The sequence below is a fragment of the Alnus glutinosa genome, chromosome 3 (assembly GCF_958979055.1).
Source record: "Alnus glutinosa chromosome 3, dhAlnGlut1.1, whole genome shotgun sequence".
Lineage (NCBI taxonomy): Eukaryota > Viridiplantae > Streptophyta > Magnoliopsida > Fagales > Betulaceae > Alnus > Alnus glutinosa.
Window position 1 is genome coordinate 35,168,749 of NC_084888.1, and position 142,623 is coordinate 35,311,371.

Here is a 142,623-nt window from a genome sequence, read left to right on the forward strand (position 1 = left end):
TAGATATATGAGCTTATCTTTATTTTTAAGTCATTTATCATACTTTATGCAATCTTTCTTTATATGCTCTCAGTTTTCCTTATTGCATAAGAAATAAGTGTCTTGATTGCCATATTATTTCTTGGCACCTTATTCTTATGTTTTAACTGATGAACATGATTGCATTTATTGGTCTTTTCTTGAATGATAATGTGAACACTTTATGAATTCTCTTATCTTCTTCAACACACATGGTTAGAAGTTCATTTACTAACCATTTATCATTATGTGAGTTAAAAGATAAAATTCTACACTTAGAAGAGAGAGTTCAAAAAATGAAATAGACCAATAATGACTCAAAAAATCTCAACCTTTAGGAACTTGAGCTAAGCTATAATATCATTCATTCCCATAATGATATTAGAAACACTTTAGAAACTGTAAAAGGTTTGTCTTTAAAGCTTTTTCTATTAAGGTGTTGACCAAATTTTGTTTGAACTTACTAAATGTTAATAAACAATCTTTATAAACTTTGGCCCTAAAATATTCAGGAATAAATCCCTAATGACTTTAGTGACATGAAATTTCATGAACATCTAACTTAGGTGATTAAATCACTCCCACCGTTCATGCTTAATAATCTCACGTGGCATACTTAATTCAGCGGGAGTAGGTGGTTTGTCCACACAGAGCACCAAATTATTATTTTTTTAACACCCCAAGTGAAAAAGCATATTAATATTTTTTCAGTCAAAAAAATATTACCTTAAAGTATTGGAACATAAAACTACCAAAAGTAGAGTAATATGAATAGCTGCAATGACCAAGAAAATAAAATAAATACTTTAATGCTATGAAGTAACTTTATTTTAAATTTGCCAATGCCAGTTTAAACAGTAAATTTCAACATACCTTTGGGCAAATGTTGCATCACGCATGAAATTTATTCTTTATTAATAAGACTAATAAATTTAAATATTAATAAATAAAATTCTCCGTACCTTTGGGCAACCGAGAGAAATTTTACTTTTAATACTAAATTTGTTATATCATTCTAATTAAGTCATAAAAATAAAAACTTCCATTTGAGGATAAGTAATTAAATTTATGAATTAATTACAACACGATGTTAATTTTTCTATATGAAGTTCATGTGTACGATCTTTATGCAATTATTATAAAATTAGGATGTTTTGGCTCTCCTAAAATCATAATAATCACGCTATAATTCATGAACATCTAATAAAATTATTTACGAGGTTCATGCGTGTAATCCTGATGTAATTATCATTAAAAAATGGGATGCTTTGGCTCTCATATAATTATTATGATAATTATGTGTGTACAATCCTGATGTAATTATTATTCAAAAATTGAGATGCTTTAACTCTCCCAAAATTATCATAATAATTGCGACTTCATTAACATCTAACAATTTTATAGATGCCCACAAATGGCCCGAAGAATATAATAAACCAATACCTAAATGGGGTAAACAGCATTTTCTAAGGTGCAACTAGGTGAGTTCCCAGAAAAATGAGGGGGGTCACAAGGACACACTTAAATCTCAAGACTTTCATAGCCAGAACTTTTTTAAACATTGCATTATTGAATATTATTGTAAATACACCAGCATATATGGTATTGTTAATTATTCTTAGGTCTAGGTATCAAGCAATTTATATTTAAACAATATAAATTTAACAATTAAAATATATTCCTCAATTTATGTATTAAAGAAACAATAATTTTAATACAGATCAATGCAAATCATAAGAGAAACAAAATTGCAATATGAGAACATAATAAAATACATGGCCTAATGGTTTAGTAAGAGGCCTTAGGCCCTTTACACTTGGCTAGACCAAGTTCTAAGCCCCACATGAGTCTACTATTTTTTTAATTATTGATGGGCTACTGAAATGGGTTGCTGTATTGGGCTGACCCAATTGGGTCAACCCACCTAATTAGGTCAGGTCTCTGTATGGGGCTGGCCCAAAACCGGGTCAACCCACTTAAATGGTTTTTTTTTTTTTTTAAAAAAAAAAATACTAGATAGAGCCAACGGGTTTAAAAGTTTAAAACCCTACTCAATGCCCAACCCGACCCGTATTTGTCTTGATAGGTTAAAAAACCCTAAAAGCTGAAAAGAAAACCCTAGCCACCACCCCTTTATGCGTTGCGGCCACCCATCCCCATGCGTTGCCGCCCCTTATGCGGTGGCCTTGAGGCCGCCGCTTGACGACCAACGGTGACCCGTGTAGGTCGCTGTTTACCGGAGAAGCAGCGGCCCGAAAAGGCCGCTGCTTGAGAACTGACGGCGACCCTTCTGGTTGCCGTTTCCCCAGGAACTAGGCGCCCCATAAGGGCCACCAGTTCCGGTCACGGTCCACGTGGAACGAAGTCGTCCACGTGTGGCGACGCCTACTATATACGGTGGAAACCCGCTTAGCTTTATGCGGATTTTTGCCAGCGAATGGCCGGAGTTGAAGATGGGTTTCATGGCTGATTTTCCCACATGCCGATCATGCTAGCGACTATATGGGTTTCACGGGTTTTTCTATGCTTTACAATTATTTCAAATCCATTAGGCAATTCACAGTGGGTTTCACAAGGGTAAAACAGTAAATATGAATAGAAAATACCCATATCTAGGTTTTCATGCTTTTCAAGTATGTGAACAATAAAAAAAAATTAACTTAACTATGTTCACAAAAATCTACTCGATTCAATGTAAATTAAGAATCAACAAAATAGCATAAAAGGTTGCTTTGATACCACATGTTAGAACATATAAACATGTTATGCTCAAACTAACATGCACAGTGGAAATAAATAAAACAGGTTCTAGGCTTAACTCTAGCCATCTTTGCTCAAGCGCTTCCACGAAGATCTGAAGAAAACAAAAAAATACTATTTGAGAGATCTTCTAACATATGCTTATGACTGTATTGTCATACTGATGGTGTACACATGTTATTAATTTATAGGCTAGGTCAAAGACTTTTAAATATGGTAAATACCGTATTGTTCCTCCCATCAAGGAAACAATATTATTAATTGATTTTAAATCAATTAAATAATTTCATTACGGTAATATAAATTAATAGAAATTACCATAACCATAATACCGTATATTATATTAAAATAAATATAATAAACACCGTATATGTGGCATATAGGCCATATATGAAGATAATATCTTATATTATCCTCAACCCACACAGTATTGGTATTCCTATTTTAGAATCTCATTTGTTTCAAATTTTTGCTGCAATTGCATGTTATCAAATTTGTTTTACTAGAAATAAAGCTCATCATTAGAATCTGGTTCCAAATGCTCTTGTTATCCCAGTAACTATTAATAGGTACACCACTCTACTTGGGCTTTCAAGCTGGTTAAATATCTTGCTGTTTGGAAGAAGCCTTCTACCCCTTATTTCAAGATCAACTATGACATAGTTATTCGGGACTCCTTTTCTGCTCAATCTGCAGTCTACAGGGACTCCAATGGCTCAATTATCCAGTACTCTTCTCTTATCAGCTCTTCTTGTTCTGCAGTTTGTGGGGAAGCTGCTTTATTACCTATTCGTCTGGCTCTATCTTTGAAGTCATCTTCTTTTATCTTAGAATGAGATTCTCTCACTATTACCTTAGCTCTCCAACAACCAACTACCACTTAGGATTGGCGTATTGTATCCACCATCTCTCAGATCCATTCCATTATTCCACCCATAACTAGTTGGACTGCTAATCATGTTAACCGAAGTGCAAACTTCAATGTTCACCATGTGGCAAATTAAGGCGCAACTAAACTTTACTCTAACTGCATTCTCATTCTATCCCCTTTTATTGCTTTATCAAAATCCTCTCCTACCTGTTTTGGAAAGACTTCATCTTCTTCATTTTTAGTCCCTTAATTTTTTTTTCTTTTTTATGTACTTAAAAATTAAAAAATTAAAAAAAAAATGCTGAAATATAAATATAAAGAAAAAAAAAAAGTAATGACAACATTTCGCACGTGCTAGTCATGCGTGTGGGATTTTCATCCTCAATTCCACGTACAAAGCTGCTGGCTTTGCACTGTAGCGAGAAATTCATCGAGACGCATATGGCCTCCGAATCTCTCCGCAATTCGTCGATTCATCGTTACCAATTCGTTCCGACAGCCCGATCTCTCCGTTTCGTTTCGGCAGCTTCTCCCTCGCTTCGAAACAGGTGTGTACCCCCCAACCATCGCGCTCTCTTTCTCAAACCCTAGATTCTTATAACTTTTTTATTTTATTTTATTTTATTTTTCATGTAATTTTTTGATTTCACATATTCAATTTTGCGTAAATGTAAGTTTTTTTCAGTAATTTAATTTTTTGATTTAGTTGATAATTTGGTCAAAAGCTATATATTGACGGAGGTAGTGAAATGATATTAGTATTCAATAGTTAGTGATCCCTAATTCAGTTTTTTTATTTCCAATTACTTGTTATTTTTACTGTACATTCAGAAGTTTGATAAAGCTGTATTTTTTTTAATAGTCTTGTGGAATTTTTGATTTTTGTAAGAAAAACCCTTGGGATTTTGATGGGCTGGAAATCACATATTTGGTGCGAGCAGGATGTGAATTTGTTGATTTCCAGTCAATTTGAGTGATTTTTGGGAATTTTATCTCGATTTTTTTGAGTTTGTTTTTTGGGGGGACTTTTTTTTTTTCCCTAGTGGGGGGGGGGGGGGGGTTTTGCTTCATAAAATGTTTGATGAATCTGTGTCCTTTCTTGAGCTTCTTAATTGTTTTCCCTTCCACCCCTTTGTTCCATCCATTGAGAAGGAGGGTCAATAGCCTCATTCACTTGGTAGCTTAATCTCTGTGTCTAATTTGTTCTCACTGGGATAATGTTGAAACACTTCCCTTGGGCTTGGAATCAAGTTAGTGAAAATGGTCCAGATCAACCTGTATTTTGTAGTGGTAGTTAGGTGGTTTCCTTTCTAATCAATATCTGTATTCGAACTCGAAGTTCTAAATTGAGAACCTTTCTCCTTTCTCACTAGTTTGCTTAAGCAGTGCTCTATCTTTAAAGACTTAAAGTCAGCAGTACTCAGTTTTTCCTATGTCTTGATCTTGCTCATGCTGTTGACCAGGCCATTGACAGTTTGGAGCCATGGGTGACGCGATTGATTTAAGTGGGGATGGAGGTGTCATCAAGACAATTGTAAGGCAAGCCAAAGCTGATGCCATTGCTCCAACAGATGACCTTCCTCTTGTTGATGGTATGCACTTGTTGCTAACATTTACTCTTTGGCATAGTGATGAAACTCTCCAAATTACTAAAGGATAAAAGAGTTCATCAGCTCATTAAATCTATAATCATCAAAATATACTTGTTTGTGTTGAGCAGTTCATTATGAAGGTGTTCTTGCTGAAAATGGTGAAGTTTTCGATACTACACGTGAAGATAATACTGTGTTCTCTTTTGAGCTTGGAAAGGGTGCTGTAATTAAGGCTTGGGACATTGCGTTGAAAACAATGAAGGTTGAAATATGCGTCTCTCAATGGAATTCTTTCAAGCATTTCGGTCAAAGTTTTTATTTCATGCTCTGTATTTGATTTTACCAGGTTGGGGAAGTTGCAAAAATCACTTGCATGCCAGAATACGCCTATGGCAGTGCAGGTTCTCCACCAGATATCCCGCCAAAGTAATGTCGTTGCACTTTTTATCTTATAAAGTTGTTTAGAAACACAATTAAAGAGCCGTTACTATATGAAAATAGATGTATAGAATTTTTCATGAACACCACAGCGGTGTATCTAGCAAGCATGAGGGTAGTCCTACTAGTGGATGGGAATGGGACATGGGTCTTCAGCAGGACCTATTTCACTCAAACTAGGAACAGTATATATTTGGCTACTCCCACAGGGGGCGTGAGTTGAAAGAGAAAATTGAAGATATTTAAGTATACAAAAAAAACTGACCTGCTTGGGGACCTTGAACAAATTATTACCATCACCAAACAGATTTGTTGATTTACTGGTAGAATTTACAGAAGACCAAAGATTGAAAAATGAATCTGGATGGTTAGGGTTATACAATGGTCAATCCTCATATAGCATAATAGCAGTTTCTGGTATCCAATTCTTCATAAAAGTGTTGCATTTGCCTGGTTAATTGCCTTTGACAATTGTTAGTTCATTGCAAATAGATCACTTGTCTCTTATTTCTTCAAAATTAATGCAAGGGCCATTATTTGTATCTTCATGCAGCGCGACCCTTGTCTTTGAGGTAGAATTAGTGGCTTGTAGGCCACGGAAGGGCTCAAGTTTGGGCAGCGTTTCAGAGGAGAGGGCTAGGCTAGAGTAAGTTAGATCTTTACTATTTCCATGTATTATTCTCTTGCAATATTAGCCCAAGTCATTTTGTTATCATATTTTCCCCTTGAGATCTATCTATTTTGAGAAATATTTGATGATTTATGTTGCATGTGAAACCTCAAATCAGAGAGCTGAAAAGGCAGAGGGAGCTAGCTGCCGCAGTCAAAGAAGAAGAGAAGAAGAAGAGAGAAGATGCTAAAGCTGCTGCTGCTGCCCGTATTCAAGCCAAGTTAGAATCCAAGAAAGGTCAAGGAAAGGGAAAGGGGAAAGGAAAATAGCGGCATTTCACATATTTCATTTACAAACAAATATATATATATGTGATAACTGAATACAGATGTTAAACTCGTTTCATTCCGTTTGAGTTAAAAGGTGTTCAGACCGTAATATTGGATTTCGGAAATCCTGTTGGGTGTGTATGAATGAACCATTCACAGGCATTATTTGAACTGGAGGGATCCAGTTAGTTATGTTCTAGGAGTAAAGTTAGTTATCCATAAAAAAAGGTGAAAAGACAACTTTGTCCCTAAAATAAAAACTCGAACAGAGACATGGAGAGAAAGCTAGTTGTCTGATTATTGGCTACAGTTTTAGTTGGCTGCATGCAGTGGCAGGTAGCATCCATGATGCCTCTACATGAAAGCATCTCCAAGTCCGAACAACTTTTATCCGTCGATAATGATTTGCTCTACTTTTTTGCATATTGTTAGAATTTATTATTAATAATATCAAATTTAATCCCCCACGAGAAAAAACATATTGAATAATTGTTGATTGTGCATATCCCCACCATTCATCACTATATATTTATTTATGATCGAAAACAAAGCTGGCCATGATCAAAACAAAAAGGTAATCGAGGAAGTTTCAGGCTTCTCAAAAATCAAGTGGTTGGATGGAATAAGTTGTGCGCACTGTCCAGGGGAAAAAAAAAATAGCTGCCTGAATTCACAATGGTCAGGTAATACAATGGGATCTTCCAGGAATACAATTACAACATGTTATGTGACTACCTATGTCAGATAATTACATCAATGCTGGCCATAACTTACAACATGGATCTTCCACTTTGATCGATCCATTTGCAAATTCATACAGGTGAATATAAACAATAGCATCATGCATCCATGTCCAGGACCGTGCTAATAATCAAACCATGTACGAAGCATCCACACCAACTTGTCCATTTTCCTGCCACCCAGTTCCTGCTCTGTATTTACAAACAGGGCACGTTCCCTGTTGTCGCAGCCAGGGGTCGATGCAGTTAGCATGGAACTGCAAGATGATAAAATACTTTAGTTAGAACTGAAATTAGGGCATTAAAAATAACCAACTAAGGTAATACTTAATCGAATATCAGGCCAATAAAAACTAGGAAAATGTATAAAGACCACTAGACTTCCATAAATCAGATCCATATCCAGACGAATCTAAGAAATTAATGTAAATAAACAGTAATATGCAGAAAAAAAACTGTTCTCAGTTATGAAACTCAGTTCTTCGCTAGGTATCTGATGAAACAAACTCAAAGAATGGAGCTTTTAGACCACATTTATGGAAAGATCATTTCACAGACCTTATGCCATAGATGAGGGGTATATAAATTATCAGTGTGAAAGGACAATGTGGTATGACAGTCAAAGTAACAGAAAATATGAGATGCAAAAGAGGTGTACACCCACTCTTAACTCGAGAGAGATGAGGATTTTGTTAAGAGAGAGATGTCTTAACAAATTCCCACTTTTCACTAAAAAAGAAAAATTTAAAAATTTAAAGATCTGCTAAGAAACTACAGTTAGAGCAAGAAAACGAGGAACCTGATGCAAGCATGGCAAGCTACGGATGAGTTCTCCCACATTAACTTGCTCCAAGCAAACACTGCAAGTCAGTTCATCTTCTGGGCCCTTTGTGCTCCCAACGGAATTGGCATTGTCTTGCTTCTGCTAGATAAAAAAGTAAAACTGATGTCACCCTCTAGAATGTAAAAAAAAAGGGGGGGGGGGGGGGGGGGGGGGGGGGGGGGGGTGGTCTGCAAGATTCATCGACAGGAAAAAGATGTAGTATGTTTAAATAATATTTAAAATATAAACAAGCAAAGAGCCTGAATGTTACATTTTACAGTTTATATTGATATATTGATTTCCAACATCAATCAGACTCCAACATGAACAACTTAACAATGCTTGCAATTTTCCTTATATTATGTTAAAATTATATGGACCATCCCCATTTGATCTCCACAGTTACATATGTAAAATACAATTCAAAAGTGTAAACATCTTCTCTATGGACTTGGGGGACCTTTAGGGGAAAAATGCTAAACCAGACACAATTTTCTCCAAAACTTTCTGAATATTTCAGGCTACAAACAGTCCCATTGACCTGTCACAGTACACCATATGTATGCCCAAAAAGATGCTTTGAACTCATTACATATACCACACCACACAAAAGAGAAGGGATAAAAAGGGGAAAAAAAAAAGTGCACGTGCATATATGTAGCACAAAATTTTTGGCTCACTCAGAGCATTTTTTTTAATAGACGCCACAAGTCTGCAAGCAAGCAAGAGAAAGAGAAGATGAGGGGGGGGGGGGGGGGGGCGGTGGAGAGGAAACAAAGGACCAAAATACAGCTTCTACCTCAGCAGATGCAGAAGATGAGGCCTGTTGCATCAATGGGCCACCACTGTAAGCAAAACAAATTTCTCATCAAATTATTAACATATCTTAAACATAAAGGTTTTGTTGAAAATAAATGGATCACAAGCCCAGATATTAAACAACTACAATCAATATATTCATCCAATGCCCAACTCCAAATATCAGATTCAGGAAGGAGAAATACTTTTGAGGGCCAGCAATCTTGTACTTGTGCACAGGAAGGGCATTTATCTCTTCCTCACTCATAGAAGGAACTGAGGGAACATTATCAGCATCCAGTGCTCTCAAAGTTTCATAATCTGAAATTAAAATACCAAAATTAGTCAAAATAATATTAATAGCTAAGAATGTAAGGAAAAGGAATAAAGAACTAAATGGGTTGTTATAGCTTTGGTTGTAAAGTTATAATAATATATATATATATATATATATATTGAATTTAAAGCTTTAGAACAGACAGACCATAATATCAAGTTTAGAATTGAATCATAACTACTGCACCTAGATCATCAAACTCCCTATCAAGGAGTGCAAGCTGAAGTCTGAGGCCCTGTAAACGTCCTCTTGTTGCAAGTGCTATGGATGGGGGCATATGCACCCGCAATTCAGTATGACCAAGAAGACCACTGGCTGCCGCAGCATGAGCTTGGGCCTGAGCTTGAAGTTGCTGACAAGTTGCATACATCCTTAGCGTTGTAGCCATCAAGAAGACACCAAGAACTAGCCAGAGCTGCTCACAAAAGGACCAATTAAATCACTTATTTTCATCCTTGTTTACTGTAAAGACAAAGTTCCCCTTGTACAAAATCAGCAAAAGAATTACTTATCAAAAATCAGTAAAAGAACATACCAGAAAATTAGGCGACATCTGGTGTGAGTTTAGTATCATGAATAGCAAGAGAACTGACACATTAACAAGTAATACGTTGATGAGAAAATTCATTTTTAGGAATACTGTATCAATTAACAAAATGAATACTAGATACAAAAATAAACATAATTAATTGTAAGTACCTGTGACAAGAAAAGCAAGCGAGTTTGAATTAACAGGACGTGCTGCATGAACACGCTGACAGAGAGCAGAATCAATATCAAAACCTATTGATTGAAAATTGAGAATGGAAACTAAACAAATATGAGACAAACATCCAGGGTTCACCAGATAAACTCAGTCCAATGGGCAAATTACAAGAGACATACCATTGCACGCCGCTCAGGTATAAACCCTGGAAATCCACCTTCTATATCTGCTCTCGTTCCTCGAAAAACAAAACTCATGGCTGTAGAAGTTTATAAGAGCTTCCCCAGAGTACAAAAGTTTGTGTTTTGCAGCCCCCCTCCCCCCTGGAATATATAAAGCACCTAATAAAATAGTCTTCTTATATGCAAAATCCAAAACCACAAATCAATGCCATATAAGATAGATGATGCATGCCAGTATAGATAATTTAAACAATTGTTTAAACAAGAAGCCTTCAAACATCTACGGAAGAAAATTCCACAGCATATATAAAATCCCAACAAGGTGCTGTCCATCTTAGTCGTCTAATCGCAACTGTCATAACCAATAAAATGCTTTCATGTTATCCTTCAAAAGCTCAAAAACTCCAAATACAAAAGAAAAAGGATGATGTTTCACAATGACTCTTGATGATTTCTTAAAGATAATTTTACAAAATAAATCTCAGAAGCTTTTATCTGTCTAATTCAGTTTTACAAAACAAAAATAACTTAATTCCTGCCGTTCCTTTACATCATAAGCCATCAGGCCTTCTGCACCACCACAATTAATGTCTTACTTTAGAACCATATCACATTTCTTTCATTTAAGGAAAATTCCAATTCTCATAGGCCTTTGCCATGTCAAGTTGAACGACGTCGGTATCGGAAACCCTACCCAATTCCGATGATTTCCTTCCATACTCCAAGCTGCAGCTGGTTTGGGACTCTGCGGACCTCAGCCTCAACCAAGCTACAGCTAGAGCACTCCACGCGTGCAGTCATAGAAACTTTATGTCATAAAGCATAAAGTGCTCAAGTTTTTAACATGTAAGAACAATTCACATCATCAAGCTTTTAACATGAAATGCCTAATTGACCCCATTGCCATACAGCAACAACAAATCATCACACAAATGGGCCATTCTGAAATACGGGAGTCATTTACACAACGGACAGTACCGAATCTAACATTATTCCTATGATGGGTGCATTTGAAACACAAAATTTGGGGGACGCATGTTCATGTTTAGCAAAATAAGCAATGCCTGAGTCACATGGGATACATACAGATAAAAAATTCTACAGCATTAAAAATTTAAGGAAAAAAAAAAAGAACCTATTAGTCCTACAAATTCATTTACACTCTCTAATACAACAAGCAGAGCAAACCAAAAACAAAACCCAACAACAGTAACAAAATTCGAGATCAACCAAAAACCCTAACTCCGAAAACCAAAATCACATTCCACGCATTACCCACTAAACAAAATTCAGCAATCAACCCCATAACACACAACATATACAAAAATCATATAAAGCTTAGTGATCTTTCATCAGGAGAAACGAAAGCGATTGGAAAGGCGAAGAGGGATTGAGAAAAGAGAAATTGTGACTCACGGGATCAGATCGAATCAGCAGAAACTATCTTAATTCAGAAACAGCGTTTCGATCTCCGTCGAAGAACTCGGGACTGAGACGGAGAGGAGAGAGGCCACCGAGTCCTGACTCGGACGCGTTCGTGTGCCTAAAGCCCAACGCCTTTCCTTTCCTCGTAAAGCTTTTGATTACTAACTTACTACTTGAATAAATAGCGTCGGACGACGTCGTATTAATATCCACATGTGCTGCACCGAATCAAAATTTATAAGGAGTGAAAAAGAAAAAAATTGCCATAATTTTTTTTTCAATAAGCAAAGATGTATTTATAAATTCGGAAAAAAAAAGTAAAATTATTTAAAAAGCAAATTAAAAAAATTAAAGAAAAAATGAAAAAGAGAATTTTTTTTTTTTTTTTTTTTTAAAAAAAAGGATCAAACGAACAAAAAAAAAAAAACCAGTTTTTTTAATTTTTTTTAAATAATTTTATGAAGTGTATTTTTATCATTATGGGGATATTGACATTTTTTTAGGTAGTTTAGAGTGTGACATTGACACAATTAGTAGTTTGAGAGAGACATTGACAATAAGATAATAGTTTGAATTGGTTATGTGTACTTTTTCAATTAATTTTTGTGCAAAAATTGATAAAAAATTTTAAAAAATATTAATAACAAAATATTCTATAAATTATAGGACATAATCTTTAGTCTCCAATAATCATATCCTAATTAGGCAGTATCTAATTGTATAAAAGCCTATGGATAACGATGAAAGAAAAGACGATATTTACCATTTTTGTATTTAGGTGGTATTCTTTTGGATAAACTATGATGGTATGATGACCCATTAAGCTGGATGAAAATATGAAATTACATCCTTTTTCACATGTAATAATAAATTTTTATAGGTTAAACATCCCTTATATAACAAATAATCGAATGAAAATGAAAATTTCAGATACTTTTTTTTTTAATCAAAAAATTAATATTTATTATTTTCCTTTACAAATTTAAGTAAAATTTATCGATTCATATCGGTAATTATAATTGCACTGCGGTGAGAAAGTTGTGGCATGGAGAGCTAACAATTCAGCTAGATCTAGCGGCCACCGTCCAGGACGGTGGCTGCCACCACCGTGGAGAAACATTGTTTTATTTTTTCTACTTTTTTTTTCCTTTTATTTTGATAAAATATTTAATAATTTTTAGTTTTTCAAAAACACTTATAAAAAGTCTTACCAAACCAATTTCATATGAATATAGTCTGATAGAGTCAAGTTCAAACAAGCTCTAATATTCTATGTTTTCCTCATATTAATTTTAAGCTTTTTAAAAAGCTTAAAATTCTTTCACCTAATATAACATAAATTTATTATATACAAATTAAATAGTGAGGAATTTTGCAGGTTTAAACCCTACAATTTTTGCAGTGGTGGATAGGGTTGTGGTCCTTTGCAATTGATTATCCGAATTACAACTAATTAAGTAAAGATTTCGATGAGATTCACATACTGGTTTAGGGTTGCTCAACTACCTACACGTACAGACGGGTATTTTAGCAATTAAATGTAAAATATTATTTTCATAAATAGCCTATATGCCACATATACAATATTTATTATATTTAATAAATAAATGTCATATACAGTGTTAAGGTTAGATAATTTAAATTTATTAAATTACCGTAATTTTATTCTTCAGAAATTTTTAAAAAATGCTTGAACAACATGATTAGAGATAAGCCTAAATTTTCTGTATTATTTTCTTTGGGTTTTATTGTTTTAGCATAATAATATTGTGCATATCCTACGTGCGATATTATTTATGCTTACATTAAAAACACATTGGACAGAGCAAATTCCATTAAAACCCTCCCTCAATTGGCTGCCGAAATTGAAATTGATTAATTCAGGTCCCATTTTGGTGGGACACATAGTCGATTACATTGGCCGACATTGTGCAGGTAAAAACTGAGATGGAATAGACGTGGACAGGACTGCACGGTCGTTGGGAAGGAAGAAGAAGAAATATAGAGAGTTTGGCAGGACGAGGAGTGGAATCTGTCAGTGCAAGCTAAGCCATATAGAAGCTCCCAAAAGCCATTGAATACGGGAGGGCCCCTACGATCTATGAGAGGCAATGAGGTATATATCCCCTGTCTTTGTTCTTTGTTCATCACTTGCCAGAAAAAACAGTGACCCCTGTGGCTCTGGTGAATAACAGTACACCAATACGCAACTGCATGTACTGTACGTGATTCTGTGAACATGCGAATGGCCATAAATTGAGATTTTGTTCCAAGTGTATATATTCCTTTAGCTTAGAATTTTGTAAAGATGGAAATGCCAAGACAATTCCAACTCCATTTGTGTAAAGTGTAAACGGATTGACATCTCATGCTTAATGGGGTGCAATTCCTCCTCCTCCTCCTATTTTTTGGGAGGGGGCGGAATTTAACCGGTCTAGATCTCGACAAGCAGCCAAATACAAAAAAAAATATATGTTTGTATTTTTTTGGTGCGTGTTTGGCGGCCACCATCAAAAGTGAGTGATTCGGCCACCCCTCTAGTTGAATTTAGAGTGGTCAAACCACCAATTTTGACCAATTATGGAAGTTGTCGAATCAATCTTTTCATGGTCTCTCTCAACTAAGGTATGTATTCCTTTTCTATTGTTTGCTTCGGAATTTTTCAAAAAAACTGAGATCTTTATTAGTATTCCACTAATAAGGTATGCTTCCCATTAAGTTTTGAGATTTTGTGCAAAGAATTAATACTGTTAGAATATATTCTGATATTTATTTATGTTTTATAGCTCATTGTTAATTTAACTTAGAAATAAATATGCCACCTGGCGACCGGCATAGTTTAGGAAATTTTATCTAGGCTCCGTTGGGCAAATCCCTCCCCTCCCTTTTTCTTTATTTTCATTTCTCCCAAAAAAAAAAATATAATCTTTAACTTTTTATATCACATCTACACTTTTTTTTATTACTATTCAAATAAAAAAATCACTATAATACAATTTTTTTTTTTTTTTCACTTTTCCATACAATTATTATTATTATTATTATTATTATTATTATTTTGACATGTTCACACAAGAAGGAGGAGGGAAGATTCGAACTAGTAACCTTCGCTTCATGAAACGTGGTTTCCAGCCGATTGAGTTATCCCTCGATGACACTTTTCTATATAAATTAGTTCAACTTTATATTACATCAATCACATTTTATTATTACTAAAAAAAAAAAAAAAATACTCTTCCAATATAAGAGATAAAGATCCTCTCCCCTTCTTCTGAATCGGAGAGGAACCAATCAGTTATAATTAAGAGTCTTTTCATAATTTTTATATGATTGTAAGATTATAAAAATATTATTAATTATAACTGACCGGTTCTCTCGAATTGAAAATCAACCTCCTGTTGCCGATATGAGGAGAGGGGGTTGTCAATCGGGCCCTCGGGCCCTAAACTAGGTAGGAATGACAAATGCATCAATGAAAGGCTCAGCCGCCAGAAGACTTCAAACCCCAGAAAGTCAGAGAGCCATAATGAAGCTAAGCTTCTGATTAGCTGTAGCGCAAGTAGTTCACCAAACAACTATTTCCAGATCCATCCCATTACATGTCCCAATTACTATAGTTATTTGAGCAGAAAAATGTATAAGAATTTATAAAAAATTTACCTGATTGAGTAAGTAATTAAATAGTCTATTTGTACAGTTAATTAATCCTATTGGGCCTTTTTCATATAATTTACTCAAATTATTAACAATTGCTTTGAATCCCCATCTCACTGGCATCCCCAAAATACCAGGGTACCGGATGGCAGATAGCACCCACAAGCCAACTGCTCCCAAAATATATCCAGAAATTCCCTGGCCTCAACTGCACCGCCAGCCACCAAATCCACAGAGATTCACAGAATCCTCCAATTAAATAATAAAAATATACATTTTTATAATGACAAATTGAGAGCAGGAAAAAGATTACATCTGATGTTCAACCATTTTCCCTCCTAGACCACACACTGCCACAGTGCCACATTAATAATAGGCCACAGGAGGTGGGTCATGGAAAACCCAATTCTTCAAGGGATCAGCTGAAATATGCTTTTCGAATGTCACAAAAATGACATCTTAACTTATAATAGGGATGGCCAAATTATTTGATTATAGACTATTGAAAACTTACTGACCGTCACCGAATTGCTTTCGACCGCTTACCACTTACCGAATAATTTTAAATTCAAAAATTGGAGTAAAAAAAATTTTCAAAATTTAATTTGGTCGATAATCAGTGGAAGTCGGTTTTTCGTCGGTTACCGACCCGACATGACTGGACAAAGTCAAAACGACGTTGTTTTGATTAAGAGCCAAACGACGATGTTTAAGAAAACATATATATATATATATATATATATACTTTTCTCAAAACCCTTAGCCCTAATTCACTTCATACACTTCTTCACACTTCACTCCCTTATGCACATAGTTGTCTCCCAAACCCCAACATAGGATCACTTCATTCCCTCCATGACGCCCAGCAGCGGAGCCACCCAAGGCCCATGCCCATCCGCCCATCCTTCTCTCTCTCACTCTTGTGTTTTGGAGTCCGGTGTTTAGTGAATAAGCGAATAACATAACAATTCAGACAGCTTAACCGAAAAGAAGGTTATGGGATCTATTTGTTCAGAATAAACGAATTTCGCATCTTAAATTGCTTAGGACAAACCGATTGTAAAACCTTTTCTTTTAAGTTGTCGGAATTATTGTGTTACTCAAATTAACAAGATCTCTATATCTGCTCTTCAATCTTGTTCATGTGCGAATTGAAGAAGCGAGTGAGCTATCATATCTCTAAACAATGAGTAATGTTATTCTTTACGCCTATTTTATATTAATTGATATGACGTGACTTAAATAATTATTTTTTGTTTTTTTTGTTTTGTCAAGCTTGTGAAATGAATATTATAAATAAGGGAGAAAGAGTACCATTACTCAGCAAAATCCACTTTATAGATTGCATATGTGCCCCAATGGAAAGTAGGTGAATATATGTGTGTGTATTGAGCCTACAAGTTTTGCCTGAATCTTTCAACTAGGGTCCCAAGCCAAGCCTTTGACTTGCAAGATCACACCTAACCTCAGCTAGTCCAACCCTAGACTTAACCAAATCGAACTCCATCCACAAGTTCTGCTGATGATGATGACCAATCACGAAAGCCTCTATCCCCAAGAAGTCAGAGTTCCCAAATGTGAAACAATACACCGAATCACCACCCCTCACCATGCCCGGTACCCGATACATTAACCTCTCTCCCGATACGACCATTTCGGCCCCCCAAAACATCAAGCTCACTGTAGGCAACTGGGGCAAACTTGGCCGAGTCAAAGGGACTCGGTAGCACAAATCCATAGCTCCTTGAAAAACAAAGTTAGGATCACCCAAGGGACTCAATATTCCCTTCGTTTGTTGCAAGAACTCGTTCTTCAAAGCGGTGTAAACCGGGCCGAGTAGGAACGTGAACTGAGTACCCGAGTCGACCATGGTTTGTCCCGCCCCTGTATGATCCGGTACAAAAACAGATTTCGGGAGCGCCAAAATTTTACCCGAAACTTTAATCCCTTCTAGTTGAACTGTATAGGCCACCCGATCGAAATAGGGTAACGGTTGCGATATTTGAACCAAAGGGGTGTAATTCAAGGGTTGGAGCCAAGAGAAACTCGCTTCGCCGAAAAGCAAAACACCGGACGAGTCACGACCCGATATACAGTAGGAGAATTGCGGGAAACCCATTTGGTTGATGAACGACAACGACCCCCGGTTCAGACCCATCAACCCGGTGGTCTTGGAGTCCTCCTCAGAATTGGAACTGAACCCGGAATCCATGCACCCAAATATCGTACCGTTTCGGGCCGAGTTTCCGAGATGGAAAGTTTCGAACGCGAGGTTGCCTTCAATGGAGGAGGCGTCAGCGTAGGAGATAATCGCGTGGCAGAGCTTATTCGAGTCACAGGAAGCGGGTACGGGTAGGGTCTGGGTCCGGGTTTTGCATACGGGTGAGGAGCATGGGATTGTAGAGTAGGAAGAAGAGAGAAGTGGGTTGAATATGGAGTTGAAGTTTGGATTTTTCTTGCAGTGGAGCCAAGAGAGCTCACTCCCTGTGTCGAGGACCATGGTAACGCTCTGTGGAGGCGAGCCTACGGTGAGTGAGACTGTTAAGGTGACATTATGGCGGAAAGAGAGCTTGTTTGAAGGTTTTGGTAGTGACCCACCATGTGGGAGTGTCTGTGTTTTGAGGGGTAATATCAGTGCCTTCTGTGTTGCAGAGAGAGAGTATTGGGGTGGGTTTATTATGAAGAAAAGGGCGAGCTCAAGAAGAAGGAAAGGTTGAAGAAAGGCCATGGATGAGGAAGAGAAGAGATATTTGAAATGTGAATCCGTTCGTGCGTCTTTTTTGGTTCTGAAAGCTTTGGTGGGAGTGAAATTGCAGAGAGAAGTCTTTGTTGGTGTTTGTTACTTTTGAGGGGCCTGCGTGGGTGAAGGGTACCTCTCTCTTTCTTCTTTAAATACTCCGGTGACATGCATTGGAGTTGTGTACGTCTTGTTTGCTTTTTTTTTTTATTATTATTATTATTTTGGAAAAGGCATTTTATACTTGTTATAATTAATATATTTTGTATTACGGTTAGTGTATTCTTTAGAATACTTTCATTTATGTCTGCAATTTTATTTTCTTTTTTAATTAGTTTAGATCTACTTTAAATGTACTTGTTCATCGCTCAGAGTCTCTCCATATTTTGAGAGTATTGTAATTCAATTCAAATACTTAATACAATTCAGTCAATACGTAGTTTACTCTTTCCGCTTTCACTATTCCTTATTCTTTCTTTTCATATTTTATTATTTTATATATATTTCTGCAATATTTTTTTTTTTTATGTTTTTAAAATATTTTGCGGAAAAAAAAAAGAAACTACTTTTCTATGATTCACCTAATTAAGGTTTTGCAATTACCGACGAGTTGGGTTTCAAAAGGTGTCCTCTGGAAGAAGGTAATAACATACAGGGGACAAAAAGCGGATATTTTCATGGAATCCCGGAAGAAGCAAGCAAGGAAGCCGCCACCAAATTGCACAGCTTGAAGATAAGAAACACGCTTATATTTATATATCTCGAGTCTCGACTCTAGAATACTAATAAATGTTAATTAGATAATTGAGAGTTGTTAAATCAGATTAGTTGGGCATCCGACCCATAATTAATTTAAGATTTGAACTTTCCGCAAACATACACTTCTCGACTCTGTTATGTGGGAGCCGCCGACTCCTCACTCCAGTGTTTCCATCAGTCAATTCCTCACAATTTGTCGTTTCGATCCAGAAATATGATGATCGGGTGTCAAGCATTTACAGTTGGAGACCAGCTCTTCTTTTTTGACTTCAACCTCGGCTTTCCACACTAAAAACATTTGTCCCAACCTCTATCATAGATGTAAGCGATTACGCTCGAGGTTCAATTTGATTGAGTTGGGGATACAAATATTTTACAAACTAGTTTATATGTAATTTTTTACGATTTACTTTCGCATTTAAAAAAGATACGTGTATTTTAAACATGTAAGAAACATATATATTTTTATTAATGTTATTAAAAAAGTATGTAATAAGTCCATGTTATTTAAATAACATGTAATTCTCACATACTAAGCGACACATGTTAATCTTATATGCGAGTTGTAAAAAATTTATGTCCGTGAGTTGGCTAGGCAAATCTTTTTGGGCTGACGTTCTTAACAAAACTAGGACTTTAATTTGAGGGAAGCGGACTACAATAAAATTTTTCTAGGTGCCAAATTTAAAGGTGAACATTGTTGCTTAACAATTAAAGGTGAATATTTTTTGGGTTTTTTTTAACTAGTCCATATCTAGTCTTTACACTTTGGCCGTGCCACCTTGTGAGAGTTGTAAAATCATTGTAAGTCTAACATTTTTTTTTTTTTTTTTTTTTTTTTTTTAACATGTCCACATAAAAAAGAGAATGGAGAATTCGAACTAGTGACCTCTGCTTCATGAGGCGTGGTCCCCAGCCGATTGAACTACCTCTTGGGGACCTAACATTTCTCTTTTTAAATTGCTTATTTCATAACAAAATATTATATATATTGATGACCTAAAAAGAGTTAACTAGGAGCTGAAATGAGCTTAAATTTTAAACAATACACAAAAGTCCGGCCTGAGTTTTTAAACAATACCACAAAGGCCAAAAAGATGGGTTTCAATCAACAATTGGTCCAACCAGACCAAACAATGAGCCAACAAATAGCCTAAATGTGGACAACTTGGCCTCTTTTAATTTTTCTTTTCTTATATATTCTTTTTTTTTTAAAAAAAAAGAAAAGAGAAGAGTTTACAATACAAAATACTCTATTTATAGAGTTTATAAATGAAATATAATCCTAATCAAATCCATTAATTTAGAATAATTAAATATTATAAACTCCTTAAATTTAAAGTAATCTCATCTTTATTAAAAACAATACAATTCTCTTCAAATATCTAATTTCAAAATAATCTAAATATACTCTAACAAATAATGAATAGTGGCAGTTAATATTGGTAAGGCATATAATTTCCTAATATGGTCATTGCGTCTAAATCCTTCAAACTGCATAGCAACATCAAAATATTAGTAAAATTTCATACTGTAATTGCCAAGAAAAAAACAAAGTAATAATAAAGCCTTTTAAAGGTTTAATGAAATTGCCCAATCGTGTAAATCTTCATTATCTATCTCAATCCCAATATTGATGACGCCATTGGCTTTTTTCCCCCAATTATTAAGCACGTTTCCGCTTTGACGGCAGTGGAAGCAACATTTGGATGCCTTTCGTCGCACCAACGTAGCGGATGTCAAGCTTTCATGTCCAGCCACGTGTCTCTTCGTCATCCATCAAACAGTCCTTGCCTATTGTCCACTTGATAAGGACCGTCCAAATGGTACATGCCTAATTGCCTATAGAATAATGATTCAATGCCACCTAAATATACAACTTTTCACCACCTTGCTTATGTGACAAAGTGGTCCCCTACTACTTCTTGAATTTTTTTATTTTTTAAAAATAAATTAAAGTGGGGGACCACCTTGCCACATAGACAAGGTGGTAGAAAGTTGTATATTTAGGTGGTAGTGAATCATTACTCTTGCCTATATATATAACACTTCCTCTTCTCTAAAATGTTTTTTTGAACAGAACTGAAACTTTCATTAATACCAAGCTCGAAGGCAAATACAATAGGCCGAATGCAAACATTCAATCCAAAAGCTACAAACACGCCTGTAGGCCCAAGGTAGTGAATAGAGATATAAAATCTCTAACCACTAAATTAGGAACAATTCCTAACTTAAAACAGCTACCTAAACAACAAATTAAAATTACAAGAACATACAATTGGGTCATCTCTATACACTGAAGCACAAACTAATTAAAATGAGAGAGTCTGATCTAGCTTACAAGCCACCTAAAATACCCAAGTAATTTACAGCCCATTACAAAAGTAAACTGTGAATAGACAAGAATATATATAATGATAAAAAGCACAGATCACAGAAGCCCAAAAACTACCGGAGGAAGAAAACCGTTTGGTCACCGGCGCGTGTAGCACACGCGCCACCGCCAAACCTCCCCTGTTGCCGTCGGACACCCCACCAACATGAAACCCCCAAAACTTAGCCAGAAAAGTGGAGCGTGGCTCTCACACGCGCAAGTCACCCTCGGCACGTGAAGACCACGCTCCGGGCGTGGAGGCTCGACACCGCCGGTAGTTAAGGTGATAGCTTCTTTAAAATGTTTGAACATTTGTATATGCTGACAAAAAAGTAGGAATACCAACCAAAATACATGTTTTTGAGTTGTCTTGCAATCATAAATGTTTTTTTATTTATTTATTTATTTTTTTTTTAAAAAAAAAAGTTATGATGTGACATAAGAATTAAAGTTTTTTTTTTTTTTTTAATGTTTTGTGTTTAAAATTATTTTTTAATGTTTTTAAAAAGCTTTTCCAATGTCAACCATTACCAATTTTGATATGATATAAATATAAAAGTTGTTTTCATGTTTTTAAGATTGTTATGAATTTTGAGTTATTTATTAATACTTTATCTTGAAAAGAAAAAAACAAAAGGAAAAAACACATACTAACAAATACAACTTATTAGTATTTGTTATTGTAAAAACTTAAGCTTATAAAAAGTTATAAAATTAATAATTTAATTAATAAATTTGTAGTGCTGAACTCAAAATCTCCCTCAATAAGGAGATGAATTACTGGAGAGAGCATTCAAAGTTTTGATACCATATTAAATAATTATTTATTCTAATATACAATAAAAATATGTTAGATTGGGGGAGAATTTGTTAGAAAGGCAATGATTTGTTGTGTTAAATAAGAAATGGAAAAAGGGGAAGTCAAATAGAAGAAGAAAACAAAGGAAAAAGGGTGTGCTTTCACCATCAAAATTTGATTGGAGGCAATCCATTTGGGTGTTTAAATTAATACAATTTTGTGTATTTGTGAAGTTTGTTAGGGTGGGGGAGGCATCTCGATGTTGGCGTTTTGCCAACTTCCTCATAACATCTCCAAAGGGGTTCTGCAACTCAATCATTCCTGCCATAATAGATAGCCCCAACACCTCAACTTTATCCATAGCTCAGCCTTTCGAATTTCATGAAAAATATAGTCCATTATTTTATTTTATTTTCCTTTTCCTTTTCCTTTTTAGCACTGTTTTTTTGTTTGTTTCCGCGGTTGTTTGAGTTGTCCACCAATTTTTTGTTTTTTAATTATTGTAATTTCCTTTTCCTATTCTCTATATTTGAATAGAAAAAAAAAAACTACAATTAAGTTAAAAATTCCCTTCTGGCAATGAAAAAGGGCCCCATATAGTGACTTTTCGCTTGTTAATGCTTCTAAGACCCTTTTTTTTTTTTTTTTCTTTTTTGAAATGACTATTAAAGTAATTTTGAACATATTATTGTGTTTTGAAAAGCGTTAACAAACAAAGCCTTTGAATTTAAGTACGATGAATGAGGGGCTAACGGCTAACCCCACTAAAAAGGATGAGCTTCTTTCTTTCTTTTTATCTTTCTTTTCTCTCTTATTTTATTTTTATTTTTATTTTTTTTATCAATTCATGCAAGATGAGAATATTCAATATAATCAAATTCAAGCTTGGATTCTTATTTCTGAGTTTGAGCCATGTTAGATCGTGGCTAGGGTTCCGGCGAGCCGAGTTTGAACAAAGTATGAAAACTAGGCTTGAATTCAATCACACCCACAAGGCTACAATGCAAACGAGCTAAGTCCGAATAGCTAATACATAGCTCAGCTCAGCTCGAAACATAACTACATTGAGGCTTTAAGAGTTGCTTGCCTCATCGTGTTTCTCATTTTTTTGTTTAAAAGAAAAAAAAAAAAAAAAAAAAAAAGCTCTATACCCATTCAAAATCAAATTTGTAACCCCTAAAAAAGATTATTATTATTATTATTTTCAATTTTGCTCCCCACCTAAAATTATATTTCCACCCCAGGCTTAATGCATTACACATCTAACCAATCCTGGCAAGAAGCATTTCCCATCAAGGATTTATCCAAACCTGCTATCCTCCAATGACCAATGATATCAGCATTAGCTCTGTTTTAAGGCATAGGTTGGAAACCAATGATGAATTTTTTTTTAAAAAAAATTATATACTTTTGTGACATGTTTATGACCCGTCAACTCGTTTATGACCCATTTAGGACATGTTTACGACAAGTTTATGACACTTTTTTTACTAGATTAACTAAATGGGTTGGCGTTTTGCCAAGCCTACAGTGTAGTGCACTAAACCCCCCTTCTTTCTTTTTTTTTTTCCTTCTCGAAGATGAGATAGTATCATATTAAATACAAACAAGAAAATAGAAACAAATACAAAAACAAACGCCCTGGAAAAAAAAAAAAAAAAGAGAAAGGAAGCCTCAAAATACAATTAAGGTGGATCTTTGCCGCTATCAAAGGGAATATCTAACAAGGGATACAAATCAATAAAGAAGTTGCCAATCGAGCTGGTGGTAACAGCCTAGTGTATAATGTTGTGAGCACGTTGATTCGTGCTCCTGTCAATCTTTGTAACAGTTCTGTTAAAAGAGTTGAGGAGACCAAGTACATAAAAAATAATGATGATAATTTGGTGGTCATATGTAGTTTTTGTATGCGAAGGAATGACGGAAAGTGAATCTCCCTCAACAAAGAGGTGCTGATAATGTAATATTTAGGCTGCTTTTACAGCAAAGAAGGCAGGGCCTCTCCTTCATTAGGGTCACAAGAGGAACTTGTTAGGCTGTTCACATCAGGTATAACTTATGGACAAGTGCTACTATCGAAAAAAAGTTTTCATTTTTCAAGGGACATAAATTTCTTTGGGTGGGAGGAATTTTCTTCAAACCCATCTATAAACAAGTCTCCTATATTTGAATGGATTAATTTTGGAAGCGCCTTGGGCTTTTTTCTTCTGAAGCATCCACCTTTGGAAGTTACTAGTACCCTTTGTAAAGGCCAGCCCACCTTAAATAATTCAGAAGCAGCGGCTTCAGTCATCATCCGGTAAAAGTGATTCCTAAACAGGATGCCGAGGCATGGCAGTTTGTTGGACAGCCCATTGCCTCAATAGGCTCGAAAAGCTTGGATTGTAAGCCTGAGTAATTTTATGGTTCAAATTTTATTTTATCTAATTGGGTACATAATGCTATTTTATTTTTTTTAAAAAAAATTAAATAACGTGACAACATATTTATCATTTGGCATCATATAAGCAAGATCTATGAAATATATATAAATATTAAGCATGAAACGGAAATGATCCTATTCGATGCAAAATCGATCACTTCCAAGTTCCATCCAATAATCGGCTAGAGAGGTGGCCTCAACTACCCCTAAGGCCTTGAAAGTGGTCTGGCCACTCCTACCACTGCAGGATGGTCAAATCACTGCATAGTCATAAGGTAGATTTGCCATTCTCATATTTGGCCATAAGAGGTGGTCGACCTACTCAAAAGGTTTTCAAAGTAGTTAGGCAAATTAGTCGTAAGATAGTAAGAAGATCGATAGTCACTAAAAAATAGAAAGTTTTAAGTTTCATTTTAAATAAACAACCTATATTAAAGTTATTGCACAACATGCAATACCCTAATATTTCAGAATCAAGCTTCCAATCATAGTAAAGGTTTTAAAGAGGATTTGAGAATGCATTGGCACCATTTTTGGACATTGATCGGAGAATCAACTCGGAGTGTCGGACTATATTAGGTGCTCAAAAATTAAAAGGAACAAGAATATTCATGCCCCCCATTTATTTTCACAAATAGACCACCAACCTCAAAAAGTCAAGGCAACATCAAGACAGGATCAGACCGTCAATCACCATTGTAGGAGTGTGCAAATACATGATCGACAAGGTCACCAAAAAGAGTAATGCCAATCAATGGCTGATCCTCCACGACCGCATCTAGAATTATAGAGGACTAACTTCAAGTGGGCCTTTTTTTCATTGTATTTTTATCAAATGAGCTCAATTCTCGCACTCTGCACATATGCCAGTGCCAATCAACTTTTAGATTAATACTTATTAAAAAAGAATCAAAAAATTAAAAAAATTAAAAAGTTAATTGGCATTATCACGTTAACATGGTGAAATAGTGATTAGATAAAAGAGTGATTTCTAGTGTTATTTGTATAAATAGTGAGTAATGTTATGTACCACACCTCCATCCCACTAGATATCAATTGATTAATAATATTACATTTGCTCAGTGGGATGATGAGAGTATAATATTTCACATTACTCACGAACATTAGATGAGTAATGCTATACATGCACATTTATCCCAATTTACTGAAAGGCGGCAAGATTTAATAAGAGCAAGGGTTATTACATTTTACCATGTTAGCATTGTACGTGAGATAAATGCTACAATTCTCAAATTTTTGGGAAAATTGCACATTTGGTCCCTGTGGTATGTCATAATTATTTTTCACTCCCTATGATTTAAAAAGTTTTTGGGAGGTCCTCGTGGTATGTAATAATTACAAATCGATCCTTGGCGTCAAATTCTGTTAAAATTTTTAACAAATTCCGTCAAATGCCACGTCAGCGATACGTGTCGCCAATAAGATGACGACACGTGTCCATCTTAATAAAAAAAATATAAAGTTATTAAAAAATAAATAAAAATATTTATTTTTAAAATAAAATTCAAAAAAAAAAAAACAAACAAAAAAAGATGAAAGGGTGGCTGGGCCACCCCCAGTGGCCGCAGGGGGTGGCGCGCGGCCACCCCCAAAGGGGTGGCCCAGCCACCCTTTCAGCTTTTTTTTTTTTTTTTTTTTTTTTTTTTTTTTTTTTGAATTTTATATTTTTTTTTAAAAAAAAATAAGTATTTTTATTTATTTTTTTAATAAATTTATATTTTTTTATTAAGATGGACACGTGTCGCTGACGTAGCATTTGAAAGAATCTGTTAAAAATTTTAACAGAATTTGACGCCAGGTATCGATTTGTAATTATTACATACCACGAGGACCTCCCATGAACTTTTTAAACCATAGGGAGTGAAAAATAATTATGACATACCACAGGGACCAACGGTACAATTTTTTTTTCCAAATTTTTATCCAAAAGTTAAGGCATGTTTGGGTGAGAAATTTTTTTCAAATATTTTTTTTCAAATATCAAATTTTACTCAGATTTTATCCAATTTTTTTTTTAAAAAATTTTTCCTTAGGTTTTTTAAACTATCAAAACATAATTTCGAAAATCAAATTCTCTCGGTATTCGCAATTAGCTTCCAAATGATGTGTTACTATTCCATGTGATTTATCTGTTTGAGTTGTCCACCCATTTTCTGTTTTTTAATTGTTGTAATTTCTCTTTCCCCATATTTGAATAGGAAACAAAAAAAAAAAAAAAAAAAAAACTGCAATTAAGTTCAAAATTCCCTTCTCGCAATGAAAAAGGGCCCATATAATGACTTTTCGCTTATTAATGTTTCTAAGACTAGTTTTTTTTTTTTAAAATGAATATAAAAGCAATTTTAAATATATCGTGTTTGGAGTTAATTATATATATTTTAAATATAAAAGAAAAAAATAGAAAATGAAAAGCGTTAACAAACAAGGGAAATGATAGGCAAAGGACACTCATCCGTCCCCTGTCCTACATATAATAATAAAATAATATATTATATATATTTTTTCATTTATTCTTTTTGATTTTCACTTTTTGTTTATATAATATATTATTTTATTAGTATATGTAGGACAAGGGGACGGATGAGTGTCCCCTGCCTATCATTTTCCAACAAACAAAGCCTATGATTTTGAGTACGATGAATGAAGGGCAACGGCTATCCCCACTGAAAAGGATAAGGACCGTCCAAATGGAAATGGTCTATGGCTAATTGCCCATCTATATAACACTTCCCCTTCTATAAAATGTTTGAAAATATTTATTTGATGACAAAAAAAAGTAGGAATACCAACCAAACCAGTTAATCAATTGTCACTTTTTCGTGGATAATGGTTCGAACCGTCAAATACTTGTTTTTGAGTTGTATTGAAATCATTTAAAAGATAATGATCTGTTTGGTAAAGATTATTGGTGTGTTTTTTTTTTTTTTTTTTAGTAGAAATAAGGAGAGATTAATGTGATATAAAGTAGAAATAATTTGTGTGAAAAAGAGAAAATATTTTGTTTTGTAGTCACTTATTTTATTTGAATAGTAATAAAATAAGAATAATTATGTAATATAAAAAATGAAAAAAGTAATAATATTTTGAAGTTGATTTTTTTTTTTTTTTAGAAGTGAAAATAAGAGTGGTTACTAAACAAACCCCGTATTAGAATTTATTAAACCACCGGTAATTAAGAAAGATTAAACTTATAAGAAACTGAATTTAATCATTTAACTAAAAATTTTACAATCTCTTTTACGTGTAAACTCAAAATCTTCTTCAATAAAGAGATGAATTACTTGAGACAGAGTCCAAATTAAAGCTATGATATGATGTTAAATAATTACTTATTTTAATATAATAAAATTCTCTTAGATCGGAGAGAATTTGTTAGAAAGGTTACAATTGATATTTGGCTATGATTTGTTGTGTTACATTAGAAATGGAAAACGGAGAAGTCAAATATAAGAAGAAAACAAAGGAAATGGGTGTGCTTTCACCCATTTCTTTTTCTTTTTCTTATTTTATTTTATTTTTTAGCTTTTTTCCTTCCGTTAATGTGATGTGCCTCTTTTTTCTAAAAAAACACAAAAAAAAAAAGAGTGCAAATATGTGATGTTGCTCTTGCCACGTGGGGTGTAAAAAATGGGTGTGGGAGTTTGGGTGTAGGTGTATCATTTTTTAATATATATATATCATTCTCTCCTCTCAATAAACAAATAAAAAAAAAATCATTGACAAATAGTATTTAAATAAAATAGCAATATGTGGATAGCTAAAATAGAGTGTGTGATGTAAGTACTTTGAAAAAATGGGTAGTTAAAATATAAGAAGAAAAAAAAGATTTTTCGAGCTACAATGAAAATAAAATTTCTTAAACCGAATGTGAATGAAATAGTAGAGTAGGGTGGTATGTACCTGGAATGGATGGATTTTTTTTTTCTTACGTTGAGTGTTTTCTCTCGAATGGCTCGACCATGTGTCATCTTCTAATAGAGCATGATTTTGGTTAGGTGTAACGTCCAATTTGTGTCCTCTAATGAGGAACGCTTTTTTGTCAGGTGTTGCTCGCTGGTGAGGTATGATTATAGAAGAGTTGTGGCGTCACGATCGTTATCAGATGTCATGCAATATGACGTGTCCATTGGCAGGATAAGGGCATTGCTTGATTCTTTGCCGAGAATAATGGGGTAGTTGGGATGAGGTGGCATTGGCACAACATTTATCCTCAACGTCAAGCTTCCCATTGTTATCTAAGCCATTGGCTTGTTGGTTCGGTCGGCCCTTCGAGCTTCGCGGTTTTTAAGCCAACTAGCAGCTCATACTTGTATTCTCTGTTTGGGGCTGGTTGAGCGGATACTCAGTAAGATATTTTTCATGCAAATAAGTGGGATCATCTATAAGTAAAATTTATTTTTCTGAATAAATTTGTGAGGACCAGTTCCACTTATGTGATTTCATTAGGAACTCAGACACATCTTAGGAGAGACTACACTCAAATTACACAATTGCAGCTAAGTAAACATTTTTTTTTTGGTCATCAGAGGTCAATGTCACACATACCCGTTTATGTTTGCATTTAGTTGGTGGAAGAAAGAGCAATTGTGAAAACTGAATTCAAGATTTCAGCCCATCGCATTACAAATTTATCTACTTCCTTTCTTCATTATATTCATTAGATCGACGATAATGATCTTCTCAATTCGTAATCTCATAAAGGAGATCATCAATCAGTACGTGCGGTTGGTTTTCGTCCAATTCTGATGACTGAACAAGTGTGAGCTGTCAATCTTCGAAAGCGTACATCAAATTGTATAGAGTGATGGATGGAAACCAATCCACACTGGCACACCTCATTGATTGCTATTAGTATATAGTTAGGTCAGTGTAATAGTAGGGGTATAAATGTAGGCGAATATTAATTGCCCGCAATTGCTAGCTGCAATCATACATTATCTACTATTCGTTATCCGTACATGCGGATTTGGATGCGGTTAGTAAAAACTACAATCCGCATATGTGGATGTAAATAGCAGTATAAGAGTATGTAGGATGCGGTTAATAACCGCATCTGCGTACCCTTTATATATATATATATATATTATATAAAATAAGGAAAAATTACACTTTACCCCTCCCCCCAAGTTTCACCCAAATTGCAATTTTGCTTCCAAAGTGAAAAAGTTGCAATTGACCCCAATAAAGTTTCAAAAATTTGCAATGTAGCCATTTTGTTAGCTTATTTTGTCTTGCATGATGGAAAGTACCGCACGTGCGATTTTTGTACCACACTTGACGAAAATGCCCTCATTTGTATTTCAAATGCCGCGTTTCGTCCCTTTTCGTAAAACACCTGAACTCGTCCAGTACCACGTCATCGTTGTCTTCTTCCTTATATTTACCACTCTCTTCTACTCCTATCCACTCGAGCTTATAGCTATATGACTCGCCACACTGTGCTTACCGTTCAACCATTCCAAACGACCAAAGCTATCCGTATTTGACAACGAACCACGCTTCTGATTTGCATATCGGAGTAAATTGATGTGCAGAGGAAGTTTAGGTAGTCATCCGCCATCAGATTGTAGACAAGCACCTGATTTAGCCCCGCTACCGGGTCCGGAGCCATAATTGAACGATGTGGCTAGTTTTCTGTTGGAAGCGTCTTGTAATTTCTCGCCGTTCTTGTACGTTGTGGTCATGAGGGCCGACCGAATGGCCGCAGGACTCCAGTTCGGGTGAGCCACATTGATAAGTGCGGCGAGCCCACTCACTTGTGGGCAAGACATCAACGTTCCCGAAATAATTTTGAACGCCATGTGCCAGGAATCCGTGATGATGTCCGGCTTCAGTATCACCGGGGTGACGGAGTTCGACCCCCTTGAGCTAAATGCACTTACAACGGGAGAAGGCTGGATGCCGACCTTGGTCCTTTCGAACAGAATCGTGGCCGTCAGCGTTAGCCAAAACAATACATTATAGCAGTTCCGAGTCGCCCACTGGTCACCTCTAACTTCACCAACTCCATTCTCGGTGGGGAACTTCATTTTGAGGTGTGGGGTGGAGATCATGGTTCCAAGCTGGTTGAGGGTCCTTTCTATAATGGCATTTTACGCCGAAAGGCAGTCTATCAGCAAGAATTTGACCATCACGGTCACCTGCTTCGAGATTGATTCGGCTGTTAACGGAAGTTCGATCGATCCTACTGAATGTACTTGCTCACCTACAAATCCCATTAACGAAAAGTTGACCTGGGCTATTCCATCCCGACTCAACTTCAACTTTTTGAATATCGACCAGTATAGTATGTCTGCTGAACTCCTAGTATCTACCAGGACCCGATGGACGTTATAGTTTGCTATTATCAGCCCAACCACCAGGGCGTCATTGTGGGGCTGAGAGATTCCTTCATAATCACTATTCGAGAACCTTATTACCATGGATTCTTTCCTTTGAAGCTTCAGGGGTCTCTCTATCGCATATACTTCCAGGCTCTACACCTGTCGAGCGTAAGCTTTTCTCGCCTCCTCACGCGAATTCGCCAGAACTAGCTCCTGGTTGGCATACTCCTGTGGATGTTGGCTCCCTTCTTGACCGCCGGCGATCATCTCTCCATTATTTGAGATCCGGATGGGCATCATCCCGTCCTGTGTGATTGTGCCTAGGAAGCTCTCGGGGACGGTCATCCTTAGATCGCCAATCCCTAGACAGGTATTCCCAAGCCTCATAGTTATGAGGGTGATGGTCTTGGGGTTGGTCTCTGGGCCGGTCATTCGCCTGCTAGGCCTTTTGCTCTACTACGAACCGGATCCACTTCCCATTCGTAATGAACTTCTCTATCAACATCCTTAGGGCTATACACCCCTAGGTAGTATGGCCCATCGTTGCATGGTATTCGCAAAACTTATCTATTTTGCAGGGAGAGGGAGTCCATGTTATCTTTGGAGGCTGACAAAACTCCGGGCCTCCCTTCTTCACAGCGAGAACCTCGGCCGCTCTCGCGTTGATGGGAGTGAAGTTGAAGTCTGTAAATCTCTTGACCGACTTCGGCTCCTCCTTACCGACTTTCTTCGCTTCCTTTTTCTTCTTTGGGGCTAATTCTTAAGGCCTCCTTGCACTGATCATCGCCTTGAGGGTCTCCTATTGGTTGATGAACTCTTCCACTTTGTCCATCAGTCCTTCCAATGTAGCCGGTTACTTCCTAGCCAGCTTTTTCATCAGCGGTTCCTCCAGCGACAACCCTTGATTAAGGGTTATATAGACCATATCATCGGTAGGATCCTCCACAGCTATCTTCTCCGTGTTGAAGCGGGCCACAAAATTTTTAAGAGTCTCTCCACTCTTTTGTTGCAGTGTGAGGAAGTAAACTGAGGGTTTCTTGCGCGTCTGGGCCTCCATGAATTGCCCCAAGAACTCTCTACCCAATCCTTCAAATGAGTCGATGGACCTCGGGGGTATCCTTCTGAACCAGTCCCAGGCATTCCTGGTTAGGGTTAATGGGAACGCCTGGCAAGCGACTTCATCTGGGGTACCGTGAAGGTTGAGATGGACCCGAAAGTTCTCTAGATGCTTGAAAGGATCCCCGGTCCTGGCATAACTTTGGATCTGCAGGACTTTGAATTTCTTGGGCAAGCGATATCCAAGATCCCGTCAAGAGCTGTCTACTGCAGCGTCTTTGCGCTTGTCCTTTTGCTCCATCTCCTTGGCCATGCTAGCGCATTGCCTCTCTAAGTTGGCAACTTTTTCTGTCCAAGTTGATGGTATCTCCTTATGGATCCCTCCTTACATTAGCCCCGTGGTCATGCAATTCCAAGGGCTCTCCTTTCTGGCGATCCTCTCTATCAAGTTAGTCTTCTTGATGGGTTCGGCTGTTCACCCGGCTGTTATGATCCTTCTGATCTTCTCGGTTCATCCCGGATTGAGATTGTTCGAGGATTCGGAGCAGCAGTTCCGCGTTCTGCCGCATTAAGAGAGCTATTTAGGCCTCCAAAGTCACCGCCTGGTTTCTTTTGGCGTCGTCTTGGGGAGGGACTTGCATAGGTGGTGGGGGACCGTTCTAGCCTTCCGGCGGTGGGTTCGGTTGAGCCACTGAATCCTGTGCTTGTCTTATTGGTCCAACAACTTGGACGTTGAGCGGGTGGTCACTGCCATTCTGAATATTTTTAATGAGAACGAAGAACACGTTCCCATAGACGACGCCGAATTGTTGGTACAGTTTTCGGTATGGTCGGGACAGCTCACTCCTCTTCGGTGGACTTGTCGTCCAGTTTCTACAAAACAAACAAGGTAAAGAAGATACCCCGGGGGTTAATCGGAGTTTCTCCCTCCAATGCTTAAGTCAGTTGATGGAATTGAGGGTAATTTTCTAGTGATCAAAAAGCGTATATCTCATACCTGGAATGAGCCGTATTTATAAACCTTTTTTTGAGTTTGGAGTAAGGAACAAGAAGTCCTTCGTGACCCTCACCTGGGTGGGCCTTGTGTTTCCGGTCTTTCTTCCTCATTAAGAAAGGTAAGGTATCTTTACTTGGATTTATATCCTTGCGCCGTCCTCTGTCACTTCCCTGCATTGGTAGGGACATCCCAGTGTGCCAGGGATATCCCTGCGCCGTCCATTGCCACTTCTCTAGATTGGTAGGGACATCCTAGTGTCCCATCACCGTAGGAGGTATCTCGGCGCCCCTATACCATAGGGGGTATCTAGGTGCCCATACTCCTTTTGCACAGCTGTGGTCACTTTATGCTTTCGAAGAATTAAATTCACACTCGGGCCCAAGATGGGCCGCCTACTATGTGCTTCCGGGCTTGGGCCTAGTTGGGAGTCACCGTCTTGTGGCTCATGGTTCTTTTATGGGCCGGTTCGGGTCTTGGGGCCCAAACCCTTACGGAAAGGCCTTTGAGGGACTGTAATTGAGGTGGGCTTGTAGCCCCCGACTTGGGCCAGGCCGGCCTAATTGGGAATAAGGGATTATTCCCAACAATACACAATATAACAAACGAATAAAAATAAATTCAACATATTTTACTTTATTAAATCCTTTTATACAGTGTACTCATCTATAAAAAAAATAATAGAACCCCATAAAATTAATTATACCTAGTTGATAATAGCTTAAAAATGCATATTTTCTCTATTAAAATAAGTATTATCATACTATGTTTTATTCTAATTCTTGCATTTAATATTTAATTGTGGACTATTGTTTAATTATTAAAGTTGAGCTTAAATTGATATTAATGCAATGAGTTGTTTTTTTGTAGAAGATCAAAAGAAAAGAGGACATAAAAAGAGAAGAAAAGAAGCTAGGGACATGCATGTCTTTTCTTGAGAAGTAAGAGAGCCCAGATTCTTTTTAAGAAGAGGATCATGTATGATTCTTTCCTTGATAAACGAAGCAGCAGTTGTGATTTATTTCCATAATGAACTGGCAGTACCAAATATTGATCGGATATTATTTACTTCCAAAACTGGTAGAGGACGTGATTATTTCTATAAAGAACCTGCAATACAAAGTTATATTTTCTCGTCTCTTGTACACATACATTGGCGGCATCAAACAGAAAAGTCAAGTTTCCTTAATAAGGAAAGTGCGGCACTGCATACCTAGCCAAATTGTCTATATATATGCTTTCTTTTCTCTTAGGGGAGGAAACAGAGAGAAGAGCTAAGGAGCATAGAAGAGTATAAAGGCGTAGAGTTTGAATTTTTTTTTTCTTTGTTTTCAATTTATGTTTAGTACTTTGATAATGAAATTTATTTTCATAAACATGAGTGGCTAAATCTCTAGCTAGGGTTAGAGATGAAGCCTAGTATTTTTATTATGTGTTCTTGAGACTATGTTTTTTATAGATGAATGATTAAATTTCGGGAATGATTTTTATTTGAGATTAATTTAATGAGACAAGTTTATTTTGATTCCTTATGATTTTTGTTTATATCAAATGCGTACTTTGTTTGATTTGATATGATTCGAAAATATATTAAATGCTTAATTTATTCAAAAAAAAATTTTCAATCGACCCATGTTTGATCTATTTTATATTTTTTATGTCTCATGAATACGTAACAAAATATTAGGTGGATTCTTGAAACTCTAGTCTTTTCCAATATTTTCTTCCAAAGCAAATCTATTTATTTTAGTTTTATAATTTATTTTTTAATTTAAATTATATTTCTTTGCTCCACTTTTAAGTGGAAACCAAAAGTATAATTTTTTTTTTTTTCCCAATTATTCTCTTGTGTCTAATCATTACCTGTGGATCGACCTTGGACTTACCGTGATTTATTACTTGCGAAAACCTACACTTGGGTTTGCACATTTTTTGGTCCGGATCCGACTTGCATGCGGTGGTTTAAAAATACCGCATGCATGTTGTAGTGGAAACAACACCGTTTTTCACAAAATGGTACCGTTTTCCACTTAAAAAAATTTGCAAAACTTAACTTAATAATAATTTTTTTTTTTAAAACTTAAAAATTATAAAAATAATAGTAATTAAAAACCAAAAATATAAAAACCTAAAAAAACAAAAGGGGTGGCCGGCGTTGCCCAAGGGGGTGGCCTGCCACCCCATTGTTGGCCAAGGGGGTGGCTCCAGCCACCCCCTTGGCCGATCTGGGGTGGACGAACCACCCTAGTCGGCTTTAGGGGTGGTCCGGCCACCCCCAAAAGGCCAAAAAACAAAAAAAAGTTAGGGTTTTGGGGGGTGGCTGGCCATATGCGCTCGAGTCCACATGCGCTCGAGTCCACATATTTTGACTAAATGAGTCAGCTTCATAAGTTTAAGCACAGGCCATATGCGCTCGAGTCCTCCATCAGGTTAGGGTACATGATCTCCTTCCAGGTTTATCTTCTCCATTGTTGTTTCATTCTTAATATATATTTTACAACAATGTGTTGCACTTGACTGGTATTTGGTTGGAGTATCGCTCTTTTTTTCAAGATATGTGTTTTTGCAATCAAGTTTGTGGGTATGATATGCCCCACATCTACTCATTCAGGTATTCCTATCCTCTTATTGTTTTGTTCAATTCTATACACACATTGGGGACAATGCGTGATTTAAGTTTGGGAGTGTGGAAGAACGAAACACTGTCCAATATTTTACATTGTTACTTGGAAATGGTTACATCAACACCTTATTATGATTTTAGCTGCTCATCATGGTGCCGGGATGGCTTCCTGCCATGTTTTTCTCCTCTTCAACTTGTTAAGCTTTCAAAAAGAATTTTCTGTGTAAAGCTAATTAAACAAAGAAATGTATACTCTTGTTAGGAATTATATTATATACCTTGCAAATCCAGGGACCCGTGGCAGGCCATTCAAAACGAAATTCGGGTCAAATAATTGCCACAAAATTGAATCCGGAATCATGAAAATCACAAACATATTATTCACCTGGTCTGTGTTTTTCTCCTGCTTTAACAAAAAATACAATATCCACAACAATCCCCTTTGTTTTTTAATGCTTGTGTGGTAATTAATTGACCCAAATTTAAGTGGAGGAGAAAAGCTCAAATTCTAGCCTCAAGGACCAATGAGAACTCAACGTCTAAGCACCCTCTGCTTGCCACGTGTAACCCAGGCTATCTTGATCGTGTGGCCGTTGAGAATTCAAAAACCAATCCTCAGGATATCAATTTCTGTACACTCAAAACTCAAACACCACTTATAAGATTTTGTTATCAGATAGAGCAAAACAGAAACAACTTGAAATAAACAAGCTAGAGGCATGATATATATTCGGTAGATCGAGAAGAAATCATAAAAATTTAAGTTTGTCACTGTCGGAGAACAAAAAGTCCTCATTTGCTCATCTTAATTATATATTCGGTATAATTACTTGTAACATACGGCAGTATTTGATTGGTCTTTTAACCAATAATTTCACAATATAATAAGTCAGGAAAATCTTGAGACCCATGAACTAGCTAGGTCTCTATATAATTAAGTTGTCCTTAAGCAGGAAAATATTGTAACACGCCTTGGTCGCCTTGCTTCGATCTGCTTAATTACGATCGAAATGGCTGCAACCGAGCCAATCCTACCTGAAATTTCTCGAAGCGATGTGTTTTCGTCGTCACAGCGTAGGCCTGATCTGCCTACGATCGAAATGGCTGCAACAGAGCCAATCCCTCCTGAAATTTCTCGAAGGGATTCGTTTTCGTCGTCACAGCGTAGGCCTGAACGAAACTCCACAAGTGATGTACGAAATGCTCATTTAGTGGTGGCAGCTCTGGTTGCTGCTACAGCCTTCCAAGTAGCAGTCAACCCTCCCGGAGGTGTTTGGCAAGATGATAAATTGGTGGCCACTAATGAGACAAAAGTTCGTCACGCGGGTAAGGCAATTATGGCGTCTTCTAACCCGAACGAGTACATAGCCTTCGTTTTCTTTAATTCGATGGCGTTTTCTTCCTCTGTCATAGCTATTATCTTTCAAACAGCCAACTTACCATATTTTCGGTTGAGTTATATGGCCTTAGTTTCAATGTTGGTTACATATGGTTATTCAGTTCGTGCGGTGACGCCACCTTGTCACACTTGGCACTGTGCTCATCGCTATGTGATCATCTCATATTTTCTTTCACTTGTGATAAATGCTATGGTGGGAAAAATTAAAAATTGCATGGGGAATAAAAACGAGGGAGAGCACTCAGAGCAGGGTGGTGAAGAATAATGGATGATCAGTTACATCACTCTCTCTGTATGTACGTTTGTATGTGTGCCGTGTGCCGTGTGCCGTGTGTGTATGTATATAAGCAGTCTTCCAGTATTATGTAAAATAGGTTGACCTCTTTGCTTTTCTCATGTTCAATCCTCTTCCTGATCAGTGATCGTGACCTTCCTTTTTGGGCTTTTATTTAAAGGAAATATATATGAATAAATTAAGCAACTTCGATCTATTTTTAATAAGTCCTTTGCATCACGTAGTTTAATTAATATTCTTTCACTAACTTTTCTGTAAATTTTCACTTGTTTTTAGATCGAGGTCATTGTTAAACCAAAATGATGCACACGGGGTTGTACGTAATTCTTCCACCAATGCCCCAAAACTCTAGAAAAAGGCTATTAGGCAAACAGTGCCGCTCGCAAATAAGCTCGAGCTTTGTTCGGATAAATTCAACTTGCTATTGGTTCGTTTGATAAATGAGCAGATTGTTAACACAAAAATATGTTCAAATATTAAATAATACATGCATACTCGTATAGTGGTGGAGCCAGGATTTTTATCCGGGGGGTCAAGAATTTTTTTTATGAATAAAAAAAAAAATTAAAGTTGAGCAAAAATTAATTAAAATATTAAAAAAAAAATAAAGTTGATTATTAAAAAAAATAAAGTTAATTCGTTGGAAGAGCGTTTTCATGTTTTGCCAAAAGTGAATTTTACATAACCTACTGGGAATGCTCTTAATAATGCTGACAAGAAGCATTTCCCTTCAAGGATTTATCCACATCTGCTATCCTCCAATGACCAATGATACCAGCATTAGCTCTGTTAAGTCATAAAGGTTGGAAACTGAGGATGAAAATTATAATTAAAAAAAGAAAAGAAAAAGAAGTTATATACTTTTGTGACGTGTAGTGCTCTAAAGCCCTGCTAGTTTTATTTATTTATTTATTCTTTAAGATGAGATAGTACCATATTAAATACAAACAAGAAAATAGAAACAAATACAAAAACAAACGCCCTATAAAAAAAAAAAAAAAAAAGAGAGAAAGGAAGCCTCAAAATACAATAAAGGTGGATATTTGCCACTATCAAAGGGAATATCTAACAAGGGATACAAATCAACAAAAAAGTTGTCAGTCGAGCTGGTGGTAGCTGGTAGCCCAGTGAATAATGTTGTGAGCACGTCGATTCGTGTTCATATCATTCTTTGTGACAGTTCAGCTGTCAAAAGGGCTGAAGAGACTAAATATATTAGAAATAATGATGATAGTTCTCCTATTGGTATTGAGATGTAGTTTTTGTATGCGAAGAATGACGGACAGTGAAGCTCCCTCAACAAAGAGGTGCTGATAGTGATATTTGGGCTGATTTCATAGCAAAGAATGCAGTTAAGGCCTCTCATTCATTAGGGTCACAAGAGGAACTTGCTAGGCTGTTCACATTGGGAACGGATCTTTTCCATTTAATTTGAAATGGAGAGGAGCCGGTTAGTGAAATAATAAGATGCTGAATTATAAATTCAATTTTTTAGACAATTTTGTCCTTTTTTTTTACTAACCAAATGAAATGGAAATGAGCTGTTTGCGTTCACATCATGTAAAACTTATGGACAAGTGCTATTTCGAAAAAAAGTTTGCATTTTTCAAGGGATATAAATTTCTTTGGGTGGGAGGGATTTTCTTCAAACCCATCTATAAACAGGGCTCCTACATTTGAATGGATTAATTTGGGAAGCACCTTGGGCTTTTTTCTTCTGAAGCATGCATATACCTTTGGAAGTTACAAGTACCCTTTGTAAAGGCTAGCCCATCTTAAACAATTCAGAAGCAACGGGCTTCGGTCTTCATCCAGTAAAAGTGATTCCTAAACGGAAAATGATTTTCTGGGGACGGGACTCTCTTCCTAAACAGGATGAAGGGATTTATGCACCTTTTTTTTGGGGCCGTGGCATGGCAGTTTGTTGGACATCCCATTGCCTCAATAGGCTCGAAAAGCTTGGGTTGTAAGCCCGAGTAATTTTATGGTTCAAATTTTATTTTATTTTATTATATCTAATCTTGTACGTAAATATTATTTTATTTAAAAATTTAAATAATATGGCAACATATTTATCATGTGGCCTCAACTACCCTATAAGGCCTTGAAAGTGGTTTGGCTACCCGTACCATTGTTGGTGGTCAAATAACCATGTAGCCATAGGGTGGATCGGCTACTCTTATATTTGACCAGAAGAGATGGTCAAACCACTCAAAAAGTCTTAAAAATAGTTAGGCAAATTGGTTGAAAAACGATAAGAGGATCAATAGCCACCGAAAAAAAAAAATTAAAAAAAAAATAAAGAAAGAAAGTTTTAAGTTTCATTTTAAATAAACAACCTATATTAAAGTTATTGCACAACATGCAATACCCTAATATTTCAGAATCAAGCTTCCATTCATAGTCAAGTTTTTAAAGAGGATTTGAGAATGCATTGGCACCATTTTTGGACATCCATTGGAAAATCAACTCGGAGGGTCAGACTATATTAGGTGCTCAAAAATTAAAAGGAACAAGAATATTCATGCCCCCATTTATTTTCACAAATAGATCACCAACCTCAAGTAGTCATATTTATTATTTACACGTAAGTATCAAAAGTCAAGGCAACAGCAAGACAGGATCGAACCGTCAATCGCCCATGTATGAACGTGCAACTACTTTATCGACAAAATCGCCAAAAAAGTCATGCAAGTCAATGGCTGCCGCATCTAGAATTATAGAGGGCTAATTTCAAGTGGGGCTTTTTTTTTTTTTTTTTTTTCTTTCTTTCTTTTTTAATAATTTTTTTTTCTTCTATCAAATGAGCTCAATCCTCACACTTTGCCCTTATGCCAATGCCAATCAACTTTTAAATTAATACTTGCTAAAAAAAAAATTAAAATAAAAAAATCGAAAGGTTAATTGACATTACCACGTCAACATGATAACATAGTGATTAAATAAAAGAATTGTTTCTAGTATTACTTTTATGAATAGTAAATAATGCTATGCACTACATCTTCATCCTACTTGGGTATCAATTGATTAGCAACAGGGGATGAGAATGTAATATTTCACATTACTCACGAACATTAGGTGAGTAATGCCATACATTGTACCTTTATCCCAGTTTACTGAAAAGTGGCAAGATTTAGTAGTCATTGAATATATTTTTTAACAAGAGCAACGGTTACAACACTTTACCGTGTCAGCATTGTGAAAGTGAAATAAATGCAAGACTTCTCAAATTTTTGTCCCAAAGTTTTCAAATGATGTCACCGTTCCATGTGATTTATTATTTTTCAAAAATACATGGCAAGGTGACACTGAAACGTAAAACCAAAACCAAATCTAAATACTAAGTCTGTCTTAAACGTGTCGTGATCGCACGTTTTAACCAAGACAAAGTCAAATTCTACTGAGTCAGAATTGGCGCCTTAACACAGAGAAAGAGGGACTCTCATTGTTGCCTTTCTCTTCTTATATAGTTCTTACGATCAAACGGAATATCCCTTCAAATTATTATTGGCCTTTTTGCTATTAGTTTTGAAATATAAAATTGAATGCTATACCTTCTCAGAAAGAAATAAATCTCAGGGAAAACCATGCAACATGATTGATGAGCTGAATAGCACCTTTAAGGTAGTTATATTTTGTGGATAAACAATGACAGAAAGATGGAAGATACAAACTGAAAGCTAACTACAAATTAAAATTGATGAAAATAAATCTAAAACAAATATTGAAAAGAAAAAAAAGAAAAAGAAAAAGAAAAAAAAGTTGCAGGTAATTCTAATTCAATTTCTTGAAATTTGCACAGGCACTATGGTACACAAAAGGCATGTACCTTCTTGCAGTTGCTGCCCCCAACAGCCACCTCCAAACGCACAGGCACAGTCCCCCTCTTTCTCTCCCAGGCTTCTTCTGCTGCTGCTCCTGCTCCTGCTCCTTGTTCTTTTATGCATATAACAGTTCAATACTTATTTACTGCATATCTCCAGCAATTTCCCACTTCACAGGAAACTGAACCCACAAATTCTATGGAGCTGTGAATAGGGAGACTCCCATTCTCACTATTTACAGTGACACTCCCATTCCTCTTGATGGGAACTTTCGCCCATTTCCCATCAAATGATACCATTCCTTTGTCCCACTATTCAAAACTCCAGAGCCCAAGTCCTCCGCCTACTCGCAGTCAAAGAGACCGATCTGGCTCTCCTCACCGCTGGCCTATCAGAATTAGAGCTCGAACTCGATCCCGAAGACCCAATTCCACGAAAGCACGAGAAAAAATTCCGAAACGCCTGGCCAAACCCACCGCCCTCCCTCCCTCCCCTCCCCCTAGCCGCCCACGACACCCTCCTCGGCGCGCCGCCATTGTTGAACCCACCATCGACTTCCGTGTACACCACCGGAAGCTCGCGGTCTCCACCTCTTCCTCTTCCCCCGGAAAACCTCCCCACCGCAAACCCACCTCCCGGAAGCCTCCATATCGTCAGCCCAACGTTCTCATCCAGAGGCCGCGCCTGCCCGCTCTCGCTGCGGTCAGGCTCCGCCGCGACACTCTCTACATCCGCGGGCAGCTCGTGGCGGCACACCGGGCAGGAATTGTGAAGCGAGAGCCATGGGAGAATGCAGTCCGAGTGGTATATGTGCTTGCAGGGCATCTCTCGGGCCTCCGATCCCAATTCGAATTCGTCTTTGCACACGGCGCAGTGTGAATGCGTGGTTATGTGGCCGTCGCCTATTGCGATCGTGGGCATCGCTTCGATGGCCGACTTCGAAGCCGGAGGATGCTCGAATCGAGCGACGCCGTTTAGCTCGATCTGCGAGAGCTGCTCGAGGAGGCGGTCGAACCCGGACCCCAACAGAAACTCCGACACGCTCGGAGGCAACGGTCTGAGCCCGGAACCACCGCCGTCGTCGTAGTAAAGCTCGAAGCGACGTGTCTCTCTGCCATCGGACGGTCCGCGGAGCACGACGACCGGGTTGAAGGGGGATCCGCGGTCCACGCCGATCCTCCTGATCCGACGGCCCGTGGTCGCCTGGTCCGGATTGGCGGCGGAGCGTTGACCGATCATGTACATCGCACTCGCAGGGTTCCTCCTGCGCCGCCCGTCCACGTGGACGGCCCGTAGCGGGTTGTCAATGGCCTCCACGAACCCCGTCTCGCAGTCGGGGCACACCACCGACGAGTCCCGGCTCAAAACCCTAACGAATCGGCTGCATCTGTAGCACCAATACGACGCCATTTCCAGCGTAGACATCTAGATCCCAATAATTCAATCAAACAAACCCCTGATTCCCCCAAGAATTAACGCTCTCAGGGTTATGATCAGAGCTTCACTTCGAAAATCCAAGAAATTCGAATACTTGAAAAAGCTCGGATACCCATTAGAGCGGAAGAGAGAGATGGCGTTTGGGGGGCCAAGAAAATGAAGGTGGGGTTATAAAAGGGAAGAAAATAAAAACGGCTAAACCGCGTGGTCATTTGTTAGCGTGTAACCAACGCTTTGAACTTCTTTCAACACGTGGTGGCTTTCCATTGGCAACTTGCGTTTAGGATTAAAGCGAGATTTACAACGTAGCCGGTTGAGCCGATTAGAGCCGTTGGATTTTCTAAGATTCCAGCGTGGTCGGTTGGTCGGTTCGAACTTCCTTTACTTCCATCAGTCTGAACTTCCAAGCCGGCGAGAGGGTCAAGCGGATACTTCAAACAGGAATTGGGGATCAAATTGATTTGTGATTGTGAGTCATAATTAACGGTGTGATTGGTTTTGCAATTTTTTTGAAAAATATTTAAAATTGTGAATATTAAAAAAAATTATTTTTAAAAATTAAGTTAAAATGATTTAAAAAAATTTGAGACAAAATTATAAAAAATTAACTTTTTAATTCTGTCTTTTAATTATATAAAAGTTTACTAAATAACATTAATTTAACTTCAAAGCTAAACTCTTCAACTTTGACAAAGCTAATTAAAATCATTTTGTTGAAATTCAGTGCATATTTTAACTCCAAAAATATGTACTAAGAGGCAAGAGATACCAGCTACAAAACGTCCGTTAAATACGTTAATCATTGAATTGATCACAAATTAATTAATTATGGCCCAATTGCAGGCTGAGCAACTATTTAGGTTTTAAATGCGTTCGATATGGACCCAGGACCCACACAAAGGATCCAAGTTGATCGAAGCTACTATTTAGCGCATCATAATACTACCCCACCGGATTGCTACTCGAGCTGCTTTGACATTGACCAAAATGATTGGCTCAGAATGAAACGTGCCACGCTCGCCGAGGAGTCATGATTTAGTCCACGTGGACCACGTCGATTACGGACACGGCATCATTCTCTCCTGTCGTGTGCATCATCCCCGCCTTTCATGTAAGGTTGCGTTTGGTTGTTTTTTAAATCTTAAAAAATTTTAATTTTCAAATTCTAGTGAACCCAACTTGTATTTGTTTAGGATAAAATTTTCTCTCAAATTGTTATTTTATTTTATTTTATTTAGTATATTAAATTGATTTTTTATTTTATTTTTTTTATTTTATATATAAGCATGTGATAGTGATACAGTGATACTCATATATTTTAAAATAAGTTTTCTAAAAAAAAAAAAACTATCATTTGTTTAATTATCTAGCTAGTCAATGATTATGATTATCTATTAGCTATATTTAAGTGAACATATAATTTGAAAACGTAAATTGGGATTAAATAGATTTCGTACAATCGGATCGTTGAATAGAATCAATATTGATCACATGATCAACTATATATATTGTGTAACGTTCTCTTATTATATTAATATGCAATTAATTCTTATTATATGATGCAATTGCGTGGTCGCAAACCGAGAGAATCACACAAATCAGTTGCGTGCATATAAAAATATTCACTCAATTCAGCTCCAACGTTGAATCTAAAGCAATAATTCAAATAAATAATTATTCATCCAAATTAAAAAACAATAATAATAACTCAAATCATTAGTCTCTTTTCAATTGATATAGCCGAAGTTACTGGAATTTTGTCGTGCTTCCCTACTGTCGGAAAGGGTAACCACTAACCAACCCAATATTGTAGGATAAATATAGATATTATAGGGGGGCCTCCATGTGACCTCAATATGGATAAGGGTATGCTCCCTTCAAAAAAATATATATATATGGATAAGGGTATGTCGACGGATTCAAATTTCGTACGTATATGAGCTTCATGCAAAATTGTTGAGCTTTGTATATAAATCTAAAATATAATAAAAACAGAATAATCGTGAAAACAAAACAGAGAAAAGAGATAAATAATTTATGTAGTTCGATTTATGACTTTTGTTTACATAATAAAGCCTAAAAGGCTGCATTGTGCTCAATATATAGCATGATTGTTTACAATATATAGATCTTTATTTATAGTTGAATAAGTCGACTTATACAAGCAAATTGACTTATTCAAATAAACACAAATTGACCTAGACTAGAAAATATAAGTCAATATGATGTAATCCTAATATGTTAGGTTATATCTCTTTCTCTTTTATCTTTATCTTATTATTTTGTCTTATATTTATCTTAGAAGAATATTATCTAAGTAGAATAATATTTAAATAAAAAGTCTTATCTCTTACCTTAAGAGTAGACGGTTAGTAAGTAGCTTTAAGACTCTAGCTACAGCTATGTGCAGAATTACAATTCTACGTACGTAAGCTGTATTATCTTTTTATTTATTTAAGGAATAAGCAAATAATGTAAAATGAAGTTGAATTATTGTTTGATAAATATAGTTTACTGTGTTTTTTTTAGAGTTCCTGACTCATTCAAAACAGCCAACTTATCTATTTTTTGTGTTTTTGTCAATTGGTTCATATCACGATAATTTTATATTCAGAATATATTCTAACAGAGATAACACTCATTAACTTACGACGTGCTCGAATTGGTGCCCGAACAGCTTTATTGCACCCAATTAACATCCGGGTATGAGCCCCAACAAACATTTTAAAGTAAAATCATCTTGGGTCGAATCGTGCATTAAAAAGAAAAGGAAAGTTGGGAAGAGGCCTTTTGTCACCTTTTACTGGTCTTCTTTCCCTTTGCAATTGCTTCTGCCTTTCTTTTTATGTTCCTCCCAACAACTTTCTGAGTCAAAAAGCTCTTCTCAAATCTTCCACCATCAAAACTTTATAGGTTCTTGATTTCATTATCTTGTGAAAAGAAGAAAAAATGCTTTTCTTTGTGGACTTGACTAGAATATTTGAATGCAACATTATTCACCAAGTTTTACTTTCGCTTAAAGCTGGTTTGATCTAAACTATTCGAGCTAGCTATCTATCTATATCTATCTATATATATATAGTTTATGAAATGTGTTGAAAAATATTCTCAATAGTTAGTAAATAGGCTTATTTAATTTATGCAAGTCCATTTACATATATTAATCTTAAAAAATGGTCAGCTACCTTAACAGTTTTAGTTAGGCCTATTAAGAAACAAAAGTTAAAGCCCAGACAGGAATGATCCGCGAGAAGTTGAGAGTATCTCGGAGGTATCAAATCTCGAGATACTTGGACTGCACAGATTCCGGATATCCTAGTATCATCTCTCGGAATCAGGGAGTCAGTTTCAATCTTATTAGGAGCAAACTGTTGAAGTCCAACCTATAAATAGGTGCACAACACCATATATTCTTCAAATGATTTATTAATTATAAAGACTTGATATAAATTCTCCCAAAAATTGACTTAAGCATCGGAGTGAGACCTGCTAACACCCTTGGCGAGCTTCTTTGCTTATATTTATTGTTTTACATGATAAACAGAAGAACTTTCCTAAAGCTTGTGCCACCTTACCGGAAACTGTCTTAACAAAATGCATCATCATTTTTAAATTTTGAGATATAAGAGATTTGGATTTGATGCATTTACTTGAATTCTTTTGTCTCAATCACCAAATAACATAATATATAGAGGGTATTTTTGTTTTAGCTTGTACCTTAAGCGATTGTCATATATATATAAAAAAGAGGGTATCTTTCTTCTTTGAGAATGGTGATTTTATATATATATATATATAAAGAAAAGAAAAGAGGGTATCTTCCTTCTTTGAGAATGGTGATTATAAAATGTTGGAGAAGGCTGAACCACCCAAGGAACATGGTGAGTTCCTTCAAAAGGGGGAACTAATGAAAGTGGTCAAAGCTACCTCACCAATGATGAATGAAGGAACGATTGGATAGAAGATAAGAGAAATTCATGAACAGTTCAAATCCTAATCTGCCTAACAACATGAAGGAACCAATAAATCTTTGGAAAAGTCAAAGGATATGAGTGGCCTAACCTTGCCTCATAGTCAACTAACCAGGGAGGTGTAATTAGCTACAATAATCTATACTTAATATATAGGTATCACTCTGCTTCGTTTGTTTCGACATAAAATATATATTTTTTATTTTGCAATGTTTGGTATGATAAAAAATTATAATCAAATCGAAAACATTTTCGATTGACGAGAAAAAAATTATTTAATTTCTGTAAAATAGTTTATATATTTTAAAATTAAAAACCATTTTTCAAGTTTGAGCTTCTCCTTCTCGCATACATTCTCTCACACAGTCCATTCTTCTTCACCGCTGACGGAGGTTGCCGGCCGTTGCCTATTATTGTTGATTTTTTGTACGAGCTAAACACCAAAAAATATTTTTCAGCTCTGAAAAATGATTTTGCTGGAAATAGTTTCCAACAAAAAAACGTTTTACGTTGAAACCAACGGAGCCTAAACATGAAAAACAAATATAATTTGGAGTGAAATGTACCTATACTCGTATAATTTGGAAGGAAAAAATAATATAGCTTATTTTGTTAATGTATTTTGAGGAGTGTTTTTGGTTTTTAGTTTAAAAAAAGTATTTTAACGTGATATAAAGATAAAAATTATTTTTATATTTTTACGAGTGTTTTGTGTTTTAATTTCTTGTTAATATTTTTATTTTGAAAAGAAAAAACAAAAGAAATAAAATAAAAATTTTAACAGAGTATTTTGTAAGATTTCAATGCACAAGAACTACGAGCCTTTGTAAACTACAAACTATTAGGAGAGTATCCACAAGTACTAGTCTCCCATTTTGCCAATTGCCACAAAGCAAAAGTACTAAAAATATTTTTTTTTTTTTTTTTTTTGGGATAATTAAAAACGTATATTTATTAGTGTAAAAAATTTTGGTCTAACACAAGGGCATCATTATCCTTGGACTATTTACATTTCACTACGTATGTTACGAGTCCTATATATGCTATAGACATTTTATTTAGGACAATTTTTCTTCAAATTGGATGGAAAGAAATTCTTTCAATCATGTCTATTAAACAGATATATGTTCTTAGAGTATGTATTTTTAATATAAACTAACATATGTTGTTAGAACATATAATTCTCACATGCATTTTGAAGAGCATCGTGTGTTCTAAGAATATATGTCACTTTAATATACTGGATTAGAGAAATTTTCTCCAAATCAATTTGAAAGAAAGCTTTATTGCAGTAGATCCTTATCTATCAATGTTTTCCTCTATAAAAATATGAAGATATCATCATTCACAAAGAATTGTTGTTTACAGATGTATGGGGCCTTCCCTGTTGCTAAGGTTGAGGGGGCCTATTGAGACACTGACTGATTAGCCAAAACATGATCACAAGAGAGCAGCAATTCAAATATCAAATGTAACACAAAAGATGGGAAGCTTAAGGATAAGGATAATGTGGTTAGTTACATTACTCTATCAATGTAATTCAAACTTTCAAATACATTGTAATGATGTAATCTGTACTGCTTATGTTCTAAATACAGAACACATCTCTCTTCACATTATTGAAATGAGGGAGTAAACAACACCCAAGTGTTTTCATTCTATCAAGGGCAAATAAATTATAATCTATTATGAAAAGTATGCTGTGCGGGTATTCTTATCTGATTATAGAAAGCTCAAGGTAATCTATTATGAAAATTATGCTCTGTTTCGATGTAAAATATTTTTCAGTGTTTGACTCTTACAAAAAAATTACCGATGACAAGATTTCGTCACTGACCGACGGGATTCCGTCCACTTTCACCAAATTCCAGCGATGAAAGCCAAAATCTGGTGACGGTGGCCGGACGTCGCCGAATTCAGAATCCGGCACCGTTTGAATTTCAGCTTGTTTTGCCAAAATTTGGCTTGCCGAATTCCGACAATCGGATATCAAAATTCGGGAACCTTCGAAGGTAGATTCGGGCTACCAGCAAACTCCAATGCCGGCGGTGACAGATTCTCACAAACGTGTGTGCAAAAATGAAGAGTTTAAATCCAGAAAACGATTTACGGTTTTCACGTTTTCCAAAAATTAAAGAGTTTTTACGGTCAAACTAAAAATGATTTTTGTTGACCATCATTTTCGGTTATACCAAATTCTAAAAAATACAGAAAATATTTTACGCCCAAACAAACGGAGCATTATAGACAGGCTCGACAAAGGGAAAATGACTAATATTCATTCATTCATCTTGAGGGAAAACAAAGAAAGAGACTAGAATCTGTTAAGAAAATTATTGCTCTTAAATTCATTCAAACCAAACAACCAAGCAAGTAACAAAAATGAAAATGAGACACTAAAACCAAAAACAGAGAACCTTCAATGATATACATCAAACGCAAGAAAGATCAGTTCTTTATAAAGTCAAAAGCTTCGGAGATTAGCTCTTTATGATAAATACACATCAAACGCAAGAAGTCCTGGTTCTTTATAAGTTTATAACTTTAAAAGCTTCAGATATCAGTTCTTTTTTATAAATACACATCAAACACACACATAATAATAAAATAAAAAAAATAAAAAATAAAAAAGAAAGTCAGTTTTTCTACAAATACTCTCCTACTCTTCTACAAAGAAAAATTTCTCTCCCTGTACCGTCGCTCCTCTCTCAACTCTCCCTCACACGGTAAGATTTCTCTCTTTTTATGGGTATTTATCATAAGTAACTCATCTTTGAAGCTTTTGAATGACCGACCTTTCTTGCATTTGATGTATATTTATCAAAAAGAACTAATCTCTGAAGCTTTTGAAGTTATAAAGAACTGACCTTTCTTGTGTTTGATGTATATCATTAAAGGTCCTCTGTTTTTGTTTTTAGTATCTCGTTTCCATTTTTCTTATTGGTTTGGTTTGAATGAGTTTTAAGAGCTATAATTTTCATACCATATTCTAGTCTCTCTCTGTTTGCCCTCAAAATGAATGAATTCTCAAAACAGATTACCTCAAGCTTTGTATAAAGTATAATCAGATAAGAATATTCCCAGTTTCATGTAGAATAATTTATTTGCACTTACTCTTCTTCCCCACTATCTTCACCGGGGCCTGCTGCTTCTTTGACATCGACAGTGAAGGTATACTCCTGGTCACAACCCAGATATGAATCGCACATGAAATAGAGCGTGTACGTCTTCTTTCCAGCTTCTGCAGGGGCAAATTCAAGCTTAACCTTTGATTTCCTTTGCAGGGAAACCCTCTTGATGGCAAGCAACTGGTTAGTTTTGGCATCGCCAACAACAAGCCACCACCCTTCTTCTTTGGCCTTGGGGTACCTGGGAGCATCAACAGGTCCCACCTCTGTCCTTCCCTCAAGATCCCGCTCAAGAGTGACTTGCAGCACCATATCCCTCCCAGCCCTCACCTTGTCATTATCCAGCACTTCATAAGTCATATCGATGTTGGGAAAACGGTTGCAAAACCTTGCAATATCCACCAACTGTTCATCCGACATCTGCAGTAGCTCACGCCTCTCATCATCTTCCATCTCCACCAAATCAAATACGGTCTCTATATTCTTGCCAGGGTTTTCTTGGCATCTCTTGGCCAACTCCTTTGTAAAGTGTGGAAGCTGTAGAAGCATAGAATCACGCTCCCACATGCCCTGTGTCAACATTTGGCAGACTTCCATGGCAAGAAGAGCAAGGCTCAGCCAGCTATTGCTCGAAATAACATCAACCATTGCCTGAAGCAATCTAGTCGCAGAAACAAGCACCTCTCGCTGGTCCGATGATAGGTTCCCACCCACACTCTGCCTCGCAAAGTGGGCCTGAAGAAGCGCATTTGCTTTCACATGCGGGTCCATGCATTTGAGATTTTCAAATGAAAACCTATGGTGATTAATCAACCTCCGGACCACCTCTTCCTCCCCAGGTCGTATTGGAAGTTGTTCATACTCTGAAGCTGAAACCAGGATCTCTAGAAGACCCTTCATCTTCGTTTCAGAAGTCAAAGAAGAACTGAAACGCTCTATAGTAGTGTAACTGATGTAATAATACGATGCTATCAAGCCAAGATTCGAAGGAGAAAGGTCCATACCATCCTCGATAACGACACATTTACTTGCTTCCAAATCGCTCAATGTGTTCTCTACAAGCTCTGACAAGTGATCAGAAAGGTGTCTGTGACTAACTCCCTGAAGATTGTAATAGTTGGGATTTTGTGTGAGCCTCCTGTACATAAATGTCCATGTAAGATAATCCACAGCATTTTGCTTGTTCTCTATAATTCCAGCAACAACTTCCGCATTCAAATTATCTTGTAGAAAGTGGTGCAAATGGCTTTCAACTGGGAATGCTTCATATAAGAACCTCTTGTAGTATTCTTTACGAGGAGCATGGCAAAGAATGACACATTTCCCAGAATCATCTAATAAAGGTCGACTTGCATGACCCATCATTTGCAACAGATCAGTAACAGGGTAATCAGTATGAGAATTTTCCCGATCATCATAATATTGTGTTCCCATCACGACCACCAAGTGGGCTGATAATGACAAACCCCAACACATAGAACTGCTCATGACACAAACCTGAATCCACCCAGCCGCAATCAGCTGTGACACAACTTCTTGATCCAAATTAGTTAAGCCCTCATGCAAGTAGCCCACTCCATGACGTAAAGTGGCTTTCAACATTTCATCATTAATTTTGTCAATGAAAGGCTCGATTTCTTCAGGGGTCTGCAATAAAAATGGCTTCTTCCCTCCTCTGTCCACTACAGAGTACGTCATCAGATCCACAGCAGTGAATCGGACATGCTTCCTTGTTGGAACAAAAACAAGAGCAGGCTTCCCATTCTTGGTATGTTGAACAATTGCAGTGTATGTTGATTTCGTCATTGCTTTCATCCTCACTTCAAAATTAGCTATGTCCACTCCCTGAATGTGTATTTCCAATGGCACAGGACGTACACCAGGAGGAAAATTGAAAAGGCCACGGGAGGTAGCACCTATCCATTCCCCAAGATCCTTTGCATTTGCAAGTGAAGTAGACAGAGCCACAATACGAATCTTGTCCTCAACTTGACTCGCAATGTATCTCATCCTGGAAACGATCACTTCCAAGTTGGGACCACCTCGACCCCCAATCAAATGGAGTTCATCAATGATGAAGAGGCTAACCTGTTGAACATGTTTCCTTTGTTTCCAGCGGCGGGACAAAGTATCCCATTTCTCCGGAGTACTGATTATTATTTGACCTTTCTCAAGGAGTTTCAAATCGGTAGCTGTTTCCCCAGTTAATTCAACAACCCGCATTTTAAGACCACCCTTTCCAAACTTCCACTCCCAATCACGATACCGTTCCTTCGCTAGAGCTTCAACGGGTGCAATATAGACAACGCGCATGACACTCTCAGGCCCTTTTTGATGATTCCTTAAGATAGCAAACTCTGCACAAATGGTCTTCCCACTCCCTGTCGGTGCAGCAACTAAAACATTGTCATCCGTGCTATACAAAACAGTGAATACCTGCGTCTGAACAGGATTAAAATGCTTAAAATCCTTATAAAGAGCTTCGTATGATGGATTCCTTAAGGCAGTCACAGGCAGTGGTTGCAAGTCCAATAGCTCCGTCGGTGGAGGATATTTTTCTGGTAAGATGAGATGCCTGAAAGAAACAGGTAAAACAGTTTGTGACCCAAGCCATCTATCTGACACAACACGGATGAAGTACTGTGGTGGCAATGGTTCATAAATTGGCACCGTGAAATTCAACGTGTGATCCTCATCAATATACTGCTTCTTCAGCATGAAATATTCATGATGAAGAATATATTCACCATCATTATCTTCCACAATCACCCAAAATGGCTCCACACATCCATGAACTTTGTCCTCCCACTGAAAGTCTGGCGTTATTGTCAGCTCAACCCTCAAAACAGTGCGAGTAATTGGCTGAACATGTGCTGCAAGGTTAAGTTTGGGGAATTGATGGATGAATTTATGAAGCGTCCTTCCCATGTGACTAAGCTGCCCTATTTCCTGAGATGAAAGGTCATAATACCTTTCCCAGGCGAAATTCTTCTTCTCTAACTTCATCAAAATATCATTTGGGATTCCACTGAATTGGCGAAGCGGTGTTTGGACACTCCACATCCTCCTGTTAACCATTTTCAATAAGTTCAAAGCCTTCTCAGCCAATTGTGCCCATCCACGTTTCAAAACTATCTCAAAAAGAGCTCGCAGAAGACGTCCCGCACTCTGAACACAAAGACAGAAACAAGTGAGCGAACAAAGACAAAGAACCTGACCAAAGAACAAACAAAAGCAGACAACAAAATGAATTCAAATGGGACAAAGGAGAAAGTAACCACTACAGTGAGCTGAAACGTTCTGATGCGGGACAACAAGAAGTTGAGAAGAAAAGTTGAAGGAGAAACGAGAGAAGAAAGAAGACAAAACAGTCCATCGTTTTTTCTTTTAAATTCATCAAAAGCTAATTACCACAGTACAAAACTATGCTTAAATAGCCTAGGGATTAAACCCTAACCGTAGCCCTAGTGACACTTAGGCAAACAGCCCACTAAAATAACATAAAGCCAATCTAAATTAACATAACCCAAAGTCTAAAAAATAAAATAACATAACACTGAAAATAAAATAGCATAACAATAAAATGTAACATAATCAAAAGTGCCAAAAGTAAAATCTCCAGCTCTCCTCTGATATCAGAGTCCAAACAAGTGTAATCACTGGCATGTATCTGGTGTCCGCATCACATTCTCAATTCTAATTGAACTATAAATGAAAGGGCAAAAAAGAGAAAACAAGTAAACAAGATATAAACGAACCTGAGTTATGAAAACCATGTCAGATGTTAATGAAAGGCCTTCAAGCTTCAACTGTGAAATATATGCTTGCAGCAAAACATTAATCTTGGCACTAGGCTCTTCCAAGCTTTCCTTGATGGGAATAGGAACACGATCCAAAAGCTTTGCTAGCTCCATCTTCTCATCCTGCCGCACTGTAACATATTTGAATTCTTCACTGAGTGAAAACAACCGACAAAGCTCAATATCTCCCATAGTGGGCTTCAAATGCTCATTATACGTCGATATTGTCCCATGAGTTATATAATAGTAACTAGCAATGCGACCCAAGTCCGTGACCTGGAAATACCCACTTTTTCTATCATACTTAACCAAATTATTTTTCTCCAATATGGTTGCTGCAGAATGAATCTATACACAAAAAAAAAATAAAAAAATAGAGACCATGAGACAACAAACCACGGATACGAATAAACAATAATTTCCATAAGGGCTAAAAAAGAGACAGGAATGCCATCATAATAAAACAGTAGGATCTAAAAGATATCTGGACATACAAGAATGCCTCAGATCCCCACAGGCCACTGGTAAGATGTAGAACAGAACAAATCAACTTAGAGAACATATACTTGACCTTGCCCCAGTATAAGCATTAAAGACATATATTTCAATAAAGTAATTTAGTCACACTTGTTATACTAAGCATAAAAGAAATAAAAGCATCAGAAGATAGCCGCAGAAACTAGAGAAAATGAGAACGACAAAAAAAGATGCAACGTACAAAACAGAAATGAAACATAAAAACAAGAGAATTTGATTCTTACCAAATCAGCCCTCCTCTCCTCCAATGTTATATCTCTCGTGAGAACATCAGGTGCCAAACCATAGAGTGTAGGATTGCGCAACATGCGGACATACAAGTAAGTGTACCCAATCCAATTGGAGGCTTCTCTAGCATTCTGAACAGTTCCTAGAACAATTTCTGCATTCAATTGGTCAGCCAATTTGGACACAAACTGACTTTCAATAGGAAGCTGCTGATTCATTAGAGAAAGATAATATTGTAGTTCACTATGACCAGTAATGATTATGCCCTCCCCATACGAATCATACTGGGGCCTTCCCGCACGACCCAGCATCTGCATAACATCCAGAGGACTTAGTTCGGTCCATGCACCATTTTCTGGATTGTAAATTTGGGTCCCTTTGATGATAACGGTGTGAGCAGGCAAATTGACACCCCAAGCAAGAGTTGCAGTAGAAACCAAAACTTGCACATGCCCAAGTTTAAATAGCTCCTCAACAAGCTGGCGATCAGACCTTGTCAACCCAGCATGATGAACAGCGAAACCATATGGCAGAAGGTCTTTAAGTTCATTGCTCTTGACCAGATCTCTATGAGTATGGAGAATCTCACGGCTTGCACTGTCCTCTTTCAAAAATCTACCAAGAGTATCGTTAGCAAGAGCAGTATCTCGTATGGCACGAGCTGTTTTGGCTGTTTCTTTCCTCGAGTGGACAAAAATAAGGACTTGATGCTTTCCCGCTACAGCCATTACCTTTTCGTAACAGACATGACTCATCAACAGGAACCTCTGCAATGGCTTCTTTACCGTGACTCCAATATACTGTTGGGAAAGAGGTACAGGTCTGTAACTATTGTCAAAGTGGAATAATCCTTTTTCCAGATCAACCCGTAAGAACAAAGCCACATCTTCATAGTTAGGGAGTGTAGCAGACAACCCAACCAACCGAATATGGTCTTTTGTAATTTCAATCTGCCTTACAGTTCTAGCGACAATACTTTCAAGCACAGGTCCTCTGTTATCATGAAGAAGATGAATCTCGTCAATGATAAGAAGCTTCACAAGCTGTGTATAAGTACGATCACCTGACTTCCTGGTAATGATATCCCACTTCTCAGGAGTTGTGACAATAATTTGAGTTTCTTCAATTTGTTGGCGAGTAAGCGACTGGTCTCCACTAAGCTCCCTGACCTTGACATCATAATACCGCAATCGATCAGACAAATTGCCGACGACTTCAGCGACAAGAGCTTTCATAGGTGCAACATATACAATCTTATAATTACTGTGGTTGAATGAACCATCCGAATTCCTGTTCAATGCTATTTGCTGAAGTATGGTGAGCACTGCAACATTAGTTTTCCCTGCACCAGTGGGAGCACATAATAGGATGTTGTCAGCTTTAAAAAGGGCAGTCTCATAGACTCTACTCTGTACCCTGTTCAACTCCTTCACTCCTTTGAAAGCTGGTTGTGCCCAGTCTGGCATGTCATATATTTTTATAAGTTTCTCATTTGGAACAAGTGATTTTGGCTGCAATGCGGGCACGTGAATTTCTTCGTATCCCTTGCTAGAATGCCTATAAGACCCATCAGGAAGCTCAATCTTTTTTGCCGCCACCAAACGACTACCTTGTTCAAAAGCAATACTGTCCAGATCAAGTAACTGGCGCTGGCCCCAGCCACTGTCTGCATCCCTATCAACAAGCCCTCTCCTACCTCTGTCCCCATCTCCACTGCTCTCATCCTTCAATCGGCAAGCCTCTTCTCGAATACTCTTCTCCAAGTTCTTTTGCCTTTCTTTTGCACTAGCCCTTGTGGTATGCAACTGATCAACAATTGCCGCCAATTCCAGACCCAAACCCAGCATCTCCTCCTCGATCTTCTTCTGTTCATCGTCTTCAGCCCTTGCCAACTGGGTACACCACACAATCTTCAGTCGATTCCTCAACAGAAACTTAATAAGGTTAAACTTATCAAATTGGAGAAGCACCAACAGCTTCGACTCCACTTCCCTGCCATCACCTTCAGCAAGTATCTTAAGGACCTCTTCTGCAAGCTTCTGGCACTTTTGTGGATCAATCTGCTTTTCAAATGCTTCAGAGATCTTCCCCTGAAGCCAATAAGCACCAATGCTCAGTGCATTCGGGCTCATACTCTCATTTGCTTCCCCCATATCATCGTCATCGTCGATCCCACCCCCAATTTGCATAGCCCCAGCACCATTGGCTTCCACCACATCATCGTCCTCCTCTTCATCCTCCTGGACCATATCAAGATCAGTCTCCTCATCGTCCTCCTCATTCTCCTCAAACTCGACTGCCACGCCCACATCATCGTCAAGAGCATCATCACCATTGGCAGCAGCAGGTCCAGCTGCATCACCCCCGTCTTGATAGTCAGTGATAAGCCTCCCAAACGAAACCAACTGATCAAAAACAGGGTTGCGAATCGGATTCAGTAGCTTCTCAATTTCCTTCTTCTTGTCGGGGTTCTTAATTGTCTCATTCTTAAGGACAGCCAAGATCTCATCGGCGGCACCACTGACAATGCCGAGAGGCTGGCCACCCAACTGTTGTTGAATGACACTCAGCATAGCCTCATACGCAGCCCTCGTCTCCTTTGTCTTCGGCTGGTATATACCTTCCTCGGATGAAGTCAAGACACTCTCTTCTTGAAGGCGGCGCCGCTTGCTCTGGCGGCCAGGTTGGGGTTCGGCAAGCGGGTCACTTCCCTTCTTCTTCCTCTTGGCTCTCTGAAGCTTCTCGTCCAGTTCAGGAGGTTTCCCACGATAGGCCCTATCGCCGAAGCTCTTGGTGCCGATCTTGCCCCAAAGGGACTCGGGCTCGCCGGTGTCCCGTGGGCGAGAGTCGGTGGTCAGGACCAGACTGGAGTCGGCTCGATAATCGTACTGCTTGTGTATGGCGTGCGCTTCCGCACCACGGCCCAGATGCGCCATTTCGATCGAGATCACTCCCTTTCTCAATTCCAAATCTCAGAAAAACCCTGCTTCAAATTCAAACTTGGTAGTAAACAGTAAATGACAGAATCTAAATACTAGAACAGCCAATAAACCCTAGGCTTCTTGAGAAACAATAACATGATACATCCTAAACCCTAATCGTATGTAATCAGCAGATAGAGAAGGAAACACTTAACCTTACTATTGTTGGGGTTATCCACGACCACGAGAGGCCTTCTTCCTCTTGGGAAAGAGTATTGCCCAAGCTATTGATGCGACTCAAATTACAATTTTCAACATAAGACTGACGTGTAGTAAACAAAAGACAGCTTCAATTGCACTGTCTCCTGTAATAAAATTCGACGGTCTAATTTCATTCTTCATAAAACGGTGTCGTGGAGGACGTACGTGACGCAAAATTTCGAAGCCAAACTCAGGTATTAGGTATTAGGAACGGTTGAGCACCTAGTTTCTTATAGTGCTGGATGTTTTTGTCTTAAAAAAATATGATTGTTAATATATATATATATATATATATATATATATATTCGGTGACAGTGACTACCATATTTTGTTAAATTTGCTTTATAAAATATTTATAAAATGTTTGTGTAGTATATAATATTACACGTTGAGCTAATTAACAGTTAAAGATTTTAATTAATTCATGATATACGACATATTAATTATCATATTCATGAATCATAAAGATTAACAATAATATTTGCTCTTCATACTTACTGATCGCATTCATGTTGCACCGTTAGTGGAACATGTTTTAAATGATTTTATCATGTATTTTTAGCTCCTTTTCCCCTTTGAATTATAAAAAATAAAAAATAAATTGTTCACGTGGAATGCTAGCTCGTAGTTGTAAACATCATCCAAATATTATTGATTTGTTGTACAAAGCGCGTGCATCTTATAAATTACCGCATTTACATTTTATCAAATTACGTGTGTATTTCCCTTATACATGAGTGGCAACTCAACCAATCCTCGATGTTGTATATTGAATAAAGGGTAATTTCTTCATAACTCTATAGGTTCAATCTTATTTTTCGAGTTTTAAAATCACATTTTTTTAACTCTTGGATTTTTGGCATTTTCATTTCAGTCATTTATTATTATTATTATTTTACGTGTCCACATAAGAGGAAGAAGATGATTCGAACTAGTGACTTATACTTTATGAGACGTAGTTCCTATCCAATTGGGATAGGACATTTCAATTATTTCTTTTTAGGAGGTGATACAAAAACACATAATAAACACTCCTTACACACTCACCCAAGCCCATGTGGTGTGGGTTCCACCCAATATAAGAGGGAAAGTGTATATTAGGTGTTTTTTTTTTTATCTTTTTCCTTTATTTTTTTCTTGAAAATTAACTATTAGATTTGTATGACCCACAAGAATGAAGGTGTGGGTCCTACAAATCTAATAGTTAATTTTTGAAATTTGAAGACAAGAGAAAGATGAAAGAATACTAAATAACAACTCTAAAATAAAAATTAATTAAAGATTAGTTGAAATGGTTACATCAGCATTTTGGGATAAAAATATGGTGTGTATATATATAACATTACTTTAAGTAAAAAATAAAATTAAAATATAGCATTACTCATAAGTACTTATATGGCAAACTTATTGTTTGTTTCTTTGCCTATTTATATGGCATAAAGGTACAATTAAAATATTACTCAATATTTCTTCTTTTTTCTAGCACATAGAAGTCATGTATTATGTATATAAAAATTTCCTATATATTTGTTTTCTGAGTGTTTTTCCTATATGCTTATTTGTTGATTAACATGTGCATAAATCGTACAGGTATATTGCTAGTTACATTTTAAAATATATACTATTTTTAATTTCCTTGTAGGATCGAAATTCGGAAGATCTCTTATTATATTTGCTTGTATCCAATGGCGGACCTACACGAGGGCTAGGGGGGGCCCTGGCCCCCCCCCCCCAACCCCCACAATTTTTCTCAAAAAAAAAAAAAAAATTCTAAAATAAATAAAATAAAATAAAATTTTGTCCTTAATTTTTTTTACTTTTTTAGGTTTGCCCCTCCAAATTCTTTTTTCTTTCAATTTGGCCCACCCATATTTGCAAGGCTGGGTCCGCTACTACCTCATACATTAACTATTTAAACAATTACGACAGATCGAAACAATAATCCACCCAAAAACAAAAACAAAAGAATACAAATTACCCCATGCATCCATTTACATGCAAAATCAACGCAAATACCTTGGCTTAATTAAAGGAAAAAAGATCAGCAAATAGATCGAGATCGAAATCAATCTTATTGATCTGATGATATTGTCTTAATTAGCTAGTGAATAAATGGCTTGAAGTTTCTCACCACCTTCTTAACTTGATCAAGGAACGAAATATAAGACACATTCCCATCATTTCCAGCCAGCACCCTGTACTTGTCCTTCCTTGTAAAGTTTGTGCACTCAAACCCTAGCGTAGCAGCCAAGATCCTTTGCACGTAATTTGCAACATCATGTGGACTTTTCCCGGCCGTACATGTCGCTTCGACCGGCAACTGGTTCAAGAAAGTTACCTCGTACACTGGCCTAGGGTTCATCATGTAGAAAATCGGGTCTAGTGCTTTCCAACCCCTAGCCGTTGTTGCATGGAAGAACCCAACCCGATAATTCATGGCCACCGGAACAATCCGATCCGTCAGTTCAGCAAACAGCCCACTAAACCTCAAGAGGAAGGGTTCCCGGCATGTTGTTCCTTCAGGACAAACCACCAGATCTCCATTGCTTAATTCACTCTTTATTTTTTCCGCGTCCACTTCACGGATTCTTGTCAGCCGAACGGTAGGAATTGGTGATAAGATCTCTGAGAATCGAGAGATGGAGTATGTCACAGCTGGGATTTTTCGTCCCAGTACGGTGGAGAGGACGACGGGGTCCATTAAGGTCCGGTGAGTGCACACAAATAGTACTCCCGTGTTGGCGCCAAAGGCAAGCGGGGGTGGTTTGCCTTTGACGATAACCTTGCCGCCAAGCAGTCGTGACAAGTAGGGAATAGCCCTCATTGGTAGCACCATGCCTGTAACAATTCGGATTATCGCAAGTAAGATCCCTAAGGGCATCCATAGGAGGATTAAGAGGGCCGTAGATGGTGTTGGGCGCTTCACTAGGCGGCCATCGTGGAAGATCACTGGAAGCGGGCGGAGGACTTGGTGGTTATCATACTTTTGGTTGGTCATGAATGGTGGCTGCATTTGTTCCTGTAACAAATTAACCAGAGTCACATAATAGTTCTTTATTAACCTAGTGCATATATAAAATCAGACTAATATATACTAAAGCTTATATTTTTACCTGCAACTCTTCCACGAGGTTGATGTGATATGATTATTTCAACCAAGGCTTAAATCCGTATTTATTCTTAAGATTGTCGCGTTAGCATATATTGTATATTATAGTTGTAGGATAAAGGGCTCCATGGGCAACATTTTGTAAGAGAATTTTTTACTTTTTAGCAAAATAGCAAAAGCATTAACAAATAATTATAAACATAAAATACTCGCAAAACAATCAAAATTTCTTTTACTTTTATATCAAATCACAACTAATAAGCATAAAACAACCTTTAAAAAGCTTTACAAAACGAATTCGTAGTTTCTAACATAACTCATAAAATTGTCTTTTTCACTAAATAAACGATGTATATATTAAGACAGTGAGAATTAATTGTTGGGGAACTTCCTATTTCAAGTAAGCTTTTGTTAATTAATAATTCAATTCAAAGTTACTTAAATATTTGAAATAACTCGATATTAAAGTAAAGGTTTTGAACTGAAATATGGGATATACTTAATTACCTTGCACAGGGATAAGAACGAAGGACCAGAAGCGGCGCCTGTAGGCCTTCCTAAGCCTAAACTTGGCGGTTCATCGACAAACAGCTTTGCCACCCGATCGGAGAGAGGACGAATATCATCATTAACGAACCCCGTTGCGAACCCAAAACGGTTCACGACAAGTTCGCTTCCGACAACCTCGTCAGCTCGCAAATGCTCCTTGACAAACCTCTCCACCATAATCCTCGGCGTCTTAGTCACCACAACTCTTTTGTCATAGAAGCTAAAGACCTTCCATGCCTCCATATCAATATCATCCATATAAAACTTTGGCAAAACAGCCCTCGCCACAGATTGGATCTCGGATTCACGAACACCGGCGACTGCAACAAAGATCATGAGCTTCAGCCCGGCGTCCTCCATCGCCATCATTTCCAGCAAGCGAATCACGGGCCATAACATCAACAACAGCGCAAACCTGAACAAACCAGAGGCCTCGAATGCCACCAACAAGAAGTAGGAGTAGGCGTCTGGGTCCTTCAGAAGCGACCCTTCGAGCTCCGCAACAACCGACTCCATTGGGCTTTTTGTCATTTTCCGATCGATTCAAGGTCCTTGGATGAGGGTGGCAATGGATTTTATGCTTATAAGAAGTGGGAATTGGTTAGTCGTTTATCAGTTTACAACTACTACCCCCTTTATATACTTTTTTTTTTAGAACTTCTCCTCTCTCTCTGTGGGTGGATATATCGGTAAAGACTAAAGGATTATACGCCACGTTTTTGTTTATATATACAACGATCTGATTACTAAACTCCAACAACCTTTGCATGATTAGGTCTACGAGTACGTACACCTAAGAAAGCGTCTAATTTGGGCCTTTAGCTAGGTTACTGACTTTGGCTGTACGTCAGAAATTTCGGCGCGATTTCTGTACGTGTCTCGTTTTTTTGCTTTACGCACAGCCCAGGGTTCTATCTATTGGCCGGGATCGCTTGATTCAACCGATCGACGACCAGTATACTCTCGATCTACACTGTAGATCGAGATTCAAATTCTTCTTACTAACTTGTACGTGAGTAATTAATGATACTCATCGTAAAACACATTTTATATTAATCGGCGTGGCATGTTTTGTATTATGAATGTATAATTCTATGGTACTACATAAGTCATTTACTAGTAAATTTTTTTTTTTATTGTTCTTAGCTTGTAGCAGTTTATCTCCGAATTAAAGCTAGTATCAACTAAGCATCAATACGTCCCCAAGAGATAGCTCAATCGGCTGGAGACCACGCCTCATGAAGCGGAGGTCACTAGTTCGAATCCCCTCTCTCCCTCCCCCTCTTGTGTGGACATGTAAAAAAAATAATATATATATATATATATATATATATATATATATATATATATATATATATATATATATATATATATATATTAAAAATTGTCTTAAATAGGTAAATTTATTTTCCTAAGCAATACGTCTTAGATAGGTAATTGTATGCGAAGTTATGGCCTTTAAAAGGTATGACTTTTGAAAATTTATTGAGACCTACGTACGATTGTTGCCGTAGCGCGCGTGGGCTAGCTTTAATATCAAATTTGCCTCCTTAACATATGTATCTTTTTATACCATGTCAAGTCCCAACGAGGCGTTAAGAAATGCATACAGCTAAGTCTAGGTGTACAAGCGGACGGTTCTTTATAACTACTCGCTGCATGTTTGTTTTTATAAATGGTTTGAAAAAGTTGCTAACCTATATATATATATATATACAAAACAACGTTATTTTTGTGTGATTGGTATAGGATTTTCGTTTTAAGTTTAATGAAATTGATCTATATTCATAAAAATATTAATAATATTAATATTCTTAAACTTTATTATATTTTGAAGCCTTTTTCTTCTTTAAAAATGCCCAAAGTCATCTAAAAATATGCCCTAAAAAAAGGTTTAAGGAATGTTCAAAACACCAAAATATGGACATTTCTAAAAATCGGTTATGCTTTATCTCAAAGTCTTTTAATTTGATTCGTGTAGTCGTGTAATCCTCTATTTAAAGGGTGATTAATTAATAAATAGTAAGCATAATTAATCTTAAATCTTGTGTTTGAAAATGTTTAGGTTCCCTCAAAACATTAAACCTATTCCGTTGCGTGTTTGTGAAATTATTCACGTAAAAATTTGGTATAAGAGCCTACTAGCTCAATGACCGACCAAAGGTTCGATTGGCTTGAGCAGCAGAATTTGAGTATCATAAAAATGCTCGAATATTTCATCAAAAATTCAACATATATAGCATCAAAAGAGAATGGAAGACAAACTAGACAATCGGGTGCCTATGGAGAATAGTGGAATAAGGGGGAAATCAGATAAACGGACGGGAAAAAAAAAAAAAAAGTGGACAACTTTCTCTCAAAGAAAGTGTTAGATGCACAAAAAAATGAAGTCTCGTGCCCTTAGCATTCACAAACAGTCACTTCAATCCATCCCGTTGCCGTTGGAAAACAAAGCAATTAAAACCCAAAGGCTTCAACCAGAACTGCTTGACACCAATGGAGCACCACTTACCATGACCAAAACGACGCAAATCCGGCTACCCTAATATGATGTGCCGCCGCCTTGGGCTATTTATGCAAGGAAATGGACGACTCTATCATCATGGAGCCACATCGATTGTGTAGCAACTCGGGTTACAGATCCGTTCACCCAGCAACAATTGTGTACCACTGTCTACACAGAGCTCGTGGAGGAGAGGTATGATCCACCGGGTGAACACTCGCCTAGGAAGCGAATGAAAGACAATTTTCAGATTTTGTCCTTGAGGACAAGGACACTTTTCAATGGGGAATGAATGTTATAAAAGTATAATTCTACAACATATAAAAGGCGTTGCACGTATCCTATGAAGCTCTTGAAGTTATTTTTAATGTAGCTTATCTCAAAGTAGTCGTAGTTTAATTAAATAAGGATAGTTATAATTATCATTTTAAGTCAAAAACTTTTAATTATCTTTTAATTATTTGTAGCACTATGGTGCATAAGTTATTTAGTAATAGGTTTCTATTGTTATTTGTATGAGGGAAAATTATACTTTACCCCCTGAAGTATCAGCCACTTGGCATTTTGGCACCAAATGTACAAAAAATGGTAGATGACCCAGACAATCTAACCAACTATTGGCACTAAATACCATCCGTCCACTTATGTCATTTTGGACAAAAATGAGGTCATGTGGATTGCACGAGACCTTTTAAGGCATAGCTCGTTCCAAAATTACCCCCCCCCCCCCCCCCACCCCGACCCCGAAATTTAACCTTGTGTGCCTTAGAAAATAACAGGGCTACAGTACTACTCATGTCCCTCATCTTCGCCTTCCTACTCTCCAACCCTCCACCATCCTCAGCCCAACTACAACCGCCATTCCAACACTGTCGTTGTCTGCCATCCCAACCCTCTCCATTGTCGGCCAAATCAAACTGTAACACCCACCAACTTCTAGATGCCCAAGCCTGCTATCTTTTTTTTTTTTTAAAAAAAAAAAAAGAAAAGAAAAAAGGAGCAAAATAAAAGCAAAACAAGATCAAAAACAAAAGAGCTTCCACTTCTTCGTGGTTGACTTGTGTTGTGAGGCGTTGCTCTCTTCAGAATTATCGTGGGTGCTCTTTTGTGTCATTGATTCATGAGAGTGATGTGAGATACTTTTCACCATACGATTGTGGCGATGGAAGAACTCATGCGGGAAAAAAATGGGTGGGTTGGAAGGATGGCCTTTGAGAGACACAGAAAGCTGCTAAAGCTGCTTCTTCACGAGTGTGTTACGCTGTGATTCGTTGCTATCTTTAGAATTATCTTGGCCATTCTTTCGCTCCATGCGAGGGTTGAAGTCGTAGAGTTGATAGGAGGATAGCTGCCGTGGGATTTCTCTCCCCACGAGCGTAAAGGCCATAAAGTTCATGTGGGAGAATGATAGGTAAGGGTTTTTTCAACTTGCGAGCATTGGGACTGAAAAGTTGATGTGGGAGGAGATCAGATTTCATTGGAGAATCTGCCAAATCAGACATCCTTTGCAAGATTGATTTTTTTTTTTTTTTTTTCTTTTTCTTGTTGTCTTTCTTTGACTGAACTCCTTGTATTCTTCCTAGAAGTAAAAGAAGATGATGATGCAGACTGCAATTTAGGAAGAGCAGTATGCAAAGCTTGGAGTTGCTCTCTAAACTTAGTCAAAGGTGAATATATATAATGGGTATAACAAATCCCTGCAAGAGTCAGAGTCGGAGTTGGAGTTAGAGTCGGAGTCGAAATCAGTTTTACGTTGCCCCATACAATGCCCAATGAATTCATTTCCTTTTATGGGTTCCAGCATTTGGGTATTATCAGAATGATTGAAATCACGTTGTATCACTTTTTGGTTGGTTTTATCTGTGATTCTTGTGTTATTTGCATTGGTGCATGTTCACGAGCCTATAGGTGGCTTCATTTGTGTGCCGTATGTGGAACCAGCACTAGTGGAACAAGCGGCAGTTGAAGTTATCGAACATAGTACAATTATTTGTTTTCGGATGCTAAACTCGTCTGGTACGATGACAAAAGCGAGGTCGTTGTGTTAGATAATCACCATTTTCACACTACTAAAACTTACACAGACTTTTTGCTTAGATAATCATCATATATATATATATATATTCTTTTAAATAGTGCTCCCTCGACCTTGTACGTTGCCAAATGGCACATAAGACGACTCTGAGGCGCCTACACATGGCATTTTGGGGCAGTTGACGTGGCAAAGAAATTCTAACGATTATGATATTGCTGTTCTAAAAAAAGGCGACAAGGCTAGGAACCAATTATGGATGGTGGTTGAGTCAGTTGACGTAGCAAGAGATGAAGAGTGATGATCCTCGTGTTTCTCTGGCATCGTGCCAATTGACAGACAATTTTACGAATGGCTGTCAATGCAAGTGTTGAAAGAATTATTTTAGCCTCTTCTTTGCCTTATTTTACGAGTGATTGTCTAATATAAATTGTGATTTCACTATGGGGGCCTAACTTTCAACCTCAAACATCCAACTCTTCTCCTAGACCCGAGTTGTGTTCACGGCCAGAATCTACCAATGTGCTACCGGTGGAAGGATTGCTTCCAATTGAGATGATTGGATCGTTTACGGCAAAGCTAGAGGTTGTGGAGGCTCGCCTCCTCCCCCCAGCGTCCCTTTCCTGGTGAGCTCTTATCCCCAATCGGAGCTGGCTTCTGGGTCAGAGCCTTTCGCTCTTCAATCTATACCGGAGATAGACCCAAAAGAGTCGTTTGTTTCTGCCAAATTAGAATCGGCGGATTCAAGAGAAGCTGTGGTTGTTTGGGATTCTTTGGGTTCTTCGGGTTGCTCTCACCTTCGCTGCTTGAATTGCCGGCGCGTCACTCTAATCCACTGCCTTGTTTCTTGCTGACTGTGCACTGGCTTCCAATGCTTCCCCTATTGTCTGTACAGAGAATCTCTGAAGGTTCCTAGAAATATGATGATGAGACTCATGGCCCAGTGGCAGTTCTGTAAATTAGGAATGGTGCAGGCGTGGTTTATCTTGGCCGTTGGATGGGTGTGGAGAGGGAATCAGACTGTGAGTGATTAGGAAGGGGTACGTGAAAGCTGTTTGATTGGCGCCCCGTTATTTTCTAAGGCACACAGGGTTGAATTTTAGGGGGGGTAATTTTGGAAAGAGCTGTGCCTTAAAAGGTCACATGCAACCCACGTGACCTCCTTTCTGTCCAAAGTGACAGATAAGTGGATGGATAGTATTATCTGCCAATAGTTGGCTAGATTAGGTGGGTTGTCTATCATTTTTTGTACATTGGGCGCCAAAACGCCAAGTGGTAGATACTTTAGAGAGAGGTAAAGTGTAATTTTCCTTTTATAGGAGTTAATCATTAAGTTAGTATGAGTTTATCTTCAAGTCTTTTAGTTTGATTTAGTTTGATATATTCATCTAGTTCCTATTTAAATGGTGATCAATTAATAAAGAGTGAGTAAAATTAATCTCAAACCTTGTGTTTAAAAAGGTCTACGTTCCCTCATAATCTAAAGAACATAGGTTCCCTCAGAATCTAAGGTCTAGGTTCCCTTAGAATCTAAGGTCTAAGTTCTCTCAGAACCTAAAATCTATCATGTTGTGTGTTTGTGAAATCATTCACGTAACGATTTTTAACCCACGTGGGACACAATGATCGTAACATATCACCAAGCTTCCACAGTTGATGTCCATAATAACCTACTTTATCGACACTGACCCGATGTAGCCATTTCTCTTTTGGCAAATCCACTCACCTATCAGTATTTTAATCTAGTCCATAGGTCGACCCCTCTGTGACTCGAACTCACGACGTAGTGTTTGGCTTTAATACTAAATTCTATAACTTTTTTGGTAGAACTCACCCTTAAAAACCGGCATGCTACAATCATTGTGTCTCACATGGGTTAAATCTAATATTAACCATGTGTATATTGCAAGTTGGTTTCAAGGGTGAGTTATACCAAAAGTTTGTATCATTTGGTATCAGAGTCAAACCCCATGTCATGGTTCAAGTCCCTGAGGGGACGATCTATGGGTTGGATTAAAATATTGATAGGTGAGTGAAGTCGCCAAAAGAAAAATGATTACCATTGGGTCAGTGTCAATAGAGTGAATCATCGTAGACGTCAGCTGCGGAAGCGTGGTGTTACGATCATTGTATCCCACAGAGGTTAAATATAATATTAATCATATGTATATAAGCTCAAATGATAATTTTGGGTAGAACTTACCCTTAAAAACCAGCTTACAAGGGGAGGGTACCCAATAGTTTATATACACATGATTAAGATTACACTTCATCCATGTGGGACACTGGGACATAAGAATCATAGCATACCATCACGCTTCCGCAGCTGACATACATAGCGGCTCATACTAATGACATTGACCCAATGGTAGCCCTTTCTCTTTTGGCGGCTCCACTCACCTATTAGTATTTAAATCCACCCATAGGTCACCCCCTGCATGACTCGAACCTGTAACGTGATTTTTTTTTTTTTTTTTAACCAAATGATACCAACTTTCGAGTAGAACCTACCCTTAAAAACTAATTTACAATGGAAGGTGTCCAAGAGTTTATTATATATATATATATATATATGATTAAGATTAAACTTAACCCATATGGGACACAAAGATCATAACATTTAGGTACTCTACACATCACGTTAGTATGAAATTTATGGGTGAATTATGATTGATGACTTAAATGCTCGAGTTATATATATATATATATATATATATATATATATATATATATATATATATATATATATATATATATATATATATCCTTGTGGTTAGCTAAGTGTATGAAATTTCTCTTTGTTATTCAAATAATAGAATAAATCTCTCTTTGTTATTCACACTTTATTATATCCGGATCATACTTCACAGATTCCATTTGGGAGCTTTTATTATTAGTGTCGTTTATCGCCTTCTTAACTGAGATTTTTGTGACAAAGTTTGACTTGTAAGGAGTTTCGATTTTTGAGTCGAGAGTTCGGGCAATTAGATTGTAGGTGGGTCATCATGCTTGAAATGTCATTTTTATGGTGACACCCTATCAATCTATTACAATAATTATACATAGCTTTAGGATTCTCCTTGTCAACTGATTAACAGGTGGTTTTTTGGTTTGTAAATTTTGTGGCGTGGAGCTTTGAGCATTTACGTAGGTAGGTGTTCCAGGATGGTCCTCCATAGGAAAAGGGATAGGACTATCTACATTCTACAGGTGTCGTACTCGCACCAATTGTATCACTAAGAATATCTTTCATCTGTTATTAAATAGATAATAAATTGTATTTAATTACGAGCTTACAAAAAAACAATGTGCTTATGTAAGAGAAATTCTTATATAAGAACTAATATAATAGTAAATTTTGTACTGTTACCAACTACTAACCTGGTAAGAAAAATCCTTATATAAAATGAAGTACTGAACTATATGCTTGTGTAAACAAGAGAAAAGTAGCTTTAATTTTAAGCAAAGATTATAGCAAATGATAACCCAAAACAATGGATTTTCAAGAATCTCAATACAATAAGTTGAGAAATTAGATATAGAAATTATCATAACATATTTGCAGCAAATATGGTAGACGAACTAGGCTAGTTGTCCACTGGTCCGTAGCTGTGCTGCTAAAGAAAAACACAAAGAGACAATGTTAAAAAAAATCCCATAAAACCCACTTACAAAATTTTCAAAATACTCATTGAAATCTGCAAATCTTTCCCAGCAAACAAATCTAAAAAAATTTGCAAACCTTTTGGAGAATCTCCTTCGCCTTTCGTTGTGCATTGAAAGAGAGAGACCGAGAGAGACCTTTCACAGTCAGAGTAGTGCTCGATGTCGACGACCGAGTTGTCCTCGTGGAATCCGGAGATGAGAGTCAAGCTTGAAGGAGAGACTGAGAGAGAATGAGAGGGAGAGTGAGATTGAGAAAGTGGGACTCGATCTGGGAGTGGAACTGTGGCCTGTGGGAGCACTGCAGCGAGTCGACGACGGCGTGACAAAAGAAGAAGAGAAGAAGAAAAAAAGAGAAAGTAGGGAGTCCTCCAGTGACAGTGAGCATGCGACGTGAGAGAGAATGTGAAAGAGAATAAGGTCAGAAACTTAGAATTAGGTTATATATTATTAATTATTTACATTTTTTTAATATATAATATGGTTATCTGGTTATTAACTGGTTTCTTAAAACCCTATAATCGATAACCGCAACTGAGGACCCGATTATCCAGTTGCGAATATTTATAGTTTTCCGGTTACCACGATTAGCGGTTGATGGTTATTAGCGGTTAATAACCGCCCCGCTTGTACACCCCTAGTGACCAACTGCTGAGGGGAGCTTGCCGCTTACCAGATGAAGGATGGTAATTGGCCACCACTTACTAATTTTTTGTTGTCTTTTTATTGTTTATTTGTGGGTTAAAATTATAACTTGACAAGGATTATGTTAGAAAAATAGAAGGAATTTATACGGAATTAAATGGAATGATCAATTTGAAACAAAAATTAAAGGTTTCCACAAAGAAGTTTGTGAATGGTATGTACAAACTTAAACCCTACGGATCAGTTTGGCAATTCTTCCTTGATGGTATTGGTATGGTATTTTTGATGGTTAGCCCTCGTTTCTCAAACATGAATAAAATGAAATTTTAAATTAAAAAGTTTTTTATAGATTCTAGGTTTTGTCAACAATCAAATGCACTTAACCCAATTTAATTGAACAAACTCAATAATAATTAGTTGCTTAGCTACCCAATTCAAATTGCCTTGTAGCTTTTGCTCACATGCATTCCCATTAAGTCAACAGAAAGAAATTAGTTTTATTTACTCATCATGACTTCTTCAATTGATCCAACTAGCTTAAGGCCAAAAATAAAATGAAGAAAGATTAAAATTGCTTACAATTAGTCACCTATCTAAAATGGCTCATGTCATATGTTTGAGTCTAAACATGAATTAATCTATGCTATATTGATCAAAGTAGGTTGGAATTAATTGGATTTTGCTACATAAAATCAATCGTTTTGGCAATCAAGATGGGTGTCATGGGAAGAAGCTAGCAATTGGGAGATTGAAAGTAGGTTAGAAAAATAGAAACGTATTTGCCTCGATCACCCCACCCCACTTGGTTGCTCAACCTCTCTGTGACTCTTAAAACACCACTTTAATTTGTTCAACTCTATTAATATTCTGGCTTGCTTTGTCACCCAAAGAGACCAACCTTTTTTCTCTAGGTTAGGTAAGGTTGGTAGATTAAAAGGTGTTTAATGCATGCACTGCCTTCACACTTCTTCTCCCATTAACTATATACGGCTCCGAGTTTTATATATATAGTAATGTTAGAAGCCGTGTGGACCATGTGGCGTAACAATGCTAATGTGATAATCCCTATTAACTTTTGGGTTAATTATTGAAAAAAAAAAGTAAAAAAATTTGATAATATACTGGTTGAGACTGTCACTTTAACGTCGTATGATAAAAATGTAATTTTTTTTTTTTTAAAAAAAGAATGGTTGACACTGTTATGTTAGAAATGTGAGATATATATATGTGGGATAAAAATGTAGTTAAAAAAAAAATAAAAAAGGTAAAAAAATCTGATAATATATTGGTTGAGACTGTCACTATAACGTTATAGGATAAAAATGTATTTTTTTTTTTTAAACAAAGAATGATTGACACTGCTATGTTAGAAATGTGAGATATATATATATATATATATATATATATATATATATATATATATATATGGGATAAAAATGTAATTTATAATAATAATAATGTTAGAAATTACATTTTTATTCCGAAACTATTCCACAGTGCTGACATGATGGTCCAAACTAATCTTTGGATCAGTCTCTATTAAAAAAAAATTAATAATTGGTTGAGACCGCTACATCACCATTATTGTAAAAAGAAAAATGTAGTTTATAACAATTTTTTTTTCTTTTTTTTCTTTAAAAAAGAAAAAGAAAAAGAAGGCTGGTTGACACTACTATATTTGAAACTGGGTCAACCCAAGACCAAAAACCAAAGAAATGAAAAGCAAACCCTAGTGATGCCAGGCCGATTAACCTAGCCCAATCCCAACTTATTTTACTTGGGCTTTATTTTTTAAACCATTTTCTCTTTTCAAAACAAAAATATTAAAAAAAACACACACAAATTTGTTTCATCAAAACATTTCTCGAGCAAAAAAAAAGCATTATCCAAAAAACACATAAACAAACGAAACCTAAAACCTTGGGATCCTAAGACCAAGAGAGGACATAGGAAGAACAACAAGGTGTGATGAGATGAAGCACGTACATGACCTTTTAGTCAACGCATGAAGCTAATTGTCCGCTCAATACAATAGATCGAGCGACGAGTGGCAGAGATAACCAAAGGTGAAAGGCCCAATGGGTCAAACACTAAATCATTTCTTTTAACGATTGAGATGCACCCTAACTGGACAGAAATCCAAGATGCGAATGCAAGTGGAAAACACGAGGAGATGCTTCGGTTTTGGCTTTCAATCTCAACGGTGTCCCTGTCCCACAACAAAGATGCATTGCCCAATCCCCAATTCATCGTCCTTACCCTTCTATACTGCACACAATTTGGCACGGCACCTTATAATCACTGCAAGAAAGAAATTCGGTGTCACGATTGGTCCGTCTTGTACCTCATCAACACGCGGCACCCGGCAAAAAACGTATCTCGCTAAAAGATACTAATTGATGTCGAAGTCATACCCTATCAGCAAATGACATCTGGTCGAAGTTGTTTGCAGGCACTTCGCATAAAAAGGAGCATGCAACCTATTCACGTATGCATACATTATCATTCATGCTAAGAAATTTATCAAATTATCTTTACTAATTTAAGCATAGAATGTATTTCTATATAAGTCTCCGACCTTTACTATTCTCTTTTTATATATATATATATTATTCGATATATTGGCCATTGGATCATCAAGAGTATCATTAATTGCGAATAAAAGTAGATGTGGGTTTTGGTAGAGGGTTTTCATTCACCGAACCCCCCAAGTCAGTTATTTCGCCAACAATCAATTTAGACGTTTTCGATTAAAACAATTAATTTGGTTAAAAGACGGTTAATTAAGTCGTTTAGGTCGCTTTAATCGGTTAAGAGCTAAACCTAGCAAGCTATTGCATTTATCATATCTATTATGTGTATTTATAAGATTTTAAACTGTTTTATGATGCAAAGTTTGGTAGAAAGAGGGAAAATGGCCAAGCAGCGTATAAACAAGAGAGAAGGCTAGAGGCAGGGCAATGGACGATGGACTGAGTCACTGGGCAACTGTAGAGAGAGAGAGAGAGAGAGGGAGGGGGGACAGCTGCTGCTAGAAGATTCCAAATAGGGTTAGGGCAAAAAAGAGAGAAAGAGATGTATATAAAATATGATCAAAACAACTTCATTTCATTTCAAATGAAACGATGTCGTTTCTATTCAAGTTAAAACGACGTCGTCTATCATACTTCGGTCTGATATCGATTCGGTTAGCCGACCAAAAAACGCCTATATCGACTACCTAACCAAGTTCGGTATAATTTTTTTATACCAACTAACTAACTATCGGAAGTCAGTAGAGATGGTAGGTGGTCGATATCGGTTCGACGATGATCCGTAGGCGATAGTTGAATATTTTGCCGACTCATAAATAAAGTGGCTTTTATTTTGGTTGGTTTAAACAAATCGCAGGGTATGAATATTGGAGACAAGAATAATAAATAGTGGCTACTCGGGACCTATTTTTTTTCACTGCTTTTACTTGCTTAGTGGGTACCCACGTGGCGAATAATTAATATGCTGACCATATGGTGAAGATAAAAAAGTAAGGATTAATGTTTTAACAGAAATGGATGAATGCAGTGTCAGCATCAAAGACAAAATTTATGAAAGAACACATCACCTAGCTCCTAGCCCAAAACACAAGATAAGGATCACATCACCCATCTATGACACTGCCAATTTTAAAGGTTCACCTTTCATTTATTTTTATTTTTATTTTATTTGTCATTCGTCTATTACTGTTATTGTTATTATTATTATTATTATTATTTTTTTTTTTTTTCTAATGTAAATTGAGAACGTGAGCACTGAAAACCATGGAATGGAGAGATAATATAGTTATTTCAAGAGGGGGAAACAAATAACGGGATCCACCTACTAAAGTTCCCTTGATTGGGGGGGAGAGGAAGAATGGTTAGGTTTTTTTGCTTTGAATTCCATTTATTAAATTTACATTTATTTTTAGAGAATGCTAATGAATAACTAAGCCTATTAAACTTATTTACGTTAGTTTTGTTACATGTAAAAATCATTTATTGTAAGGAAATATGTCCGTTTATGATATAGAACGATTTTGAGCTAATAATAAAAGACATATTTACTCAGCTGCAATCTCATCTAAACGAGATTTACAGTTGAAAAAATCTAGTTAGACATGTTTGAGAAGGTAGAACCACTCGTTTGGACGAGATTTGCAAACGAACCAAACTATAGATGTGAAAGAGGAGGTAAGTTCACTTGTTTGAAAACCCCGTCTAAACAAGGTTGCAAACAATGAATTTTGCCTATGTTAATTTTGGAAGCAAATTCACTCGTTTGCAAACCTCGTCCTTCGTCTAGACGAGCTTTGCAAACGAGATTTCCAAGTCACAAATGCAATCTTCACCAAGAAGGAAAGAAAAATCTGCAGGATTGCAACCTATGAACACTATGGTATGTTTAGATGTAAGAGTGAAATTTTGATTCTATTCAATTTTTTATTTTAGTGGTGTTTGCTTTTTTAAAAAACAAATTATATTTTATTCAATTTTTTTTAAACAAATTATATTTTATTTAATTTTTTTTCTAATTTTATCTCACAAAGTCAAACATTGAAATTCGCTCTCCAAATAAGAATTAAATTTTGATTTCAAAAATCAACATCCATCTGCCTTTTATTTCTATTCTCTATACTCAGTTCATCCTTACCCTATGAATTATTTTTCTCATTTTAAGTAATTCTATTTTCCTTTTAGGATTGTTAATAATGTACTATTTATTTAGCAAACTCCGTAATAATTAGTACATTTTGAATCAATTGAAAGAATTTTATTTTTTTACAGTATGTGTTTGTGTTTCGTTTCATTCAAAAGATGTAGACGCTCTTGTCATCTTGTTCACGTTTTTTTCTCGCTATCCTCTACGTCGGTTTAATAAACTAATTTAATCCTTTTTTTTTTTTTTTAAGAAAAAAAAATTATCCAAAAAAAATATATAATATTGATAATAATAAGAGAGCATAGACAAGTCACGTGACCCAAAGACCCTCACATGTCTGCAATGCCATGGTTATCCGATCCATTGCCTCTAGTAGATGTAATTAAGGCTGACATAAAAACGAATATATATAGTATACATAAACATGCTTTTTGTATATAAAAACTACTGCAAAGGCATCTTATTGTAGCTTTATTTACATAGCTTTCCGACTCTATATATTTTGCATGTGGCAAGAATTGGAACAGCCACGAACAAGGCAAAATAACCAGACATGGGTACTGATGGGACATTACTAAATATTGAACTTGTTTGGTATGCATGTCTGTCTTTCACTTCTTCAACTTTTCAATGCCATTTTTTTGCCTCCAGTTCCTTGGGTAAAAATGGTGCTCACAAAGAACAAACAAACAAATAAAAGTTACTGTTTTTATAGGCTTTTCCTAGCCTTCAATACAATGAATAGATGACTTGATTTGTACCCATGTCTCTTACCCAAATTGCTAGGATATTGCTAGATAACTATGTCACACTCATGCTCCAATTATGCTCACCTAGTTTATTTGATTTATAGTTAATTCGTTAACCCATTAAAAATGAATTCAGAAGTTCTTAAAGTATGTCAAAAAAAATAAATCACTCATTCAAGCTAAATTTCGTTAAAACACTTACAAATTCCATTAATTTGCCATATCAACGCCACCCTCAACTAGGTTTGTTCTCCCTCTATTACTTAGCTCCATTTGTATGTATCGTTTCAATAGCGTGCTCCACCCTCAGAAGAAAAAGAAGTTATTAACGATATTTTTGAGAAAAGAAAAAAGTTAAAGAAATAAAGTAAAAATATCTAGAAAGAGGTGGGGGTGTTGTGGAAGGTGGGAAGAAAGATATAGGCAGGCATGATGTAGATATGGGCCTTCTTCTTTATTACCACGAGGCCAGTTGTGTTTAAACGCATCATATCTTGCGGCTCTCCCTGAAAAGAATGGAGAAAGAAACCCATGAGCGGATGAGCCGGTAGCCGGTAGGGGGTGATATTATTATTATTATTATTATTATTATTATTATTATTATTATTATTATTATTATTATTATTATTATTATTCATGGAAGTATGTAACGCTTTTCAAAAAAATAAAATAAAAATGTAAGTATCTAACGGGATGGCCCCCCTTCGTGACATAAGGGAAACTCTCCTTTTTGCTATTGTGAGCCAAACTAATCTAAACCATTCTATATTTATAGTTGTTGCCCTCCATTATTTTTATTTTTTTAAAAGTTAAATGCGTGTTTTTAAATATCTAGAAAATTTTTATTTTTGATTTTTTATTATTTTTATAATGTTTAGTGTATTTATTTATTTTTTATTTTTATTTTTTTAATTTCACCCGTTCGACATAATTTTTCGTTAAATTCTGTTAAAATTTATAAAATTTCTGTATTTTTCTTTTTAAAAAAAATTATAAAATTTTTAAAGATTCACACATATGGGTATTTTTTTTTTTTATAAATTTAGTTAAATTCTGACCAGTACCTAAATCTTTGTAATTTTTTTTTTCCTAAAAAAATCGATGAGTATTTTAAGAATTTTGAAACTACTCTGTTAAGATTTTATAAAAAATTATAGCGGATGATTAAAATTGGAGGATAGATATATTAAATTGACATTTTTTTTAAAGTTTAAGAATATGATTACAAAAGTGATGAAAAATCAATGGTGATAAGTGAAATTTTATCTAAATATTTTATTTGGTTAGGGCATAAGTTCGAAAAAAATAACAGTTTAAAAACATGAAAAAACAAAGGACTTTTAATTTATAAAATCGCATAGACAAACAGACTTAAAATTTACAATTTTTTTTTTTTTTTTTTTTTGTGTAGCACGAGTATGTTTTTAAAACTTACTATTTTAAAAGCTTAATTAACAATAATAATAATAAAAAAACAATATTTTACAAATTTTATTAAATGTTTAATAGTTGAAAACTTGAAGTGCAAACGGGAAACGGTGAATAAATTCAGAGCTTCCAAACAATCCCTACAAATGTCTTGGAAAATAGGACCCTATGGCATGTTGCCACCTGCTGGGCTACAAAGAGGTCAAAATATCTACACAAGTTCTTTTTGGGCATAAGTACATGTGCTATGCCTATTATGGACATTTTCCAGGTTAGTTCCCTTTGAAAAGGTGCTATGGTATAACGCGCAGTCAAAAAGCGTGACAAGGGGTCCCATTTTCCAGCGTCTCATATCCCACGTGTCAATTTTCTATTTGCAACGCGCGCTTGAGGAGCGGTGGGACTGTCACTTCTCTACTTATGACGTGTCAGTGCACTAGGGGTTGTGAAAACTTAGACGCTTTCTATATTGACAAACGGAGAATATGAGAATCAATTTCTTGTTTTTTTTTTAGCAAAATGTTGATAATCACAATTTTGGCTATTTGTTTAAATTTGCGATTTTAAACGGTACAATTTAAAACTATCAAGTCGAAAACATAATATAAAAAAAACACAATTAAGCGTCGAAGATCTGAATGGAAGGGTAAAATGGTTTCGATGCAGCCTTGAAAGATCCCGTGCGTTGTTCGTGAGTTCGTTTCCGTTCAAAGAGACGGAAAATATGAACAGAAGGTATGATTTGCCAATATTGGACAAACGGAAGGGTATATTGCTAATTTTTGAACATTAGACACTAAAATACAAATCAGCGAATACTTTCATATTTTTCCCTTTTCATAATAAGCAAAAAAATCTGAAAAATATTTCCATGATACTACACTCAAAAATGGCTACAATTTTGGCATTCCCTTCCGTTGACCCTCTACAAAGAGGCAAGAATCACAGCCAAGTCAGGCCTAAAAAATTAACAACATGCTTAAATACAGTATATCTTTAAAAATATGGAAATTAAAAAAAGGAAAACAAAAACAAAAAAACAAAGCAATTCAACATTTAATCCTAGAGATAAAACCCTAAAAGACCTCGACTATAAGAACAAATCCCCTTAGAATTAATCTCAGCCGTGCACTCACGTATCCAATGGCCCAGATTCCTCCACTGCTCGTGCTTATCACTCCCCCTTCTTCTCCACTGCACTGTCTCCCTCTACTTCCTTCACTTTCCGTTCCTCTCTCTAGAGATGGCTGAAACCATTATCGTTCGTACTCACTATATACTCCCACGCCGATCTCTAGCTATCTGAGTAAATTCCAACCCACGAGTACAAAATCTGTGTACTTCAACTCAAACCCAAAACTTTTTGTTTGTTTTTTTTTTCATATCTGCAAAATCTTGAGCCATGTGTTTGTGATTCTAAGCACACAGAAAAAACTTTTTCCGAAGCTCTAGGGAGAAACCCGTTTGAGTGTCAACAATATTGAGCTGATTCTGTGTTCCAAGACTCAATATTTAAGCAGCTTCAGTCTCTATCTTTCTCTTATGTGACGGTCACCGATACTTATTCCAATATGGCGCCGGATGTTTCAGTGCGATCGGTACTTAAAAACACGGATTTCGGCGAAGATTTGGGGGTGTTGATTAGGGAGCAGAGGCGGCAACAGGAGGAGCTGAGTGATAGAGAGAAAGAAGTTAGTATGTACCGAAGCGGGTCCGCTCCGCCGACCGTGGAGGGCTCGCTGAGCGCAGTGGGGGGCTTGTTCGATGCCTCGGCGCTAATGGGTTTCAATAAAAACGGTGGGAAAGGGCTGGTGAGCGAGGATGAGCTTCGGGCTGACCCTGCGTACGTGAGTTATTACTATTCGAATGTGAATCTGAACCCGCGGCTGCCTCCGCCGCTTTTGTCAAAGGAGGAGAGGCGGTTTGCGCAGCGGTTGAGTGGCGGTGGGGTGGGTTCGGTGGTGGGAGGGATTGGTGATAGGAGGAAAGTGAGTAGAGGTGGTGAAGAGGGTGGGAATGGAAATGGGAATGGGAATCAATCGCTTTTCTCGGTGCAGCCGGGGTATGGTGGGAAGGATGAGAACGGGAAGGGTGCAGCGGAGTGGGGAGGCGATGGGTTGATTGGCTTGACGGGGTTGGGGCTCGGGAGTCGGCAAAAGAGTATTGCTGAGATCATTCAGGTATGAAGTTATGGAGTGATGTATAATCGGTTTGGTTTGGTTTCTTTGATCATTTGTTCTGGATGTGATTTTTTTTTTTTGGTCGGAACTTTATATCTTGGAGCTCATATTTCTTTCTGGGTCTTGCTCTATTTTTCGTTGTTTCTCGGTACTTTGACACTGTATGCTTTGCTGAATAAGTCATCATGTTCATCTTCAAATTCTTTATTTTGTTGAAGATCATGTTTGTGTATTTTTTTTCTCAGTTGCTCATGCGCATGGACATTCTCTCTGATGTTGTGTTATTGGTTTGTTTCCATGTATATTTGTACCTGTTTTTATCAATTTTAATCATCTGTTTCATGCTATCATGTAAGCATAGAATTGCTAATGTCCTTGTGATCAGTAATATTTGATCCTCCTAAAAGAAATTAATTTGTCTTTCTTATTGACTTCTGTATTGCTTGTTTGGATCCTCTTCTATCCTCGGTTCACCAGTTCCATCTTCATTAATAATGTAAAAGGATGTGGCTGTTAGCTATCTATTTTAAGCAGAAAATTTAGTGGCCATATTCTTTAGCTAAACGTTGATGGTATCTCTGAACCTTAATCAGGTGAGAAACAATTGGTTCATAATTTGAAGAGGCACCAAATTGGAAGAGTTAATTTGTCCTTGCACTAGGTTGTCATTTTAAAAAAAAAAAATAGTGCAGTCGGGTTTGATACTGATACGCTATATCCTAAAATCATATTCTTATCGACAAATGGATTGCTGTTTTACATGAAATAAGTGCTTGTATTTGCTCTTTTAGTCATTTTTGGTAAATGCTAAATTCTTGAAATGTGCTTAAAGCTTCTTTGGATTTTGACCCAAAGCTGCTAGCTTTATGGTTTATTCTTTCAATGCAGGAGGATATACATGCATCATCTGTCTCAAGGCACCCATCTCGCCCTGCTAGCCGAAATGCATTTGATAACAGTGTTGAAACTTCAGAATCCCAGTTCGCTCATCTGCACCATGAATTGACATCTATGGATGGCATGTCTGCAACCCAAAACATTGGTGCATCGGCTTCTCATACTTATGCTTCTGCTTTAGGTGCCTCCTTGTCGAGGAGCAGCACACCTGACCCTCAACTCGTGGCCAGGGCACCTAGTCCTCGCATTCCACCTGTTGGAGGAGGGAGGGCTAGCTCAATGGATAAAAGAAGTGTTGGTGGATCAAACTCATTCAATGGCATCTCACCTAGTTTGAGTGAGCCTGCTGATCTGGTTGCTGCTTTGTCTGGCATGAACCTTTCAACAAATGGTTTGGAAGACAAAGATAACCATCCAAGGTCACAAGTGCGACATCAAACTGATGATCATCATGACCCTTTCAACTTGCAGGGTGAGCAGAATCATATCAAACAACATTCTTACTTAAATAACTCTGAATCTGGGCATTTTCATCTGCATTATGGCCCCCAATCAGCTAAAGGATCATACCCAAACATAGGTAACAGCAGTGGTGCTGGGATGGATCTGAACAATTCTTTGTTAAAAGCTGATGAGAAAATAGAACTTCATAAACCTGCCGTATCCTCTGCTAACTCTTACTTGAAAGGACAATCTATGCCAACTTTTAATGGCCGAGGAAGTTCACCTTCTCACTATCAGAATTTGGATAGTATGAACCCCACACTTCAAAACTATGGCTTGAGTGGGTATACCATTAATCCTTCATCGCCTTCCATGATGGGTAGCCAGCTTGGGAGTGCTAGTTTGCCACCCTTCTTTGAAAATGCTGCTGCTGCATCTGCATTTGGTGTTAGTGGCTTGGACTCGAGAGTACTGGGAGGAGGCTTGTCTTTAGGACCAAATATGTTGGCAGCAGGAGCAGATTTGCAGAATCTTAGCAGAATGAGAAATAATGCTGCAGGAAATGCTCTTCAGATGCCAATGATGGACCCATTGTATCTTCAGTACTTGAGATCAAATGAGTATGCCGCTGCACAGGTTGCTGCCCTCAATGACACATCAATGGATAGGGATTGTATGGGTAATTCGTACTTGGATTTACTTGAGCTCCAGAAAGCTTATCTGGGGGTGTTACTTTCACCTCAAAAGTCACAGTTAGGTGTTCCATACCTTGGTAAATCTGCTAGCTTGAATCATGGTTATTACGGAAATCCAGCCTTGGGTCTTGGCATGTCATATCCTGGAAGCCCATTGGGTGGTCCCCTTCTTCCTAACTCCCCTGTAGGATCAGGTAGTCCTGTCCGGCACAGTGAGCGAAACATGCGTTTTTCTGGTATGAGGAATTTAGCTGGGGGTGTCATGGGAGCTTGGCATTCAGAAGTTGGTAGTAACTTGGATGAAACTTTTGCACCCACTTTACTAGATGAGTTTAAGAGCAATAAAACTAAATGTTTTGAACTTTCAGAAATAGGGGGCCATGTTGTTGAGTTCAGGTATCTACTGTTTGTTAAACTTTTTTGTGTTGTTACTTAATGGAGACCTCCAAATTTTAATTCTTTCGTTGAATTCCTTGTTAAACAGTGCTGATCAGTATGGGAGTCGATTTATTCAACAGAAACTTGAGACTGCCACAGCGGAAGAGAAAAACATGGTTTTTGATGAAATTATGCCCCAGGCCCTTTCGCTAATGACTGATGTATTTGGTAATTATGTAATTCAAAAGGTAATTTTGTCAATTGATTTGCCTTTGAATTTCTTTTTGAGTCTATATTATTATTATTTTTTTAAAAAAAATTATGTGCAAGTATGTGGGGGAGTTCTGGTAAAGAAATTGCTGTTAAATTTATTTATGGCTAACAGTTAGTCTTTTGTATTCAGTTTTTTGAACATGGAACTGCATCTCAAATAAGAGAACTGGCTGACCAGCTCAATGGTCACGTGCTGACCCTTAGCCTTCAAATGTATGGCTGTCGAGTTATCCAGAAGGTATGGGCATTCAGTTGACCAACTAATGAGAGTTCTGCATCATATCAATACATCCTTCATATTTGGTTATCCAGGTTTTCTTGCATGATCTTCAATAGGGGTATCATCTACCTTCTTATATAATATTGGTTGGCTTTGTGGGAAATCCTTAACATTTCCAGCTGACTTCATGCTGACATTCACCCAATTTAATAGTGGGAACCATTGCTGAGCTGGTCTTTAAGAGTAGTGAATAAGACATTCATTTTTGGAACAGTTTTAGACACCATGCAGGAGTCCATCTAAAGCTAATAACTTTAGAGTAGCTGACTTAGGTTTGGGGTATATTGCATTAGATGAGTCAGTATGTTAGCATTCTTTAATTTTTTTTTTTTAACTAGTACAGGCTGAGATGGTGCATTAAATCATACCAAATCTACATATTTAAACAAATACATTTTTTTCTTAGCTTGTTAGGGACATAAAATATATATAAAAAAAAACTCTCTTTTGCAAACATGTCTTTAATTGTATCCTAATGCTGATTGCATAAGTAAAGGCATGTTTGACCTTGCATTAAAACTGAAGCTTCAGGGTTAATGTTTTGTGATTTTACTCTTCAGGCTATAGAAGTGGTTGATCTGGACCAGCAGACTAAAATGGTCAAGGAGTTGGATGGTCATATTATGCGTTGTGTACGTGATCAAAATGGGAACCATGTGATCCAGAAGTGTATTGAATGTGTACCTGAAGATGCCATCCAGTTTATTGTTACAACATTTTATGATCAAGTTGTGACGCTGTCTTCTCATCCATATGGTTGTCGTGTCATACAGGTTTTTCCTTCTTTTTTCTTCTTTTTTTTTTCTTCTTTTTTTTTTTTTTTTTTTTTTTTTTTTTTTTTTTTAATGTTGAGACTTTTGTGCGAGTGTTTTGAATGCTGTGAAGATGGGTGACTCAAAATGTAAGAATCCTAGTGCTGAAGTGGTATAATTTCATTTGACAGAGAATCCTGGAGCACTGCGATGACCCTAAGACACAGCAAATAATGATGGATGAGATTTTGCAGTCTGTGTGCATGTTGGCACAAGACCAATACGGGAATTATGTTGTACAGGTTTGTTGTACTTCTTGGAAGCTTTTTGCTCGCAACTCCAATTTGAACTAATATGAGTTCATGAATGTGGATTATTATTTTTGATAAGTAAACACAATTTATTAAAAAGTGCAGAAGGTGCAACCCAAGTACACTGGCAGTTATACAAGAGATACACGTGGATTATTGATATGACCTTGTTTTCCGGTTCTCCATTGTTTGCCCAAACCATTAGACTTCCTGAAAATGAATAATAGTACAGTTTCTTCTGTTCTGTTGGTAAATTACCTTGACTTAAACTGTCCTACATCTCAACTTCTTCAATTAAACAGAGGGATCATTAATAAAAGAAAATAATATCAGAGCTCCTTTTTTATTAGCTTTTTATACATTACAACTCTCCAATTTGATGGGAACTTGGTATTAAACCCATAGTTTTATGGTTGCCTTGGGTTTACTTATCAAAAAAAAAGTTTTATAGTTGCCTTGGGTGACACTCATATTCTTCCCTGAGAAACGGTAGTTCCACCCAAACAACATGTTCCGTGGTTTGTTAGCTCTCTGTATATTTAAAGGGCGGATGTACTTCAACATGCACTGCCACCACCAACCTACATGTGCGCTTTTATCATTCTGACACAATTATTCATCTATTGTTTGCATATTACAAAGATTAATCTGAACTTTAGTTGTGGCCCTAATTTGCCTGCTATGGTTTGGCCTACTAAAGCCTCATTTATTCCTTCAGAAATTCTTTTGACTCTTAATTTACTTCATGCATGCCTATAATTCTTGAATTGCAAATTATCATAATATGTCCGCATATATTTTCTTCTTTCCTTTCCACTTTCGCTAATTGTAGTATCAAGTGTTTTGACTGCTTGCATGAAAATTTTCAGCATGTGCTGGAGCATGGAAAGCCACATGAACGTTCAGCGATAATAAGTAAATTAACTGGTCAGATAGTTCAAATGAGCCAGCAGAAGTTTGCCTCCAATGTTATAGAAAAATGTTTAAGTTTTGGAACTCCAACAGAACGCCAGACCCTGGTTACTGAGATGCTTGGTTCCACTGATGAAAATGAGCCCCTTCAGGTTTGTTAATTGTCTTAAGTCCTTCCCATCATTAAATATGACAAAGCCTGTTCAAGCTTTTTGTAACATATATTTGTCAAGGTAAATTAAGTTCTTTTAAATAGAATAGGCCAATATCAGAACCTTACCCTTCCGCGCCTCTCATTATTCCATAGTGTATATTGTTTGTTTGAGATACCCCTGTACTTCAACAGATTTTTTTTGATTTATGGGTCGATCATGTGCCAATTGGAATTGTTAACCTTAGATTATTGAAGATTTCTGTAAATATAGTGTCTGATGTCTCTTGTCATCACCAAAGCTTCCTCTCAAGCATTCTTGTAGTTATGCCTATTTTTTTCCAAGTGAATTAGGTATTTAAATTTTTCGATCAGCAGTTCATAAGGTTTCCATACTATACAGTTTTTGGTCGTTCTCTGTGTCTGCAAGGTAATTCATTTGCTAATGTTTTTTACCCTGGTTTCATGGTTACGTGAACTTTTCTGACCTTTCTTCTTTTCTAGGCGATGATGAAAGATCAGTTTGCAAACTATGTTGTACAGAAAGTGTTGGAAACTTGTGATGACCAGCAACTTGAACTTATACTTAACCGAATAAAGGTTCATCTGAATGCTCTGAAGAAGTATACATATGGAAAGCATATAGTTGCACGTGTAGAGAAACTTGTTGCTGCTGGAGGTACTTATATATTCTTTTCTTTCTTTAGTATTTCTTTTGGTTCTTTTGCTTTTTACTTGTATACAAGCTGAAAATAAAAATTCCTGTTTTTGGAAACTTTTAATGCAATAGTTTTTTTCATCCTATTCCTTAAAATGTTCATTGCTTGTCAATTGATTGAGCATTGGAGAAAACTTGGATATTTTTAGTTGTATGTTGCGTAGCTCACTGATTTTAAGCCCTTCTCAGTTTTCGATTGTACATTTTCATCAATTAAACAGGGAAGATATACTAATCGTCAATGTTTAACCAGTGTGCAAGTAGATTCTAACAGGGTGCTTAAATCTTTTTGCAGAAAGGAGGATTAGCATTATGAATCCACATCCCGCTTCAATGGCTTCGATGGCATAGGAAACGAAGTTCTTGTACAGCTAACTGAGGATAGTATGAGCACCCTGTCTTTTTTCTTCTTTTTCTCGTCTACTAGTGGCTCATTCTATCTATTCAGATGGATAGGAGCTGATTGAAAATAAAAATTGGTGCTTGTACTTAAAACTGTACATTGTTAGTTCGAGGATATACCTAGAAACAGGCTAGTGAGGCTCAGATGGTGAACAGACCTGATGCCCCTTAAGAGGAGATAAAAATTAGTGCACGAGTTTTAATGGTGTAAAAAGGGTGGAGGTAGTGATTTGTAATCGTGACTGTACAAAAATGTTACCAGGTGGAGAGAGCCTTTGTGTTTAGGAGAGTCCAGAAATTTTTCTATGTATGGAATTTGATTATTTTCTTTTATTTAAAGAACTTTTTCCCCACTCATATACATGGCTGAGTCATGTTTAAGAATCATTGATCTGTAACTTCAGTGCTGTTTAATATGTTGCTAGTTATGCATTGGCTAAGCCTTTGTGTTTCCACTGGCTGGTGGGTTGGGTGGAAGGAGGTCAATGGATTTTGAGATAGTGGTTTATGTGAAATACTTACTTCTGTAACACATTAGTTAAACCTGCTTATTGAATGTTTGGACTCGGCTCACTAAAATCCTCTTGTGAGGGATATCTTTTGCTTCACACAATGGCACTGGATTTATTGGACCAGGTCCCTGGAATCCTAAGAAATTTGGCCAAGAATGAGAGAGGAGACCCCAGGTACCCCGGGCGTTCGGGCACCTCAGGGATCCCAATCCAGATCTATCTGGGTTATATTCAATACACTAATTCTGTTTTTTGCTAAAATATGTGGATTAGATGTCGAAATTTGCATGCAAGGCTACTGTAAATTGTGCTCGTCTTAGGAGGGAACTATGTAGTGTTATTGTAGTGTCATTGCTTAAAAAAGGAAACCACTTAAAATGTCATTTATGGGTGTAAAGAGTAGAGCATTGCTCTATTTGTTAAGATTAGGAGACAACTTAACTTCCATATATATGAAATGAACTCACTCTGCAATTGCCCACAACAAAGAAAATGTTGAACCATAGGACTACAAGTCCAGTAGACATCACTGATATGAACAACAGTAAAACATAGACACCTTTTTGATTCATCTGCTTAAATCATCCATTAATTAGGAGGGCAAAACGTGATGACATACCGAGAAGCCATGCATGTCTTAAGCCCTGTAGAATCATCGTATGCATAACTATAAGCTCGGGGGCAAATGGCCTTGAAAAGATGGTTGAACACCGTTGGCTTGCAACTTTTTGGATTGGCAAACTCTCCGGTACAACAATACCTATCTGATTTTGCGGCCAAACAAGCGCTCTTGCACCCGACCACCTTCCCTTCCCGCTTTACCTCCAAGGCGGATGGGCAGCAAACATTCAAGTCAGCCTCACATGCCGCTACCCCACACCAGACACCGCCTCCTACCGGAACCATTGACACAGGAAGGTTAAACCCATCAACCAAGCTCACATCATAGTAGTGCAAGGCAGATTTGGAGGTTCCAAATGTCATTTCAACTAACGTGGCTGGGGGGACTCCGCCAACGCCTTGGCAATGCAAGAGCCCTGCGCAGTCCCCAGTTTGGCATGATCTTTTGCTGGGTTGTTCATTAAAGCAGCAGCCTTGTCTGCCCCATAGTCTTCCAGACCATCCCTCGGCGACTTCAAGGAATACTTGCTCACCGCTATAGAGATGAAAGCCGCCATCTTTGGGGGTCGGCTGGCCTGCAGTGCCAAGAACTCCAGGCCATATGCTTTCCTTGCAGTTGTTCACCACTATGAGTTGAACCCCATCTGCAAACAGAAATCACGAAGCGATAATGTAAGTTTTCAACTGCTATATGTTACACAAATGAAGCAGAGGAAGTTGTGAGAAAGAAGAATTATGTACCTGTGAAGGAGAGGGAGTAGAGAATACAGAGGAAGATGAGAAGTGAGGAAGTTGCCATTCTTTTTTCTTCAAGATTCTTGGATGTAGAACTGAATGTGTTATGGGCATGATTGTTATGTTAAGAGCTTTGTCCAGAAGACGTGTGTGGAAGACGTGGCAGTGGCTAGGCTAGTGCAAGACAGAAGTGTAATGTGGTAGTTATTATGCAGATGTTGTCTACGTAGGTAGTGTAATGTTAGTGGGTCAGTTATGTGGTAGTGGGTAGTTTAATTAGTAGTTATTATGTAATGGGTAGTTATTATGTAATGGGTTTAGTGGGTAGTTAATTAGTTAATTTAGCTTGTCTCTTGTATTTAAATCCAGCTTTGATTATCAATAAAGGTAACTAGAAAATTACCCAAAGGTTTATCTCTTACCGTGTATATGAGTGAAAATGAGCAATTGGCTCCTTGAATTGTCAAAACTATTATCTTTTATTGTCTTTTATCATTATGTCATTACAAATCCCACCGTCAAATATCAAGGCTTATAACAGAATGTTCGTCTTGTGTGACGGAGAGAGAGCGATCCTAATAGGGAGAGGCTTCATTCTTTTCTGCCACCATGAAAGAAATTTTAACCACAGAGCAACTGCACGAGTAAAAACGGTTTGCTATATACATTAACACGATAAAGCGTTAACCCATGTAATTGCAAAATAGCACTCACGCTTATGTAGGTCGACAAATTCAAGGATGTCTTTGACAATTCTGATAGAAAATCCTCCCTCATTTGTAATTTTTTTTTTCAAAAGAGAGCGTATATTTATATCTAAATAAATCCTTTTATAACATGAGATGTGTTACAAAAATACTCAAATTTACACACTTCCTCACATGGGGTGAAGCCCACCACCACATGGACCCCACCCCATGTGAGGGGGTGTGTAAAAAAAGTGTAAATTTGGGTGTTTTTTTGGCATTAGCCTTATGACATAGGGAAAAAAAAAATCATGTGCTAAAAAGGGATGACCAAGTGGAAGGGATTATTACTTCTCCTTTTCTTTGGATAATGATGATATATAGAAGCCCCATTATCCATTGCACAAAGAGAGAGAGCGAGAGAGAGAGTCCAATAATTTCTATGTGAATGCTTGTTTCTCCTTATCACCAAGAAATGACAAGTCTGAAATGCCTCAGCAGGTGAATATTCAAATAGCAACTCTGCTTGGATTCTCAAAAAATTCAGCCCTTGCCCTCGTCTAAAAGATACAATAATCTGCTTTGTGGATTAATTTCATCAAATCTAACCCGGAAAGGATTAAAGAAGTAAAATCTCTAATTCACGATGACTTAATAAGAAAATGTACAGGGTCAGGAAGGGCTCAACATTAGTTACTCATTTGTTGAAGCAAGCAGTGCAGTGAAGACACACAAGATGATTAAAAAATATAATTTTAATGCCATAAAGCAATTTAACATTAATGCCTCTCTCCAAGTGAGAGTCCTCCCCACCTCCCTAATGCTTGAGAAGGAGGAGCTCCGCCTCCTCCCCCCACCCCTTTCTTCTCCCTCTTTTCTCATTTTTTTCTTTATTTTGCAAGCCTGATATGCAGCTCTCTTTCCACCACGTTCGCCCACACGCCTCACCTCCGCCAAACCAACCTCTTCTCGTTGCACTTGTTCCCCACATACTGCCCATAGGTCATAGGTGACAGGATTGCGACACTCAAGCTCAAATATGCTACTCTTCATCAACTTCCTCCATTGACGTGCCTGCATTCCCCGGCTTCCTCTCTGCCCCCCACACCCATCCTCTCCCATACGTGTATCCCACGTGCCTCTCCGTCCATGCGTGGATCTCATGCGCCTCCTCCACACGCCATTCTCTTTGCGCACCCCCACTGGAGTTTATGATTTTTTTTTTTCTTTTTTTGTTCTCGCCCGTCACTTCCTGACCTCTCCATTGCAAGGGCCCCTTCTTTTGCCACGGAGACCACAAGAACATATGTCCATTGCATGTCATTTGCCGGGCACCTCTCATGTCGAATAACGGAGTACTACATGAAATTCTAATATTATGATTGATGGAAAATTAAGATACATGGCATGCACAGCTTTCACAAGTACCCTGTAACTCCGCTGCCCCTCTGCATGTGGCAAAACTCCAAAAGAGAACCAAAGTTCATTGTAACTTGTAATCTTATGCATCTATTTACAAGGATGTCAAGGAAAATCATAATCATATTTTCTGCATTACACAGCATTCAATTAAAAACAAAACAAAATATATTGTCAAATCAACCATGCATGAAGGAACATGAAATCATAGATGATCAAAAGATGAAATGGAAAAGGAAACAAGGGGAAAAAGGATATGTTTTCCAAGCAGCAGAGAAATAAAAACTCCTATTTAGAGCCAATCTCAGAATACTAAGCAGGGTTTTCAATTCCAAAGTTCTAAATGATTTTTATTTATGTAGTTTTTCTAATCCAACAGTATCAAATAGTGTCAATAATCAACCCAGAAGTACTCATTCAGCTCGCAAACTCTCCCACATCTTCCAAACTTCCAGTGCAGATTAGAAGCATAATAGAGAAATTGCCAATTCAGGCACCATATTGTTCTGATTGAGCATCGGTGAAAACTTGAATATTTTTAGTTGTATGTTGCGTAGCTCACTGATTTTAAGCCCTTCTCAGTTTTCGATCGTACATTTTCATCAATTAAACAGGGAAGATATTCTGATCGTCAATGTTTAACCAGCGTGTAAGTAGCTTCTAACAGGGTGGTTAAATCTTTTTGCAGAAAGGAGGATTAGCATTATGAATCCACATCCCGCTTCGATGGCTTCGATGGCATAGGAAACGAAGTTCTTGTACAGCTAACTGAGGATAGTATGAGCACCCCGTTTTTTTCTTCTTTTTCTCGTCTACTAGTGGCTCATTCTATCTATTCAGATAGATAGGAGCTGATTGAAAATAAAAATTGGTGCTTGTACTTGAAACTGTACATTGTTAGTTTGAGGATATACCTAGAAACAGGCTAGTGAGGCTCAGATGGTGAACAGACCTGATGCCCCTTAAGAGGAGATAAAAATTAGTGCACGAGTTTTAATGGTGTAAAAAGGGTGGAGGTAGTGATTTGTAATCGTGACTGTACAAAAATGTTACCAGGTGGAGAGAGCCTTTGTGTTTAGGAGAGTCCAGAAATATTTCTATGTATGGAATTTGATTATTTTCTTTTATTTTAAGAGCTTTTCCCCCACTCATATATATGGCTGAGTCATGCTTAAGAATCATTGATCTGTAACTTCAGTGCTGTTTAATATGTTGCTAGTTATGCATTGGCTAAGCCTTTGTGTTTCCACTGGCTGGTGGGTTGGGTGGAAGGAGGCCAATCGATTTTGAGATAGTGGTTTATGTGAAATATTTACTTCTGTAACACATTAGTTAAACCTGCTTATTGATGTTTAGACTCGGCTCACTAAAATCCTCTTGTGAGGGATATTTTGTGCTTCAAGCAATGGCACTGGAATCCTAAGAAATTCGGGCAACGAATGAGAGAGGTGACCCAGGTGCCCTGCGCGTTCAGGCACCTCAGGGATCCCAATCCAGATCTATCTGGGTTATATTCAAGACCCTAATTCTGTTTTTTGCTAAAATATGTGGATTAGATGTCGAAATTTGCATATGGACTTTTACACCTGTCAATACTTATGCAAGGCAACTGTAAATTGTGCTCGTCTTTTAGGGAGAACTATGTAGTGTTATTGTAGTGTCATTGCTTAAAAAAAGAAGCCACTTAAAATGTCATGTATGGGTGTAAAGAGTAGGGCATTACTCTATTTGTTAAGATTAGGAGACAACTTAACTTCCATATGTATGAAATGAACTCACACTCTGCAATTACCCACAACAAAGAAAATGTTGAACCAAAGGACTACAAGTCCAGTAGACATCACTGATATGAACAACAGTAAAACATAGACACCTTTTTGATTCATCTGCTTAAATCATCCATTAATTAGGAGGGCAAAACGTGATGACATACCGAGAAGCCATGCATGTCTTAAGCCCTGTAGAATCATCGTATGCATAACTATAAGCTCGGGGGCAAATGGCCTTGAAAAGATGGTTAAACACCGTTGGCTTGCAACTTTTTGGATTGGCAAACTCTCCGGTACAACAATACCTATCTGATTTTGCGGCCAAACAAGCGCTCTTGCACCCGACCACCTTCCCTTCCCGCTTTACCTCCAAGGCGGATGGGCAGCAAACATTCAAGTCAGCCTCACATGCCGCCACCCCACACCTGACACCGCCGCGTACTGGAACCATTGACACAGGAAGGTTAAACCCATCAACCAAGCTCGCATCATAGTAGTGCAAGGCAGATTTGGAGGTTCCAAATGTCATTTCAACTAACGTGGCCGGGGGGACTCCGCCAATGCCTTGGCAATGCAAGAGCCCTGCGCAGTCCCCAGTTTGGCATGATCTTTTGCTGGGTTGTTCATTAAAGCAGCAGCCTTGTCTGCCCCATAGTCTTCCAGACCATCCCTCGATCGGCGACTTCAAGGAATACTTGCTCACCGCTATAGAGACGAAAGCCGCCGTCTTTGGGGGTCGGCTGGCCTGCAGTGCCAAGAACTCCAGGCCATATGCTTTCCTTGCAGTTGTTCACCACTATGAGTTGAACCCTATCTGCAAACAGAAATCACGAAGCGATAATGTAAGTTTTCAACTGCTATAAGTTACACAAATGAAGCAGAGGAAGTTGTGAGTAAGAAGAATTATGAACCTGTGAAGAAGAGGGAGTAGAGAATACAGAGGAAGATGGGAAGTGAGGAAGTTGCCATTCTTTTTTCTTCAAGATTCTTGGATGTAGAACTGAATGTTCGTCCTGTGCGTGTGAGAGAAAGCGACCCTAATAGGGAGAGGCTTCCTTCTTTTCCGCCACCACAAGCAACTACATGAGTAAAAATGGTTTGCTATGTACATTAAAACGTTAACCTATGTAATTGCAAAATAGCACCCACGCTTATGTAGGTTGACAAATCCAAGAATATCTTTAACAATTCTGATAGAAAATCCTTTCTCATTTGTAATTTTTTTTTTTTAAAAGAGCTTTATCAAGCACTTATATTTATATCCAAATAAATCCTTTTATGACATAGAGAAAAGAATCATGTGCTAAAAAGGGATGACCAAGTGGAAGGAATTATCGGTGCTTTCAATTGCTTACTCCTTTTCTTTGGATAATAATGATTGATATATAGAAGTCTCATTATCCATTGCGCACACAGAGAGAGAGAGATACAATAATCTGCTTTGAGGATTAATTTCATCAATCTATGAAAAGGATTAAAGAAGTAAATCTCTAATTCACAATGACTTAATAAGAAAATGTACAGGGTCAGGAAGAGCTCAACATTAGTTACTTATTTGTTGAAGCAAACAGTGTGGTGAAAGCACACAAGATGATTAAAAAATATAATTTTAATGCCATAAAGCAATTTAACATTAATGCCTCTCCAAGTGAGAGTCCTCCCCACCTCCCTAATGCCTGAGAAGGAGGAGCTCCGCCTCCTCCCCCCATCCCTTTCGCCTCCCTCTTTTCTCATTTTTTTCTTTATTTTGCAAGCCTGATATGCAGCTCTCTTTCCTCTCTGCCCCCCACACCCATCCTCTCCCATACGTGTATCCCACGTGCCTCTCCGTCCATGCGTGGATCTCATGCGCCTCCTCCACACGCCATTCTCTTTGCGCACCCCCACTGGAGTTATGATTTTTTTTTTCTTTTTTTGGTCTCGCCCGTCACTTCCTGACCTCTCCATTGCAAGGGCCCCTTCTTTTGCCACGGAGACTGCAAGAACATATGTCCATTGCATGTCATTTGCCGGGCACCTCTCATGTCGAATAACGGAGTACTACATGGGATTCTAATATTATGATCGATGGAAAATTAAGATACATGGCATGCACAGCTTTCACAAGTACCCTGTAACTCCGCTGCCCCTCTGCATGTGGCAAAAATCCAAAAGAGAACCAAAGTTCATTGTAACTTGTAATCTTATGCATCTATTTACAAGGATGTCAAGGAAAATCATAATCATATTTTCTGCATTACACAGCATTCAATTAAAAACAAAACAAAATATATTGTCAAATCAACCATGAAGGAACACGAAATCATTTAAAATCAGTGCTAATTGAAGGCTGTTACCACCTCCAAGATGATCAAAAGATGAAATGGAATAGGAAACGAGGGCAAAAAGATAATTTTTCCAAGCAGCAGAGAAATAAAAACTCCTATTTAGAGCCAATCTCAGAATACTAAGGAGGTTTTTCAATTCCAAAGTTCTAAATGATTTTTATTCATGTAGTTTTTCTAATTCAACAGTATCAAATAGTGTCAATAATCAACCCAGAACTCATTCAGCTCGCAAACTCTCGCACATCTTCCGGTGCAGATTAGAAGCATTATAGAGAAATTGCCAATTCAGGCACCATATTGTTCTGAAAAGCTAGACCGGCATGTTAGCTCAGGAAGTGAATGTAAAAAGTCCATAAATGTAGAAAAATAATAAATAATAAAAGAAATTCAAGATCAACCCAGTAATCCAGGGATCTAATTCTACAGAAACTAGCACATTTTCAAGACAGTACCAAAAATTCTTCGCAGTTCTTTCATGAAATCATCATATTTAGGTTAGCTCCAAGAGAATGGAACCCTTTACTACAAAGAATCAATCTTTGATCACAGTTAAACTAAATCTAGCTGTAACAAAATTGTATCTTTAGCCTCAATAAAGCAAATTCCCTCTTTGCCATAATATTATTCAATCTCGCAAAAAATCAAACCCTTTTATGTTCCTAACATCTAACCCTCTGTTTGTTTCTCACGAAAGTCGTTTTCCTGTCCCTCATTCTTCCAAGTACCAAAATTTTGCGATAACCAACAAGAAGTTCGGATTTTTCGTTTTATAGAGGAATAAAAAAGCCAGACCCAAGTTGCAAAAAATCTCCGGTTCACCCGAGTCGCCGGCCGGTGGGCGGTCTAGGTTGGATAGGTAACCGGGAGTCTCGGTTTATCCTCGCTTCGGACCGGTCCAAATATTTGACCGCAGTTTTTAACCGAATCAGCCGGTCAGACCGAACTAACTTTAAAGTAAACTCAACCGGGTGAGGTTGCCCTAACCGGTTCGTCCGGTTATCATCAGCGGTTTATATACCCACATCGACGATTAACTCGGTTCTCTCTCCCTCTCTTCAAAGCCTGCCAAAGAGCCCAAAAAAGTAAGCTCCCTCTCTTTCTCGCTCTCTTGGCCTTTGTTGTTGTTGTTTTTGTTTTTATTGTTGTTGTTGCTGTGTCTGTGTGCGTGCGTGTGTGTCTGGTTTTTATGTTTTGTTTTACGAATTAAGTTCAATATATTGCATTTTATCTTCTTTTTTTTTGGTAGGAAGCTTTTGGGTGTATCATGCATTTTCTTTGCTTTTTGGGTAGTAACTTTCAGCAATTTTCCACAGTAGGTAATAAGGTTGCTTAAATGATTTCGGGTTTGGAGCCAGTTCCTGTAACATCCCAAAAATACGACCCAGCATGGAGGCATTGTCAAATGTTTATGATTGGGGAAAGAAAGCATCTCAAATGTATATATTGTTTCAAAATGTTTAAGGGTGGTGGGATTCATAGGATTAAGGAACATCTCGCAGGTCATAAGGGTAATGCCTCCGCTTGTCTTAGTGTTCCAGAGGATGTTCGGGTCTTCATGCAACAGAGTATAGCTGGGGTTGTGGTGAGGAAGAGGAGGAAGCAAAAAATTGAGGAAACCATTGCGAGTGTGGACCCGATTTCTATTGAGATGGGTGCTCTTGATGATCAATGTGATGCAAGTACGGGTCTCCAGTTGGTTGGAGTTTCGGATACACTTGAACCGAATCCGAATTTGTTAGTGAATGGGGAAGGGACTAGTAATAGGAGTGGGGAGAGGAGGAAGAGGAGGAGAGGTAAGAAAGCTTTGGAAAATGCTGCAAATGAGGATGCTGGAGCTGATACTAGTAGTATTGCATTGTGTTCAAAAAGGGTGAACAATCGTGTTCAGATGGCAATAGGACGATTTTTGTATGATATAGGGGCACCTCTAGATGCTGTGAACTCAGTCTTTTTTCAACCAATGATTGATGCGATTGCTTCTGGAGGCTCTGGGGTTCTGCCACCCTCATATCATGATCTCCGGGGCTGGATTTTGAAGAAGTCAGTTGAGGAACTGAAGAATGAAACTGCCAAGTATGATGCAGCGTTGGCGAGCACGGGCTGTTCTGTTTTAGTTGAACAATGGTGCACAGAAACGGGTAGAACTTTGCTATGTTTTTTGACGCATTGTCCTCAAGGAACCTTTTTTTTGAAATCTGTGGATGCATCTGACATTTTAAATTCATCAGATGCTTTGCATGAATTGTTTAAGCAAGTGGTGGAAGAAGTTGGTGTGAGAAATGTGCTGCAAGTAATTACTAATGGGGAAGAGCAATATAGTATTGCAGGCAGGAGGTTGACTGATACTTTCCCTACTCTGTACTGGACGTCTTGTGCAGCTCGTTGCATAGATTTTATACTTGAGGATATCGGAAATCTTGAGTGGATAAATGCGGTGATTGAACAGGCTAGATCTATCACGAAATTTATCTACAATCATAGTGTGATTTTGAATATGGTGAGAAGGTATACTTTTGGCAATGATATTGTAGAACGGGGGTTCACTAGGTCTGCTACAAACTTTACAACATTGAAACGAATGGTCGATCTGAAACACAATTTGCAGGCCATGGTTACTTCACAGGAGTGGCTGGACTGCCCATATTCAAAGAAAACTGAGGGACTGGGTATGTTAGATCTTGTAACTAGTCAGTCATTTTGGTCCTCCTGCATTCTGGTAGTCCACTTAACAAATCCTCTCTTGAGAGTTTTGAGAAGAGCTGGTAGCGAGAAGAGGCCTGCCATGGGGTACGTTTATGCAGGAATGTATTATGCAAAAGAAACAATCAAGAAAGAACTTCTTAATAGGGAGGATTATATGGTCTACTGGAAGATTATAGATCACAGGTGGGAACAACAGCAGCAACTTCCTCTTCATGCTGCTGGCTTCTACCTCAACCCAAAGTTCTTCTATAGTGTTAAAGGGGCCATTCCCAAAGAGATCATGTCAGGGATGTTTGATTGCATAGAGAGATTGGTTCCTGATGTGGAAGTTCAAGATAAAATCATCAAGGAGATGAACTCATACAAGAATGCTATTGGAGATTTTGGGAGGAAGATGGCAATTAGAGCTAGAGACACTCTGCTTCCTGGTGAGGTTCCATTCTACTAGATTGGATTCTTTTGTTTCCCCTTCAGATGCGTTGTCATGACTTTGTCTCAGCTAATATACTAGCATTCTTTAAAAATCCTAATAGTGTGAAAAGAAGCTTTCCATCAAGCTTTGAGAGTGCATAGAGCAAGCCTGCAGAGTTGGAATGAAAATCTTGCTTATACATATAGCATAGCATACATGACCATCTGGAAGCATTTGTAAGCAAACACTCCCTGTAGATCATTAAATCACTTTAACCATTGCACTAAAAAATTTGGGAAAGCCCCAAGCATTTGCAGAGGTCGAAACTTTCACCTATCATGCATGGGTCAAATACTTGCCCTTTGCATCTTCCATGTAATTCATAGGCGTAATTTCATTTTTCATCATTAATTTCTGTTTACTTGTTTTGCCCTTTGAGCTCATATTCATCTTTTTCTGACCCATGCTATTTGTTTAGCTGAGTGGTGGTCAACATATGGAGGAGGTTGCCCAAATTTGGCTCGTCTGGCCATCCGTGTTCTCAGTCAAACTTGCAGTTTGCTTGGAGGTAGACGGAATCATATTCCTTTTGAGCAAAGACATGACACAAGTAACTACCTAGAGCGTCAACGCCTTAGCGACCTTGTCTTTGTTCAGTACAACTTGCGACTGAGACAACTGTGAGTAGCAACCAATGGACATTCTAGATATATGTAAATGGTGGTTTACATTTATGAGGGGGTGAAATCTTATTCTTTTGCTATCTAATTTTCTACAGGGTTGGTAAGAATAAAGAACAGGATTCTATTGATCCTATATCATTTGATGGCATTAATGTTGTTGAAGACTGGATCATGGGGAAGGATGTCTGTGTGGATGATTATGGGAGCATAGATTGGATGTCAGTTGTTCCACCTTCCGCTAATACAATGCTTTTAGGATCTTCAAACGATGAAGCTGAAGACTTGGATACAGGTAGTTTGAGTTACTTGGATGTGTAATCGTTATTAAAGGTTCTTAAGTTAATATGTTTTTTTGATCAATTTGCAGGGTTTGATGACCATGAGATTTTTAATAGGGAGAAAGATAGTGAGGAAAATGTTGAAGAAAATATGGTGTGCCATTAGAACAGGATCCAACAGACTCCATTTTTATATGTGGAGTCCATGCTGATGAATTGTTACCTGCTGCAGGATGATCTAGCATCGAAGATTATTAGGTAAATGCGCATGCCTGTTTTGCCTCAAAGCACAGGTAGATAGTTATCATGTTAGAGATAGGCTAGTAACTGATAATTAGAATCATATGGTTGTATAGTTCAAGATGCTCTTGTACATCTCATCTCTTCCAAAGTTAATTAACTTGTAAATCATTCAAGCCATCCTTCTATCCCTGCCTAGTTGGTTCAAGTATGAAGTCGATCATCTCTATCGAGAGCCATAACTATGAAAGGTCATCACATCTCTCTCACAACTCATGTTCTTTTTGGCTTGTCCCTTGTCATTGCAGTGCCTTGAACTGGATTTAAATTATCAATGAAAAAAGTCAATTGCCTTGTAGTTTCTTCTCCAAAACTCATCATATGTTTGTTAATGGTTTTGATTTTGATTTTTATTTTTGAGAAGTGTTTTTGATGAGGTCAACATTTGAGAAAATATGTTTTGTGGGTCCATTTAATAAAAATGGTCCGGTTTGTATTTTCAAATAAACAAATATTAAATGTGTTTATTTTGATAAAACACCATACTTATAAATAAAAAAATAAAAAAAATTTAGGGGTCGTGTGGCCACTCTCAACGGAGGACCAGTTGAGATGGTTATGTGGCCACCCCTGTTCTGTTGGTATAGCTGTTGTGGCCACTCTTGTCCAACAGAGGTGGCTGCGTGACCACCCTTCTCCGTTGGGGGTGGCCATGCGACCACCTTTCTTTTTAATTTTTTTTTAATAAAATAATAAGTCAGTTCTTACACTTGAAAAGTTAAGCACATGATTACTCTAAATATTCCAATAAGAAGGTATGAAATTTTTTCTGAAAGTGTCATGTTTTGTTTTTTTAAAGTGTGTTGTGTTTTGTATTTTGAAAAGTGAATTGTCTGTGAGATCTTTGAGTAAAATGTGCTTTCGGTTTTGAAAAGAAAAAATGATTCTTAGAAACCGCGACTGAACATAGCCTTGTTTCTTAGTTGAGTAAAATATATATATATATATATATACACACACTCAATTCTCAGGCTGTGACTGAGCTTCCTTTTATATATATATATATATATATATATATTAAAAAAATTAAAAGAAGAAAAGAAAAAAAGAAGAAGAAGAAGGTATAGCTGAGAAATAGGACAGTGGAAGCAGACAATCACATGAACATGTTTAGTTCAAGAATTGAGGGATATAGAGTCTATTGAGATTTGAGGAGATGATCAGTTTTGAACAGTGTTACATTCAAATAATTCATTGGCTTCCAAGATCAAGGTTTTGTTTCACATGGTCATTGCCAAATATTAGAGAGCTGCCATTATGGCAGAGGTATGTCAAATTGAATTGGGATCTTGTGAGAGAATTTATATGAAATTCGTCTGTCTAAATAATTTTTAAGTTGTTTGTCACCTATTTGGCCATATAGGTCCTACATAATTTCTCTCACATTACTTATCAGCAGCGAAAAGCATGTCGGAGGAATTTCGATTGCTCCATTCATTGATCCCAAACATTTGAAATTTTCAAGGGATGCTTTTTACTTAAATTGTGAAAATGAGGCCATAAAGAGCCTTGGATTTCACATGTCTCATGAAGTTGGCCGGTGGCTGGCCTCTCGCTTGCATGTTAATTTCACATGGTCAAAATCTACAAGCAGCAGGTTATCATGTTTTAAATATTTTGTACATTTTTTTCCGCATTTAATCTCTAAGATTATGACACCAACTGATTAAGACACTGCATGACACTTTTTATATTGATTAGGAAGAGGGGGGAGGAGGAGGAGGAGGAGGAAAGACACTGCTTGGGATATAGGGCAGCCGAAGAAATTTTATATTAATTAACTTGGATGCCCTTTAAGAGATTAATTTATTTCATTGACTTGGAAAACATAGCCCTGAGATATCAAAAATTATAAAGAGGATGAAGAAGAAAGAAAGAAAGGCACTGCTTGGGATATAGGGCAGACAAAAATAATAAATTTATATTAACCAAGGAGAAAATATACTCCCAAACTACCGCTCCTTTTTCATATGCGCTTTGAACTACCATGTGCAACAATTGGATACGTTAAACTCCTATTGTTTGATAGAAAAGCTCATCCGGTAGTGTTAGACATTAAAATTCTTTCTAAATATCCTAACTTTTGAGCATTAAAAAACCAAAATTGCCCCTTTATAATTATTAAAAAGTTAATAGAAAAAAGGGGTAAATCTGAACAACATGGTAGCCAAACCACTCTCAATAAGCTTTTTGAGGTGGTTAAACCACCCCTACGGTCTGTGGGGATGGTTTGGCCACCCCCATTTCTTATTTTTGGAGGTGACTTTGTATTTTGATCACTTTATAGAGTGTGTGGGTGATTCGACCATCCTTTAATTTCTTTTTTTTTTTTGTTTTTTTTTTTTAAAAAAAGATTTTTTATTTTGATTGTTAAGAGAGAAAAAAAGAAGGTATTTAAAAAAAAAAAAAAATAAAGAAAGAAAGAAAGATAGGAAAGTAGCCACGTGCAACATATATGACCATTTTTTTGGTCCATTTTTAATGTCTGCTGTTGATGAAGATGCTTTTTTGATAAAAGTTAGTAATTTGATGTATTTAAATGTCACACTTAATAGTTCATAGGCTAAAAAAAAAAAAAAAAAAAAAGAAAAGAAAAAAGAAGAGAGAAACTTCAATATATTTTCCTCATTAATGAACTTGGATGCCCTTAAGATATTAATTGCCTGGTATAATTAGGTCTATGGTTTATGCTGTTACAACAATTTTCATTTGCTGGTCTACTCAAGTGACACACGCAGCGTGGTTTGAACACGTGTCCCTTTTTTTTTTTTTTTTTTTTTTCTAATTGGATACGGCGTAGCTTGAGGAAGACAGAAAAAGATATTTGGTTGAGGAGCAAACTTTAAAGAGTAATTTGATAACTTTTAAATCATAGAAAGCGATTTGACAAGAAAAAGAAAAAAGTGAATGGACCCCTTGAATAATTTTCTGGGGGCAATAGCCAATAGCAACGGTTTTTTTGTTTGTATGGATGTAATATTGACAGTTGTCGGGAAGGATGTTTTGGAAATATTGGAATCATGTGATATAGATGTGATGTATATGACACTCATTTGCATAGGTTTCACATTTTATGTGTTTTGGTGTAGAGTTAACGTAGGATAATGTGACTTAAAAAAAAATTATTTTCTTATAAGTAAGGATAATGCTTTTTTTTTTTTTTAACCGATAACATGTACTATTTTTAATACTAAAAAGATCCGAAGACTCGCAACTTGAGATTGGGGGACAAGACCATAGGAATAGCATTCGGATCCTTGTCCATAGGAATAGGGCTTTCTAGACAGGTTTGTAAGTTGGCAGTTTGCACGTTGAAAACCTGGAGTTGGCACTTTTGATTAATTCTTTGAACCAATTGATATTTGATGCCTCTTCTCCTCCTTACCGCTCAGTGCTAAGTAGAAAAGTGAAATGAAGTGGCTGCTGCCAACAATTTTAAGCTCTGGGTGGAGCTCTTGATCAAACCTTATTTTATTATTATTTTTTTATATAGGTTGGTCAAACCTTATTTAATTACTCTTCTTTGTATTTTAATGTTGAATCTCACCAAACTTTTTCAACCTAATAGCTTTCATGTATCTTGGTCAACAAAATTCATACTCAATAGTCAATACCATAAAAAAAAAAAAAAAAATACCATCTTCTCTGTTTCACTTCTCTTCGGGAATGGAATACCAGAAACCACACAAAAAAAATCATCATCCCTAAGACTCTTTTATGATATTGACACCCTGACGAAAAACTAAAACGATGATTATTAATCTATTTACATCACAACAAATTTATTTAACATAATAATGGCTATCGAGGCAATGAAAGAAGTGAGTTGGAATAACCAGATTCAATATCAGCATCCCTATCATCGCCGCCGGCTGATGATGTTGGATAAGAATGAAGGTAATACCCACAGTCTCCTTTTTTCCCGTCATATGCATCTGGGGCTTCCACTGCCTCAGGCAGGGGCACCTTCCCTTCCAAGTACCGCACCACCTGCCTCATGGTGGGGCGTGCCTTGGGTGCATTGTTGGAACACATCAAGCCTAGTTTGAGCACCACAACGGCTTCAACCTTATCGAACTCACCGCCCAACCTTGCGTCTACAACTTCAAGAACTGAACCTGCTCTCCACTTCTCCCACGCCCATTCCACCAATATGAGCTCCTCAGGCAATGCTTTAGGCTCAATGGGTCTTCTACCGCATAACACTTCAAGCAACAAAGCACCAAATGCAAAAACATCTGAGCTGGTTGTAGACTTACCTGTGCGTGTGAGCTCCGGCGCTAGATACCCCAGCGTGCCCACCACCCTGGTAGTGCTTGGATTGGAGCCGTGATTGCATAGCTTAGCAAGACCAAAGTCACCAAGCCGTCCATTTAGCTCAGAATCTAACAAAACATTCGCTGCCTTGATGTCTCTGTGAATCACAGTCTGTTCCCACTCTTCATGTAAATACAAAAGCCCTGAAGCCACACCATTGATGATCTTGAACCTTTGCTCCCAGCTCAGAATGGTTTTAGGCTCATCAAACAGGTACTTGTCCAAACTACCATTAGGCATAAAATCATAAACAAGCAACAGATCGCCTCGCTGCCGACACCATCCAAACAACTGAACCAAATTTCTATGACGAAGACGACCAATACTGCCAATCTCCGACGCGAATTCTCGCAAACCCTGTTTTGATTCATTCGAAATTCGCTTAACCGCGACTTGGGTGTTCGAATTTGGCAGAGTTCCTTTATAAACTTGACCGAACCCACCAAACCCAAGAAGCTCTTCGTCTCTGAAACCCCGTGTTGCTTTCTTGAGCTCTTCGTGAGAATATCTGTGCGGACCCACATCAAGCTCCCAGGGCTCAACCACATCAGAGTTCTTGATTTTTCTAACCATGTAAAAAGACAAGCCAATTAACAAAATTATAACCACAGAGCCTGAAACTGAAACACCGATTTTTAGGACTCTGTGATATTCTTTAGAACCTGGGAGTGAAGGGAGTTCGTCTAGATGGAGAGATTTAGCCTCTCCATTCATCTTAAAGCTCCAGCCCATGATATAGTGCGAGCTGGCGAGCAAACCCGTTGAAGCAGAGAACCCAACGTACATGGATTCTTGAAGAATTGGTGAGAGGTCCACTTCAAAGGACAAAAGTGTAGAAATTGGTTTAACAGATGAAGGGGAAAGCTTTACGTCCAACCGATTACTTGGCGAATCATATTCTATCCATGCCTGAATTACCTGACCACTCTTCAAATCAAGATCATGCTTGGAATTATTGTCATCAAAATACGCGGCCGGAACAGATTTTTTTGACACTAAGCTATTGATGTCAATGCCAACATGGTTGCCGTTGATGTCGCCGAGCTCCAAGTCCAGGACGGTGTCAAATTCCACAGCAAACATGTGGTTAGAGGAGTTGCCGACGTCGCTGGCGTTGAGTAGGCCGAGGTACTGGTTGGGTAGAGCCCCAGGAAGCCCTTTCTCGCGAGAGATTGTGAAGGCAAAGCCATGGCCGCCAAGAGAAGCATACTGAGGGCATGTGGCGAAAGCGAAGGTAGTGGAGAAGGACAAAGCTTTGCCATCGGTGGAGTTCTTGAACTGGATTGGACGCGAGTAAAACGCGTGGCCCAGTACTCGCTGCGTCACGTTTGTTAACCGAAGTATGCCATTGTCTTCGATCTCTGAAGCGCCGTTTAAGCTTATGTTGCTGGCTGCGCCACCTTTGAAACCCTTAAAGAATAGTTCGTCAAGCTGAGACTTTGCAGGATAAATGGAGAAAACCAGTAAAACCCAGAAAATTATGAGTCTTTCTGCCATGAAAACAGAATTGAGCTGAGTGAACTAGAGGATGTACAGGTGTTGTACTATGGGTGGTTGAGTTAGCGTTCAAAGATGTTTGAAGAACTGCGTTGTTCACATCTTCCTTTGGTTGGTTGAAGAATGAGGAAAGGGAAAGTGAATGAAAATATTACGGGGTTTTGGGTCCTGAAAAGGAAATCCGGTGGCATATATTTAATTTCACGTAGGATTTCAGATTGCTATGGAATCAGGGAACTCGGAAGCCAGCCTAACCCAATATATATCATGGGTGGCTACTCGTGTTAACGTGCCTAATTCTGATCGTTTAGAGAGAGGGTCAACTCTAATCCCACCTTTCAATGAATCAATAATAATCTTTTAATTTTTTTTTTATCGAATTTAAGTTCAAATTGTGTCAAAATATAAATATATATTCTATAAAATGTAATTATCACCTAACTCATTTAATGAGTACCGCTATCAGAGACACTTTCATCTCACCGTTAGTAAACTTTTGTGCCCATGTTTAAAAAAATAAAAATAAAATAAAATGAAATTATGAAACTTCTCAAATATTTGTATCTCATTACGTAGGCACAAAAGCCTGTCTATGATGAGATGAAAGTGTGTCTGATAGCACTACTCTCCATTTAATTGAACGAGTCGCACCCTTAATTCTAATTTAATAATTAATTTCAAATTTAAGTTCATATCGAGTTTGCAAAATTTGTTAAAAGTTATCCACCATACACTACCGTCACAATTGTCAATTATACGGGTTAGTTAGGTGTAAAAATACAGTTATAGCCCTTGATTTTTTTATTAAAAAAAAAAAAAAAAAATTCTTCTCCCCATGCCCAGTAGACCCACGACGGCCTTAATTGTATGAAGTCATAACCTCTATCTACTTTTCTTTAAAAAATGTAAAATGAGAAATTAATAACTGATTATAAAATGTATACTTATTTTTGCTCCGTATTATTAAAGCTATTTTCTTTACCTTTAGTTTTTTTCTTTTCAAAATAAAAATATTAATAAACAATTTAAAACACAAAATATTTAAAACTATTTTTTTTTACATGAATTCCCTTTAAATTGAGTTAGAAAATTTTCATTTAATCTAATTTATAAAATTAACATGTGCTCTTTATCATATAAAAAACACATAATTTTTTTTACGCGCTTTTTAAATATAATTATTAAAAAATATATGTTTTTACTAATTTGAAGAAAATTTCTGGCTTTACACTTTTTATGTCAAGTGAAATCACTTTTTAAAAAGAAAAGAAAAAACACGTTAACCAATAAAGCTTGAAAGAAAGAACACGTTTTTCTCTCCTTCCACATTTATATTTAGTTTAAAAAAAATCATATTCCTGCCCGCCCATAATATTCTTGCCTCGTTTGTGGGGTCGCAAGTGTTAGCACGGGAACCACATTATTTGTAGGCATCAGGTGTAGTGCCATTATTCAATCAAAGAATTATTATCGAATTTTGATTAAATAATTATTTTAAAATTATATCATTTTTAAAGAAAAAAAAAATCTTATAAATAGCATTATTTTTCTCCTATTATAGTAGAATGAACTCCTACGACGCCCGCAACTCTTTTTTCTTTATTTATTTACAGCACGTCTTCCTTATTCCGTCATGATCCAGAAAGTTTAATCCAAACTAACCATTTATGATTTATTATATGAGTGCCAATTTTTTGTTTTAATATATATCTTGCATATAACATTACTCTTAATAATTAACAGAAATTTGTTTTGAAAATACCTCCTAAAGTTAAAAAAAAAAAACTCTCAATTTTAATCATTGAACTTTTAATTTGATGCAATGTCTCTCCTCCGTTAGGGTTTGACATTAAATCCTAACAGATGCCTTAAAAATGATGAAAATGCCCTTATTTTTTGTTTTTTTGTTTTATTTAATAGTAATAATAAAAAATATCTAAGTTCTTTTAATTTTTAATTTGAAATTAAGTGTAAATTTGAAATTTTTTAAAATTTTCAGGGGTATAAAGGTCATTTCAACCTTTTTGTTGTCTGATTTAACGCCAAACTCTAACATAGGGAACATTGCATAAAATTAGAAGTACATTGAGATTTTTTAACTTTAGGGAGATAATTTTAAACGAGTGAAAGTTCATTAGAGATTTGTAAAGTTTCCCCAATGTATAAACAATAAGGCTTAATTTGGTAATGACCTTACGTTATGAAATTGGAGTTTTGGTATATTTTTTTGATGAGTTTATGATATAAAAAAGAAAGGGAAAAATACAATTTAACCCTTCAAACTACTAATCATTCTTCAGATATTCCTCCAAACTACAAAGGCTTAGACTCACTTTGGCCCCCTAAACTATCAAAACCTTTGAAAAATACCAATTTTTTACGAAATATGTCCATAGTACCCTTGCCACGTATCATTTTTCAATTAAAAACTAATAATTAAAAAAAAAACTAAAAACTAAAAAAAAACTAAAATTTTGCTTTTTTTTTTTTTAAAAAAAAAAAAAATATTGCGATCGACCAAATGACATACTGCTTCTTTCCAGCATTTTCATTGGGCACGATGCACGCCTGTAGCTCGACGAACTCGTCCCCGCTTCTCCGAATGAGGACATGGCTAATTTCCTATCATTTGATGTCCATGATATTGATCTTTCGAAGATTATGAACGATTCCAATCTAAATTTTGTTTTGTTACAAACGACGAGCAAGCTTATTCTCGTTGTGGAAGACCTCGATCGGTTTCTGACAGATAAATCAACGGCCGTGAGCTTGTTTGTCGATGTTCATATCCATTTTTCTCTTTGTGATTTTTTGGCGTTCAAAACGTTGGCCAATAGCTACCTGGGGTTCAAGGATCACAAGTTTTTCTCTCAGGTAAATGATATTTTCCAGAGCAGGGAGAGCTTGAACTCGCCGAGTTGATGATTGCGAACCGAAACTCACCGAGCCGGGCTATAAAATCGATTATCACAGCATTGCAAACGGACGGTGACCGGAGAGGTGTCAGGAAGATCGGATCGCGGTTGGAAAATAACGTCACCACAAACACCTATCTTTTTTTTAAAAAAAAAAAAAAAAAAAAAAAGATATAAAATTTTAGTTTTTTTTAACTTTTTTTTTTGAATTTTTAATTAAAAAATGACACGTGGCAGAGGTATTTCGCCAAAATGACATTTTTTTCAAAAGTTTTGGTAGTTTGAGAGGCTGAAGTTCAAGCCTTGATAGTTCAGAGGGCTATCTAGAGAATGACTGGTAGTTTGAAGGGCTAAATTGTATTTTTTCCAAAAATAAAGCATAAATTTATTACAGTTTTTTCTTTTTCATTGCATCATATAAGGTAATAGTAGTAGCTTCACATGGTAAATCTAGATATTTCCACTTACATGCTTTGTTACAAAAGCTAGGGTGTTACACTCCCGATGGCCATTCATAATTTCATAATATAAAGTCATACAAACTTAGGCCTTACTATTCAAATGAAATTAAGAGTATCCATTTGATAATCAAGATTTAAAATTTGTATATCTAACAATGTACATGAAGTTAATGTTGACACGTCTTTTTAAAAAAATTAAATAATGTGAAATTATGTATACCGTTAAATGCATCATCCTTAAATCTGGATCACGAAATTAATAGTATTTGGAATGGAGAAGATCCTTGTAAATATGAAAGAGTGTGAGTACACAATCTAAAAGAAAATTGAGTCCTATGTGTTTGTATGAGGGAGATTTTAATGTGAATAACTAATCCGGTCAGGTGGGTCTCATAAGTAGTCTCTCACAATCACTTGTCCGAATTCTTTCAAATTTGGGCAAATTAATAATTGTTGAAGATCCTTATCCAGTCCCTACGGCCCTACATGTGGTTTTTGTTGTCCCTGCTATCTCTCTCTTTTTGAAAGTCTAGTTTGAGAGTGGAATCCTCACCTGGATTCCAGAATTGTCTCCATAAATTATAATGTAAATTCTGTTTTTTTATTAGAGTTCAGAAAGAAGGGAGCTAAATAGGAACAATTTTTACCATTGTTTTTTTTTCTTTATAAGCAATATTTTTTTCTTACCAAAACTTGAGATTGTAAATTGTAATGGGAATTGGGTAGGAACAGAGGCTAAAGACTTCTTTCCATTCTCTGGCTTGGTCTTGGTTTGAATTGTATGCATATAACTATATAAGGCTCGTCTTGTTGGTGAGGACTAGGACTTGGACTTGGAAAAATGGGTGAAAAATATGAAGTTGGGTGGAAATTTTCTTTTTGCGTGTGTTAAAGAATAAAGGGGGAAAAAATTACAAAATTGACCGTGCTAATTGTTTTGTTATACACATATTATGTTATAAATTACTTCATTTTTATTTTAGATTATGTTTAGTAAAAACATAGTACATGAAGAGAAAAAAAAAATATAATATATATATAAGCCCTCCTAAAGATAAATTCCTGACTCCGCCACTACATGTCGATTGACCTCTCTAACAGATTGAAGAGGAGAATTTCCACATCAAAAACGGACTTTTGGGAGGAATTCCCCCTAAACCCTAAAGGGCGTTAGCTTGTATAAGGAGCCCCAAAAGTATGTTATTCAACCCTTAGCCTCATTCTACCTAATTACCCTTTTACCTCACCCTTTCTAACTTGGGTATCTGAGTGGCTTCACCAAATCTCTTCAATGAACACACTTCTAACCCTCTAATTTTCTTGTAGGCTCCTCCCTGGAAGGCAATCTTGAGACAATTATTGGGTTTTGGTATCAACAGTTGGTCTAACATAGTCCAAGACCAAGATAATACTGTTATTTCGAACACTATCATGAACAAGAAATGCGTAATTGCATAAGAGGAGAAAAGTTGTAATTCAAAATTTTGAAATCATCATTTTATAGAATTATATGATCAGTTTTATGACGGTTGAAATAACAGTTTATAATTGTTAAAAAATGACTATTGAAACAACAGTTTTTAACTCATAAAAAACGATTATTGGAAAATGTTTATTAATGTTAAAATTTGAACAATAAATTGTTTATTGGAATAACGGTCGGCTCGATAGATTTTGAGATCTAATGTAGCAAATTTAAGAAAAGTCTTTTTGTATTTCAATGTTAATAAAATAATTTTATTTTAACATTTAGATTATATTTTTTATTTTAAAATAATTATTCTTGCTTTTTGGGATGCAAAAATACTAATTAAGTTTTATAACATCTCATTTTCAATTGATAATATGGTTAATTCATTTAATTTTTTTATTGACATTATTGATCTTTGATAGTATTTTATCAATTTTAATTTTTTTTTTTTAAATAATAATCTTTATGCATAAGCAAATGTAACATAACATATATTGTCAATAAAATTTTATTTTGAAAAGAATGAGTTTATATATATATAATACATATATTGTCAATAAAATTTTATTTTGAAAAGAATGAGTTTATATATATATATATATATATATATATATATATATATATATATATATATATATATATATATATATATATATATATATATATATATATATATATATAATTTAGTACGCCAACCGGAGTACTTTCTCAAATTTGTAAACTTCTTTTGAAACTTTTTGTAACAACCCCGGCCCAGAAAATGGTAGGATCGTCAATTTTCTCTTTCAGAGGCGCAAAGATTACAAAGGTTTATCAGAGCAATTGTTACATGCGATACTAAATGCATGATAAAAAAAAAAATAAAAAAAAAAAAAATCAATTTTTAAACTTTATAATGCGGAAAAGTTTTATTGTAAACAAAAAATCTAACTATTATTCTTTATTAAAAAGTCGCCGTCCTGAAATCGTGCCAATGTACTCATTATAAGAAAAATAGTATGCAGCTAATTAAATAGACTTAACAATTAATCTTGCCCCTATTTCGGCCTCCTAGACTGAACTCTTGATCACCTGAAAACAAAAAGTAAAATTGAATGAGCCGAAAGGCTCAGTAAGTAAATCCCCAACCAGAAAATGGTTGGGTGAAATTCATTTTCTTTAAAACCCTTTACTTAAAACAATTTATTTTCTATAACATTTCAAGGTACAATTAACACATCACTATTTAAGCAATATAAACCTTCTTCTTTAAAACCCCTTTTTCAAAAATTGAATTTCTTGAAAATCCTTCCTAAATTCCTTTCTCATATCGTTAATTAAACAATCCTCAATAAAACCAAGTTAAAACATATTCTTTCATTTGAAACATATAATTATTCATATATGTGTAAAATTGATTTCTCATAATAGGGCCCATGTACACTATTACGCCTTGTGTACTATGGTTGCGCGGTCAATGCGACTCCAGGCAGGTAAACTGTGGCTACAGGCCTGCCCCGTCAGTTAATTAATCAAAGTGCACTTAGCATGACATAGGGATGGATTACCGTCTTCTCAGAGTCCTTCAGCGGTTGTGCTTCCATCCAAGCAACGGTACCGAACTTAAACTCTGTAAATCTCTGTGAACATCTCTAGGGGGCCAAAATAATAGTCTCCTCTACACATGTGCCTCATTTATAAAAATCTTTATCATTCTCATAATTTATTCTTATTCCTTTCACTATGCTTGATAACTCTTTAGGCAACGTATGAGAGGGTTTTTACTCTTGTTTTCTCATTAATTTCAAAAAGGCCGTAACTTTCCGTCTCAAGAACCAACTAAGCAATCTACTATAATTAGAAAATCCTTTATAACTAAAGCTTCTCTTAAAACTGCTGATTTCAAGAATAACATTTATACCAACAACTTTCATCTCAAAATTATTTTTAAAACAGTCATTCATGCATCAATATAAATTTGAAACACATAACGAGAACAATTATTTGTAAATATGCTAGAATCAATGGATAAAATAATATGCTATAAAATAATTTTAGAAAGGGTAGATGATCCACTTACTTCTCTAAATGCAACTAAGGCAAATTCCTTGACAACTAGCTAGTCACCTGAGCACAAGTTCCAACAAATTAATACTACAACTTGACATTGGGCAACATATTGACACTACTGTTTGGTTTGCTAACCCATCGAGAATGGATTTCCAAGGTACATTTAACGACATTAGTTGAATAATAATCAAACCATTAAATAAGGAGTAACATATTTTTATTATTTGAGGTAGGACTCAATAAGGGCAAATGTCATAAGAAATATATATATATATTTATCATAGTCATATAAATTGATAAATTCAAGTATCACATAACTATACATCTATTCAAAATAATTTATTAAAAAGGCTCCTGATTTTTAAGCAATTTACTTACTTTCGAAACACTTGAATTAAATTTTATTTTATTTATTTATTTATTTTGTTTCTATGTGGAACACATTTAAAATTGTTAAAATTTACTAGGATTCTAGAAATATGGCACGTAAAGACTAATTACGATTAGGAGAGAAGAAAAAGAAAAAAAAATTGAGTAATGTTACACATCATCCCCTTATCCTTTTTTTGTCACCCCTAAATTGATGTGGCTCTTTAAATTACCATTGGATTTATGATAGATCACCATTGGATTTTGATACAATGGTGATTTTAAGAGCCACATCAATTTTGGGAGGACAAAAAAAGGACAAAGAGATGATGTGTAACATTACTCAAAAAAAAAAAAAAAAAAAAATTAGACAATCCAACAGGCAGCAAGAGGGGGGAAACAAATAAAAATGGACTAAATTAACTATGTCTTGTGACTAAACCAAAAGGAAAACAAGGAAATAAAAGAAAAAAAAAATTAGGCAACAGGGCATAGAGACCCATACGGTACACTTTTAAAAAGAACAAAGGGAAACATGAGAGGATAGATCCTTGTCCTCTTCTGATTGTACACCAAAGATAATAATAATAAATAAAAGAACCCAGAGAACAAGGAGTACAAGGCATGTGGTTCCTGCTACAGTCAGAAACAAAAGTGAAAATGGGGGCCGGTTCAAAGGTGCTGTAATAAAAAAGAAAAAGAAAAATGTAGGGATAATTGTAACGCCGGTCTATGTGGTATGATCATAATTATTTTTCGTTTTTTATAATTTAAAAAGTTCATGGAAGGGCATTGTGATTAGCAATAATTACAAATCGAACCCTGGAGTCAAATTCTGTTAAAATTTTTAACAGATTCCGAAAAAATGTCACGTAAGCGTCACGTGTCGCCAATAAAATAGCGACACGTGTCCATCATAATAAAAAAAATATAAATTTATTAAAAAATAATTAAATATACACATTTTTTTTAAAAAAAAAAAAAACAAAAAGAAGAAGAAAAAAGAAAAAATGGAAGCCAGAGGTGGCCCAGCCACCCCTTGGCTTCATTTTTTTTGTTTTTTTTTTTAAAAAAATAAGTTTTTTTTTTTTTTTTAATAAATTTATATTTTTTTTATTAAGATGGACACGTGTCGCCATTTTATTGGCGACATGTGGTGCTGACGTGGTATTTAATGGAATCTGTTAAAATTTTTAGGGATTTGATTCTTGTACTACACCATCACAACAACTACACAACAACCCCTCACATGAGGGTGGACCCCAGTGTGTGGGACTCACCCTCGTGTGAAGGGTTGTTGTACAGTTATTGTATTGGTGTTGTAAATCTAACATTTTTCAAATTTTTAACGGAATTTGACTCCAGGGATCGATTTGTAGTTATTGCTAACCACAAGGACCTCCCATGAACTTTTTAAATCATAAGGAATGAAAAATAATTATGGCATACCACAGAGTCAGCGATACAATTATCCCAAAAATGTAATAAATATCCCTCCTATATAGGACTCGGCCATCATAGGTAAAAAGAAAACATCAAAGCAACAAAACAAGTCACTAACCGAAAAGAGACAAAGAAAAGCAATCTAGTCGATACAGCAAGGAAGTAGAGAATAAAAAAAGAAGACAAATAAAGACATAGAAGGGATTACGGCTAAGCGCCTAAGCCAAAAGAAAGGAAGGACACAAAACAAAAAGGAATTAATGTGTTGTTTATACATAAGAAAGAAAAGAAAAGAAAGGAAACAAGAGAGGTTACCTTTGTCTGCAGTGGAAGAAGCGGCTGGTAGAATTCTTTGAGGTGAGGGAAGGGAGTGACGGTTTTGAGGTGTATTTATAGGGTTAAAGTTTTCTCACTTGATGGGTGTTAGGGTTTTAGGGTTTTACATGCGAGACAAAAATTTAGGTACTAAATATTAATATAAAGTATTAGTGTAAAAGATGCATTCAATATATATCTTTTTTTTTTAAATGTAAAAGTAAGCATTTAATAAAATACAAAAACGGGTATTCAATAGAATATGAAAGCGGGTATTTAATAAAATATAAAAGTGTGTATTTAATAAGTATAATAAAGTATTATATAAACTCAAGTGTTTAATATTTAAAATATCAAATCCTTTTTTTGTGTTTTTGTAATAAGAAAGAAAATTCGCTCAGTGACCCATTCTCATAAATAGCAATATTGAACCATTCTACCCCCATAAGAAGGTCAGGGTTATTACACTTTTAGTTCTAAAATCTAAACGATCAATGCAGTGGCGGAGCCATTAAGGAGCTTGGGGGCCTCCCCCACTCCAAGCCCTAAGGTTCTCCTCAAAAAAATAAAAAAATAAAAAAAAAAAAAAAAAAAAAAAAAAAATCTGAAAGAAAAATAAATTATACCTCTAATTTATTTTTTTATTTTTAATTTTGACCCCTCAAATTTAATTTAATTTTTTTTATATTTTTTGAGTTTGGCCTCTAAGTTGGAAAGGTCGGCTCCGCCCTGCATCAATGTCAAATTAAATATCATGCATGCTTCAAAAAGCTTTCAAGAATTAGACTTTGTTTTTTTTCCTTGCAAACTATCAACTTAATTAATCATTAAAAGTCATTAAGGGTAAATTTAGTTATTCATTTTATTGAAGAGAGTACACATTATGACATTATTAGATGCAGTACATGCACCGATAATGCAGGTTTTTATATGTTTCTATTTCTCTATTACAAATCAAACAATGGCCAAACAGTCAAACGCCAAATAATTGTTTTGGACACAACGATACACCTTACCCAATATGAGAGAGTGAGATTTGACAATTTGAGAGTACGAGATATGAGAGAATTTGAGATGAGAGGTGAGCGGAAGAAGATGATGGCTCTAGGCTTTGGCGATGAGTGCACTGTTAAGAAATAACTTAAAACAATGTAAACATAACTTATATATAATCTAAAATGATGTTATTTTGGAAAATTATTAAATGCAATATATTTGAAAATATATTATGTAAAGAGTATATGGATGCGGTTAATAACTGCGTCTACTTACCCTAAAAACAAAATTCTCTTATGCATATGTAGATAATGAGTGTTACTAACCGTATCTGTATGTGCGGATAATAGATAGCAGATAGTTATGAACAATGAATGCAGACAGTTAATATTCACCCGCATGTATATTCCTAACTCTTTTCATATATTTTGTACTCAAATCATCATGATTTACAATGGAGAAAATAATTGTATTCATCACCCCGTCCCTCTATAGGTTATGTAGAGTAGTTTTAGTCAAAAAGACCTCTCCATGATAAGCTTTGCGAAATGAAAGATGATGAGATAACATTAATTAGTCTAATAGGCTATAATAGATTAAGAAAAAAAAAAAAAGGGGACAAATCGATGATGGGACCATAATCTTTGAAATATCAGTGGAACATTGGTGCAACAAGAATTATTTTGTGGAATATCCGTGGATTTTCACACTCCCTAGAATCTCTACCACACATGCAAGATGCGCATAATGAGCACCGGATGACTCAATGTATCTATTAAAGGATGACTCTTTTCTTTTCTTTTTGAATAATATTAAAGGATGACTTACTTTATAGAAAGAATGACTTACTTTATCTATAAAGAAAGAAAAAAAAAGAAAAAAAAAAAGGATGACTTACTTTAGAAATGAGGAGCTAAATTAAAAGTCACTTTCCTTTTGTGCTTGTGATAATAATGATAATACAATACTGAGTAAAATGAAATAAATTTAAATTCATAATTTTTATTTAGATAAATGTATAATAAATTCTTGAGTCGATGCGCTATTTGAAAATGGTCCTTAACTTTTTAATTTTAAACATTTAATTCTTAATTTTTTCGCGTTTTTGAATTGGGTCATTTCGTCCATTTTCCATCCAATTTTGTTAACTCTGTTCTGCTAAGTCACCATTTGGCCACGTTAGCATCGACAACTAAGCCTAAGAACGACGTCACTTCAATATTTCCTTATTTTTTTAATTATTTATCTTTCATGCATCATACACAATCTTAATTTTTTTTTTTTTTTTTTTTAAAAAAAAGATTATTTAAATGAAATAGTGATAGTTGATAGTTAAAATAATGAAGCTACTTGTAGTGCTTTAAAAAAATGGATGGCTAAAATAAAGAAAAATAATTTTTAGCTATTTTGACTAGTAAAATTTGATGATCAACTAAGAGTACTCTAAATGATTTACGTAAAATTTTAGGCAAAATGAATAACCAAAACCCACTTTTACTAATGAAAAAAATATTAGATATACTAAATCTTTTACTAAGAAGTAAATACTAAGATGATGTGAAATTTATCCATTATACCCGTAATAATTTTTTGGGGTAATTATATTTTTTCTCCATAAACTACCAAAAAATGCGTAATGCCTTCATGAATTACCAACTCGACAAAAAAAGAGCATCAAACTACCAACTTTACACATTTTGCCCACTTCTACCGGTCAAACCCGTTAACATGGATGGAATATGCCGATTTTGGACGTTAATTTTGATTAAAAGATAAAAATGCCCTCAATTGATTAAAAAAAAAAATTGGTTTATTAATTTGGTTTAAATTTATTAATAAAAATATTAAAACTAATATATATATATATATATTTTTTTTAAAAAAAAAGGAAAAAGAAAAGGGGGTGGCATGGCACGCCTCCAGAGGTGGGTCCGGCCACCTCTGGGGTGGCTCGTGGCCACCCTAGCTTCTCTATGGGCCTGGCACAGGCCACCCTCCGGTAGCACCCATTTTCCTTTTTTTTTTTTTTTTTTATAAGTTGAGGGAATTTATGTTATTTTTAAAATTGAGCGAGGGTATTTAAGTATTTTCACGAGTTAGGTTAACAAAAAGGGACAAAACATGTAATTGTGGTAATTATATACTCTTTTTTAGTCAAATTGATAGTTTATAGGAACAAAGATAATTCCTCCTAATTTTTTTACTAATTTTACCGATAATCTTCTATGAATAAAAAAAATTCAATCATGAACACTATAACACAACATGTGGCGTTATACTTGTCCAACAGTCTCGTACCTCGTACCTCGTCCCCTTCGAAAAAAAACAAAACATCTCCTCCGCGATTACCCACCATATTAAAAGGAACACAACTTTTTTATAAGTGAAATGTATGGCCTGTTTTTTATTATTATTGCAACTCATTCGCAGGAAATTTCTATCCATAATAAAATCATTGAGCACTCTGAATTATCTCCACCCCCACAAAGCTGAATTCTTTTTTTCGCTCTCATGGCTGAAAAACTCATCTCTCTCTGGGTTTTCCTTCTACTCATATATCTAGTAAAGTCTAATCTGGATGATGCTAGACCCTTGTTGGACGAGTTCAGCGGCGGGTTCAAGGCTGCAGGCAACGACTTGAGCTTAGACGGCGTTGCAGCGGTGGAGAACAATGGCGTACTTCGGTTAACAGACTACAACTCGACCATGAAACTCGGCCACGCGTTTTATTCACACCCAATCCAATTCAAGAACTCCAGCGGCGAAGTCATCTCCTTCTCCACCTCCTTCGCTTTCGTTATAACCCCCCAGCCTTGGAGAGAAGGCGGCGATGGCCTCGCTTTCGCAATCTCTCCCGTAAAAGGTTGTCCTGGGGGTAAACCAGGCGAATTTATTGGCCTGTTCAACGCCAGCAATAATGGGAACTTCTCCAACCACATATTAGCGGTCGAATTCGACACTTACATGAACCAAGAGTACAACGAAACCGACAGCAACCATGTTGCCGTCGACATCAATAGCATAATATCGAACAAATCTGCTCCGGTCGTGCAATTTAAGGGTGATGATACGAACGGGGTACCCCTTAATTTGACGAGTGGTCGGGTAATTCAAGCCTGGATTGATTATAATTCGCCAACAAATCAATTAGATGTCAGGCTTGCGACGGACTCTGCCAAACCCAGTTCTATACTTTTGTCCTTTACAGTGAACCTCTCACAAGTTCTTAATGAATTCATGTACATCGGGTTTTCTGCTTCCATTGGTTTAGTCACGAGCTCACATTATATCCTGGGTTGGAGCTTCAACAAGAATGGGGACGCTAAATCTCTCAATTTAGATCGACTTCCTAAGCCCCAGCTCCCCAGTACCGCCACTGCGAACAAAAAGAGTCAGACAGGCCTAATTGTTGGTGTCTCAGTAATTTCAGGTGCTTTGGCTGTGATTTTGCTCGCTGCTTTGACGTTTTACGTCGTCAGGAGGATCAAGAAGGCTGATGTGGTTGAGGACTGGGAGCTTGATATTGCTCCGCATAGATTTCCTTACGAGGACCTGAAGAAAGCAACAAGGGGTTTCAAAGAGAAAGAGCTACTTGGATCTGGCGGGTACGGTAAAGTTTACAAAGGAACTCTGCCAAACTCAGATACCCAAGTTGCTGTTAAGCGTATTCCTCAGGATTCAAAACAGGGTTTGAAAGCGTTCATATCGGAGGTTGCTACTATTGGCCGACTTCGTCATAGAAATTTGGTTCAATTATTGGGTTGGTGTCGTCGGGAAGCTGATCTACTACTTGTGTATGAATTCATGCCCAATGGAAGCTTGGACAAGCACCTCTTTGATGAGCCCAGATCAATCCTAAGCTGGGAACAAAGGTTCAAGATTATCAAAGGAGTGGCTTCAGGGCTTCTATACTTACACGAGGAGTGGGAAAAAGCAGTAGTTCATAGAGACATCAAGGCCGGAAATGTTTTATTGGATTCTGAGTTTAATGCAAGGCTGAGCGATTTTGGTCTTGCTAAGCTATACGAGCACGGCTCCAACCCAAGCACCACCAGGGTGGTGGGCACGCTTGGGTATATGGCACCTGAGCTCACGCGCACAGGCAAGCCTACGACCAGCTCGGATGTGTATGCCTTTGGCGCTTTGTTGCTGGAAGTGGTTTGCGGTAGAAGACCCATTAATTCTACAGCATCGTCTGAGGAGCTCATCGTGCTGGTGGGCTGGGTTTGGGAGAATTGGGCGGTAGGAACAGTGCTTGATGTTGTAGACCCAAGGATGGAGGGAAAGTTTGACGAGGACGAGGCTGTTTTGCTGCTGAAACTGGGCTTAATTTGTTCAAATGATGACGCCGAGGTACGCCCTACGATGAGGCTGGTGTTGAGGTACTTGGAGGGCGAGTTGGCGCTAAGGGAGGAGGTGGCGATGCCATATCAGAAAAAAGGTGCTGCTGGTGCTGGTCGTGGTACTGTTGAGATTCTGAATTATATGCAATCCTTTCCGACGACGTGGTCGTCGGTGTTTGACGTTGATGGTAGGTAGGCCAGACAGTAATTATGTACAAATAAATCTATGTTGACAAATAAAATGTGTCGTACGTTTTATGTTTTATTAAGGAGATCATGATGTTTAAAAAAATCAAAATTTTATTACAGTTTTTTTCCCTACTTTATATTAAGTAATAGTAATAGTCCTTACGTGGTAAATTTAAATTCATTTAAAAAAAAAAGAAAAAAAAAAAGTGATGACTTAATGAATTAGAGAACTAAAATTTACAACGAAATCAAAATAGTACCTTAGCTGTACTGAAATTTATTGTTCCACATAATTCTTCAGGTCATTCTTTTTTAATTTCCTCCTACAGTCGAGTACACCACTAAATCTATATCATGAATAATATTCACCGTGAGAGGGAGTCTAACTTCTCTCTAGAATTCTCTATGCTTTCTTTGAAAATTTTCATGGGAGGGAATTAAGCATCCCATCACCCATTCCCGTTCCATACCTTCTCCTTTCACCCAACCATACAACCACCCTTATTTTTCACCTTCCATCATCCATCTCTTCACCTATCTAACATCTTTAGAGTTTTTTAAGTTATCGGAGATAAGACAAAAGCTCTGGCTACCTACCCACCTATCTTTTTCACATTTTCCTTGATTTTTCGTGGCTTGAGTCTACATAGCAGCTGTTCTTGATCCTTTCCTCCACCTTTCACCAAGTTTTTTGTAATTTTTAACAAGGGGTTACGTTTAAATTTTTCGAATCTAGATCTATACTCCTCCAATAACTATTACAAGACACGCATCTCACTAACGGGTTCACCGACATCCACCGATGGTCACCGTTCGCTCCACCGCCATCTGCTCGCCTGCGTGTGGCACACACTCCAAAGAGCTCTCTGCTCTCTTCAGCGCGTGGATGCCATGTCTGCTCTCTCCGTCTTCCACCTCGTCAACCACCGATGGATCTGGGCGTCACCGGCGAATCCGACTAGTGAGAGGCCTTCCCTTGGCGGCGCTTGTGCCCCACGCGCCATCAGGGAAGGCTCCCACCCCGCCACTTTTTTCTAGACCTTTGTTGTTTATGTTGTTTTTGTGTTATTGTATTTTTGGGATTCTTTGTTGTTTGCCTCTTACCGTGTACACCTCTATAATGGTGTTTGGGTCCTTGTAACTTAATACACTTTTCAAATCACCTTCAATTGTGACCCTAGCTTTGTAGCATCCGTGCCTTGAGCTAATAAATCAACATCTTCGAAAACATTGCTTACGTGTAATTTCATTCTTAGGATTAATTTTGGGTTGCCCAGCTCTTATTGTGTTTTTTATTTCTTGTTGTAATATGTTTCTCATGTATCTTAAAAAAGAAAAAAAGAATAATATTCACAAACATCCATAGTTTAAAAGCATTCAAAATGTACATAGTTTATCTCTCTCTTTGTTTCTAAAAGGTTCTAGATACAGGGAGAGAAACTTTGAGCTTTGTTTCACTGGGGGGGGGGAGGCTTCACGTCTGCCCCTCCTGGTGCTGGTCTTCCCCCTAGCCTGTGAGGGCTAGAGTGACTTTTGTCATCTCACTGATCTCTAGTGGTGGATGTTTTGTTCTCCCAACCTTATGGTTGTGGAGCTGTGGTCCCTCCCGGAGTTAGATCCCAAGAGGCTAGTGTTTTCTATTGTTGTTTTGTTTTGGTTTTGTTGTTGTTGGTGCAAGCAAAAGGATTCCCAGGATTTGGCTTGTGGGAATGGCGGATGTCGATGGGTCTCCGGTGGAATTGTGCTTTATTGCTAGATCTATAAGTCTCGGCTGGGTGTTCGTTGACAGGAACTTTTCTTTGGTGGTCACCGGCCTTCTTTGGTTTTGGTAGTCACTCGACGAAGCCATGCGGTTCTTTCTTGCGCGGCACTTGGCCAGTACGTGCCAGGGAGTGTCCTCCCTGGGTTAGCGCGTGAGGGTCACCGTTTGCTTTTCCGGCTTTGTTTAATGTCGATCTGGGCTTGTGGAGGTCATTCGATGCTGGAAGGGTCACCGTTTGCTTTTCCTGTTTGTATTTGTACATTATTGTATCTTTGTTCATAGTCTACCTTTTGGTAGCTGCTTTAAGCTAGGATTTTTCGTAGCTTAGTGAATGAAGTTTCTTTAGCTTTATTCACTACAATGACCTACGGGCACTGTTGTAGCCTTCGGGCTATGTTCTTAGCTTATTCGCTCTTGTATTTGTTCTGTGGCTTTGGCCTTGGTGTATTCCCCTTTGGAATTTCTTTTCAGTAATGAAATTTCAGGAGCTTGTTAAAAAAAAAAAAAAAAAAAAGCATTCAAAATGTACAACGAGCGTGACCATTAAAGATATACACACAGACAGGGGCGGAGCCATTAAGGGGCTTGGGGGGGCCAACATTTTTTAAATTTTTTTTTATTTTTTCTAATTTTGACCTCCAAAAACTTTTGTTTTCAATTAATGCTCCGTTTATTTCGACGTAAAATGATTTCCGTCGTAAAATGATTTCGACGAAATTATTTTAAAAAAAAATGATTTTCTTGAAAATATTTTTCGGTGTTTGGTCCGTACGAAAAAATTACGAAATGCAAAAATCAAAGTTTGGCAAATGTTGCAGGAATCCGGCAACGTCCGGTCGCCATCGCCGGATTCCGGCGAAAAAGTTTGACCGGATCTGGCAAAAATGACCGGATTCTGGCCGAAATCTTCCGGATCCGGTCATATCCGGCCTGATCCCGGCCATTTTGGCCAAATCCGGCCGGAATCTTCCGGATCCTGGCCGTTTTGGCCAGATCTGGCTGGATCAATAGCCGGATCCGTCTAGATTCGGCCGGATCCCGGCCATTTTGGCCAGATCCGGCCGGCTTGGCCGGAAACCGGTAAATTTCGGCCGGAATTTGGTCATCCCATGGCCGAATTCCGGCGCCGGTACAATTCTGGTGACCTGATTCCGGCGCCGGCAGGATTCCGGCGCCGGCAGGATTCCGGCGCCGGCAGGATTCCGGCGACCGGATGTTCTCGGACTCCGGCGCCGACTGCATTCTGACGACCGGATGTTGTCGGACTCCGACGCCGACCAAATTCCGACGACCGATAATTGTTAAATTCTGACAATCGGATATCAAACATGCGTGTAAGGACAAAGAGTTTCATTTCGAAAAACGATTTATGGTTTTAAAAATCGTAAATCGTTTTCCGAAAATTAAAGAAGTTTTTACGGTCAAACTGAAAATGATTTTCGTTGACCATTATTTTCGTCCCTACCAAACACCGAAAAATGCTGAAATCGTTTTTCAGAAATCATTTTACGTCGAAACAAATGGAGCATTAGCCCCCAAGTTGGGGGCCGGCTCCGCCCCTGCACACATATACATATTCGTGCAATTATCAGTAATATTTACATCTAGGGGTGTAAACGAGCCGATCCTGAGCGAGTATTGCTTGTTCGAGATCGGCTCGTCTAATGTTTTCTCGAGCTCGAGCTTAACACGAGCTTCATTTTTGTGTTCGAGACCGGCTCGCCAAGTGGGGATCTCTGTGCGAACTCGAGCTCGAGCTCGATCATACTGGCCGATCTCGAGTTCGAGTACTCGACTCGAGCTCGGCTCGAGTTTAAGCATTTTAAGCTTAAAAAAAAAAAAGTAATAATAATTGAAAAAATTGACAAATTTTATTAATTAATTTCTCCAAATAACATTACATAAATTTGCCCAATGAAATCACGATCTAGTGCACCGGAATGATGTGGCGCTCCTTGATGGGCAGCGAGTGGAGGTAGATCTGCTCCAATGACTTTGTCTTTATGGCTTTCACGAAACACCCAAGCTTCGTTACCCACGTCTGTAATGAAATCCATAGTAGCCTTCAGCAATGGAGATCTTAGTACCTACACGAGGGCCAAGGAAGTAATGAGTAAGGAGAAATTCATGAGGTGTTTGTATGAATGGAATATTAATGGAATATTAGATCTATAAGCGAGATAAAGGCAGAGCCAAGAGGGAAGAACATAAGAATGAGATATGAAAATTAAGAAATTGGTTCTGCAATGGAGTGGAGAGTTGGAGAATAATCGAAGTTGTGAACGTCTGTGAGTCTGTGAGTCACTGGCCGCATGGCTGATGGGATGTTGCGTAAATGAGGGGAAGAGAAGGCTAAGAGTTGTGATTTGATGCCTGAGAACAATTCTCTACACCCATATATAGCTGAAATCAGGGCCACTTGTAATCATAACCGTTAATTATTATAACTAATTTCACGATAAAAGCTAAAGTCGTTGGATCAAATCTAATGAGAGTGAGCACACAATTAATTTAAACACTAGTTATACCATATATTTTTTCGGATAGAACAAACGGCATAATTGGTTACAGCTGTATGCCATTAATCTTGCAACCAACGGCTTAGATTCACCATCAGCAGATCGCACGGCCTAGAAAATTAAAGAAATGAGACGTTTTTTTTTCTGGAGCCGCGTGCGACGTGCTTGAATTGTGGACCAATTTTCTGTTGGTGACCGTGCCGCGCAGTGCTGTAAGCTGTGAATTGTGGACTGCGTCAGTGCATTTGTGGCTGTGCTGTGAATTGTGGACTGCGCCATGCGTGAATTGGAAAGCACGCATGACTAGTGAGTGACGCACTGACGTCCGTTGTTTTTTCAGGTGCAGCAGAACGTGTGGCCAGGGCAAGGCTGAAACGTGGAATGGTCAACCAAAAGGACAAAATAAGAAGAGGAATTGGTTATGTAAAAGCCACGAATTGCCTCTGTGCTGCGCGGCCAAAATCAGGAAGAAATTTATTTCAAAGGAAGCCAACAAATTAATTTGAAAGAGCTGCAGCAACTCTGGCTCAATATATATTATTATGATTTTTGAATATCTCAAAAGCTTAATTAATTTGTCTTATTTGTTATGATTTGAAAATATATAGAAAGTATAATTTATCTTATGACTCAAAATCTTAATTAACATGTACTTAATTTATTTTACAATTGATTAATGCTTAATTATGTTATCTTTTGATATAAAAAAAAAAAAGGTTGATTATCTAACTTAGTCGAGTTAAAAAAATATGTAAAATAATATAGGCGAATCCTTCAATTCCCAGCGCTTTCTCTATTATTATTATTATTATTTAACTCCATTAAGTAAGTTAGTTTAGTTCTTTAATCTCGCCAATATTGCTGGCTAAACTTCTTAATTTAAAAAAAAAAAAAACAAAAACGAATCATTCGATTTCTCTCCTTGATAATATATATAAAATTATATTCTACTGTCCGTTATTTCTTGAGAATCGACGCTGGTCATACCAAAAATTTATTGACTACAATGTCCTACACTTTTTTTGAATTTGCAATCATTTTATCATAGCAAATCAATGCCAGTCAACTCTTGGAGGCATAAAACTATTTTCACAAGTCACAACAACTTTTTTTTTTTTTTTTTTAAAGCCACAACAACAATTTAATTAACATTAAAGACGACATATATTAGACAATAAAACTATTCGTTAAAGTAAAAAAAATAATTATAGAAGTTGGCCGCTAGTACAAGAAATTCAGTATTTTGCTGAGGGTGTCTCAGAGGCTTCGACATGCTGCTTTGGACTGCATGTCCTCTATCTGGGTGCATGCCCGGTTCATGCTATCTATTAATTCTAATTTGAAAAATGTTTCTCACACATTTTTTTTTAGTGTACTTTCAATTACACTATTTGACGTGACAACTTATTAGTAAATTTTAGATTAAATAATGTTTTACAGGAGAAAAATCACTTGAAAATGCATTTTGTATTTCTGATTATAATTTATGCAGATACCAGTACTAGTCTAATAATATACTTAATTAATATTATTGATCAAATTGACCTCTCTTTTTTTCTTTTTTCTTTTTTTTTTTTTTCTTTTTTAGATTTTAGGAAGAATCAATATTAAAAAATGCCAAGTCAGTTCTACTAAATAAGCCAATATATAATAAGGAAAATGATAGGTTCTATTAAAATAATATATATTGATGTAACAGGCACAAGTGACGGGTGTGTAACATTAATATTTAATGTATGTCCTAATACAAATTAACCGCACTAACAATAAATAATAATTATAAATCAAATAACATAAGTATATTTATCTGCATTAACACTTGCATGCTGAAAATGCTAAAAGGCAGCAAGGACAAGAGTCATGCCAAACTTTGTGAAGATTTTGAAAATGAAACTGATGCCACGTAATATTTTTTTTTAGAAATGTTAAATAATAGTTAATTATTACTAGTGTTAAAACCTCATTGTTTTAACTTCAATTTTTTATTTAAAAAAAAAAAAAAACTTTGTTTACATAATTATATGCTTAATAATAATTATAGAAAACTCATAGAAATTTAAGTGAAATTTAATGCAAAGTTTGAATTTCGAAAATTAATCTTAAATTTTCCATTAAAGGCAATTTTGTTTCCTTTTTAGTTGTCTTTAAATTTTAAAAATTCAAGACTTATAGTCTTATTTTCTAATTAATTTAAGGAAAATGTTACATGGGGTCCTTACCACTCCTAATCCAAAAAGAATAAGAAGTGACTGATCCTATAAAATAAAAAAGATGTGAACTTTCCAAGAATAGATCCATAACAAATAAATGTCTCGATCCTTTCAATGGGTTGTACAATGCGGTTTCATAAGGTAAAGAGATACATAATAAGACAAGCCTATCTACACCCTCACTTGAGATCAACAACAACCACCTGAAGATGGTTGAAGTGGTAAAAACACTACAAAAGTCTTAATCTGAAACTACATAAAAGAAAAGCATTCAAGTCTATTCACATTTTCCATGTTTGCATTTTTCAAGATCTTTTATATATAAGATTCTAATTTAATATTTAATCTTAATATTTCATGAATTATGATACAACAATTCATAATCTTAATAATTACATACTTAATAAGTTAATATATATATATATAGTATCATATAATTTAAGTATTATCATATGGTCTCAAACAAAAAAGTATTATCATTTGACCTTTGATCTTAAATTATATGAATCATGTGATATAACTTATAAGTATATTATATATAACGATTCTGTCAATTCATAAATATTTAATTATAAAAAAAAATATACAATAATAGTCAATATAAATATTAAGTTAAAATATTAACAATGATAATTATTATATTTTAATATGGGTTTATATATCTATGATAATAATATATTTTTTTTTTAAGTCTAATGATAATTCTTAGATCATATAATTCATATTTAATAATTATATAGCACAATGTTAGATCATATGATTTAAATTCTAATGATAATACCTAAATTGTGATTATAATTAACACATTGGTAATTCCAATCAAATCAATCTTAATAACTTGGGATTATATGAATTACATATCATTATATATGAAAAATATGATTAAGTTTCAAATGTGTCATTATATCGTACGATTAATGTGAATTCATACTTTTTTTTTTTTTTTTTTTTGCTTGAATGTGAATTCATACTTATGTATATAATTTATATATCTAATGATTGTATTTAAGTATTATTAATAATTATTAAATACTGAAAATCTTACATCATACTTAATCAATGTATCTAAGTATCTAAATACTTAATCATTGTATTTGTATACTTATATGACATTATGTGCTATAATTTATACTTACAGCTTGATATATATATATATATATATATATATATATATATATATATATATATATATATATATATATATGATTATGAATTATGAATCCTATCATATCACTTGACTTATGAGATTATAATTTATTTATGACAAATTGATAAGTATAATCATTATAAGTCATAAATATCATAATTTCTAACTATCTACTAATAATACTAATATCATATGATTCATATGATCTTAGATATAGGATTACGTGATAACAGTGATATAATAATTCATAATTATCTAACAATAATACTTATAACATTGGATATAGTGAATCAATGATTACATTCTATATGCTACAATGTTATATTATTATATGATCATATAATCATATTATATTATATGAATAATATGATTAAGTATCTAGATTGTCATTATATCATATGACTAATAATTAAGTATTGATATTATTCACTTTTACTATTTTATATACCTATAACTAATAAATTATAACCAATTAATATATACTGATTAATGACCATTTTTATTTGTTACTTAATTTTTGCTTACATATAATATATTGTTTATTAATATACTATAATATAAAATAAGTTATATATTAACAAATTATACGAGTCGAGCCTTAATAAACGATTCGATCCTTATACGAGCGGGTTCACGAGCTTTAGTCGAGTCGAGCCGAGTTTATACGAGTTTGCATAATTTAATAATCGAGTTTGATTTTCGTGTTCACGAGTAGCTCATTTAATAATCGATTCGAGCACGAGTCGAGCTTATTCGAGTCGATCTCGGGTAAGCTCACGAGTAACTCGGCTCGTTTACACCCCTATTTACATCCTCAAAAATCCGAATATATATAGGACTTGCTTAGCTGCTGTTAAGAGAAAAAGAAAAAAGTACAGTAGCCTTCTACCTACCATAAACGTCATACACAGATGATGTAGTCGGAATGGATTCCGAATAATCCTGAAACTCAACAGTATGACGACCAGCAGCAGCAGCACCTTTTTTCTTATTTGGCATCGCCACGTCCTCCGGCAGCTCCAGCTCGCCCTCCAAGTACCTCACCACCAACCTCATCGTGGGGCGTACCTCGGCTTCATCGTTTGAACAAAGCAACCCCAGTTTGAGCACCAAAAGAGCCTCAAGCTCATCATACTTCCCTTCCATCCTCGGATCTACAACATCAAGTACTGCTCCTACCGCCCACTTCCCCCAAACCCAGTCCACCAGCATGATGAGCTCCTCAGACGATGCTGTAGGATTAATGGGTCTTCTACCGCAAACCACTTCCAGCAGCAAAGCGCCAAAGGCGTACACATCCGAGCTGGTCGTCGGCTTGCTTGTGCGCGTCAGCTCAGGTGCCATATACCCCAGCGTCCCCACCACCCTGGTGGTGCTTGGGTTGGAGCCGTGCTCGTATAGCTTAGCAAGACCAAAATCGCTCAGCCTTGCATTGAACTCGGAATCCAACAAAATATTTCCGGCCTTGATGTCTCTGTGAACTACAGTTTTTTCCCACCCCTCGTGTAAGTATAGAAGCCCTGAAGCCACTCCTTTGATGATCTTGAACCTTTGTTCCCAGCTCACGATTGATTGGGGCTCATCAAAGAGGTGCTTGTCCAAGCTTCCATTAGGCATGAATTCATACACAAGCAGTAGATCAGCATCCCGACGACACCAACCCAATAATTGAACCAAACTTCTATGACGAAGACGGCCAATAGTAGATACCTCCGCTATAAACGCTTGCAAGCCCTGTTTTGAATGTTGGGAAATACGCTTAACAGCAACATGGGTGTCTGGGTTTGGCAGAGTTCCTTTGTAAACTCGACCGAACCCACCAGATCCAAGTAGCTCTTTCTCTTTGAAACCCCTTGTTGCTTTCTTCAGCTCCTTGTAAGAAAATCTATGCGGACCAATATCATGCTCCCAGTCCTCAACCGCATCAGCCTTCTTTTTCCTCCTGACGATGTAAAACGCCAAAGCAATCACCAAAATGACAGCCAAAGCACCTGAAACTGAGACGCCAACAATTAGGCCTGTTCGGTTCTTTTTTGTCCCAGTGGCAGTACTGGGGAGCTCGAGCTTAGGAAGTTGCTCTAAATTGAGAGATTTAGCTTCTCCATTCATGTTGAAGCTCCAACCCAGGATATAATGTGAGCTCGATGCTAAGCCAGTAGCACCAGAAAACCCGATGTACATGGATTGATTAAGAATTTGTGAGAGGTTCACTTCAGAGGACAAAAGTATAGAACTGGGTTTAGCAGAGTCCGTCGAAAGCCTGACATCTAACTGATTTGTTGGCGAATTATAATCGATCCAGGCCTGAATTACCTGACCACTGCTCAAATTAAGGGGTACCCCGTTCGTATCATTACCCTTAAATTGCATTGCCGGAACAGATTTGATCGATCTTATGCTATTGACGTCGACAGCAACATGGTTGCCATCGGTCTCACCGTACTGGTCGCTCATGTAAGTGTCGAATTCGACCGCCAATATGTGGTTGGAGAAGTTCCCATTATTGCTGGCGTTGAACAGGCCAAGATAAGAGCCTCGCCTACCCCCAGGAAGCCCTTTAACGGGAGAGATTGCGAAAGCGAGGCCATCGCCACCTTGTTTCCCAGGCTGGGGAATTATAGCGAAAGCGAAGGAGGTGGAGAAGGACATGACTTCGCCGCTGGAGTTCTTGAATTGGATTGGGTGTGAATAAAACGCGTGGCCCATTGCCAAGGTCGTGGGGTAGTCTGTCAGCCGAAGTACGCCACTGTTCTCAACCGCTGCAATTCCGTCTAAGCTCAAGTTGTTGCCTGCAGCACTGAACCCGCCGCTGAACTCGTCCAACAAGGATGTGGCTAGATCAGGTTTTACTGGATTTAGGAGTAGAAGGAAAACCCAGAGAGAGATGAGTTTTTCTTCCATGAGAGATAAAATGGAGTTCAGGTTAATTTGTGAGGTGAAAATTCAGGGTGTTAGTTGTTTGAGGATGACAGAAATTTCGTACAACCTATCTCTAAAAAAAAAAAGTGATGTGATGTGTTTTTCTTAGCAGGAAAAAAAAAAAAAAAATCAAATGTACTCTTTAAGTTTTAATGTTGTTTGAATTTAATTTTTAAGTTTTTAATTTCAAAAATAATGTTTTAAGTTCGGAAAAATGAAAAACCAGATGTAAACGGTGAACGGGCGAGGGACGACCGATCCATGTCGAGTGACAGTTCCCATTGCAGAGAGACGACAACGAGTCTACGAGCTTCAGAAGTCAGAACCATGTATCATGTGGGCCGGGAGTGGTGTTTTGTTGCACATTATTTTGGTGTGCATGTGAGTCTTACGTATATGGAACCACATGGAATAGAGAAATAATTTTTATACATTTTGCACAAGAAATGACACAGAGAACACTTGACCATCTCTTCTTCTCTTCTTTTCATTAAAAATATAAATTTTAATTAAAAGGTACAATTCTTTATCACTTTTTCTTTTTTTTTTTTTACTTTTTTATTAAAATCTATTTTTTAATGAAAAGAAAGAGAGAGAGAGAGGGGACAGTTAAGTGTCTCCTCTCTATTATTTTTCTTCTTGTACATCTTTTTTATATCACTTTTTTAAATCAATAGTTAGATCTGTATGACTCACATATGAATTTTTATAGATCCTACAAATTCAACGGTTGATTTAGAAAAGTGATATATAAAAAATGTACATGTAACATGTCTTCATAGACTCTATGCAATATGTCTTGGTGTACACTAAGATCATGTACAAAAATTATTAACCTTGCATAAAGGAAAAGGCCTTTTGTAATTATTATTTTTTTTTAAAGCAAATTACTTGTTCAAATAAAAAAGTGTAGTCATAGACCCGTAAGTAATGGATTTGTAAAAATTATTGTTTAGATAACATACACATGTAAACGTCAAGTATGAGATGAGGTAGTCACAATGATATATTTCAAAATTCTTTATATATATATATTAAAATTTTGTCTCCCTCTTTATTATTATTTTTTTGTTTTACTCATTCTTTCAACATAAAAAACTTAAAATACCCAATTCATTTAATTTTTCCTGGGACTCTAGCTAGCTCCCTCTAGCAAAAATGTAAATTATGATAAAAATATATGTATTTTTTTATTTAATTATTGAGTGGTTATTTTGCAATTATTTAGGTTTATAATATTTGTTTTGACATCACAAGTTAAATGATTTAATCATTTATGATTGCACCATTAACATTTTGGCTTAGCTCTCAATATTGTTGTTGTTTGAGGCCGGCTTCAAGAGATCTTGTTAGGAAAAAGATTTTAAGCTCAAAAGTATCGGTTTTCATGGACCTCACCAAGATGTAGATCATTTTTAGTTTATTTGCTTTTTTTTTTTTTTTATGCTATTGTATGTTTGTAATTACTTTGTTAATATTTTCCAGTCAAGTAATGTCTTTTTTCCACAATATACTGTAAAGAAAGCTTTACCAAACACATCCTAAATCCTGGATGTCATGATGTGACTCTTGTGAAGAAATTTTTGGAATATATGTGGACTGTTGGTGCAATCCGAACGATTTTGTGGAATATTCGAATCAATGCGACCATAATGAGAAAAGGATGCTTTATCCATAATAATAATAATAATAATAATAATAATAAAAAAAGATGACTTACCTTACCTATTACAAGAAAAAGAAAAGAAAAGAAAAGAAAAGAAAAAGGATGACTTACTTTGTCCTCTCATCTTTTTTTTTTCCCTGGATTGGTTTCTTAATGGATAACCAAGGGGGCGGCCGCCCGCCCCACCGCCTATGCGAAGAGAGAATTATTCTTGGAATTCTCTATTTTTTATTTATTTTTTAGGAAAAAAGTTCACATATTCTTTTTAAATTATTAATTAATTGATAACGTCTATTTAAACTTTTAACTGGGACAATATTTCTCTAAATTATTAAAATATTGTTAAGATAACTTAATGTTAGCAAAAAGACAAAAATAACCTTATAATTTTTTAAATAAAACAAAAATACCTCTATATTTTTTTAAAAAAAATTAATTAATTTTTTCTAGAAAATTTCTTAATTTCTTAATTTCTTATAAAATTTAAAATTTAAAATTTTGGTTATTAATTTTTTCAAAAAAAATATTGAAAAATTTTAATTTTTTATTTTTAAATTTGGCCACGCACCCTTGGTTTTTATGTATTTTTTTTTTATAAAAAAGTAAATAAATTTTTTTAATTATTATTATTATTTATTTTACTATGGGTATTTTCGTTATTGAGGGGACATTGATAATTTTTGATAGTTTTGGGGACATTATCTAAATTGAAAGTTTAGAAGGACATTATCAATTAAATGGTAGTTTGAGGAAAGTATGTAAATTTTATCTCTTTTTTTTTTTTTTTAATTCATAATTGAATCTGTAAAATACATGTTCTAAATATTGAATCTGAAATAAAATATAAATGAAGATAAAAATAAAGGAAAAAAATACACATAATCCTTTCAAACTATCACATTATTGTCAATATACCTCCCAAACTACCAATTGTGTTAATCTCCCCTCTAAACTACTAAAAAATGTCAATGTCCCCCCTAATGACAAAAATGCCCTTCATAAAATTATTAAAATTAAAAAAAAAAAACTAAAAAAATTATTTTAAAAAAATCTAAAAAAAAAGAGTTATTTAAAAAAATAAATAAATAAAAAGTGGCTTTTTTTTTTTGGTTTGTTTTTTTAATTATTATTTAAAAAATATTGTTCTTTTTTTTTTTTTTAAATTTTCCTTTTTTCATTTTTTTTTTTTTAGTTTTTTTTAAAAAAAAATTATAAAGACATTTCTGTTTTATTGGAAAAAAAAAAATTAGGGTCATTTTTATCTTTTTGTTGATTTGAAAGGAGATATTGACATGTTTTAATAATTTGAGAGAAAACTTTAAAACAATTAATAATTTTGAAGATATTAATAATTAAGTGGTGATTTGAGAAAATATGTGTATTTTTTTTCAAAAAAATAAAAAACATTTTTCCTGTCGTGAGTCAAGATTATTTGAGTACGGAATACATGAGAAATGGAAGCAGAGCCACGCGTGAAAGAAAATGAATAGGAAAGAAGAGAAGAATCTGGAATCCGTTAGATTATTTGATTTATGGGTAATTACGTTTTTTTCCATCAACAATCAGTTATTGTTAATATATTTATATTAACCAACACTCTTACCATTAGACTATATCAAATTATCATTTATTTATCAAAATATCCTTTCATCAGAGAATTTTGTTAAATTTGATTAAATATTTTCTTTTTAAATGTTAAATTTTGTTTCAAGACATAAATATCCAAAAAAAAATATTTTAATAAAAATATCAATATTAAAAACTTTAAAATAATTAAATAAATAAAAACCAATAAATAATTTTAAACAAAACTTAAACAAAAAAAAAAATAGATAAATGCAAAATCAATATATGTGTTTAGCCTAATTGCAAATCGCTTACTGCGGTATAAAAAACAAAAAATAATTCAAAGATCTTTGGGGTAGGCCAAAATAATAATGTAATCCTTATAGTCAAATTCCGTCAAAACACTTGACAAATTTCGTTAGTGTCCTACGTCAACGCCAATAATATAATGACACGTGTCACTCTTAATAAAAAAAATATACTATTATATTAAACATTCAAATATATATATATATAAAGAAAAAAAAGGAAAAAGGCCACCCCCTTTCTTTTTCCTTTTTTTTTTTTTTTTTAAATGTTTAATTTTAAGGGTATTATATGTAAATTTTGTTTATAAAATGAGGGTACTTGTGTCATTTTAAGTTTTTTAATGAGGTTGACTGACAGAATGCGGTATTTGTAAGTAAATGATAGTTTGATGCAATTTGATGGTGAGAGTGTTGATTCATGGGAATATATTGACAACAGCTGATAGTTCGTGGAGAAAAAAGATAATTACCTCTTCCATTTAATAAGCTTTTGTCCAAATTGATTTTTCTGGGTTTTTTTTTTTTTTTTTTTTTTTTTTTTTTCATTTGAGTATTTTATTTTATAGTAATGATACTCATCATATTAGATTTTCACAACGTTTGATATGACATATTTAAGTAACTAACATGAAAACTCATTTAAAGCACATTACATCAATTGGTGTAAAGTTGATGTGGAAATTTAATATGAAGAGTAGTATTACTCTATATTTTACCCCACGTTGAAAAGTTAGAAGAACGTATATTGCATAATAAAGAATTATCTTTCACGTAGTATAAATTAGCTCTTTTTATATATACAAATGGATACTTTGAAACAAATAATTGGAAAGCAAGAAAACTAGGTGGAAAGATGCTTACCGCCTCTAGAGATGGGGTCTTTACTACTTACAATAAAAAGTAAATATAATGATGAAGGATAAATGAAAATACTACCAAAAAATAATATGTTATTAGTGTTAGTGCATAGTTGCATTGGCCCTTTAGGCGCACTTGCTACGGGCCTATAATTTTTGTGTGAAATATTATGCATTTTTGAATAAGTATAACTGCTATTCCAATTGGCGGGGGGGGGGGGGGGGGGGGGGGGGTGGGTTGGCTAACTTGGCTTCCGCGGGGGGCGGGGGGGGGGGGGGGGGGGGGGTGGGGTGGGGTGGGTTGGCTAACTTGGCTTCCTAACGTGTAACCGGAGATTATCATTAGATTCATTATATGCTATAAATATTTTCATTTGTTATTTCATTCAATGATAATTTGAATTACCTATGAAGCAAACACTTGAAAGGGAACATATGTAATACTACAAAAACATGTGTCGAGCAATTTTAACGAGGGTGTATATATGGATACGTATGCGATAATTTGTAACATTCGCATCCACAAAATGTAATATCACATTTAGATATCTAAATTTGCATTATGTTTTTACTAATTACATCCACGCGGTTATTGCAGTTATTATCAGCTATCTGCATATTAGGCAATGGACATTTTGGGTCTATTTTAGTCTTTTAGCCTATTTTAAACATTTTTTAATATAATTTAGGCCGATTTTTAGTGTTTTGGGCTTGTTTTAATAATTTTTTTTGGGTAATTATCTTTTTGTTCCATCGACTACCAGTCATTGTCAACATGCTCCCATGAACTGATACTTCGACCAAAAAAGAGCATCAAACTACCATCTTTACATATTTTAGCCCATTCCGTCAATCTAATTCATGCAAAGACTTAAATGCCTAACTTAATTTTAAAAATAACCTAAATGCCATCATCTTAAACAAAAAATAAATAAATAAACTAAAGGAAAATGGGGTGGCAGTAGCCACCCCCTGAGGTGGCCGAGTGGCCTGCGAGTCACCCCCAGAGGTGGCTCGTGGCTACCCCGAAACTAGGGGTGGCCACAAGCCACCCCCTCCACCAAAAGGGGTGGCTGCTGGTCCACCCAACCCCCTTAGGTTTACTTTTTTTTAATATATATATATATATATATATATATATATATATATATATATATATATATATATTAATTTTAGAGAAAACTACAATTTACCCCCCCTAAAGTTTACACCAATTTGCAATTATGGTACCAATATTTAGATTGCTTCAATTGCATTCAAGAAAAGTTGCAAAATTTTGCAATCCACCCCCTTTCATCCAAAATTGCCGTTTGAAGTGACAGAAGTCCAACCACGTGCGTGTCATGTGCATTTTTTGGACGAAACTTGACCAAAATGCCCTCCTTTCTATTTAAAACACTGTTTTTTAACCCTTGAACTCGTCATCTTCTTCCTTTTTCTTTTCACGCATATCTCTCGGTCTTCACCTGGTGCCTCCAACTGAACCAGTTTACATGAAAGCAGCTTGCGGGCGTTGGCCTGGACGAGAAGGCGGTGTCTCTGCGTGATGTTTTGGCACGCTCCGTAACCGTCCTAATAATGGGTTGTGGATTAATTTATAAACAGTGTATAACTGTTTATGTAGCTGGTGAGTCTTATGCAGAAGGCTTTCTCATTATCTTTTTGGGAGCTTGGAATAGAGCTTTGTTTTAGAACATGAAAATAGAGGTGAACAGTCATATGAATAAAGGAACCGAAAGTATGTTTACTTAAAAAACATGCAAGGATCAGGTCCTCCATTCCATATATATTGAGGTGTGTATTAGTTACAAGGAAATAAAATAAGAGGAACAAGTACAAGGTACATAAATTAGTACAAGTTACAGAAAGAAAAAATACAAGACCAAGAAATTTGAAAATGAGAGAAGATGGAAGACTTGTAGCCTGTAGGCTTGTCTGAACTTGGATGTTTCGTGTGGCTAGCTTGGCATGGTGTTTGAGGCTGGTTTTGCAGCCTTGTCAACGTCCAAATTGTTTTTTCATTTAATAAACAGAGTCATGAAAATGGAAGGTGCGGCATTTTCACGTATAATCATTACGGGGCAAGAAAATGCCCTCATGTTTCTGCCATAGCATTCATGGCTGCTTAAAATCAATGAAACAATGAAGACCCAGAAAGCCAAGATAACACAGTTGAAGAAACTAGCTATGAATAGAGTTGTCAATTTTTGACACGATCCGCGAACCTGACACGAAAAATTTCGGGTTTGGGTTTATCATTATCGTGTTCGGGTCATAATCGGGTCAACCCGATTATGACCCGGTTACTTAAAAAAAAAAAAACCTGTGAAAATGAAATCGTGAATCGGTGAATCAAAATTACTGAAGTTAGAAATTAGTGAGAGTCGTGAGACATTGAGAGTCTAAGACAATGAGACTTGAGAACAAAACCCTAGCCTCAGCAGACTGCAGACTCGCACCGCCGCACCGCTGCTACCGCATCACGGCCGCACCGTTATATCGCTGTTACCGCATCACGACCGCACCGCAGTACTGCCGCACACCCTTCAAGCTTCATCACTTTCTTCAGTGCCTGAATTAATGGAAATTGGAATCACCACTTGACGGTCTTCACCGAATCACCATCACCGTTCACCCAGCCTGAAAAGAAGTAATACCCACTGGCCACTTCGATTTCGTCTCTCTACCGTCTGCTTCTCCTTTCCGACTCTCCCCCTGGTATACCCTGAGTCCCTGATGCTCACTCAAACAAAAACATGTATATACATATGGGTTTTGATTGATTTTTTGAGTTATTTGATATGGCCCATTGATCGTTGATCAGTCTGTAATTGTGAAAGTCTTCTGAGTTGGAATGTATAGCTGGGGGCCAAGGATTATCAGCAATGTCTATTTGGATATATGTATACGGGTTGGGTCGGGTCGGGTTAACGGGTTACTCCGATTATTAATCGTGTTTATCGGGTTGTGTTCGGGTCACGGGTTTCAACCCGATTAATAATCGGGTCGGCCGGGTTGACACAAACTCGGCCCGTGAACCCGAATTGCCAAGCCTAGCTATGAATGCTATGGGAAGGGCCAAATATGAGGGACAGATATCAAGAAACATCAGCTTAATTATTTAGAAATTTATATATGGGGAAAAAGTGGACTTTGAGACATTGACACGAAGAAGTCCCCAACTCTTTTTATGTGTGTACGTTTCATATACTAGGAATCTACGACCAAAGATTTGGGTAATGCTTAGGGACATTAGCTTTGGTTGCGGCTATATGTGGAATTACCTCTGGTGTTGTGCATGAATGGCAGGCTGGCAACTGTTGAAACATCTGCTAGCCCACACAGCAAGCATCAGGTAGTGAGGTAATTCCGTGTAGAGCAGTGGCAATGCAAATGTTTCAACAGCTGCCATTCATGCACAACAAAGGAGTAGAGATCACAATATTTCCATCAACACGACTCTGAGTTATCTTTCTTCATCATTGGTGTTGAAAAGAGAGCTGGTATTGCTGTCAATGAAACAATAAGTATATCTAACAAAAGTAGAGCCTATATGCTTTTGCTCACCATCACCATCGCTCTCAACACTTGTGGGTCCCCAATAATGGGTTGTGCCTTGTTTCAGTGGCACATGTCGATAGCTTTCTTCACAAATTATTTCCAGTCTCACAAAAAATAGAGAGATTAAAAACAATAGAATTTAGACCAGGACCAGATTGAAGGCTTGAATGCTGCAGTAAGTGGCCTTTGTTTTGGTTGGGTAAAACAGGGGTGAACAGAGGAATTTTAGTGGGCCAGGAAGTTGAGCAACGTGGGTATAGAATTAAGGATGGGTGAGGTGGCAAGAATATGGGTAACTTTCAATATATCATAGGAGGGGATAAGACGTTTCTCTAAGTTGAGTTTGAACAGAAATGGGTTTGAAGAAAGGATGGTAATGAGATGCAAAGGGTTTCCTACGCTTTCCTTCATTTTACCAAGAAAACACTAACAAAGCATATAATTAATCAATATTATATTACTAGTAATAAAATCTCTCTCTCTCTCTCTCTCTCTCTCTCTCTCTCTATATATATATATATATATATATATTTTATGCTACATAATTTTATTATTCAATAAAAATTAAATTTTTCATATTTTCTTTTGATTATTGAGAATTTCTTCAAATTTATTAACAAAAGTTGAAGTACATCCGTGTTTGTATTTTTTTTTAAGTGCTTAACAGTATTTTTTTTTTTTTTTTTGACAAAATTATCATATAAAGAGAGAAAAAAGAAAAGAAAATACCCCAAATTGAATTACAATCACCACTCCCCAACCGATTAAAAAAAAATGAAAAAAAAATAGAGGAAAAACGTGGCTGTTCAACAGCGCGCCATGCGTTGATTGTGTTCCATCAATAATCAAAAGGATGACAAAAAAAAAATACCAAAGGAAAAGGTGTGGCTGTGCGTGCTGCCTAACCTACCCTCATGAGAAGACCTCTAAATATCAAAAAAAAAAAATCGAAAATAAATTGTAGATCTGACCTTGCGTATGAGAGAGAGATTGCCGAAGGAGGGTGTAAGGAATATAATAGTAATAATAAGACTTTAAACCTTTGTTAATTAAATAGTTAAGTTTTTGTTAGTTAGTTAGCATATATAGGTTGAGAGTATAAAAAGCTCAATGTATGGGAAAGAAAGTTTATCGAAAGTGTTGAAGTGTTTTCTTAGAATTGTAGTTCTTGGAGCCTTTGGGTTGAGCTCGAATCACCCATTCTTGGAGTTCGACTAAGCTCGAATTAGTCAACCTTTTATCAATTTCAATATTCAGTTTATCCATTTCATTCTTTCATTTTACAAATCTATTAATATCCATTCCAATTTCATATCTATTACCATCTAAATCATAAAAAATATCCTGTAAATAAGAAAGTTCATTACATAGGGGCAAAGATGAGGCGAGAGATGGCTACGGCAATCTTGGATTCTTGTGCTTCTTATCATACGGCTGCCGGAGAAAATTGTAGAGCATTTCAAAGAGTAGTTTTGGTAATTTGCTCAAGAGATTGTTCAAGTAGGATATGTGTCTTTTTTCTTTCAGGAAAAAAAAGTTCATATTTGTGGTTTTTGGGCTAACTTTGTGATCTGACTGTTGATTTTTTGTGGGAGTGAGAATCTTCCAAGATAGAGATAATTAATGACCGTTTGTTTTAGTATTAATTGTTGTGTTTTTAGCATCTGAATTATTTTATGGGAGTTTAAGAGTCTCCTAATTAAAGAAGACATAAATAGGGGACAAAATATAAAATGAATTTTTTTCTCTCCCTCCTTTCGTCATTAGACTATAATTGGGCCTTGGCAAATGTAACTTTTGGAGCCTTTTTCTATAGAGAGAAAGTAACTTTTGGGGACTTCTTATTTGGGAGTCTTAGGCGACCGCCTAAGTCGCTTAAGGAAAGAGCCGGCACTGAGTTGGATGAAGAAGACAAGGACGTACGTGGAGTTTAGTTTTTTTTGTTGTTTTAACAAAACGATGCGTTTTTGTAATAAATGAGGTCATTTTTGTCAACTTATGTCTAAAAAAGTCACGTGCCGCGTACATGGGTGCATTTACGTCTCAACAGACGGAGCAATTGGACGGATGGGGGTGGATTGCAAATTTTTGCAACTTTTTTGGGTGTAATTGAAACAATCTAAACATTGGTACCAAAATTGTAAATTAGTGTAAACTTCAGGGGGATAAATTGTAGTTTTTCCTTAATTTTAATATTTTTTATTAATTACTGTAGATGGCATTTTGGTATTTAAACCAAAATTAACGCTAAAAAATTGCATATTCCATCCAAGTTAACGGAATTTCTTGACGGAATGGGCTAGTTAGAGTATGTAAAGATGGTAGTTTGATGCTCTTTTTTGGTCGAAGTGTCAGTTCATGGGAGCATGTTGACAATGACTGGTAGTTGATGGGGAGAAAAGGTAATTACCTTTTTTTTTTTTTTTTAAAAGCCCTAATCTTTTGAAAATATATTAATTTTACATTATTTTTGTCTTTTTATCCAAGTAGGATATGAGAAACCAACACAACCAACCAAATCAATCTAAACATAAAATGTACATAATCCAAACCAACGTCATTTTGGTAAATTTATTAAATATAATATATAAAATATATAAAAGAGTATGCGGATGTGGTTATTAACGGTATTCGTATACCTTAAGACCGTTATTCACATAGGTGAATAGTAATTTTTGCTAACTACATCTACATCCGCATGTGTGTATAGATGATAATAACGAATAGCAAACGCAGACAATTAAAATCTGCCAACATATACATTGGCATTCCTAATTTCAATTCGTCTTACTTAATTAGCGTAGCCCTTTTCTTGCCTACACAAGTAAAGCTGAGACCTAAGAAGTGAAGATGGTCCCAAATCATAACTCATCCAGGTAACCCATCAATTATTGGGTCCTGATCCTTTAGGGTTTTTTGTTTTTTTTTTTTTTTTTTTTTTTTTGGTAATAATCCATGTCCATAAGCACAAATTTTTGAGATGATTAATTAAAAAGTAATCTTGCTTTTTGCACTCATTTATCATATTTATATTATATTGGTTGTTGTTACGTATTTTAAGTAATTTTTCTTTCTTATTTTTGGGTGGAGTGTTGCAATGATATAAGGAAAATTTTTATCTATCTAGTTGAAGTTATAACTATGACAATATATATATATAAGGAATAAATGTAAAATTAGTTTACGTGGTTGGCTTAAATTACAAATTGCTCCTTATTGTATCAAAGTGAATTCAAAAATCTCTAGGGTATGCCTAAAAAATAATTTAGTCTACATAATCATATTCCGTTAAAATATATATCAGATTTCGTATGTGCCACGCCAGGCTAATAAAATGACGACATGTATCACTTTAAATAAAATATATATATATATAATTATTTTTTTAATAAAAAAAGAAAAGAAAAGAAGTGACTGTGTTGAGAAATCGAATGAGATGTGGGTAAAAAACGTTTGGCCAGTAGCTTGCCAAAACCCCTGTATTTGATTTAAAATGGGAATTTGGATTCCAATTGATCTCAATCTACCACTAGAATCCTTTTGACTTTTGAGCTTCAGTTAGAACATTCCTGTCCAATTAAGTAAAATTTTATCTAGAATAATTAACGAAAATTCACTTCTATTAATTTAGTTAATTGAGTTTAAAAGACTTAAATCTATATATGTCTTTTTTATATTTTTTAATTATTTTTTTACTGTCAAGTTCGGGCCACCACCACCCCATGCCTCTTTAGCTTTTCTCTTTCCTCTCCTTCTTTGTCATTCCTCATCGGCTTCAAACCCAACAAGCGATTCCACTTCTTCACTCACTGCTCTTCTTTAAAACAAACCAAGAAGCAGAAGAATATTACTGCTCTTTGATTTTGAAATATCGACACTTGGAATAAGTGCAGCAAAATCATTTGCCGAACCAAATTGTAAAATACACCAATCAAGCCAAAATCTTCCATCTAACCAAAATATGCAGAACCCATTACAATTTCCATCTAAAATCAACTGAAAAATTGCTTAAGATCCAAAACTCAAGAAACAACCCAAAATCAAATTTATCTCCCTCTACACAGACCCAAAAATCACCGAAAATCTCTCGTCTTCTCTCCAGCCAAACAACCCATGCACCTGAGCTTGACCACCTTGGGCATGCCTGTCTCGGGGACCGAGCTAGAGTCCACTGGAACTGGTGCGGTGGTGTTCGTAGCTGCCATTTCGGTGTTTTCGCTCTCTAAATTAGAGAAGAGACAAGCAGCAAAGAAAGGAAAAGAAAAAAAAAGAAGGAAAATAGTATGAGAGAGAGATTTACAGAAAAATAAATAAATTAAATAGTGATACATTCGTGAATAGTGTAACGTCACATGTAGAGTTGTACTGTTTATATATGTAAGGAAACTTTATTGTAGCTTTACTTTACATATGCTGATAGAGGACAATTTTAAAAGTTTTATTGCATATTCTAATCAAAAGTGAATTTTACATAACTCACGGTCAATGTTCTTACAAGATTTGAAAGCTTGAACATTTGTACTACTAAATGCTACTATTGCTTCCTTTAATTATTGTCTTTTTTTTTTTTTTTAATCCGGAATTTCTTTTTCATTATTATAAATTTAATGGCTTGTTTGTGGATAATTCGACATGTGGTGAAATTAAACTGAGATGGAGACTTTGTTTCACGGTCATAAAGATTTTTTTAACTTAACTGTGTATATATTTTTAAATTAATAACATAACATTAGATTTAATTGATATAACCAGGTAATGAAATCTTAAAAATCCAAATTATTCATCTAAAAAAAAACCTTAAAATCCAAATTACAATCCAACTTATAGAGATGAGAAATGTTACACATTTTTTTTTTTTAAAAAAATTTAAATTTGCTCTCCAAATGTGTCGTAATCCTACAAGAAGATGACACATTTTATAAAATAATAAATTATACAGGACTGTTACACATTCTTTTTGGAGAGTAAATTTTAGAGAATTTTTTTTGAAAATTGAAAGTGTGCTCTTCTCTAAAGAAAAAAGGAAGAGAAAAAGGAAGGAAAATAAAAAAAAAAAAAAAAAAGGACCGTCAGCCTACCTACCATCAACGTCATACTCCGACGATGTAGTCGGAATGGACTGCGTATAATCCTCAAACTCAATGGTACGACGACCAGCGGCAGCACCACCTTTTTTCTTATATGGCATCTCCACAGCCTTCTGCAGCGGCAACTCGCCCTCCAGGTACCTCAACACCAGCCTCATCGTAGGGCGTGCCTCGGCGTCATCATTGGAACAAATTACGCCCAGTTTGAGCACCAAAACAGCCTCAGCCTCATCAAACCTGCCCTCCATCCTCTGGTCAACAACATCAAGTACTGCTCCGACCTCCCACTTCTCCCAAACCCAGTCCACCAGCATGAGCTCCTCAGACAATGCTGTAGGATTAATAGGTCTTCTACCGCATACAACTTCCAGCAGCAAAGCTCCAAAGGCATACACATCGGAGCTGGTCGTCGGCTTGCTTGTGCGCGTCAGCTCAGGTGCCATATACCCCAACGTCCCCACCACCCTAGTCGTGCTTGGGTTGGAGCCGTGCTCGTATAGCTTAGCGAGACCAAAATCACTCAGCCTTGCATTGAACTCAGAATCCAACAAAACATTTCCGGCCTTGATGTCCCTGTGAACTACAGTTTTTTCCCACTCCTCGTGTAAGTATAGAAGCCCTGAAGCCACTCCTTTGATGATCTTGAACCTTTGTTCCCACCTCAGGATTGATAGGGGCTCATCAAAAAGGTGCTTGTCTAAGCTTCCATTAGGCACGAATTCATACACAAGTAGTAGATCAGCTTCCCGACGACACCAACCCAATAATAGAACTAAATTTCTATGACGCAGACGACCGATAGTAGCAACCTCCGATATGAACGCTTGCAAGCCCTGTTTGGAATCCTGAGGAATACGTTTAACAGCAACTTGGGTATCTGACTTCGGCAGAGTTCCTTTGTAAACTTTACCAGACCCACCAGATCCAAGTAGCTCTTTCTGTTTGAAACCCCTTGTTGCTTTCTTCAGCTCCTCGTAAGAAAATCTATGCGGACCAATATCATGCTCCCAGTCCTCAACCGCATCAGCCTTCCGTTTCCTCCTGACCATGTAAAACGTCAAAGCAGCAAGCAAAATGACAGCCAAAGCACCTGAAACTGAGACGCCAACAATTAGGCCTGTAAGATTGTTTTTGGTCCCAGTGGGGGTAGTACTGGGGAGCTGGGGCTTAGGAAGTTGATCTAAATTGAGAGATTTAGCATCTCCATTCATGTTGAAGCTCCAACCCAGGATATAATGCGAGCTCGTGATTAAACCAGTAGCAGCAGAAAA

At 36.4% G+C, this 142,623-nt stretch overlaps 14 protein-coding genes and 1 pseudogene across 21 annotated transcripts in view; 5 read left to right on the top strand and 10 right to left on the bottom strand.

The window, feature by feature from the left end:
- Window positions 1-4,038: 4,038 nt before the first annotated feature.
- LOC133863846 (peptidyl-prolyl cis-trans isomerase FKBP20-1) lies at window positions 4,039-6,727 on the top strand. Its single transcript, XM_062299965.1, has 6 exons — window positions 4,039-4,197; window positions 5,113-5,241; window positions 5,370-5,503; window positions 5,588-5,667; window positions 6,233-6,325; window positions 6,468-6,727. The coding sequence occupies exons 2-6, from the start codon at window positions 5,133-5,135 to the stop codon at window positions 6,616-6,618; spliced, it is 567 nt and encodes a 188-aa protein (XP_062155949.1). The 5' UTR covers window positions 4,039-4,197; window positions 5,113-5,132; the 3' UTR covers window positions 6,619-6,727.
- A 466-nt stretch (window positions 6,728-7,193) lies between these two features.
- LOC133864925 (E3 ubiquitin-protein ligase SDIR1) lies at window positions 7,194-11,788 on the bottom strand. Of its 4 annotated transcripts, none has more exons than XM_062301366.1 (9): window positions 11,621-11,788; window positions 10,202-10,345; window positions 10,016-10,070; window positions 9,852-9,904; window positions 9,503-9,731; window positions 9,186-9,300; window positions 8,981-9,026; window positions 8,158-8,283; window positions 7,194-7,615 (listed from the first exon to the last, which is right to left on the bottom strand). In XM_062301366.1, the coding sequence occupies exons 2-9, from the start codon at window positions 10,277-10,279 to the stop codon at window positions 7,490-7,492; spliced, it is 828 nt and encodes a 275-aa protein (XP_062157350.1). In that variant the 5' UTR covers window positions 10,280-10,345; window positions 11,621-11,788; the 3' UTR covers window positions 7,194-7,489. The 4 variants fall into 4 exon arrangements, with proteins under 4 accessions (XP_062157350.1, XP_062157353.1, XP_062157351.1 ...); XM_062301369.1 differs by having other exon boundaries at window positions 10,202-10,363; XM_062301367.1 differs by having other exon boundaries at window positions 10,202-10,376.
- A 4,811-nt stretch (window positions 11,789-16,599) lies between these two features.
- On the bottom strand, window positions 16,600-18,157 carry LOC133864150 (aspartic proteinase PCS1). The gene has a single exon (XM_062300398.1). It carries the CDS (start codon window positions 18,009-18,011, stop codon window positions 16,704-16,706), a length of 1,308 nt encoding a protein of 435 aa, XP_062156382.1. The 5' UTR covers window positions 18,012-18,157; the 3' UTR covers window positions 16,600-16,703.
- An 18,116-nt stretch (window positions 18,158-36,273) lies between these two features.
- Window positions 36,274-37,271, top strand: LOC133863077 (uncharacterized). Its single transcript, XM_062299061.1, has one exon. The coding sequence runs from the start codon at window positions 36,402-36,404 to the stop codon at window positions 37,053-37,055; it is 654 nt and encodes a 217-aa protein (XP_062155045.1). The 5' UTR covers window positions 36,274-36,401; the 3' UTR covers window positions 37,056-37,271.
- A 3,412-nt stretch (window positions 37,272-40,683) lies between these two features.
- LOC133863075 (probable E3 ubiquitin-protein ligase RHC2A) lies at window positions 40,684-42,520 on the bottom strand. The gene has a single exon (XM_062299060.1). It carries the CDS (start codon window positions 42,332-42,334, stop codon window positions 41,225-41,227), a length of 1,110 nt encoding a protein of 369 aa, XP_062155044.1. The 5' UTR covers window positions 42,335-42,520; the 3' UTR covers window positions 40,684-41,224.
- Window positions 42,521-48,012: 5,492 nt separating this feature from the next.
- On the bottom strand, window positions 48,013-57,273 carry LOC133862912 (DExH-box ATP-dependent RNA helicase DExH12-like). Of its 2 annotated transcripts, XM_062298832.1 has the most exons (4): window positions 57,147-57,243; window positions 54,007-56,993; window positions 53,204-53,593; window positions 48,013-52,613 (listed from the first exon to the last, which is right to left on the bottom strand). In XM_062298832.1, exons 2-4 carry the CDS (start codon window positions 56,944-56,946, stop codon window positions 49,428-49,430), a joined length of 6,516 nt encoding a protein of 2,171 aa, XP_062154816.1. In that variant the 5' UTR covers window positions 56,947-56,993; window positions 57,147-57,243; the 3' UTR covers window positions 48,013-49,427. The 2 variants fall into 2 exon arrangements, with proteins under 2 accessions (XP_062154816.1, XP_062154817.1); XM_062298833.1 differs by having other exon boundaries at window positions 53,204-53,521; window positions 54,007-57,273.
- A 1,871-nt stretch (window positions 57,274-59,144) lies between these two features.
- On the bottom strand, window positions 59,145-61,473 carry LOC133864780 (glycerol-3-phosphate acyltransferase 5-like). The gene is made up of 2 exons (XM_062301193.1): window positions 60,809-61,473; window positions 59,145-60,211 (listed from the first exon to the last, which is right to left on the bottom strand). Exons 1-2 carry the CDS (start codon window positions 61,379-61,381, stop codon window positions 59,294-59,296), a joined length of 1,491 nt encoding a protein of 496 aa, XP_062157177.1. The 5' UTR covers window positions 61,382-61,473; the 3' UTR covers window positions 59,145-59,293.
- Window positions 61,474-77,653: 16,180 nt separating this feature from the next.
- LOC133862640 (pumilio homolog 1-like) lies at window positions 77,654-85,297 on the top strand. Its single transcript, XM_062298490.1, has 9 exons — window positions 77,654-78,727; window positions 79,616-81,159; window positions 81,248-81,389; window positions 81,545-81,652; window positions 82,255-82,467; window positions 82,638-82,748; window positions 83,627-83,821; window positions 84,325-84,499; window positions 84,834-85,297. Exons 1-9 carry the CDS (start codon window positions 78,119-78,121, stop codon window positions 84,887-84,889), a joined length of 3,153 nt encoding a protein of 1,050 aa, XP_062154474.1. The 5' UTR covers window positions 77,654-78,118; the 3' UTR covers window positions 84,890-85,297.
- Window positions 85,298-85,835: 538 nt separating this feature from the next.
- Window positions 85,836-86,986, bottom strand: LOC133864606 (thaumatin-like protein). Its single transcript, XM_062300991.1, has 2 exons — window positions 86,815-86,986; window positions 85,836-86,717 (listed from the first exon to the last, which is right to left on the bottom strand). The coding sequence occupies exons 1-2, from the start codon at window positions 86,870-86,872 to the stop codon at window positions 86,041-86,043; spliced, it is 735 nt and encodes a 244-aa protein (XP_062156975.1). The 5' UTR covers window positions 86,873-86,986; the 3' UTR covers window positions 85,836-86,040.
- Window positions 86,987-90,699: 3,713 nt separating this feature from the next.
- On the bottom strand, window positions 90,700-91,742 carry LOC133863719 (thaumatin-like protein; annotated as a pseudogene).
- A 2,318-nt stretch (window positions 91,743-94,060) lies between these two features.
- LOC133863716 (uncharacterized) lies at window positions 94,061-97,683 on the top strand. Of its 4 annotated transcripts, none has more exons than XM_062299776.1 (5): window positions 94,061-94,091; window positions 94,326-96,140; window positions 96,603-96,804; window positions 96,903-97,099; window positions 97,175-97,683. In XM_062299776.1, exons 2-5 carry the CDS (start codon window positions 94,343-94,345, stop codon window positions 97,249-97,251), a joined length of 2,274 nt encoding a protein of 757 aa, XP_062155760.1. In that variant the 5' UTR covers window positions 94,061-94,091; window positions 94,326-94,342; the 3' UTR covers window positions 97,252-97,683. The 4 variants fall into 4 exon arrangements, with proteins under 4 accessions (XP_062155760.1, XP_062155759.1, XP_062155761.1 ...); XM_062299775.1 differs by having other exon boundaries at window positions 94,062-94,091; window positions 94,323-96,140; XM_062299777.1 differs by lacking the exon at window positions 94,061-94,091 and having other exon boundaries at window positions 94,306-95,147; window positions 95,238-96,140.
- A 3,456-nt stretch (window positions 97,684-101,139) lies between these two features.
- Window positions 101,140-103,399, bottom strand: LOC133863718 (L-type lectin-domain containing receptor kinase S.4-like). Its single transcript, XM_062299778.1, has one exon. It carries the CDS (start codon window positions 103,197-103,199, stop codon window positions 101,187-101,189), a length of 2,013 nt encoding a protein of 670 aa, XP_062155762.1. The 5' UTR covers window positions 103,200-103,399; the 3' UTR covers window positions 101,140-101,186.
- A 12,254-nt stretch (window positions 103,400-115,653) lies between these two features.
- LOC133864170 (L-type lectin-domain containing receptor kinase S.4-like) lies at window positions 115,654-117,826 on the top strand. The gene has a single exon (XM_062300423.1). The coding sequence runs from the start codon at window positions 115,730-115,732 to the stop codon at window positions 117,755-117,757; it is 2,028 nt and encodes a 675-aa protein (XP_062156407.1). The 5' UTR covers window positions 115,654-115,729; the 3' UTR covers window positions 117,758-117,826.
- Window positions 117,827-126,207: 8,381 nt separating this feature from the next.
- LOC133864488 (L-type lectin-domain containing receptor kinase S.4-like) lies at window positions 126,208-128,368 on the bottom strand. Its single transcript, XM_062300837.1, has one exon. It carries the CDS (start codon window positions 128,287-128,289, stop codon window positions 126,274-126,276), a length of 2,016 nt encoding a protein of 671 aa, XP_062156821.1. The 5' UTR covers window positions 128,290-128,368; the 3' UTR covers window positions 126,208-126,273.
- Window positions 128,369-140,203: 11,835 nt separating this feature from the next.
- Window positions 140,204-142,623, bottom strand: part of LOC133864158 (L-type lectin-domain containing receptor kinase S.4-like) — a 3,233-nt gene continuing 813 nt past the window's right edge. The window contains exons 1-2 of the mRNA XM_062300409.1: window positions 141,348-142,623; window positions 140,204-140,487 (exon numbers count right to left, since the gene is read on the bottom strand). The exon at window positions 141,348-142,623 is cut by the window's right edge and continues 813 nt beyond it. Of these exons, the coding sequence (XP_062156393.1) occupies window positions 140,339-140,487; window positions 141,348-142,623 (1,425 nt within the window). The 3' untranslated portion in view covers window positions 140,204-140,338. The remainder of the gene's footprint in view (window positions 140,488-141,347) is intronic.

What these genes read in the sequence shown, in the direction of transcription:
- LOC133863846 (XM_062299965.1), top strand. Translation starts at nt 5,133, where the DNA reads ATGGGTGACGCGATTGATTTAAGTGGGGATGGAGGTGTCATCAAGACA. An exon ending in TTGCGTTGAAAACAATGAAG is followed by an intron (nt 5,504 to 5,587) that starts GTTGAAATATGC and finishes TGATTTTACCAG; the next exon opens with GTTGGGGAAGTTGCAAAAAT. An exon ending in CCACCAGATATCCCGCCAAA is followed by an intron (nt 5,668 to 6,232) that starts GTAATGTCGTTG and finishes ATCTTCATGCAG; the next exon opens with CGCGACCCTTGTCTTTGAGG.
- LOC133864925 (XM_062301366.1), bottom strand. Translation starts at nt 10,279, where the DNA reads ATGAGTTTTGTTTTTCGAGGAACGAGAGCAGATATAGAAGGTGGATTT. An exon ending in GCTTGCTTTTCTTGTCACAG is followed by an intron (nt 9,905 to 10,015) that starts GTACTTACAATT and finishes TTAATGTGTCAG; the next exon opens with TTCTCTTGCTATTCATGATA. An exon ending in CATCTTCTGCATCTGCTGAG is followed by an intron (nt 8,284 to 8,980) that starts GTAGAAGCTGTA and finishes TTTTTTATCTAG; the next exon opens with CAGAAGCAAGACAATGCCAA.
- LOC133864150 (XM_062300398.1), bottom strand. Translation starts at nt 18,011, where the DNA reads ATGGCCTTTCTTCAACCTTTCCTTCTTCTTGAGCTCGCCCTTTTCTTC.
- LOC133863077 (XM_062299061.1), top strand. Translation starts at nt 36,402, where the DNA reads ATGGCTGCAACCGAGCCAATCCTACCTGAAATTTCTCGAAGCGATGTG.
- LOC133863075 (XM_062299060.1), bottom strand. Translation starts at nt 42,334, where the DNA reads ATGTCTACGCTGGAAATGGCGTCGTATTGGTGCTACAGATGCAGCCGA.
- LOC133862912 (XM_062298832.1), bottom strand. Translation starts at nt 56,946, where the DNA reads ATGGCGCATCTGGGCCGTGGTGCGGAAGCGCACGCCATACACAAGCAG. An exon ending in AGGAGAGGAGGGCTGATTTG is followed by an intron (nt 53,594 to 54,006) that starts GTAAGAATCAAA and finishes TTTTGTGTATAG; the next exon opens with ATTCATTCTGCAGCAACCAT. An exon ending in ACATGGTTTTCATAACTCAG is followed by an intron (nt 52,614 to 53,203) that starts GTTCGTTTATAT and finishes CTTTGTGTTCAG; the next exon opens with AGTGCGGGACGTCTTCTGCG.
- LOC133864780 (XM_062301193.1), bottom strand. Translation starts at nt 61,381, where the DNA reads ATGACAAAAAGCCCAATGGAGTCGGTTGTTGCGGAGCTCGAAGGGTCG. An exon ending in CGTTCTTATCCCTGTGCAAG is followed by an intron (nt 60,212 to 60,808) that starts GTAATTAAGTAT and finishes AATTTGTTACAG; the next exon opens with GAACAAATGCAGCCACCATT.
- LOC133862640 (XM_062298490.1), top strand. Translation starts at nt 78,119, where the DNA reads ATGGCGCCGGATGTTTCAGTGCGATCGGTACTTAAAAACACGGATTTC. An exon ending in GGCCATGTTGTTGAGTTCAG is followed by an intron (nt 81,160 to 81,247) that starts GTATCTACTGTT and finishes CTTGTTAAACAG; the next exon opens with TGCTGATCAGTATGGGAGTC. An exon ending in GCTGTCGAGTTATCCAGAAG is followed by an intron (nt 81,653 to 82,254) that starts GTATGGGCATTC and finishes TTTACTCTTCAG; the next exon opens with GCTATAGAAGTGGTTGATCT.
- LOC133864606 (XM_062300991.1), bottom strand. Translation starts at nt 86,872, where the DNA reads ATGGCAACTTCCTCACTTCTCATCTTCCTCTGTATTCTCTACTCCCTC. An exon ending in CTACTCCCTCTCCTTCACAG is followed by an intron (nt 86,718 to 86,814) that starts GTACATAATTCT and finishes TTCTGTTTGCAG; the next exon opens with ATGGGGTTCAACTCATAGTG.
- LOC133863716 (XM_062299776.1), top strand. Translation starts at nt 94,343, where the DNA reads ATGATTTCGGGTTTGGAGCCAGTTCCTGTAACATCCCAAAAATACGAC. An exon ending in TAGAGACACTCTGCTTCCTG is followed by an intron (nt 96,141 to 96,602) that starts GTGAGGTTCCAT and finishes CTATTTGTTTAG; the next exon opens with CTGAGTGGTGGTCAACATAT. An exon ending in AGCTGAAGACTTGGATACAG is followed by an intron (nt 97,100 to 97,174) that starts GTAGTTTGAGTT and finishes ATCAATTTGCAG; the next exon opens with GGTTTGATGACCATGAGATT.
- LOC133863718 (XM_062299778.1), bottom strand. Translation starts at nt 103,199, where the DNA reads ATGGCAGAAAGACTCATAATTTTCTGGGTTTTACTGGTTTTCTCCATT.
- LOC133864170 (XM_062300423.1), top strand. Translation starts at nt 115,730, where the DNA reads ATGGCTGAAAAACTCATCTCTCTCTGGGTTTTCCTTCTACTCATATAT.
- LOC133864488 (XM_062300837.1), bottom strand. Translation starts at nt 128,289, where the DNA reads ATGGAAGAAAAACTCATCTCTCTCTGGGTTTTCCTTCTACTCCTAAAT.